Below are 144,179 nucleotides of genomic sequence, written 5' to 3' on the forward strand. Positions count from 1 at the left end.
ATGCAAGTTTGTGAGATATCAAGAGCAAATTTTCATTACGTCGAATGTAACAAAGGTAAACAAAGTCGAGCTATCAGTGTCAATCGATGCTCCTGCTATTACACTAATATACTGTCTGAATATAGGATCACATCCCATTTTTAAAATTATTTACCAGTCAAATTGCTTTTTGACGTAATCACCTTCCGATCAAAATAGTTTTCGATGTTACTTAACCCAACAAACAATTGAGAGCTCTTATAAAACACCTGAGTTGATCAAACGTTGAATAATAGCTTCCAGAGTTGAACAAGAATGTAGTTGTATTGCTATTTGATTAAAAGTTTTAAAAGCTATTGGAGCACTCTTAAATGATTGTTTACGTTTGGTTTAACTATATGCTTTATAAGACCTACGATAACTTTTATAGCACCTTAGTTAAACTGCTTCACCAAAGCTATACAGAACGTGGAATAAACGCATCACAACAAACCATTGGGAGCTCTTATACAACACCTGAGTTGATCAAACGTTGAATAATAGCTTCCAGAAATGAACAAGAATGTAGTTGTATTGCCTTTTTGGTTAAACGCTTCAAAAGCTGCTGGAGCACTCTTAAATGATTGTTTACGTTCGGTTAAACTGTTTGACAGAAGCCATATAGGATGTGGAATAAACGCATCAAAACAAACCATTGGGAGCTCTTATACAACACCTGAGTTGATCAAACGTTGAATAATAGCTTCCAGAGTTGTACAAGAATGTAGTTGTATTGCCATTTGGTTAAAAGCTTCAAAAACTGCTTGGAGCACTCTTAAATGATTGTTTACGTTCGGTTAAACTGTTTGACAGAAGCCATATAGGATGTGGAATAAACGCATCAAAACAAACCATTGGGAGCTCTTATACAACACCTGTGTTGATCAAACGTTGAATAATAGCTTCCAGAGTTGTACAAGAATGTAGTTGTATTGCCATTTGGTTAAACGCTTCAAAAGCTGCTTGGAGCACTCTTAAATGATTGTTTACGTTCGGTTAAACTGTTTGACAGGAGCCATATAGGATGTGGAATAAACGCATCAAAACAAACCATTGGGAGCTCTTATACAACACCTGAGTTGATCAAACGTTGAATAATAGCTTCCAGAGTTGTACAAGAATGTAGTTGTATTGCCATTTGGTTAAAAGCTTCAAAAACTGCTTGGAGCACTCTTAAATGATTGTTTACGTTCGGTTAAACTGTTTGACAGAAGCCATATAGGATGTGGAATAAACGCATCAAAACAAAGCATTGGGAGCTCTTATACAACACCTGTGTTGATCAAACGTTGAATAATAGCTTCCAGAGTTGTACAAGAATGTAGTTGTATTGCCATTTGGTTAAAAGCTTCAAAAACTGCTTGGAGCACTCTTAAATGATTGTTTACGTTCGGTTAAACTGTTTGACAGAAGCCATATAGGATGTGGAATAAACGCATCAAAACAAACCATTGGGAGCTCTTATACAACACCTGTGTTGATCAAACGTTGAATAATAGCTTCCAGAGTTGTACAAGAATGTAGTTGTATTGCCATTTGGTTAAACGCTTCAAAAGCTGCTTGGAGCACTCTTAAATGATTGTTTACGTTCGGTTAAACTGTTTGACAGGAGCCATATAGGATGTGGAATAAACGCATCAAAACAAACCATTGGGAGCTCTTATACAACACCTGAGTTGATCAAACGTTGAATAATAGCTTCCAGAGTTGTACAAGAATGTAGTTGTATTGCCATTTGGTTAAAAGCTTCAAAAACTGCTTGGAGCACTCTTAAATGATTGTTTACGTTCGGTTAAACTGTTTGACAGGAGCCATATAGGATGTGGAATAAACGCATCAAAACAAACCATTGGGAGCTCTTATACAACACCTGAGTTGATCAAACGTTGAATAATAGCTTCCAGAGTTGTACAAGAATGTAGTTGTATTGCCATTTGGTTAAACGCTTCAAAAGCTGCTTGGAGCACTCTTAAATGATTGTTTACGTTCGGTTAAACTGTTTGACAGGAGCCATATAGGATGTGGAATAAACGCATCAAAACAAACCATTGGGAGCTCTTATACAACACCTGAGTTGATCAAACGTTGAATAATAGCTTCCAGAGTTGTACAAGAATGTAGTTGTATTGCCATTTGGTTAAAAGCTTCAAAAACTGCTTGGAGCACTCTTAAATGATTGTTTAGGTTCGGTTAAACTGTTTGACAGGAGCCATATAGAATGTGGAATAAACGCATCAAAACAAACCATTGGGAGCTCTTATACAACACCTGAGTTGATCAAACGTTGAATAATAGCTTCCAGAGTTGTACAAGAATGTAGTTGTATTGCCATTTGGTTAAAAGCTTCAAAAACTGCTTGGAGCACTCTTAAATGATTGTTTACGTTCGGTTAAACTGTTTGACAGAAGCCATATAGGATGTGGAATAAACGCATCAAAACAAACCATTGGGAGCTCTTATACAACACCTGTGTTGATCAAACGTTGAATAATAGCTTCCAGAGTTGTACAAGAATGTAGTTGTATTGCCATTTGGTTAAACGCTTCAAAAGCTGCTTGGAGCACTCTTAAATGATTGTTTACGTTCGGTTAAACTGTTTGACAGGAGCCATATAGGATGTGGAATAAACGCATCAAAACAAACCATTGGGAGCTCTTATACAACACCTGAGTTGATCAAACGTTGAATAATAGCTTCCAGAGTTGTACAAGAATGTAGTTGTATTGCCATTTGGTTAAAAGCTTCAAAAACTGCTTGGAGCACTCTTAAATGATTGTTTACGTTCGGTTAAACTGTTTGACAGGAGCTATATAAAACGTGGAATAAACGCATCAAAACAAACCATTGGGAACTCTTATAGAACACCTGAGTTGATCAAACGTTGAATAATAGCTTCCAGAGTTGAACAAGAATGTAGTTGTATTGCCATTTGGTTAAAAGCTTCAAAAGCTGCTTGGAGCACTCTTAAATGATTGTTTACGTTCGACCAACCACCAACCACAATTTTGTTGCTAAAAATAGCACAAGTGATAGGCACGTTTATATGACCATAAGGCAATGATTATTCGACTGCAAGAGAAGTCACTCAAGATGAGCTTCATATACTTCTCTCATATGATCAAAATATGTATTCAAGAATAGAGCAGATGGAAACAGAAGCGGCTGGCAATCCGGGATCATGAGTTCGAATCTTGCTTCGAGAAACCCTCGGTGGAGTAGAGGTAAATTATATATAGGTGTTTATTAATAAATGCAAACATTAATTTAAGACATATATCATATAATCAACGATAACATTTCTAGATAAATTCTCTCAATTAATTATTAGGGAGATTAATTGAAAGAATATCAATCAAAGATTAAACCGATGCTAGTTACTACTACTTCCTCCATGATCACAGAATGTGAATTATGGCATAATTACATATTTTGTCAATGTGCACAAATAAATTAAATTAATAAAAACTGTACAAGCAATTATTGTGGCGTACCACAACAATTGTTAAATTAATTTTAATCTGTGAATATTGTGAGTACTTACACAACGGTTATTCAGGAGTCATTAAAAAGTGCTATAAACGCTTTTCACCGCTTGCTGTACAATGATTATTTAGAAGTCATAAAAGAGTGCAACAAACGCCTCTTAGGTTCACTCTCTACTAAATTTCAAAGCAGCTGTCAAGAAGTGTCTACAAACGTTGTATAAGAGCTTTCACCAAAATAATAAAGCTTGAGTTTAAATGTGTATCTATAAACGTTGTATAAAAGTTGCTTCTATCCGGTTGTTAAGGAGTCATTGAAAAGTGCTGTAAACGCTTTTCACCGCTTGCTGTTCAATGATTATTTAGGAGTCATAAAAGAGTGCAACAAACGCCTCTCAGGTTCACTCTCTACTAAATTTCAAAGCAGCTGTCAAGAAGTGTCTACAAACGTTGTATAAGAGCTTTCACCAAAATAATAAAGCTTGAGTTTAAATGTGTATCTATAAACGTTGTATAAAAGTTGCTTCTATCCGGTTGTTAAGGAGTCATTGAAAAGTGCTGTAAACGCTTTTCACCGCTTGCTGTACAATGATTATTTAGGAGTCATAAAAGAGTGCAACAAACGCCTCTCAGGTTCACTCTCTACTAAATTTCAAAGCAGCTGTCAAGAAGTGTCTACAAACGTTGTATAAGAGCTTTCACCAAAATAATAAAGCTTGAGTTTAAATGTGTATCTATAAACGTTGTATAAAAGTTGCTTCTATCCGGTTGTTAAGGAGTCATTGAAAAGTGCTGTAAACGCTTTTCACCGCTTGCTGTACAATGATTATTTAGGAGTCATAAAAGAGTGCAACAAACGCCTCTCAGGTTCACTCTCTACTAAATTTCAAAGCAGCTGTCAAGAAGTGTCTACAAACGTTGTATAAGAGCTTTCACCAAAATAATAAAGCTTGAGTTTAAATGTGTATCTATAAACGTTGTATAAAAGTTGCTTCTATCCGGTTGTTAAGGAGTCATTGAAAAGTGCTGTAAACGCTTTTCACCGCTTGCTGTACAATGATTATTTAGGAGTCATAAAAGAGTGCAACAAACGCCTCTCAGGTTCACTCTCTACTAAATTTCAAAGCAGCTGTCAAGAAGTGTCTACAAACGTTGTATAAGAGCTTTCACCAAAATAATAAAGCTTGAGTTTAAATGTGTATCTATAAACGTTGTATAAAAGTTGCTTCTATCCGGTTGTTAAGGAGTCATTGAAAAGTGCTGTAAACGCTTTTCACCGCTTGCTGTTCAATGATTATTTAGGAGTCATAAAAGAGTGCAACAAACGCCTCTCAGGTTTACTCTCTACTAAATTTCAAAGCAGCTGTCAAGAAGTGTCTACAAACGTTGTATAAGAGCTTTCACCAAAATAATAAAGCTTGAGTTTAAATATGTATCTATAAACGTTGTATAAAAGTTGCGTCTACTCCTATACCGCGTAGACATATAATGCTGTAGTTGAACAGGTTCTCCAAACCAGTGTAAACAAGAGTTTTACAGAAGTTGTAATAAACAAATTGTACAGTTATTATTCAGCATGCAGTTGAATAAAATCACAATGGAAGCGTTTCTTCAACAAGAAATTGATTTTAGGCAAACGTTTTACTGAATACGTTAGACAACACCTTTGTGTTGCAGTTGTATAGGTTCTCCAAACGAGTGTAAACAAGGGTTTTATAAAAGTTGTGGTGAACACATTGTGCAATTATTATTCAACATGCAGCTGAACAAAATCAAAACGAAAGCGTTTCTTCAACTGGAAATTGTTACTTGGGAAGTCACCCGATTTCTATGGAGATGCCGTTTGCCTTAAGTAACAGCACAGAGAAACCAGTGAAAAGTGTACGTTCGTCGTTTCGATTTCTCAGTATTAAAGTGAATAAATAGAACAGTTTGTTGCTTAGATGATTTTGGTGGTCCTAAAATGATGAATGGGCTGCACGTAAGGAGACGTAATTGATAATTCTCCCGAATATCCTGGTAAATACACTTTGACTTAAGTAACAATAGGGGCCACCAAACGACGTATAATATCTTTTGACTCAAAAACCAGTATTTTTTAGCATGAAAGCTAGCGATTTGCATTTGTATGATTAAAACCCGGCTTAATATGTTAAACATTGCTATCACTATGAGATTATATGTGTTTAATTGGAAATAGGAATAACTTTTCGGTCATCAAAACAAAACTTTATTTTTCTCGGATCGGTGCGAATGTTACTTACGACATAATGAAAATTTGCTCTTGATATGCTCTTCGTTTCCTCAACTGGCGTGACCCAACGAACTTGCCTCCGTACGAGGAGCGTTGCCGTCTCCTGGAAATCGAACCATTAGAGGTGAGACGGACGATCGCTCAAGCTATGTTCGCTGGAAAGCTGCTTACGGGTGACATTGACTGTCCAACACTGCTGTCTCAGCTAAATATGTATGCCCCTAAGAGGCCTCTTCGTCAACGCGACTTTCTGCTTTTGGAACCACGGCGCCGAAATTATACACAACATGAGCCAATTCGAGCAATTAGACGGTTTTTGCAAAACCATCATCCAGAGCGAAAAAAATAAATAGCCATCACACGGGTGGTCGAGTATATGTAGCGGAAAACAGCTCAAAATGCACCCTGGGGCAAAACGCCCGATGTGATTTTCCATAGCATTCCCGTTTTTAATTCATAAATTTGACTAGCCACAGTGCTAGTTTAGTACTTTAGTAATTTCGGCACAAACAATCCCAGAATTAAGAGTGGAATAAATATGAAAAACCAAATCGGGCGTTTTGCCCGGAGTGTTTATTGTAATTAAATTTTAGCTGCAACCTTGCGTGTGACAGTAAATTATCAACACCCTTATTTACGCATAATTATGACATCTACGCTTGTGAGTGGATAGTATTCATTCATATCTCGAGATTCCATGCAATAAACATCAAATAAATAGTAGTAATTAGCCAGAAATTAGCAACATTCAACAGGACATAAAAGTATGTCGCACGCGCTTGTCTGCTTCTTTGTGCGAAAATGTTCTGTCGCTGGCCCAAAATAGTCCAGAAATGCCGCTTGAGTCGCTCCACAGTGGTACAGAAGTTAACGATGACAGCAATCGCTTTGTCCGCCATGCGAAGTAAAGCGGCAGGGAATTCCTAAAGTTATAAGCAATATATAATACAACAATACAAGAATATGGGTGATAAATTATTCCAATTTAATGTGAGAACATAGCATAAGGCCTATTCATATGTTCTCTTATCCTAGTCAAACGTTATTTATGTTTAATTATAGCACGAAATATTTTATGTTTCTATCATGTATTACTATAAAATAAACCATAATGCTGTTTGTTCTAAAATTAAACGCAAGCGTTATCAAAACGTAACGCACTACCGATGACATGTCTCCATGTCCGATGAGACCAACTCAGAGAGAGAGAGCCAATTTTACTCAGTTGTATGCACTGAAAACGAAACTAGCTCAGAGCGTGAGTCACTTCTACCCAGTTGTGAGACGCTTGTACTCATTTATATGTAAAAAAAAATCTAAAAGCGTAGGTCCCTCAGAGCATGAGTTATCTACTCAGGTCACTCAGTGCTGAGTAACCTACACAGAAATAAAAAACTACCCAAAATTTAGGTTAAAAGAACCCAAAAATAAGTACATCCGTTAAAGTATCCCGTTGGGTAAAAATCAAATGACGCGTTGATTCATTTTTACCCAACGGATAAGTAATGTGTAGATTACCTAAAGTTAGGTCGAAAAAAACTTGTAAATTTTTTGTCAGGGTGCGGGAGTAATAAATTTTATATATTGTATCATTATTTCAATTAAATGTTTGATTATCACGATATATTTTCATAATTTGACTTATTATTAACAGCAACGTAATTTTTTCAGACAAATTCACCATTTAATTTAGTTTATAAATCATAACCGCAAAATCGACTTCAATTTACTCAACGCTGAGTAACTTTGAAGTTGTCGTTGAGTAAAAATAACCCAAAGATGGGTAAAAAAATTCCCTGTCGATTTGGCTTCAGTGACGCCATTTCTAATTTGCATTTCGTACGAAAACCAATGTCCGCGTTGTTCTACACTTTCGAATGTAAATTTTCTTTAGTTAAATGTGTCTTTAATTCACGGATTCAGTGCGCGAGTTGCGAGAAATCAGTTAGGATCTGAATAATTGGAGCCTGGCTAGCAACCCGCTACAATTACGACTTTTCCGTATTTGGATTCTGTGCTCGGAAGGAATTCCTGGTAATTAAAGCGTGAACTTTTATTTCTCATAAACTTTGATAACTAAATTAATGTATTTGCTTTTAGGTTTTCATCCCGCCATTCCAGCATCGATTACAAGCGAGTTTGCTGGCAAATTCGTTGGGTCGTGTATGTACTGACATCGGTGGATAACAGGATCCGAAGCAGTCATCGTTAATCGACGTGTTGCTACGTTTGTGTTTTGAATAAAACAATAAAAGATCGTTTCCTGGCACGGTTTTATTACCATTTACATATCACACTATCCTATTATTAATTATCTTTTCCCTCATCAAAAGTTCCACCAAAGCAGTTCTGCCTGTTGAGTAATTTTAACCCAATGGTAGGTTATTTTCTGGCGTTAAAATTTACCCATTGGGTCATATTGGGCTATTTACCCAAAATTGGGTATTTTAGTGTTTACCCAAAAATACCTTCTTGCACGGAAGTTCGAAGTTGAGTGAAAAGAACTCAAATTTGGGTAGTTTTCTATTTCCGTGTACACAGAAATTCAAAACAACCCAAAATTAAGTTCATTTCACTCATCTCCCATGTTCCGTACGATAAGCCAAATTTGGGTAAACCGGCTCAAAGTAGTTTGCATTTAAGCACGGCAAAAAAAATTACCCATCGCTAAGTTATTTTCAATTTTTTCTACCCAAAATTAAGTTCAATTAACTCAAATTTGGGTATATCGCATATTACTCAATTTTGGCTTCTTGTACGGAACTAGACGGTTGAGTCGAATCTTTCGTTCTATTTTTGACAACAATAGCTAGAGGAAATGAAACGGACAGAGGTCAAATAACTCAAATTTGAGTTTAAAAAACCCAAGCGGTGGGTAGTTTTGTTTTTCTGTGTACGTTTTTTTTTTGTAAATATACCATACAACTGAGTAACAGTTACTCTCTCTGAGTTTCATCGACCGTGCACACACTTAATTACGGCTCCCTGCTCGGTATTTATTTTTACAGTTTTCGAACTGTAAATCACAAAAAAATACCGAACATTCAGCTTTTCTCGATGAAAGTACTGATTTCCATACAGTAAAAACTAAATGACTGAAAACTCAACTGTTTAAAAACTCAGTAAAATTTTACCGACTTCGGTAATTTAAACTATGTGTGTGTACCATCATCAAAAAACTGCATTCAACATTGTGTGCAACATTTTAAAATATTAATGTTCCATGCAAGACTACATACTGCGAGGATAGTTTTGATCTGTTTCGATATATTTTTCGTGAAATTATAGCAAACCAGTCGCGTATAGGAACATCATCATTGGACACAAAACACCCAAAATTGTAATTACCTACCGACTCTAATTTACGATTCATTAAATTACCATACTCACTAGTGAGCCTTAGAATTTAATGAATTGACGATTTGATCCCTTAATGCTCCGAATCTTCTAAAGGACTTAGGATAAGCTTAATGAATTCACAACTTTAACGGATGTTGCAGATCATACGAAGAGCCATTTCGTGGCTTCCAGGCAATTTTGTCATAACTTATCATAGCAAGTAATATGAAAATAAATGGCTGAGCTCTAGAATAGGATTTATGAAATTACGTCTTCTAAGGATGTTCCATATTTTCCAATGCCAACAACCCAATGACCTCCAGGGTTAACATTCCGACCATAGGTGCATATTCATTTATACATATACGCTGACCCCACAATTATGGAACCCTTCCATTTGATTAACTTGCTAAAAATGGGAAGTGCGCCCCCTTCTATTTCTGCTGTTAGTTAATATGTGGCGATAAATTGCTGCCGTACGTTAAACTTTAAACGTACTATATGAATGGAAGCAAACAACTGTTAGAAGAAAGCCATTTAAAATTCATAAAATTAAAAAACAATTCTGGCACAAAACCATGCATAAATAGTAATTTCTTAAAACAGTTAGTATCCCTGAATATTACCCAAATTAAATATATGATTGATAGAAGTTGTTAGGTACATCCTTCATCTTTCAACGTTTCAATTTGTTACTCCAAGCAGTGCTGAGATTTGTCATTGTCATTGACAGACTTTTGCGCGATATTGACAGTATTATTTTTCGCATAGTCACTGACAGACTTGATACTCAAAAACCTTCGTTATAATCTCATTCTTTTTTGACGTAGAACTACGTCTTTGTCGACTATACTAGGATGCAAATCGAAAAATATGTGTGGTGAAATAGTGTTAGGTTTTGAACGCTTGTTACTTTGTCATTTATTGATGAAATTAAAATCCAAATACGCCAATCGATAGCATATTACATTACGAATCTGAAATAAATATTTTTTTTCTTATTTTCCGTAATAAAACATTTGAAAAATGTACAAATGATAATGTTATCACTGTTTTCATGAAATAAGCGTTTTTCCCAAACCCAGTCATCATAATCGAGTACCACTTGGTTGCACATCGTTGCACATAGATATAAAATAGCGCTTCTGCTCAGTCCGCATCGTGCTCTCTTGCCGTGCGGATCTATTTGCTTTTTGCTGAAGGAAGTGTTACTACTACCTAAAGCTACAACAAATTTAAACAGCACTTTTCAGTGCTCAACCTGTAAAAATTTTCTACCTTGTTCAACTCTTATTCCTCTTCGATCCTTGTTTGGACCCTACCCGAGGTAATCCTTCTTGGATATCGATTTGGAAAATTCCTCTTCGATCCTTCAGATTCTTATAGTAATCTGCTTGGAAGTCGATTTGGATAAAAATTTACTGCCGCCATGGCGCCTAAACGCAAAAGAAAGGGGCAAACTCTTGACCCCCCTTCTGATGAAATTAATTTGAGTAATCAATTTGATTTGCTCACGGATGATGAGAATGATCCATCATCCAAGAAAAATTCTAGTAAACTTTCCCGGCTTAATGCCAAGAAGGAAAAGATTCCCCCTATTGTGATAACCACTACCGATTTCCATGCTCTTCGCATGGAACTTTTGAATTTCGTGAAAGTTAAGTTTTCACTACAAATTGGACGTCGGGGTGAATGCCGTGTATTGGCTGAAACCTTGGACGGATTTAAATGTCTTCTCAAGTATCTTACTGAGAAGAAGCACAAATTTTTTACTTACGACACCAAAACTGAACGTGTGTTCAAGGTTGTCATGAAAGGACTGCCCAGTGGTGAATCCCTGGATCAGATCAAAGATGAACTGGCAAAATTACTTGGAGTTGTGCCACTCCAAGTAATCAAAATGAAAATGAAATCCCGTCCTGGCGATTCGCGCAACGGGATTTCTAATGATTTTTATTTAGTTCACTTCAAGTCTAGTGAACTAAACAACCTTAAGGCCTTAGAAAAAGCTAGCCTTATGCTCCATGTCCGAGTGAAGTGGGAACACTTCAGGAAGACTGGAGGAAATTTCCAAAACCTCACCCAGTGCCGTAAGTGCCAGGGATGGGGTCACGGAACTAAAAATTGCTACATGCCAGCTAAATGCATGAATTGTGGTGATTCCTCTCACGCAAAGGACGACTGTCCTGTGAAGGAAGATCCTAAGAAATTTAAATGTTCAAATTGTGGTGAAAACCACAAATCCAATTTTTGGGAATGTAAGACTCGCAAAGCGATCCTACAATCTCGTTCTAACCGTCAGGTAGGAAACGCTCCACGTTTCCGACCAGGTACAAATTCCTCTGCTGTTAACAACGGTCAGCGAGGAACAAATTCTACATTCGTACCCGTAGGTACAAATATCTCCCCTGCTTCAAATGTTTCATCTGTACCTACTCCCCTCGCTGCTAACAATGTTCAGCGAGTTAATGGAGCTACCTATGCTGCTATTGCAGCGGGTAGAAATCAAAATACTAACCAACGTTCTAATGGAAATTTTGACAATTTTGACTTAGGAAGCATTACTGCCCCCAAAATGGAATTTTTACAGAATTCATTAATTGACATGATTTCTGATATGCTTAAATCTAACTCCATGTTTGATGCTATTCAAACTGGAGTAAATTTTGCAAATAATATTGTCATGACTTTAAAATTCAGTAATGGATTTTAAAGCATTAAATATTGTAAATTGGAATGCTCGATCTCTTAAAGATAATGAAGACGAGCTATTTAACTTTTTAAGAGTTCATAACGTGCATATTGCCGTTATAACTGAAACGTTCCTTAAACCTGCCCATAAGGTTAAGAAGGACGCAAATTACTTGATTTATAGAAATGATCGTCTTGATGGACCCTGTGGTGGCGTTGCCATCATTATTCATAGACAATTAAGCATAAAATTCTTTCTTCATTTGAAACCAAAGTTTTTGAAACTTTGGGGGTTTCTGTTGAAACAAAATTTGGACAACTTACGTTTATAGCTGCCTATTTGCCATTCCAATGCGTAGGCCAGCAAAAGAATTTTCTCAAGGGTGACCTCCAGAAACTTACCCGTCATAGGTCTAAATTCTTCATTATTGGTGATTTTAATGCAAAACACCGCTCATGGAATAATGCTCAAAGCAATTCCAATGGTAATATTCTGTTTGATGATTGTTCTGCAGGTTATTACACTATTCAATATCCACACAGCCCAACATGCTTTTCTTCTGCAAGAAATCCCTCCACTATTGATTTGGTCTTAACTGATTCATGTCAACTTTGTAGCCAATTGGTTACCCATGCTGACTTCGGTTCTGATCACCTTCCAGTAACTTTTGAAATATCCCAAGAAATAATTTGTAATCCCAACAGCTCTACTTTCAATTACCATAGAGCTGATTGGGAGCAGTATCGAACATTTATGGAATATAACTTCGATCCAAACATTCCTTTGCAAACCAAAGATGAAATTAATTATGCTCTTGAATCTCTGACTACTTCTATAGTTGAAGCAAGAGCTGCCTCAGTACCAAAATGCGAGGTTAAATTCGATTCAATTATAATAGACGATGATCTTCAGCTCTTGATCCGTCTTAAAAATGTCCGTAGGAGACAATATCAAAGAACACGCGATCCTGCCATGAAAGTTATCTGGCGGGATTTGCAAAAACAAATTAAAAAGCGATTCTCTGCCCTGAGGAACAAAACTTTTGAAAATAATATTTCTAAATTAGACCCGAGTTCCAAACCCTTTTGGAAACTCACAAAAATTTTGAAAAAACCTCAAAAGCCTATTCCAGCGCTTAAAGAAGGTGGTAAAATTTTGATCACAAATTTGGAAAAAGCTCAGAAACTTGCTAAGCAATTCGAGAGTTCCCATAATTTCAGTTTGGGTCTTACTAGTCCTATTGAGAATCAGGTTGCTCGGGATTTTCTGAATATTTTCTCTCGGGAAAATATTTTTGATGATTCCTGGGGGACTGATTTGGACGAAGTAAGGTCTATAACTAAAAAATTTCAAAATATGAAAGCTCCAGGTGATGATGGAATTTTCTATATCCTCATCAAAAAACTCCCAGAGAGTACCTTGTCTTTCTTGGTAAAATTATTTAACAGATGTTTCCATTTGGCATACTTTCCTGATAAATGGAAAAATGCAAAAGTTGTTCCAATTTTGAAGCCGTATAAAAATCCAGCTGAAGCTTCTAGCTACCGTCCAATAAGTTTGCTTTCTTCAATAAGTAAACTTTTTGAAAAGATAATTTTGAATAGAATGATGCTTCACATCAATACGAACTCAATTTTTGCAGATGAGCAGTTTGGATTTCGCCATGGGCATTCAACTACTCATCAACTCTTAAGAGTTAACAATTTAATTCGTTCAAACAAATCTGAAGGCCACTCAACTGGAGTTGCTCTTCTAGACATAGAAAAAGCATTCGACAGTGTTTGGCATGAAGGTTTGATTGCTAAATTGAAAAAGTTTAATTTTCCACTTTATATTATGAAATTAGTTCAAAATTATTTAACTGACAGAACTCTGCAGGTAAATTATCAAAATTCCAAATCTAATCGACTACCTGTTAGAGCAGGAGTTCCTCAGGGTAGCATTCTTGGGCCTATATTGTATAACATTTTCACTTCGGACCTCCCTGATTTGCCTCAGGGTTGCCACAAATCTTTGTTCGCTGATGACACAGGCATTTCCGCTAAAGGAAGAAGTCTTCGTGTTATTTGCAGCAGACTGCAGAAAAGTTTAGATATTTTCTCTTCTTATTTACAAAAATGGAAGATTTCTCCCAACGCTTCCAAAACTCAACTTATAATATTTCCACATAAGCCTAGAGCTTCGTTTTTGAAACCTAGTAGTAGTCACATAGTCACTATGAACGGAGTTCCAATTTCCTGGTCAAACCAAGTGAAATATCTTGGATTAATACTTGACCAAAAATTAACTTTTAAAGATCACATTGAGGGCATTCAAGCCAAATGTAACAAATATATTAAATGTTTGTATCCTCTTATAAACAGGAAATCCAAACTTTGCCTGACGAATAAACTTCTAATATTTAAACAAGTTTTTAGACCGGCCATGCTTTACGCTGTGCCAATATGGTCTAGTTGCTGCACTACCAGGAAAAAAGCACTTCAAAGGATTCAGAACAAAATTCTGAAAATGATTTTGAAGTTGCCTCCCTGGTACAGTACAACCGAAGTACATAGAATTTCGAATGTTGAGACTTTAGCACAAATGTCCAACAAAATAATTAATAATTTCAGGCAAAAATCGTTGCAATCCTCAATTGCAACGATTAATTCCCTTTATACTTAGATAAGATTTAGTTTTAGTTTTTAGTTTTAAGATATCAATTGTTATACTGACATGCAGGTTAAAAAACCTGTTTAAAATACTGAATTGCCAAGACATGAACAATGTAAAAACACTTAGATATATATCATAACAATTAAGGCTGGTACGTTACTGCAGTAACTGGAGCACCTAGGTTAAAATGAAATGTAATTTATTTTGAATTTGGAACAAATAAAGAGTTAAAAAAAAAAAAAAAAAAAGCGCTTCTGCTCATTACCACTTTGGACGGCGTGGTGCTTGGTCCTGCAGTAAGCAGGGAAAAGTCAGTGGTTAAAGGTGACTTTTTTTTTGGGTCCCTTTCAACTAAGGGGCTGTTCATTACCTACGGGGGGGAAGGGAGACGGGCAAGAATTCCAAAAAATTGTCTACGTAGTTAATGAACAGCCTCTTATACAAAACGCGGAAAAGTTATTTATGCAAAACCCCCCCCCCCCCTCCCTATAACTATACCAAAAAAAAAAACCAAACCACTCACAATATTTTGATGGTATTCTGTGAGTGATTTACCACCACTGTAAAACATATCTGGTACATATGAAATTAGATAAACATCCGAGGTCCATCCTTTTTTACATATTCTGCACAAAAGATACTTTCTGCCCCGCCCAATTCATTAAAAAGGTGGGAAATCCTGCCAGGGGCGGGCTTAGAAAGTATTTTTTGTGCAGAATATGTAAAGAAGGAGCGAAGTCGGATGTTAACACAAATGAATAGACCGTGCATTATAGAGAAAAAAGCTCTATATACTGTTTCCAATTAACGCAATTACTCAGGAATGCTTGTGTGATTACGAACCAGCGTTTCAATAAATTCCTATTTCGAGAACATTGTTCACTCTATAGTATTATTAGAAACTAGAAAGTTAGACTTTTTCACCAAACATACATTTTTCATGTCCATATGTAATATACATAGAAATAACACGGCTTGCATTTAGACGCCGTGTGAAAATGACATGAATAGGTCCAACCAAAATCCATTACCCTATACCGGAGCAAGTAGAAACGAGTAGGGAAGTTGAAACGGTAGATGTAGCTCTTAGCGGAAGTGAATAATCACTGAAATTATTTCTAATATAGTTTGCGGTAGTACACAATGCCTCTAAAAAATAATTAAAGTGAATATGCACTTCCACTAAGAGATACACGTACTGTTTCAACTTGCACCGGTGTACCTTATTTATGATGTTTTCTATCAAAACATTAAACAGGTGGAGAACCTGTGTACGAGCTTTTGCTCTGACATTGAAATTCAATAGCTAAATCCCCTAATTTTGAATTAATGATGTACTAAACACCTATTTACTTATTGGAAACCAAACGTTTCATCATACATGACGTACATCAATTTTGCGTAGTTCTACGTCATGCTGCGGTCGTGTCTAGGACACAACCCTTTAATTTTTTTTTTCAATGACAAAGGTTCACCTGGTAACAAAAAGTGTAATTTCGTGCATTCTGTATTACATTATTGATATCCAAGCAGTTCAGGAGATAGATGCTTATTCGCTTTAACGGCTCCATGCATTTGTTTTGCCCAAGTCATTTAATTCCGTTAAAAATTTAGTTAATAAAAAAAATCTACACAAGTTCGTCACTGATACAATTTTCCCTGACATGGTTTGCCTTGACGATGACTGTTAGCTTATATTAGTGACCAAAGCAGAATAGGATTGGGCGATCTTGGATCGATCTTTGAAAGATCGATCTTTTTCATCCCGATTTCCGATTTTTCGGATCGATTCTTTGTCCACGAAAAGATCGAAAAAATCGATCTCTTCTTTCGGTCTTTTCGATCTTCAAAAAAAAAGTGTTACATTTTTTAAGTGTATAATATACACTGTATATGCATCAAAAATACGATTTACTCTCACCCCAGACTGCGTGGTAAATTTAACGAACATAACGGCCACATCAGCATACAGCAACATTTGATGGTTTGAACTACCCAAGTAACCATACACTGATAAAATTTCAAAGATTGTTTTTATGTGTCCCACACATGATCTTTTGCAATGTGATCAACAACTGATATCGGACACATACTTAATATGTGTACACATAAAAGCCATGTGTAACCACACATACTATTCATTTGACTCATAAATGTCATGTGTGCTTCTGGGTGGATTCTGTTTAGGTGTGGTCTCATGAAAATTATGTGGAATTTCACATGGAAATTCGTCAACAAAAATATGTGGAATTTTATTAGTGTAGGCACGTTATTTTGCATTTTTGGCTATTTTGGCTGAACAACGGCTATATCAATGTTTGCAAGTTCTGATGAGGCCCGTATATAGCCAAAAAGGCGAAATAACGTGCCTATGGTTACTTGGGTACCCCTCCCCTGTGTTCATTGCTCCTAACTTCCACGACAACATATAATTGAATATTATAAAAGAAAGAAATTTTTGGGGTACCAACGTTAACAAGCGTATTAAAATTAAAATAAAAAGATCGATCTACTAAAGATCGATTCTTTGGTACCAATTTAATCAGTAGATCGATTCTAGAGCCAAATATAGAGTGAAGATCGATCTTTCTCTGAAGATCGCCCAATCCTAAAGCAGAATTGTGAATATCACAGTGTATTGTCCAGATTTTGCAGCACTGTCTCCAAGTGGGCTATAATACGCTCACCGAATTGTAGTGTGAAAAGCATAACCATCAGGCGTGAAAGTTTAATATTCAATAGTTAAAGAGCAAATATAAAGCCTAAATATATGCTTCTGTGGGATGAATTCAGTATTTGCCCCTCAGTGTTTTGAAAACAGGTTTTTGCAAGCCTTTCATTTCACCAATTTAACACACTCTTTGTGGATTTAACGAGGATCTTTCTTAGCATGGGCATTTTTCCGCCGTATCTCCCAATTGTTTTTAGTTGATCCATAATTCTGGGATCAGTGTATCTCCACAACATGTGATCTCAATAGAAATCGTGGAGCTCTAGGATGAGTTTCATGAATTGCATATTTTAACGGATGTTACAAACCTTCCGAACGACCCTTAGGCGCAGAGTTCACGGTTATATTACAACCCTACATTTAGGGGAAATTGGGATAAAATGCCCATAGCGGGCAAAATTTGCCCTTCTATCTAAGTTATACACTCCGCTTCATAACAATAGAACCACTGAAAAAATTTGCACATTTCTTTGATAGTGTATCTGTTTACTTCATTCATCAGCACATAATGTCCGTGTGATAGAGCTAACGTACACCACAATGCATTTGTATTTATTAACATGGTTTGTGAATGGATAAAAGAGAATTGTGTGAAATTTGCTGTTTCACAACTATAGAGACAATTATAAAGTCATTCGCTTCAGTTGCAGCCCAGTTTCTTTCACCAATGATCATGTTGTGACGCGTTTGTGTAAGCTCTAAAATGTCGCGTGGAACGCGTTTGTTGGAACAAGAATAAGGAAAGATTTTGGCTTATCGTGAATGTGATGTTAGTATCGTCAAATTGCGCGTCGTTTAAGTAGATCACATCACGTTATCAGCACTTTTTTGTAAATACCGTGGGGGACCGAAATCCGTACACCTCATACAAGAAGTAGACGTTTTTTATGAAATGTACGAATTGACATGAAGTTTTTTTTGGAAATAATAAATGGAGAAGACATCAATATATTCCGGAATCAAACACACATATTCTACATATGGTGCAGAAAAAGTCTATTAGAATTGAATGTAAAAAAATGCAACTTAATATCATTTAGCAGGAAAAAAAAACAACTACAAATATTTCAATTTCACTAGGAAATCATAATCTAGAAAAATGTGAAAGAGTTAGGGATTTAGGAATTATCTTAGACTCTAAACTGACTTTCATAGACCATTACAACACAATTATTCACAGAGCAAATAACATGCTAGGCTTTATCAAGCGCTTTTGCTATAACTTTCAGGACCCATACACAAACTATATATTGCCTATGTGAGGTCAATACTGGAATATTGCAGCATTGTCTCCTTTTTCAATCACGCACGAAGAAAGATTAGAATCCATACAAAAACAATTTCTATTATACGCTCTTCATAAATAAGTTGGACATCATTTCCTCTTCCATCATATGAAGCACGCTGCATGGTTATAAACATACAAACATTAAAAGAGCGTCGTGAATATGCAATGGTTTCATTTGTAAACGATATCGTTTCGCAGCGCATTGACTCCACAGAACTTTTATCAAAATTAAATTTCCATACACCTACTCGGCAACTCCGAAATCGAAATTTATTTGCCATAAAACATTATCGCACAAATTATGCAAAATATGGGCCATTAAACCGCATGATGGCCTTTTACAATCAGTACTGCGAAACCATTGACTTTACAATGTCTCGGCATAAACTAAAACAAAATGTTTACTCTAGAAGGCATTATAACTCATAAAAAAATAGGTAGACAAAATTATACTTTTAAACTTTTGTCCAAAGTTAACGAAATAAATAAATAAATTTAAGAAAACAAAACTGTATTCGAATATGTACTAGTCTACGTTGGTTGGCGAAATAAATAAATAAATAGATATGGTGGACCTAGCAAACGGGGACCTAAGAAAAAGCTATCCTATAGCAACGCAGAATAATTCAAGCTGCAAGCAACTTACTAAACAGCTTGAATCAGATAAAGTCAGAACTATCACTTGATGTTTCGCGATCGACAGTCTACCGAACATTGAAAGGCAGTTCTCACATTCAGCGACAAAAACTGAAGCAAGCTCCACGGCTTTTGCCTCGTCATAAGGAAACTCGACTTCAATTCGCACGAGACAAAATGCGTAGAGGTTGGAGTAGGGTATGTAACCGTGTTAATTCACAAATAAACAATTTTTTAATTTAGTTTATTCCTTCAGGTGATCATTTCTGATGAGCAGAATTTTAATTTGGATGGGCCAATTTATTTTTCCACACGCAACTTTGGTGCTGATAGTTTGATGATTTGGGGAGCATTTTGTCTAGGGTTACCATATGGTATCCTGAAGGAGGACATGTCCTCCTTTTTAATATTTTTTCTACATCCTCCTTTTGGCCGAAAATGTCCTCCTTTCTAAACCTTGCCTTTTTCCAGTACCGTATTCATAAAATTGTTTTTAAAGAGCGTTGTTTGCAGAGCTTATTTGTTTAATTATGTCGTAACCTCATCTTATCTAGCAAATGCCATTCGATGGTGGGACTAGGAGTATACTACTGCTGTCAACCCTCCTACATTTAGGCTGCGGTTCATTTGGTGAATTTTAACTTATATTTGACTGATGGAAAATTTTCAAATAAACCTGCTATTCTACCAGACTTATTTCAGACAAACCAGGAATCAATTCCTCTAGGACTTTCTTTACCCCCTGATGTTAATAGGTTAAGGTATTGCCGAGGCCGAGGTTTCCCCTATCAAAAATGAATGATGAAGGCTAGTGTGATGCAGAAGTTAACGAGAAGATGAATTGAATTGGTAACGACTAAGTTATGAACAATCTCAATTGAACTTTAGCAAATCATGAAATTTGTCATAGCGCACATATTATTAAAACGTTCGATAAAAACTCATTGTCCTCTTTTAATGTTAAGAAAAGGAATCATTGTCCTCCTTAGTCTCCAATCCTCAAATGAAATGTCCTCCTTTTCAAGTTTGTGATATGGTAACCCTAATTTTGTCAGAGTGGAATGGTGAATTTTGCTTTTCCTTCAACACGCATGAACAGTCAGGAGTACACCGAACTTCTTCAAAACTATTTGCTACCATTCTTACAACAAAACCATCAAGTTAACTGGACATTCCAACAAGTTTAACAAGTTAACAAGTTTAGTGTAAGACGTTAGGCACAGCATGTTCGTAGTTGTGGAACGCCCAGTTATAAATCCGTGTTGATCTATACTTAGATATTGCTTGCAATACGCACAGCCAGAGAAGCAAGTTTTGGATATTTTTTTCCAAAAACTTAAGTTTTTTTCAAAAATCATAACATTTTTGTCCATCATTTCTCCATCTTGTCTTATAGTGAAATAGCTGGCATTCATTGTCTCCTAAAAATATATATAAAAAAAAATACAAAAATCCGTTTCGGAAAAAAAAAACTATTTATAAGTTTTATTTAAAATTTTGTTTAGAGTGCATTTTTTTTTTCTTCAAATAGTTCCAGATGTTCTCTATAACATTGCAGAAGATACCAAACCGATTGGACAAACATTGTTCGAGTAACAGTTTTCTGAAAATAAGCATAACATTTTTCTATAGGCCCTTTTCAAAATTAAGGCTCCATTTAAAATGGTGATCTGAAGATGCAAAATTAAATGGCATTGTTGGACATGAGGAGCGTTTCTGAAAATATTCAGCCAAGTGAAAAAAATATGAAAATTAATGGATTTGCGAATCTGGAGTCACTCACCAATAAGAGGAGATTTACCTGCATTTGATGGGGTGTAAATGTTATTTTCGACGTATGGAAAATTGTGACTCCTCCTCCAACTCTGCAGTTTGAGTATTTCTAGTAGGTTTCATAGTGTGCACAGAAACTTCACATAGGAATATGGCTCTCATGTTGGCCTATGATTCTAAAGATTGGGCCCATCGATAAAAATATCATGTTCTTCATGTTTTCTTAGATCAGTGTGTCATTTGGGTAATACAAATTGATAATCTTTCATGTCAAAAAATGTTTTCCTTTGAAATTTATGTATGGGTCCAATATTAGGGACACTTAGGCCGACATTAGGGACATTTTCCCTGTTGTGTTTTTTTTTTTTTTTTTTTTTTTGTTGAAGCCTGACACAATTGTTCTAGGTGATGAAGGGTCAACTAAATACTAATGTAATAATCAGGGCCGGTTTTCTATACCTGGTGTAGGGAACGATACTTCAAGTTTCATTAAATTTTATGTTTAGGTAAACGCTATTTATGGGTCATTTTTCAAAAGCTATTTATTGACTGGATTTCTTTTCATTCATCGTTCAATAAAAATATCTTTCTTAATTTATTGTACTAGTTTTACTATCTTCTAACACAGGTTTAACATCATAAGGCAATAAATACAGAAAGGAAAACAATTTATACTGGACTGACTACCAATTTCAGTAGCACCACAAAACCATTAAATGGCTAACAAAGGAATACACGAAGATAAAATATCTAGCTAACACTTAACAGCATTTTTAAATAGCTACTTTTCTACATATAACGATCCATCCACTAATCCACAAATCATGTAAAAATAAAACAAATCCATTATCTATCACTAGTATTTGCTTCCTGCGGCTCGGAAGAGTCTTCGAACGAATTGCTAAAACATCTTCACCCTGCGTGTGGAGGACGAGGAAAATGTTTTCCGCCTCAGTTCAAATGTTGTGTTAGGTTAGTCTCACTCGTTTACTCTACGCGCTCGTTTTCCCTATTTTCCGCTTCCCAAACATCGCTGAGGAGCCGTATCGATCGTATCGATATATTGATGGATGCGTTGGTAACGAATTTGCTGGCGCACCGTGTCAGAAATTTAAAAATCAGAGCAATGGGTAAATATTACCACAGCCGATCAAGAAAGCAAAAGTGGTATTTGAGTTCAATGGAGCGCAGCTAACGGCTTAATGCTATACTGTTGTTGATGGTGAATGAGGGATGTTTGATTTCCAAACAAAATCATGTGATGGCAGCGGAAAATGGGGAACTGGCGAAGGGATTTTCGATGAGCAAGTTTTTTTTTATACAATTGAGTATTTTTTTGTGATTCTTCTTGGCGGAAATGAAATCCCTTTTTTTTCCTGATCTGGTTGGGACGTTCGATGACACTGGGCAGTAACTGGAATGACTTAACCTACGACGATTTTACCATAGTTATCGTTATCTGCAATAAAAGGGGAGGGAATTTGCATTAAAATTTGTATTTTAAAATTAGTAGTTACACATTTTACGAAATGAGGTTATTTGATTGCTTTTTTACGTTTACATTGTGATACATAAACCACAGACAAACGGACATAAATTGCATGTTTTTCATTGAATAATTATTTATCATTCAAACAAAAGTTTTCATAGCCAGCCATGTATAGTCAAGTACTTTGGCGTAAGACGTTGAAACCAGGGTTGTTAATCGCTAACCGTCGATAACATCAGCGTTAAAGTCTGCAATGGAGAATTTGCATTGCAGACGATATCGACGGTTATTGATTAACAACTCTGGTGTAAACACATCCGCCATCTGTTGAGCGTACAGCCCATGGCAGTATACTCAACAGGTGACGGTAGTGTTTTAGCGACTATGGTTCACGAAGAAAAGTATTCAATGCGGTATGTCTGTTTGTCAGTGAATAAACTATCATTCAAGTTATGTTTGAGCTTATCCTTTTCACATAACAGCTCCGGTTAGTTCTACGACGAGTTTTGAATTGTGAGCAGCTGAAAAATACATTGATTAATAGACCATCAACTTGGTTTCATACCAGTGATATTTGTATTAAACACAACGTTCACTACACTAAAGTACAACATAACATATCGGTGCATTCTCTAGTGAGTGTGTTAGTCAATATGTCGATCACTACTCAAAAATACACAAGGATTAAATGTGTCATAAATTTACCTGAATTTTGAAGCCCTATTAGCTAAAGTACACTAGATCGCAATACACAGTATTTGCTAGGTCATTACGTCTTGGTAGTCGTACTGTCGTCACCGTTACTGCTCTTAGAAGATTTGTCACTCTTTCCGGGGTTATTGCTGGCGTCTGATCGTCTACTCAAGTCATGAATGGAGGATGCTAGTTGGGAAACATCGACCGGGTCATTGATTTCGTACGTCAGTGATTTCTGAACTTCAATTCCTGGTCCAAACTTTGAGCTCAGATCGTGTAGCTGTTGTTGGTGAATCTCTTCATCGTCCAAGTGTTGTAGATACTTTTGATCGGAAGTCAGTGCTGTCGGTCTAGGAGGGGATAGGTATGGGGACACGGAGTAGGTACTGGGATGCGCCGAAGTCTGGGATTTCTTAGATCTGGGATCTTGATAGTTGGAGTGTGATTGATGGACCTCTTTTTCTTTCTTACCAGCCATTTTGACGCTCATGGAACGATAGATATCGTAGGATGGTGGGTACTGGGATTCAACTCCCTCCACGTACTGTGAGTTGTATGGACCGCCAAAGGAAGTCGTTATCGACTGGGAGTGGGTTACAGAATCGACAGCACCATGGGGAAGGCCGTATAGTGGTGGCAGGTAGTTGTTGCCATTCAGTGGCTTGAATGGTGGAGGATAGGATTCAATTGGGATATCGTGTTGGGAGATGACCTTCTTCTTTTCGTATTTGACTGGTCCAGTCGATTGGTGATGGTAACTGTTGTAGCTATATCCCGTCGGAGTCCCTTGTGGAACTTTTTGTTTCAGTATTTGCCTCAATACGTCGGATGCTTCTACGACATTGGATTTGCTTGGTGTTTGCAGAAAATGTGGAGCCGTTGAATATGCTGAGAAAATAACTGGATTAGTACTTGGCCGATTAAGGGGCAAATGAAGTCAAATTAATTATTACAATTTCCATCATAACATAATGAAATATAAATACAACACACTAAATACAGTACACAGTGGTGCATGCTAGGAATTCAGCATGACAAAAGTCTTAGTGCTTTTGTCTTAAGTTTTTGGTGTCTTAGGTGAACTTGTTTTTGCTAAAGAAGCTCCTTCTTATGACCGTTTTGACGTTGGATAACGTCTTTCGGCAACATACGGGAGTACAAAATTGAAAACAGTCAGTTTGGATGCGTTACAAAAAATTAAAAGATTTTGAACGATAATAACTCAACCGTCTCTCGATAGATTTACGAGATAATGGCATCAATCGATTGGAAATATTTCTAGCAATTTTCTGAATGTTTCAAAATTATTGATTTCATACTGTAAACTATTGAAAAATGGTTAAAAGTAAACCATTGTCTAAAGATGGTGAAAATCGATTGATTTTTTTATATTCTTATACTTTTTCCAACCGAGACATCAGATGCGAGTATCTGACACCTTTGATATTTTCTGTTCTACTATATAAGCGTCCAACAAGGTCGCCCGTTCCATCATTGTCTATCCGATCGTCGACCCAGCAGCAGAGCAGCAGAGCAGCAGTACCAGAGCAGCGGAAGCAGAGCAACGGCAGCAGAGCAGCGGCAGCAGAGCCTGGGGGCGAAAGGGCAACAACGCCGAGTGCGTTGGTGCCAGTGCTCCGGTATACTGGGCCGCCGTCATGGAATGCCCAGCTGCTGCAGTTCTCAGTCGGTCGTATTCACCGTCTGCTCCGCAAGGGCAACTACGCCGAGCGCGTTGGCCACAACATTATCAAGAAAGAGTTTAACGATTAATTTTCTAATGCCTTTCCGACACTTGAATATCGAAAGTTGAATCTTCGCAGAGCCATAGATTCCATTTTTATTGCATTTCTACAAAACTTATTTCAGAATCGAACTCGTCTTCACAGACTGTGTGAAGAAGAACGATGCATCATCGAGCACAACCCGTTCCGTTCCAAAATCGTCCTCATCACAACCTCCAAAACAACCATCTACCCTCTCGACATCTCGAGTGGATTTCCCGGTTCATCATACCACCTAGCGCTGTTCTACTGATTGGTAATAATATTTACCCGGAGTTCACCGCACTCGTGGTTGAAGCAAAGCGCCCGGCATGCAAACCGCTCATCAAAATCGCCATCGCCATCCGGTACCCAGGCTCGGCATAACCATCATTCCAAAACCACAACCAAAACGGACCTCTTCAGGGCCACCAATAATTCGACAAAGAGTTAGTTTTGAAGACAATTTCTTTCCAGAATATCACAGTTACACTTAAATTTGGGGACAATACTGGGGTGTGGGAACGCTGGAAGGGGAGATGCTGTCTGTCTTCGAGCTACCAACATCATTCCAAAGCTCCTCCAGGGCGGCAGAGTAGAGCAAACCCAACAACATCAGCCCAACAAAACGGCCCTTTTCAGGGCCACCAAACTTTCGCAAAAGAGTTATTAAGGAATATTCCTTAAATATAATATTCACAATTAAGTACAACACATAACAGACGTTATCCAACGCCAACCCTGCGGTCGTATCTAGTATACAACCCTTCCAACTTTTTAAAATAAGGACGGTCCTCAAATAAATTGATGTTCAAAAACTCACTCTCTTAGTTTTGACAATAGACACTCATGATTTATTTCCCTTGATTTGGTTTCCGTCGATCTTGTTTTCCGTGCTGAGCACCAATGCTACCGACGCCATGGAGGCAGCTCCCACACCTGCACCCTACCTATCGATCCATCAACTCATGAACCAGGGACCAACGCTTTTACGAAGGAAGGCGTGATCAGAGATGTTATGCCTCAGAACATCCCGGCGGCGCCGACTGGGATTGAACCTAGGCCTACTGGGGTGAGAGGAAATCACGCTTACCATTACACCACCGGCACCGCTACACTCATGATCTTGGGCAAAGTTGGAGCTGAAATAATGTAAAGCTACTTTGTTGAAGAAACATTTTATCTATGTGTGAACGTTAGCATTGCTCTATTTTTAGAATTCTCGATGAACATTTCAAATGGTCCTATCTGCTTTAATCGATTCTCTTCATCGACTTTCTCTTTTGATAACCACGCCTACGCAAATTCATTTCGTGCTATTTTTGCCAAACAGTTTGATAGCAGAAAATTCTATTTTGTGTTTAGAACATTAAACACAGGAAGGAATGCTGTTGAACTTGAGTTATTAACGAAAGAGAAAGTCAATGAAGAGAATCAATCAATGCAGATAGGACCTTTTGAAATGTTAACCTAGAATTGGTTTTGAATGTTAGACAAATTGTACAACGATCAAGTCATAGCAGGTACAACTTTTCAGAAGATAATGTGTCTCTATTTTCAAGGATATAAAAGTTTGCTAATTAATATCAATGAATTTAAAAACCAGTCTAATTATAAAAACGGCAAAAAAGGAGATTTTCAAAATAAAAAATACCGAAGACTGATGTCTAAAACAAAAGAAAGCAGCAATAGCACTTTTGTCTAGCTAAACTCCCATCCTGAAGCACTTTGCACTGTGCAACGGTGACAATAAAATGCACCGACTGAGCTGCGAGTACTCTTACCAATTTCTGGTAAACTTCAGAGAAGCTATGCCAACTGCAGAGATTTCAATTTCAGGCCTATTCTGCGTGATGTGAGATGTGAGGTATCTCGCTGTCCTGATAAAGTTACATGTCCCCTCAACCTTAAACATAATTTTTGAAGATCAATCAATTAAACTTGAAGTTCGCAAAATTCCAAGAAGGTCTCAGAAATTTACGGCGATTGAAGGATTCCTCTGAAGATTACAATACAACTCCGAAGTGCGCTAAACTTCTATGGAGTTAACAATAGCTTCTTGAAGATCACAGAACTTTTGTATGGATAGCTGTTATAACGACTTTTTAATAATTATTGTAGGACTGCAAAAACTATTTTGTTCGCCACGATGGTGATGATGGATTTTTGATATTTGATTTAATAGTAGCAGTAATTTTTTTTTAGTAATTTACAAAGGTTTGAGCCTCGCGCGCGTTTTACGGATGTAGAGGACTGAATTTAACATTTGAAAAAAAGCAATTTTGAAACTTATTTGGAAGACACCTTAAGTTAGTAGTAAGTTTTCTGGCAAATGTTGGGGGTTCGTGAGCATTTCTGACTTTGATGAAAATTATGATAGCATCAGATTGCGGGGTTGTTTATGTAATAGGATGCTTTGTTGATTGTTCATCTGAGCTTTTCCACATTTATATCGCTGTGAAGCAACTGTAAACTCTAGAGGGAATTTATATCTGTAAATGTAATCAGTTCGTTTTTTGCTAACCTGGTTAAAATGTTTACATTTATTTATCTTAAAGATAAACCGTCCAGCTCAAATCTTTGTAGGGGTAAGAGGTGGGACCATCATCAACAGAACTACTCTCAATGAACTTTCGAGAGCTTTAAAGAGTTCCTATGAAGTTTATGAATGATCTGGTAACTTCAAAGGAAGTTCTCTGATCTTAAAAAGAAGTTATCTGAACTTCAAGCTAGTCCAGGCGAAGTTCTCTGAACTTCACACAAAGTTCTCTGAACTTCAGGCGAAATTCTCTGATGTTTACAGAACATCCAACGAAAAGCTCACAGAACGCATAATTTCCGTTAACTTGAACGAACCCTGACGAAAAATTTACAGAACTTCCTTAAAGTTCAGAGTATTTAAAAAAAAATCCCTAAGGTTCACAGAACTTCCCCGAAGTTCACAGAACTTCATCAAAGTTCCCTGAAAAACAGTTGAGAAAACTGCCGCCAAGAAGTTAATAGAATTTCCGTCCAGAGGTTCATAGAACTTCTGATAAGAAGCTCAGAGAACAACCAACGAGAAGTTCAGAGATTTTCGAGAAGTTCACCGAACTTTATTTAAGTTCTCTGAAGTTCTGACGAGAAGTTCAGAGCTTCTGACGAGAGGTTCTGATGTTCAGAAGATGTTCATAGTACGTCCTGGAGCAGTTCATCCAGAAGAGCAGTATACTCAGAAGCATAATCCATCCCGAATAGGAAACACGTTTCTTGGCAAACATGGAACATGGAATAAGGGAAATAGGATGTTGCGGAAAAGCCCGTTGTGGGATTTCAAATTATTGCCGAATTTTCCAATCAGTTGCTGCTTCCTCTCGAATAAGATGCGTATAACTTTTTTGAATTTATTTGCTGCAGCTAGGAAGATAATGATGAAAAATTATTTACCTGCAGAAGGACGTTCCGATTGGGGCCAACTCGTAACAAACTTTTTGTTAGTTGCGATCGCAACAGCTAGGAATCCGTTAACATAAACAGAAAAATGACATTTGATGCTCGTGCATATGTGTGTGTAAGAGCAGCGGAAGCAAATTTTGTTTTGGCTGCGTTCTTTTTCAAAATTTGAAATTTTCTCTAATACGCCGAAATCGGCATATTAAAATAGATAGGTGTAGTGATATAGATGCACTTCCACAGTTATTAATTGAGAGTTTTCGATGTCGTATCATGTTTGCATTCGTATAATTGTGTGGCAAGCGCCATCATACTCTATGCCTAGGGAAGTCAAGAAATTTTCCAACCCGAAAAATTCCTTGATCGCACTGGGAATCAAACCCAGCCACCTCCAGCATGGTCTTGATTTGTAGCTGCACCTTTACCGACTGAGTTAAGGGAGGCCTCTTCTATGTATTTATTCCCTATGAGCATTCTACGTATTCCCTATAAAAAATCAAAATTATCCATCGACGGTTCTGAGAGGTATCCCGATTTTGAGATTTTAAGTGATTTTATCCTGAAGCGTTGGTTATCTGAATATGTTTGTGCAACTTTATTAAGTTGCAAAATTTTTGGAATAATTCCTAAAAAATGAAGGTGTTCAATAAAGTTGTTCAGAAATAAATGGAAACCAACTTTATGTAACACTGTATGCTTCTTATACTTTATCCAACTTAGTTAAATTTAAAACAAGTTTAACTTTGTCGCAATCGTTGAAACATTGCTGTACTAGCTACAAAGATTGACTTTTGGTTGTTCCGGAGCGTTTTTTCTTCTTATTTTCGAACAATGTTTTGCTCCAAATTAACTAAGGTATCCCGAGCAGGACCGAATATCTCGATACCTTAAATTGGTATGGTTTAGTCTGACATAGGAGGTAAAATACCAAAGAATAACTGCTCGTGTATTGTTCATTGCGTAGTAGGAAATCATGTTGGCTATTGTTGGATTTTACCGTTTTTTCATGAAAATAAAGCATGACATATTCACCTATGGAAATAAATCACCTGAATCCATGAAATCATAAAATTTATTAAAAACTACGTTCAGAATTAATCATGCAATAAGACTTAAGGAGTTATTTTTAAGTTCAAACACAATTTTAGTTTTCTGAAGATGCTTACCGTTAAATATCAGACTTAGTGGTCTTAGTGGTCATTTTATACGAGATGAAAGTATAGAGTTGATATTTCCTTTAGAATACGGCAGTGTGAAAATTGTATATAGAGTGTAGAAAACGAGCAAAGGTCAATTTTGAGGAAGGCACGAATCGGGTTAATCATCTCCTTTACCAAACCCTGTTGGGGTGAGGGGTATCTCTCCCCGCCACCACTGGCAAAAGAGATGTTCGCCGATTTGCTCACATACCTTTGATGTGCGGAAACAAATTAAACTGGCCATGACATGTATAAATCATAAGGATAATAACCATCGTACCACTTTTCGATCAAATGTAAGGAACAATGATTATTAATGATTCAAGTCACTGATGTCTTATCATTATGCTCAATCAACTTTTCAGTAGGTAAAATGTGTGTTTATGGCGCCTAGAATAGAGGACAAAAATCATGGCTACTATATCACACTGCAGAATACAGTGTTGCCCACAATACTTAAACAATTAATAACTATTTAATTTGACGTTTGGCTGAAAAACGATTTTCTGCAAAGCTGTAGCTGATAAAAATTCCCATAAGAATAGCAATAAAACATGTTAACAGTACACTATGGAAAAAAAACTAGAAGACAATGAAAAAAAAAGTTTGGTTTTCCCATAATAATTTCAATATATACTTCAAATGGTATGTGCCAAGTCAGTCTCTTATCAAATGAATTTAAACTTTCGGAGGCTTATAAGGACCCGATTTTAAACCGTTTGAACACTGTGGAGTGAAAATTTCAAATTTTTCATCAGTCTTATGGCATAATTGTAGAAAACATGTTATATATTTCGACCGGAATTTTTTAGATGAGTGATATTTTCGAGCTGATGAGAGATTGGAGTGCGGCTGTTTTTGTAGACGGTGAATTCAATCACCGATTTCTCACGAACACAAACAGGTAGTGGAATGTTCAACCACTTTTACGGATGTTCTTGATCTGCGCTGGACTTCATCTTCTTGGACTTCGTGTACCTCATCAAATTACAGAAAACCTGAAAACTACAATGTGTTTTAACAAACCATGTATTGCATGTTTCTTCAATTCACGGTATTACTTATCATGAAATATAAATTAAATTTTAAATAAAGAGAACACAACAGTGCTCTGATAGCTACATTTGCATTATTATTCAATTAATGTTCAATCCACTTGTGCTCATCCAACCAAATAAGCTTATTTAGATGTACATGATCATTTAATACTGCTGCTGCTATACCATTTGATCTAACCAATAATGTGATTAAAACCCGTTTTTGCAAACTGACCGGAAACCGCTTTTTCGCAACCGATTAGATTAATTTGAATATTGGTAGGAAAATACCGCTTGCGTCGGTTCAACAGCTGCGGAAAACAGCCATTCATCCATCAAAAGCGTCTCGTCGCTATCGTCGTTGGTAGGAGGCTCAATGTGGATGGATCATATCTGGTGTGGTTTTTCTGCGTATCAGCTCAATCCACCACCGCTTGGAAGGATTGAATAAGAAAAAATAGGTACCATCAAAGTTCACTACCGTACATCACAACCACTCCCACGTACAGCCCCCAACAGGGGATTTATTACAGTGGACGGAATTGCAGTTTTATGGTTCATTGCTTCGAACGGTAAGTGGTCAGTTCAAGCGTTTCATTCAGTAGAAACAACATAGCGATACATTGCCAATGGATTAGTGCAACCTTTGAATCCGGTAACTGCAAAGTAGCTATGTACGTGACTTGTACGATTGACTAAATTTGATTTTAATTTTATTAAACCACATAAATTTTGATTTCAATAATAAATCATACTGCGTTTATATTGTGGTTAACAAACTTCTATAAGGGAAATGTTCATATTCTTATATAAAATTAACCATGCATCGATATCAGAATCAGTTCACATCAATCCACCGATCATGCAAATGACCAACCACATGACAATGACTTCTACTTAGCGTTGCTCTAAAGACCAATTATGATACTGCAACGATCAAACATTATGCATTCAAACTGCACCTAACGCTGAATTTAAATAACAGTTTATATGCAAGTCTGCATACAAGGTTCACGGTCTATCCATTCGAACCACGTGGCATACAAAATGTTGCACAATATCCGTGCATTGAAATCCAACAGCTCTTGCATTTTCACGGTGAACAGCTCATGTCAAACACCGACGGCTTATTTACACGTTTCACTTAATATATTATATTATTTTAATTACAATCGCTCATGTACGATGCTGCTTGACAAATTTTCATCCATTTCATTTGCCAATATGTTGATCGGAGCTATTTTGGTTCACGTCTGCGTGAGCCGGTAAAATGATGCTAATTGGTTGCATCAGGCGCTGTAATAGTAATGAATTTTTTCCACCTTTTGTAGATATTTTTCACGCATGAAAATTGAAATTCAATTATTCAAACCCAGCTGAGCGAAGCCCTGGAGACGTTTTTTTCTGCTCATCATTTTGCTGCAACTGGCATAATCTCATTAAAATATGCAAAAGCATGTCAGCACCGGGGCAGAGAATGTAAAATCTGGCAGAATGTGCCATCGAATGCATTCGTGGATAATTCCAGTGCTTGCGAACCGTGAATTACTCACTCTGGGGGCAAATTTAAATCAACGTATTTCAGAATGTCTTCATTTTTATTCTTACACTGTACCAAACCACCGTCCTCTGTTCGAATGAAACCTCAGACCATTCAAATCGAAACATCCAAATTGCCTTTCCGAATGATAGCTGCAACCGGATGACGGCTGTTTTGAAATGAGATGATTTTCCTCTCGAATACAGGATGAACATTGTTATGAAAAGGGATAGGGACATCAGTTGGAATGCGTAATGTTCTCTGCAGGTTGATAGTCATCTTAAATTGAAATTCATTTGGTATTGGTTCAGCCCCTTAAGGCAAATCATTCAAATCGATGATGTAAGTAATTCTATCGAACGGCATTTGCTGCTCTGAGTAGACCAACGAGGTGGAAGCATAGCCATCGCTATCAGAGGTGGTACGATCATTGGTAAAGCGTGGAAATCAGTTTCCTCTTCCAACAAGTAATTTTTGTATCCATGAATAATGGCTGTTCATAGCTAATCAATATGGAAATATAAACAATCGAATTAATGATCTAATCTAAAACATTTTCAAATTATCCTGTCCTTAAATTGTTTTCCTCTAAGTGCTTTATGTTTTACAGCCAATATTCAAATAAATATCATCTTTTATTTGGAGGACAGTCATATGGATTGACGAATTCAACCATAAAAAAATCATCCGAGTTTCGACAGTATATTGTTAAAGGGCTCGTGTAATATAATAATCTGTCGATGTATTGCGGATGTTTGGTTCAGTGTATGACATCCCAGCTGGAAGTTTGCACCTGTCCTCAACGTGGTCTTTGTGTACTTCCAAACGTATTTTGAGAGCTTTCAAAGAACCCTGTTCTGTTTTCACATTCATACATTGTGTGACATGTCCAGGAAGGGTTGTCGGACAAAACTGTGAAAAAACAAGATCTAAAAAGCAGAAGATCCAAAGACAGAAGGTTGAAAGAAAAAAGTTCGAAATGATGTCTAAACAGACAAAAGGTCGATAACCCAAGCAACTCAGCTAGTCATAAACTGGTTTACATAACTTATGTATGAAAATCTCAGCTGTGAAAATTTACATCTAGTCACTTATATTCAACTCATTTATAACAAAAAAAAAGCGCTAGAGGTGGGATCTATATATAACATATGTCAAGTTATATATGATTGACTTGCGCAACTAATGTATGACTATAACGCAACTACTGTGTTGAAGATGTTCTAAATGGATTCAATCCTTCCAACGAATGGCATTTGTTCATTTTTCCATCATCATTATTAATTTTATTGTGCGAATAAAGTGTATAAACTGAGATTCCATACTCAAAAACTTTTGTGCGGTTGAAAGTTTATGGTGAATCTTTACATTCTACTTCTAAAAAACTCATTGACTCTTTGAAAAAGCTATTTACAATAAATTGAATTGCACAACAAAATCTGTATAAAATTCCCCAATTTCGAAAACCTCACATTTTTAGCAAAACAAATAGAATTTCAACCTTTTTTTTTTGATTATCATACTTGTCTCTTCTACATAAAGTGAATGGGATGTTGAAAGCACAACTAAAAGTTTTTTTTTCATTCTATATTTTGCTTTTGCAGTTATAAAAAATTGTTATCAAAACATGTTTATAACACGAAAAACAAGAACAGTACGTGTATCATATATTGAAGTTATAATTCGGTATTGCAACTCTCAATTACTTGTTTATAACACATTTATAACTGATTGTATTTGATGAAAACTTCTTAGCCTTATATACAACATGTTTTCATTTGTTATTTTCGGAAGCATGAGTAGAACTGAAATATAGCTTATTAATAACATGTTATAAATAACTTACAGTCAAGATCTATTCATGTTTGCTCAGGGTTCTAAAACTGACACATGAAAACATGTTGTACCTAATACAATCAGTTTTAAATGTGTTATAAACAGGTAATTGAGTCATGCAATACCGAATTATAACTTCAAGATAACAAGTGCCTGTCAGAAAGATTGAATACTTCACAAACAACAATACACCGGGTTGAAAACAAGATGTTTTCTAAGCAATCAATATATAACTTATTTACAACTGGGATTTGTTACATTTTTCATGAACGATGTTGCAAGTGTTACTTGGGAAGGCAAATGGTCGAAATGGTCGACATCCCAATACATAATCAAGTTATGATTTCAAATCCCATTCCCGGACAAGTCACGAAAGTGGCTATATAAAAGCCATTTGTAATATTGATCGTCGGGCTATGAAGGGTATATTGAATAGATAGTTATGTTTACCATTCTTGCAAAAAAAGGTAAAAAGTAAATATTTAAGTAGTAGACTCAAAATTGCAGGTTTCGAAAATGTCAATTGGTTTGTGTTAATGTTATTCTATCAAAGACACCGTGTAGGCCGAGTGTCATAAATATAACAATTAACTCAGTTAGACGAGATCGAGAAATGCCTGGGCCGGGAATCACTGCACCGAATTGGACGCAATAACCATAAAATGGAAGGTATTGTAGTCTGGTATTGAGACTGGAAACAAGAAGCGACCTGAAATGTGATAAACCTATCATGCACTGGAGAGTTCGAAGATACTAGGGGGCGACCCCGGTGTAGTGGTTAATATCCATACCTCTCACGCCTAAGTCACGAGTTCAAATCTCACCCCCGGACAAGTCACGAATAACCCAAGAGCGTTAAAGTGACAATAAAAAAAAAAAAAAAAAGTTCGAAGATAAGAACAGTGGCACTCTTACTGGATCTCATTGATTACATCTGGTTACGTTCTGGGTACCCCCGAGGAAGTAATCAGTTTCTAGCTTAGTTAAAAACTCATCATGCGACACTTCAAATCAGTCAGAATTCAAGAACAAGTCGATGGTGGTTGTACTAAGTGACCAGGATCAAGCTGGCCACATCTGGGCATGACCCTGGTGCTTCCGGGAGAAGTGCCTACTTTATATCGTGAACATGAATTATCACTGGTAGCTATTTTAAGCGTCCAAATACGCATTGGCCTTTCAGGAGAGCCAATCAAAACACATGTGCTATATAATTCAAAAAATTGTCTTACTTCGTATTTCTGAACGCTAACTTGCACATTTTTTTCAGAATTTAAATAACATAGTAAAAATGCGTAAGTTGAAAAATTCAGGGTTTTATTATTAAACTCAATATGGTTATAAAATCACCTTAAAAATAAATTTCAAAGCACGAGCAGCTTTGGAAAATAGTATAATATAATATTTTACTTTTGAGAATTGGTTTCAAGTGATGAACAATCGTTTTCTATATATTTACATCATCTTTTGGCATGCGGTCTCATTTAACTTTTTTTCTTTTAAGGTCCTCAAACTGGCCAAATTAGTGCGTTTTTAACGCAGCGGCAGCGAATTATTAGTGGTGGAAAATTCGCCGCGTTTTAAATGCATGGCGGCTTACGGAAGCACTCAAACCAACGCGGTAAATTCACGCTGTTCGAGCGTTTTGGCAGCGTTTTGGCAGCGTTTCTTTTGCGTTCGCTTCCGATTCGCTGTCTGCAGTGATTTTACCGCCGAAGAAGCTCGATTTTTGTAACAAAAGTGATTTTCAGGAGATAAAAATGACAAAAACGGAAACCTTAATATAATTGGTTCGAAACTATTATTTTCAAAGATGTCTGAACTTGTAAATTTAATTTACTGCTTCAACTTCAATTTCTTTGATGATCTACGAACTTTCCTGAAGTTTTGCGAGCTTCCCTTATGTGTTGCAAATTTCTCTGATGTTCTATCAACATTTCTGAAGTTCTGTAAACTTCTTTGAAATTATGCAAAGTTTTTGATGATCTACGAATTTTCCTGAAGTTCTGCAAATTTATCTGAAGATAGGGTAGAGCACTACTTCGTCGTAATTGTCCATTTCCGTTCTATCGAGCAGAAAACATGCACAAATCAGTAATACGTTTGTACCGATGCGTTAGTTCACAAGCTACAACACAAAGCCTACGCATTTTCCTCTGCTTGTAAAGAAACTAGCAAAAGCGCCTCTTCTTCATCCGACGACGAATCCATTGCTCACGATCGCTACGACGACGCTTCGAAAAAAGTGCCGCTCCGGTGTGGATACCCACGCGAATTTCGCCACCGCGGTTAACGCAATTTATTCGCTACCTCTACTGCGGCGTAAAAAACGCGCCAGTTTGGGAGGACCTTTAACATTTTTTCCTATAATATTTTGTCCTTTCGATCTGTTGTTTATACCAGGCTTGCTGAAACTCCTCAAACTCACTGGAGCTTTTAAAACACTTTTGTCCTGTGAGTTTAGCCAGTCAGCGGCAGGAATATGGAAGAAGTAAACAAAAACTCCTCGAGAGAGAGAGGGAGACTGAACTTCAGCGAGAGGTTGAGTTGACGTGAGGTGCGCTTTTCGAGACTCCGGATGACGTTTTTGTTCGACGCAAGAAGCTCAGAGTTCACCCAGAGTGAGAGTAAGAGCGTGTGATAGAAAACATGGACATGAATGACAGCAAACATCACTCTCATTTTATCGCCCTTCGCTCACAAGCTCTGAAGCTCAGTGGAATGATTTGGCAGTAGGCATTCTATTCCTCAGAAAAATGCTACGCTCGGCTCATTTCAAACTCGCGAATAAGGCTCCAACAAGCCTGGTTTATACTTTATGCATAACATTGATTTTAGTCGTAAAAATGTTAAGGTAAAGTACAGGTCGAACTCGATTATCGGTAATTCAAATCATTTTTTTTTTATCCTCCATCGAATCTTACGGAGAATCGTTTATTATTTTTCTAGAAATTTTCCTAAAACCTACGGAAATGCCCGAATGTATCGGAACCTATCCTAAACGATCTTGGAACTCCTTCACAATTCTGAACGTTCTTGAAATTCATGGAACCACCCTGAAGTTTTTGGAAGTTCCATGAAGTTCTCTAAACTTCTTGAAGGTTCTTGGATTTTTTTCCTCATATTAAGGTACTATCATAAATGGGACTCAAAACTTTTTTGAAAACTACTGGACTATTTTCTTGGAACATCTGAAAATTTATGGATTTTTAAAGTCAATAGAATGGCCTAATGTTAGCAAAATTTTCCTTAAGTTTTCGAAACTTCCCTATAGGTACCTCAATTTTCCGGAAAAAATCTATGCACTTTCCTGAAGTTTTCTGAAGTTTTTTTTAAGTTAATGTAAAGTTCCAGAAATTTTCTCAAAGTTAATGGAACTATCGGGACCTTATCTGATCTTCATATAAAATGACAAAATTTCCGGAAGTTTATGGAACTGACGTGATGTTTTGACTAGCTCTTTAAGATCTTAAAAAAAGCAAAAAATAATAAATTTTAACGTAAGCGTAATTCAAAAACTACAGACTTAGAAACAACTAATTTAACAAGTGACAGAATTCATCTTTGCCATAAAAGATGAGACGTAATCAAACGTGTCATGTAATATTAAGTGCGCCAAGACTCAAAAGTTCGTTGCTCGACGAAAAGTACGTTTGATTGAGCTATATTTCGCACGCTCGTATATGTCACTCTCAGAGCATCTAAATTTACATGATTTTTTCTAAGTGTGTAACAGCAAAAAGTCTCGCGTAATTTAATTTCTTGCGTAATTTTATGCAATATAGTGCGCACATGAAGTATTTCTCACTAATCATTGCAAATAACACGACTTTGCGTAAAATGCTACTTATTCTATCCGAATTTTACGCTGCGCAAGTAATTCTATGCGGCATCACTTACAAAGTTACACGTCTTTCGTGTAAACCTTCTGGACGTGTTCAGTGTACCTGTTAGGAAGCAGAAAAATTAGTCTGCCATTTTTATTGTGAGTATTGGTTGATTTCTAGTTTCATGATCAATCAATCTTCGTTATTTCAATTCTAAAATCTAGTAAATGGATGGTAGTAGTAATGGTTGGTTGGAAATACGTGATAATTCGTTGTTTGTTCTTTTTTTCGTTTTCCACGGTGACAAAAACGGATTACTGTATTTTATGCTGGTCATGCTGTCCAGACCGCTCAGACTGATAGAAGACGCTTCTAGCTTGAATATAGGGCTCTACGCTTGTCTTGACTTACATAATAGTTATAAAAAGATTCTCTACAGAAATTGTTATGGTTACTTAATAGTGGACATTAATTGTGGAATGCTTCTTATATGATCAAACTTTATTAGGGGGGATGGGGCCAAGAAGACCATACGGGGCGAGATGGGCCACCGTTCGTTTGGGCATAATACCTATTAACTCAATCTATTTTTTTTACAAACTTGTTGAAAATGCTTTTAATATGCATCTCCATGAAAACCGTATCAAAATGCAATTACATGTCTAAGATAATAATGGAAATGTAACATTAGCTGAAAATCTCTAGGATATTATAAGATATGCAGTCAAGAAAACAAGCATTGCATTCACTATATTACATTTTACTGATCCGCTGGTTCTACAGCGAGCAATACACGTAACTGTTGCTAAAAGAACTTATGTTTCAATTTCACATGATTCCTGAATGTTATTTTCTAGTGAAAACCTGTCAAATCGTTAACTTTTACTAGGGTGCTCATGTTGCCCCGTATGGTTGTTGATCGGAGCAAAAACTGAAATTTTTCAAACATAATAATTAATTGACTCAATCATATTTTATCCATATTTTGAACATTGTATATTATCAAACATATTCCAAAGCATGAGCATGATCACAGCTATCATACATTTATGAATGTTTTTCATGTGTTATGATGTGTTTTTCTTAGGGGGACCATATTGCCCCTATCTACCCTACTAGTTCTACACACTTATGGCGGTAAGCTCCAACTCGGATTAACTTTTAATACCGTCCCTGTTTGTATGATCTGAAAAATGTTTGCTCAGAGTTATGTTGATTAACTCTGATGTCGACATCAAACCAGCCGGACATTCTTGATCGAGATTTAATCCGAGGATAATACCGGTTGGAGCTTACCACCATTAGAAATACCTAATCTTACACGTGACGGAATCCATTTTTGACATAAAGTATAAGACGTAAACAAACATGTCATTTAAATTAAGTGCTCCGAGACTGAAAAGTTTGAAAGTACTTTGGATTGAGCTGAATTTCGCGTCTATTATGACTCAATTTTATGTCAAAATTGACGCTCGTATAGGTCAGTCTCAGAGCACCTAAATTTTCATCCATTTTCTAAGTGTGTATATATAAGATCTTCTAATTTTGAGTGATATTGGCTTAGATTAATTCCAAAGTCAGCCGAGATGATCTGGTAATAAAATGTAATCCCAACTAAAGCAGACCATCATGAGTACCCAAGTAAAAAAAATCTACAAAAATTCACAATCTAAACTAATAGGAGTAAAATTACACGGTCGTTGAAAATTACACGATGATGGTTTGTAATTTTAAATGACTCGAAAAAGATAGCATGTAAATTTCTGAACACGTGTAAAATTATGCTAAAGGCACGTTAATGTCGTTCAACCTTTTCAGACTGCCTAGCAGAAACCAATATTGTGAACCCTACAAATACGGCAGACTTCAATGGGCTGGCCACTGAAATACATAATTATTTCGTCTCTTTTCAAATCAACGTTTCTGGTACGCACGCACTACGAAAAAGTAATGTAAATTTCGGTTCTTTGAGACCGAAACATGTAAGCGGCCCTTTTGACATAAAAATCAGTTGAAAGTAACGAGACAATCAATTCAATCAAACGTTCCCTTCGTCGAGTTCCAAATATGTTGGTTTGAGAACACCTAATTTGAATGAAATGTTTGTTTACGTTTCATGATTTACGTCCAATATAGATTACGTCTCGTGTAAAAGTAGTTATTTCTTAGTGTGCACTTCAATCGTCGATTTTTCTTAAACCAGCAGGTTCGGGAATCTTTCTCCTACCAGTTGATGTTGTTAGTTTGTGTGAGTGAGCTGGCAGTTTCCACAAATCGTTGATTGAATTAAATGTTTACAAAATCAGATGCGTCGATTAGAATTGTAACACATTTTTTAGTTTATTTTCCGTTCGTCAGTTTCAACGGATTGCAGACCATCATTTATCAAGAGGAATTCTTATCAAACAAGAGCAGTTATTGGAAGATTGTTCAAAATACGAAGGAAACGGCTGCAGTAGGAATAAAATGTTTAAAATATTTTGATTAACCGCAACTGTACTGTAAATTACCATGTAAAAGGTAAACGATTTGAAATACATAGGTCATGCTTACCATCCGACTCAACCTCAGTTCCATAGGAAGTCAGTGGAGATTTATAGTGCGATGATTGCTTTGGTGGAATGTATGCAGCACTCGATGGTGCACTGACATGGCTATTCGAGTCATGACCATAGCTGTGGGGAGCTTCATAGCTTGTGAAACCTAGAATGAAATCATTTGATGCTATAAGAACAATTCCATACTATTTCTTCGGAAGTCGAAGCATATTGCGATAGAGCAGCAAACTGATTAAATAATCCAATCAATTAAGACAAGCGCGGAAATGCACTTTGCAACACCAAATCAGCAAATAACCCGTTCTCTCCCTCCTAGTAGACTTATGCACGCTGATTTGAATCGCTTTGAAATCACAGTATGTACTTGTATGCAGAGATAGGTACTATAGCAACACTTACTTTCGCTTGATGGTCCAGTGTGATGTCCAGACGATGACGACGAGCCCGACGAGGACGAGGAAGCCCCGGAGATCAAACCGGCTGAGCCAGACGATAGCGAGCTACTCAATTTGGCGAACGGATGAGCGGAATGGGAAGCCGGTATCAGATGGGCAGATGTTGTTATCTTTTTGCCCACGTTCGAAACGGCATCCCCACCGGCAGCGATAACTTTTCCAACGCCGCTGACCGCGTAGCCCGATCCCTTGATGAGTTGACCCTTCAGCACCGTTACGCCGCCGGTGATGGCCTTCACTGCCTGGAACAGGGTGTTGAGGATTGACTTTTTCAATCCCCATCCGTCGAAGTGGTTGTCGTCCTGCAATGGAAATATCGAAATCATGACTGTGTTACTATTTTTGTAGAGCAACAACTATTACCATGGTTTGTAAATAATTGCATCAGACTGGGCTATTTCAAAAGGTAGATTGTTTGTTTTCCAATCTCAAATTTGAAGTGATGGTGTCACTTTTATGAACATATATAATTGCAGTGCAAAGATAAAAAAATCCATATACCTTGAATCTGTAGATTTAAGTGAATGTCATCAAACGGTTGAAACATTATTTCAATGTCAGTGTCACGGAATATAAAACGTCTAGGAAGGATGTTGCTGTATTTAGATGGGGGGAAATGTTTATCTCTACGGGAATAAACCAACTTTTATGACAGCAAAGCAACTTTTATATGCTTGTTTGTCTGAGTTTTAAGTTTCTCTTTTTAGATTTTTCGCTTGGATGGCGATGAATCAGCTTTTCACATTAACGGTATGGTTTATATTTTATCCATTATTCAGGTTAAAAAGGAGATGTTCGTCGAGTTAAACATTCGTATTATTGCTACAGAGCTGCTAGAAATCATGTGCTCAATGAAATCACATTAATAAACATTGAGTGTTTCAGATCACACTCACGTTACTCACGAAAATGTCGGTCATATCTTCCGAACTGGAAATATGCATTTTAGAAGGAATTTAATTAAGTAAGAAGAGTCCGATAATTTCGTTCTCCAGTAAAATACGCCACTTATCGTCTTAAGTTTGATTTCACTCGTTGTGATAACAGCATGATTCACGAAAAAACAAAAACAAATGCTTCCGTGAGCTGCACTTTACGGAAATACGCGTTAAATTATTAGAGAAGCAGTTCCGTATACTCCGTTCGACAGCGAGAAGCCAGAAAACGCTTCTTTCGTAGCCCAAAACTCCATGAGAAGAAAAGAACAGCAACAGGAAAAGGCTGTTATCAAGATCTATGCAGCGCCGCTCACCAGACCCGTTTATTTATTTTTTTAAATCAATCGCTGTGCTTTCTCAAATTCTGAAAGCTTGTGTTAATCACTCGAATTTACAAACCAAGTAACAATGATTTGAACATTGAAACAACCAGCCGATACACATTCATATCTGTTCAGTATTGTATCTGGTTGGATGTGCACTGCACATTGTGCAGCCTGTGATGTCTGAGTTTCAGCACGGCTTCGTGAAAAAACGTACGACTCTTTTGAAACTCATGTCCTGCGTTAACATGTTCATAAACATAATCGAAAAATGGCTACAAGTGGAAGCTATGTAAGTTGACTGTTCAAAAGCTTCCGAAAATCTATCGGTACACAAATCATTCGTGAATGCTCATGGTGTAAAATCGAATGCGTTTGTGATTCTATCCGGGTGCACAGAGAAGTCATCTTGGTCCATTATTCGGTAATTCGTTAATGATCTATACCTCGGATCTTTCGGAGTACCAGCATTTCACCACAGAAGGCTTAAAAGCTGATTGCACTTCGTAAATAACTTTTGAAGCACAGCAGAAATCATATGGAAAAGCGCGGAGCTATAGATAGAGATTCTAGAAATGCTAATGTTTACAAATTTTCCGCATCTTCCGGAGGACCAGCAAGTGGCCATGGGAGGCCTAAATTACTGATTGTACATCGTTAATTATCTTTGAACCAAAGTAGAATACGTTTTGAAAATATTGTGGAACTTTGAAATGAGTTTTATGAATTTATCAGTTTTACAGATGTACCGAAAATTTCCAAAGGATCAGCATGTGGCCATGGTAGGTTCAAATGCTGGTTGTAATTCGTAAATATCTTTTTGAAGCGCAGCAGAAAACATTTTGAAAAAATCGTGGAGCTATAGAACGAGCACAGACAAACAGACGTAACTCTTTGAAAAACTTGTTCTTGAAAACATAGTATCTCAAAACATAGCACCTCAGTAACGACATCTATCTGGCTTCTCGCGGAAAACAAGCTTGCTCGCTAACTCGAAAACAATATTGCATAAAATTTCTATAGAATATATAGAAACGTCAAAGTGATCCGATGCCAGCGCTGCGGCGAGTAGTTCGCGGAACTGATCATATTCAAATCAACCGTTAAATGCATGAACGAAGATACACAATGAAGAGTTACGTCTGTTTGTCTGTGGAACGAGCATCATAGCAACTATGCAAGTATGCAACATAGCCGAACAACAGTAAATAATTTTTTAATTACAACAACAAATATTTATGAGAAACATTGTTTGAGAGCTCTTCTTACTTTTCCTGCGAGGCGACTTATGCTTTCTGTCATGCTCTCAACTCCCGTGTTTCTTCCAATTGTTCTTCTAAAGGATTTTCCATTAAGCTTTTCTTAGGGGAAATGGCTCTAATGTTGGCCTATGGATCTAAGATTGGGCCCATCGCTAAAAGTCTGGTATTTATCAATTTTATCTAGATGAACGCGTCATTAGGACGGTACTAATAGATATTTTTGGTCGCTAATGAAATTTTAGTCTATTGCTGAATTTATGTATGGGCCGAAATTAGGGACATTTAGGCCCCATTACATACATTTCCCCTATCTTTAAAGTTTAATAAAACAAACTGTGTGTAAGATATTGACGGTTGGTAATCATCGACCTGTAGCGCTCTCCGTTGACGGTAATGGCCTCGCCAGCGTCGTTTTCGAAGAACTACGGACCGATAATGTCTCCGGTCCAAAATTCACACCAAACGGTGACTTTCTGGGGATACATTGCCACTTGGTGGACCTCGTGTGGATTGACCTTGTCCCAAATTCGACAATTCTACTTGTTCACATACCCGTTCATCCAGAAATCAGCGAACACACGGCGCTGTCTATGATCGTTAAGCGTGAGCTCCTGGGTCTATTGGATCTTGTATGGGTTCGGACCCACGTCTCGACGCAGAATTCGCCAAGTTGAAGCCTGCGAGAGGCCCAGTTCTTGTGCCGTGGGTTCTCCTACAGCAGCGATATTCTTGGCAGACCTTGCGTTCCGTTCACGTACGTGAGCGTTCACCAAACCAGTTTCCTCGAATTTGTTCACCACATTGTGAATATTCCTATCGGAAGGATGATTATTGCGACCGTAAAATGCGCACAGCGCTCGGAACGTTGCTCGCAAAGAACTTACTTTGATAAAACAATTTTGTCATTTGTGTGCGAGTTTGAACACGGTCCGGTTGGTAAACTAGCTGGGTAAAGTGCTGATAATGTGTTCGCCGCGAGTTTTGGTGGTTATTCGGTGGCCGACGTTGCCGTGAATCAGCGAGTTTACGGCTTGCAAAAGTGCTCATCTGCTTGTCTCTCACTAGTGTCGAAGATTGTGTGAAAGCTGAAGGATGCCTCGCTGGATACGCCCAAGACTGGACGGGAGGTAGTTGGTGGCCGTGAACGGTTTCTGGGGAAAGCACTAGACGCGAACTTCCTACCAGATGACCATGGGAATGCAGGAAGTATTACAACAAAGGTAATTGGTATTAGATATTGTTTGCAAACAGTGACAGATAGCTGACATGAAGCTCAAGTGGAGGTGCCGGGCAAAGGTGTTATATCTTAGACAAATGGTAAGTTACAAATTCGCTGTTGTCGTTGTCGTAGGCGCCTTCGTATTCGCCGTCGTAGTCGCCGTAGGCAGTACCGTAAGTATATTTAAAATTAACCGTCAACCGCTTTTCTGCTGCTCATTACATACCAAGTGAAATCTGAGAACGTATCTTCTATTTCATTTGAATAGCTTGTTTAACCAGGGCTTAAACAATCGTCACGTCGGTCATAGCTTGTTATGATTGCCTCAACCATGCGTAAAGAGCAAATTGAAACATTGAACGTCGCGTGAAAGTGGAACTTAATGAAGGCCTAAGTACTCTTTCGTAGCTTTTAGTTTTAGAATTTGAAATATTTTCGGATGCAGTGGCTTGCTTACTTAGCAGAAAATCGCGGTCCCAGGTCCTTTCATATTAAAAATGTATGGTAAGATCGCTTGTTTATCGTGTATTTTGTAAAACTTTTCGTTGTCGTCGGTGCCGGGTTTGAATGGATATAAAAACTTGAGTAAAGGTATAATGTGATATGAGGGGCTCGGTGACCTTAGAGCAACCTTTTTTGATTACTGAGCAGCCCATCCACATTCAAGATTCGTCAATTCAGCTTATCGTTTACGAAAACGAACCCTGCTGCAAACCCAACCGTATTACCCAATATACCAGTAATTCCTCATGGAAGTGCAGAGATGTTCTCGGCTTCCATCAAAGCGAGTGTAACGTCAACACATTCCTACCCCTTCCTTTCTTGACCTGTGTTCGGGCGCGATCGACACGATTGTTCGGTGCTGTTTTGGCCGGATTTTACATCCTGCCATTACGGAAAAAAGGACATGGAGTGGTATGCCGCCAACAACGTGCATAAGGTTCCCGAGGACAAGAACCCTCCCAACACGCCAGAGTTCCGCCCAATCGAAAAAATATTGGATCATCGTCTGAAGAAGACCCTACAAACTGTTGGAAGCGAGAAGTAGTTTATGGCAACCTGAAGTTCTGCGGCGAACAAGGTGGCTGTACATAATCTGATGGAAGGAGTTAAACGAAAAGCCCGGCAATTCGGATTTGGTCAATTGGATGCTTATCTGAATATTTTTCTGTATTGTTTTTTTTCCTTGATTTGTTTTCCGTCGATCTTGTTTTCCGTGCTGAGCACCAATGCTACCGACGACAGGAAGGCAGCTCCCACACCTGGACCCTACCTATCGACCCATCAACTCATGAACCGGGAACCAACGGCTTTACTTCCCTTCCGAAGGAAGGCGTGACCAGAGATGTTATGCCTCAGAACATCCCGGCGGCACCGACTGGGATTGAACCCATGCCTGCTGGGGTGAGAGGTAATCACGCTTGCCACTACACGATTTTTTTTCTGTATTGTATACTAATTGAACTTAAAAAAGAAAAATATTTTGATTTATATTGAATTTTGGTTCCCTTAATCCTAATCATTTGCTTAAATCCATGTGCGAAATGTATTTTCAGAAGAAATTACAAAAACAAAAAACGTTCTTAAGATGCATAGTGGCACCCAAATGTAGACAATTTCTTTAAGATAAAAACTGTAAAAACTGTAAAACTGTAAATTTCACAGCAAACCATTGATTCCTTATCGTTGAAAAGTTGTTACCCAAAATTTTCAAATTATTTCAAATAACTGAAACTTAGTTTAATGAAAAATGCCATTTTTAAGTTTGTGACAACATTCGTTCCAACCCTATGACTATTTGTTTGAATGCTTATATTGAATTGTATTGAACGCCACTTAAATAACATTGACATTTACGCAGTAAAATTAACAATTTTGTTATGTGAAACTTGTTAAAGCAATTATTGGAGCCTCATGATGAAATAATGCTATCAATATTTCACATGATATTCATCACCGAAATTTTCTACGTGACAACTAAAAACGCAACCCAAAATGATAAATTCCACCCCGGTGAACAATTTGCCCTCAGATTACGATACAGAAAAAAAAAAACTAACCCGTTTCATCGTTATGCCATCAGTGTAGCTCCAATTACCATTTAGTTCTGATTTTGGTATCCTTAGCCATGCCATCTCAAGATTGATGATTCTTTTCCCCTCGAATTAAGAAATCTGATTATAAGAAATGGATAGCGAGGTAGTGCATGAAGAGTGACTTATCACGTCGTGATAATGATTAAGCCATTACAGCTCCACCGAACTTTAAAGCTTAATTTAGCTTATCACTAGGATTGCAATACGGTCGTACGTGATATTGATGCCAGCTGTGCAATGTAGAATAGGTGTAGGTTCTAGGGATGGTGTTATGAAATGTGCAACTTACGTGAGGCTTTTCGTACGAGTGAGGTTTTTCGTACGAGTGAGGCTTATCATACGAGTGAGGCTTTTCGTACGAGTGTCCTCCACTAGAGCCCCCGCTCGACGAGTGCATTGCTATGCTAGAAGATGCCGTCCCGGCGCTGCTAGCTGCTAGCGAGGCCGACGCTCGTCCTATTCCCGATAGAAGTGTCTGAAAGGTGCGAATGGTGATTTTTCAGAGGTGCACTGTCGATGGATTGTAGGTGGAGTGATTGTAAATTCGTGATGTGAGAAATGCAATTATACGTACGTTTTTAAGACCGGAAACGAGACTGAAACCGGAACGTTTGGCTCGCGTGACATCAGATCGATCAATGTCCTCGGTGGATGCATTATCTGCAGAATCGATTGGTATTGAAAGAACCAGCAGCGGCAGTGCGACAAGTATCAGAAGTGTTATCTGTGGAAGAAAAAGATTGATATTGTTAGAAAGTTGGTCACATGATTAAACGTTAAGACAGGTTACATCTTGCAATGCTATAATTTTGAGCTAATACCTTTTTTTCAGATTTCAAATGCATCACTTTGAGACTCTTTCTGCACAGGAATGATATTAAAATACCAGGAGGCCTTCAAATAAAATAGAAAATCATACTCAACAGTGGCCAGCAAACGATCAGATGATTAAAAAAGTTTTACACAAAAATTACCAACAGCGATACCAATTCCCTTCGATTCAACTGCGCATACGGTATAGATGAAATGAAAATGACAAGTGATGGAAGGGAAACTTGTATTTTCAAATCACCAATATTTCCACTGCTAAGTTGTTGTGCCTGTTCAACCAAAAATTGAAAAGAAAAACTCCATCAGAAAAAGTTTTACAGCATTCCCTCGATATAAGCGGTGGGTGTTACCGTAAACTCACCGCTATTTTTTGGTGTTCCTTCAACCAGAAATTAGTCTCAATTAGTTGTAGGACAGCCGCGAAATAGCGGTGGGTGACTGCATATATGGAGGGAATGCTGTAGTTCATTTTCAATGGAGTGAATTTAGCTTTTAGCGTGCTGCACATAACACAATTCTGAATAATACTGGTGATGTCAACATCCATGCGAAGAAATTTGTGTTTCTTTTGGAAATATTTGAAACATTTCATGAAAGGTCTCATAACTTGACTCGATCTATAATGTAAGCATATATGAAGCGTTTTTTGTGTGTGCTGATTTATTTCCTTTTGATTCCGTCATAATTGCTTATTTTTTGTCAGATACGCGTATTTCGTCTACTACTTGCAGACTTCATCAGTGCCAAGCACTCAACACCAAGTAATAGACGAAATATGCGTATCTGTCAAAAGATACCCAAGTAACATTGCAGGTTTTAGTGAGGTTTAAAGCACTCTACAAGTCTAAATTATGGTCTACAGTACCCTCATAAAACCCAAATTGTTACTTGGATAAACAACTGTAACGGAATTAGAAGGAAAAGCTCTCTTCGTCTCCGTAATTTTCACAACAATCATCAATACAACTTGGGGTCCCGCTCTTGTGCGATCATATGTATATGTTTCATCAAGAATTTTTCACATCTCCAGAAGCTTCAAGGTTAGTATCGGTTCAGTTGATGGCTGTAAAATCTCGTGTAGCTCCTTGTGAAAAAATGACGTCCATCACTCACTCGCCTTGAATATGATATTGGATAACCTTCAGAAGAATGTTCTTGACAACATCGAAGTCAATTGCCCTCCTTTTTCTGATCAGATTTCACGAGCGTACTACACTGGCTTGCAGATGAACCATCGTCATGGAAGACCTTCGTAGCCAACCGGGTCGTCGAAAGGTAACAACTTCTCAAGGTGCTTCCTAGAATTATGTCTCAACACATGATAGCCCAGCTGACCACATTTCACGCGGCTTGGACCCCACCCTATCAGCACACTTGTCACTGAGTAGTTGGGGTTACTTTTATGTGACTTATTTCAGTCATAATCAAGTTGCAGCAACTTATTATGATGGATGTGTGTTGCTTGGGCGAGTATCTTGTCACGTATCAATTGTGGTGGCAGGCTCCAGATTGGCTGCGGAAATTTAGCCAAAACTGACCAAAATCATCAACGTCTTGGAGAAGCCATCCTGTTCGAATTAGCAGTAGTCTCCCACGTCATCTTGCATCAAGATTGTTGGTTTGAGGCACCGTTTGAAGGCTACGAGTCATTTTACAAGGTTTTGAGAGTTTTTGGAATCTGTAATCGTTTCATCGCTAATTGTAAACGCACGCCATAAAATCAGACACACATGTCAGGTCCACTATCAGTAGCAAAGCTAAGATTCACTGTAAGGCAAGTTATTCGTCATATAAAACTTGTATCCTTCTCGGAAGAGTTTTGGTACCTATCCCAAGATGTGCAAATCACCAAGCGATCTCCTCTGCGTGTACTAAATCCATTCATACGAGCGGACAAACAAATCATTCGTGTTGATGGTCGACTTGGAAATGCGACGATCCCTTACAACAGAAAGCACCCAGTAGCAAAAGCTACTGCCAAAGAATCATTGCCTGGTGGAGTTAATCTTTCGCGATACGCATCAGCTATGCACGCTGGTCCTTCTCAACTACTCGCTACTGTCCGCATGAAGTTCTTGGATTAAAATGTATATTTTTCGCTGGCGCAGTAAGTTTCACGATAACGCAACTATTAAAACTAAAAATGTCAGTGAAAATAACTCCCAACAGGCAAGGTTGCAAAGACTCATTTCAGCTAAAATAATGTTTTTCGGAATAATAAAACCAAAAGATGGTATGATGGCATGTTTTACTTGTAACTTACAAGAAGAGGTTACAAAGTATGCGGTGGAAACATAAAACCTGTAAATTTTGCTTTCTATGAGTCACAATCAGCGATTTGCTGATCGCTGAGTGAGTGAGTGAGTGAGTGAGTGAGTTTGTGAAAAATCGCTGATTGTGACTCTCATGAAGTGAAATAAACAGGTTTAATATGTCAAACACATTCTTTGCAACCTCTTCTTGTATCCTACCAATTCAAAATTTGATCATGGCATCTAATTATTTCATAATTTAGAAAAACATTGTTTTAGCTGAAATGAGTCTTTGCAACCTTGCCAACAGGTTCCTTGGCTGCGCCACTGAAGTTTGCAGTTTTCAGGTTCAATATAAAATAAAAAAATAATAACAATAAAAATTAACAATTGATTTTATGTCAAATATTTTACTAGAATTCTTTCAGAAGATAATCGATCTTCAAAATGTGCTTAACACTTCTTTTATCATTCAGTTTTTGGGCCAGATCTTTAAACACGAAGTTGAAAAGTAACAATTTTTCTCCACGAATGAATTTTGGCTCAAATGTTGTTGAAAATTCTTCTGAAATGTGTAGCCTCTTCACAAATTTCTTCCATGAAGTATATACCACATTTTCTGGAGTGCCCCAACCCCAACATTCTCATCTGAACCCACTCCTTTTTTGTTTTGTACGTAAGCGACATTTCTACATAGGGGAAATGGATGTAATGAGGGCCTAAATGACCCTAATTTGGGCCCATACATAAATTCAGCAATCGACTAAATATATCCATTAGAACTATCCCATGTCATAATCTAGATAAAATTGATAAATATCAGATTTTTAGCAATGGGCCCAATCTTAGATCCATGGAGCGGTGCCAGTGGTGTAGTATTAAGCGTGATCACCTCTCACCCCAGCAGACCTGGGTTCAATCTTAGTCGGCTCCGCCGGGATGTTCTGAGGCATAACATCTCTGATCACGCCTTCATTCGGAAGGGAAGTAAAGCCGTTGGTCCCCGGTTCATGAGTTGATGGGTCGATAGGTAGGGTCCAGGTGTGGGAGCTGCCTCCCTTGCATCGGTAACATTGGTGCTCAGCACGGAAAACAAGATCGACGGAAAAAAATCAAGGAGGAAAAAAAATCTTAGATCCATAGGCCAATATTAGAGCCATTTCCCTTATTCCATTTTATATTAAAAAATTTCAACTGGATCGACGCCTGCCCAGCTACTTACAGCCATTCAGAATTCAACCTTCATTGCATAGTCCAATTTTTCGAAGTACTAACAATTTACCCGTTGTCTACAAAAGCATGAAGAAGGCTTCAAAATGCTTCTCCTTAAAGTGAAACATTACTTCTCGTTCACTGCTTTCTTCTTACTGTTTCCCATTTCTACCGTTCATTCTTCATGCCATGGAATCCCAAAGAATTTCTGAACCATGCTATGTTTAGGTATGTGCAGAGGAAGTGCTTATAACTTTACTGGCAAAAGTGGTTATTTTACCATGTAGAATGGTGTCCCGTGATTGATGCAGGTGAATGGCTCAGGTAGTGTAACTAAGCATTATTATTGAATTAGGTTGCAACGTAAAGCAGTTTGCGGTATGTGGTGCTTTGGTGTAAGTGATATGTTGAATGCATTACTGTGGAATTCCATTCTTGATTAATTGAACTCTTACTGTGATAAATTCTGACTATCATTTTGCTCGCATTAAACTCTGATTATGTTTGTCTGGTTGTTGTAGCAACATTGTGGATCAATCCTATCCTTGACATACACATTTCTATCAATGTTAGTATCAAAAGCAATACCGTGTTGATATGGAACATGATGCCAACTGAAATTTAATTTATTTGGCAATACTATTTCTGAGAATCCCATATTCATATCTAAAGTAATAGCAAATAGCAGTAGGGCTTTTGATCTAATTTCCGTCCTACTAAGCACAACCCGTGCTTTACCTCCCTTTGCTGAACGAGTTAAAACAAAAAATGTAATATGTCTATCAAATATGACTTGCAAATTTATTCACCTTTCCATACGTACCGTTGGATTTGATAAAGAGTCACAAATTGTTGAGATATTGTCTAAAATCTAACACTGATTCTTGATTCTAAATTCGTTCTACGAGTTTCAATTCCGTCGTAACGCATTGAAACGCCATTAGATTTTCTTCGTCCTACGGATAAACGTAGAAAAAGGGGATTAGCTAGGAGCGCTTCTTTTGTTTTGAGAACAATGAGCGTAAATATTCATGCAATGCGCTCTAACAGGATTTATGTTGTAGCTAATGAGCTAGCGCATCGGAACAAACCTATTATTGATTTGTGCACGTTGAAATCATTGATATTATTGATCTTTTCTGATCGATAGAACGGAAATGGGCGATTACGACGAAGTAGCGCTCTACCCTAGCTAAAATCAATTAAAATTTTCTCCAGCATCCCCTGAAAATAAGCTTTTTTTTGTTTTACTTCTTGGAACGTCACGAAACAGTTCAACTTATAAGATTCTCAACAACGACCATCTATATCCCGATGACAACGAGCTGTGGGTCTGCGTGCCTCTGTTAAACAGCGCAGCCACTTATAAAGAACTCATCCGAAATTTGCATCCTTGAAGAATTACATACTCTACGGAGCGTAAAATCGGAACAGGAGTCTCTTGAAACACTAAAGAAAGTCGTGCTAGAATAAATGGAATTTATTGCTTTTGCACTGGATTTGTAGTTTACGGGAAGAAGAGAAAACCGTTCCGGTTCGATTGAAGAATTTAAATGAGAGGAACAACTTAAAGACGTTAATGCTAATCACGCAGTTTGTTAAAGGAACAGAGCAAGTTTTATTTCCATCATTGGCCTGCCGAAATGCTTTAGATTACCTCGGATGGCACGTGTTATTTCGGGTCACGTTCAATCTATGTATTTGCAAAATTAGCACTGAAGAAACTTCAGTTCGGCACCGCAAGCATGAAAAGAACCGGTATCATGTAAGCCAGGTTTATTTATCATGCAACTAGAGAACGTTATAAGTTTCTTGACTGTAAGATTTAGCTAGAAAATCTTAGGTTTCAAAGCGTGAGCAACGCAAAGCAGTGGTCAAGAAAGCTGCTCTTATAATACAACTGATAATGTAATGTGTCACAATGACATCTGAATAGTAGGCAATCAGTTAAAACTAGTGGGTCATTCCATCTCAAGTGACTAATGAATTTGCAGGACCTATCTCCCGTCATAAGAGTTTTCTCATGGAAGTCACCAGAGATGTGTCAAAAACATGATAAGTCATTTCTTTGGAAGTTTTTGTTTTCATCATTATCGAGAATGTTTAAGGAAATTCAACGGTTACTATAGAGTAACGAATGGTGTGCACAATTGACCTAAAAACAATTATTATAAATTAACAATATGGTCCACTCTTCTATTATTCATTTTATTCTATTATTATTGACAGCTTAATATCAACAAGGCTATCGAAAACAGCTCACTATTGAGTAAAATTTTACTCAGTGTTGTGAAAAATTAGACTATATATTATTCATTATGGCGCACAACATCATGCACTACTTTTTCCAATGACTGCATATGAACGAATACTCCACAGTTCAGTTCGCAACACGCAACTTTATCGTTTTTGTGCTGATGTATATTGTGAATATAGACTCATTCTGGCAAACCAATAGCAGCATATGAGAGAAAGTTTGCTCTATCAGATGGTATACACACCAACAAATTATGAATTTTAATGGTGATGTAAATATCCATGCATACTATAATTGAAGCATGTAAACTTCCTTTTTACGTAAACTAGCAACTTGCAAGAAATATTGCTTTCAAAGATGGATGGTTGCATACAATATTTAGAATATTTCATGAAATGACTCATAAATTTACACGATCTGTAATGTGAATTTGTATGGTATGTGACGCTCCATTTACGTGCATCATAGTTCCGAAATTTACGCTACTTTTTTGAACTGTCTAGTAAGTTGGTGTGAGCGTGTTATACACAGTTCGAAAAAGTATTGTAAATTTCTGGCTCTATGATGCACATAAATGGAGCGGCACATATCATACAAGTTCACAATACAGATCGTGTAAATTTATGAGTCATTTAATGAAATATTCTTAGTATTGTATGCAACCATCCATCTTTGTAAGCAATATTTTTTGCAAGTTGCTGGTTTACGTGAAAAGGAAGTTTACATGCTTCAATTTTAGCATGCATGGATATTTACATCACCATTAAAATTCATAATTTTTTAGTGTGTAGTTCGTGGAACAGTCGACGTTTAAATGCATTGTTTACGTCTGGCTTACATGCCTTTTTCACATGTTGCTCAAAAACGTTCTCGTGAACTCACATCTGTGTACACGGCCACTGAGCATAACTCAGACAGAGAATCACTTCTACTCAGTTGTTTGAGAAATTTCTTAAAAACTGCTCGTACTCAGCCTAGGGGCAGTGCCGGCGCCGGTGGTGTAGTGGTAAGCGTGACTGCTTTCTCACCCCAATGGGTCTGGTTTCAATCCCAGCCGAGGTCAGTGGTATTTTTCTAAGGCATAAAAATCTCTGGTCACGTCTACCTTCGGAAGGGAAGTAAAGCCGTTGGTCCCGGCCCATGTGTGTTTGAATGGGTTGCGATATCCTACGCAGGTGTGAAAGCCACCTTCTTGCACATTCGATTGCGGTCAATGGATGACAATCGATGTCCTTCGGTGATTGGCACTAGATTGCGGAACAGAGACCGACGTTAAATAAAGAAATGATGAAGAAGAAGAAGTCTAGGGCCAGATCACTTGAGGTGCATTTGCACTCCCTTTTGTAGAACGTTATAATACAATCATAACGAAAGCTTATGGTATTTTGGGCTTCATTAAGAGGCTTAGCTATAATTTTCAAGACCCATACACTATTAAATTATTATATATTACATACGTAAGACCTATGCTGGTATAATGTAACCTAGTATGGAATCCGTACATTTCCGTACACGAAGAACGCATAGAATCCGTCCATAAACAATTCTTTTTATATGGCCTTCCCAAATTGAATTGGGCCTCATTTCCTCTTCCATCATATGAAGCACTCTGCATGCTCATCAACTTACAAACACTCAAAGAACGCCGCAAATTTGCAATGCTTTTCTTCATCAATGACATTATTTCACATCGCATAGAATCATCAGAAATACTTTCACAATTAAACTTCTACACACACACTTAAGCTTATACACAACCTGTCGACATCTAAAAACACGAAGATAATTCTCGGATAAATCACACAGAATAAATTACGCAAGAAATGGCCCCGCCAATCGAATGACGCGACAGTATAATCTACACTGTGAAGTCATTAACATCATTTTGTCAAAAGTTAATATCTTCTTTTGACAAAGTTACCGACTAAAACATAATAGAAATAATGCATAGTATGTAAGTAAAACATTGTTATCATTGTATGTTGTGTGCTTTTGCTTGACAAAATAAAAAAATTAAAAGAAAAACTCTATGTTTTGAGATACTATGTTTTAAAGAAAAACTTTTTCAAAGAGTTACGTCTGTTTGTCTGTGGTTGAACAACAAGCAATGGCATCGATTCCTCTGATTTGAACATGAAAAACATAGATTTTTTCTCCGCTATACGGTAGGTAGCGATCATCTGAGTGGGATCCACGGCCAGCGTTTTCACAAAGGTACACACTTAGAAAATAATACCGAACTCGGTTTAATTTTCTATCGAACCTCTTCGGTTACCAACGAGAAACCGAATAAATGGTTTAAAAACTTTTTTTTCAGGCGAATTTATCGAATCAGACCCGAATTTCGGTAAAATAGTTTAAATTTGACGGATAGAAGCTTAGACTGAACCGAAAGGTACGGTAATGTATCGACATTTACGAATTCGCTACGTGAAAACCGAGAAACTCAGTAAACCAACCCGAATATTCGCTAAAACGTGTTAAACGTCAAACGCTTAAACGTCAAACGTTCCACTTGCGCTTAACTTCGCGACGGAAATTTTAACCGAAAACTCGGTTCTCTAAGCTGAGTCTAAAATTAGACAGCCATTTTTTCGCACGTGTGCTCGTCGGACTTGTGCAAAACTTTAGTAAAAATGGAAAAGGTTCTGGAGCAGCTGTAACAGGAGGATGCACGTTTGATTGAAATCTTTTGTAAGTATTTGAAACTTACGGTATAATTTTATTTGCAGGTATCTTGTGCTGTAGTTTGTTTCTCTTGCCGTGAAAATATACAAGGTTATGTCTCTGGCTTGCAAAGGCATTTTAAATTTGAATAAGAATTACTTCCAACTCAGTGATATTTTTATGACTGTCTTTTTCCACGCTGTTACTCGCTTTACGGAAGTTTTTATTCGCCAAAACAAATTAAATAAATATATATCATACATTTCTCTGACAAAACAGGTTTTATTTTTAAAAAAAAGTCGAAGCAACGTATCCTTAATCAAAATTAAAGGCAGGATTTGAAGTGAAAACCGAGCGCTGCCCAAGAGAACCCAATTCCGTAATTACCACAGGTGGGTCGGTTTGTTTGACAGCGTTCGGTAATTCTTGAGTAAGCCGATGTTTGGTTATTTCTGCTTAAATTTAATTTTCGTCAATCGAGATTTTCGGTAACTTTGACAGGTTGTAGGTATCAAAAAGAACTAACGACAGCTCGGTTATTCCTCTTTGAACCGAACAGGCTACCGAGAGTTCAGCAGATAAAAACTCGGTTGAAATCAAACCGAGTTCGGTAATATTTTCTAAGTGTGTAGCAATTTCGTCCATTGATGGATTTTTGCAGCTAGCTGCAAAACAGATTCTACCAGTCAGCATTATTTTTAACGACATCTCCGGTTGTTTACTTAAAAATTAGGTAACGCAGAAGCGAACGAACTTCTCACAATAACTGCTATAGAATAACAGGCTATAGCATGACCCGCACAAAAAAAAAAACACACGCACACACAGGCAGCTGGAGTCGACAGCTAAGAAAGTACTGATGATTTTATGTTCTCGTCTGACAGAGATGAACAAAATAAGAACAAGCCGCGTGCCGGATGCGAAGACTTTTTGAGACTTGTACCGTACGTTGGGTAGGCCTGCTCTAAAAAATCATAAATGGAGTAGGATTTGACAAAGTACACGAAAAGTTCGTGACCCTATTGCATTAATTCTAAAAAAACACTATTTTATGGTGAATTTCGTTGTACGTAAACTTCTCACAGTATCTAGGCACAAACAAGTTAGTGTTTATGACCATTATCATGAGATATATAATGATGCGTTGTTGCAAAACTTCTCAAAATCTGACAGTTGGTTTTCGAAACTTTGCCCCAACAGTCGGCAAAAATTCGTTTAAACACTCGTCCAACAAAATGTTGGAAAATTATGAACTGAAAATCAATCAAAGCCATGTAAAAGTAAGTTGTAAAACGTTAATTCATGTATGGAACTAGTTTGATTCCAAATGCTTTATATTTTAACGAGGGTACATTCCAACTCCACCATGCTTCCAACCAGAGCCGTTCAATATTGTTCACTGTACGTTTGTTCATTCCATGCACAGTAGACTGATGCAAAATTAGAAATTTTCGCTCCACAGTGCTCAAACGGTTACAAATCGGGTCCTTATTAGTCACTCAATATTTTAAAAAAATTGGGTAAGAAACTGACTTGGCACAAACCATTTGAAGTTTATATGGAAAGTACTATGGAAAACCCAACTTTTTGTACATAGTCTTCTAGACTATTTCGATATTGCACTATTCAAAAGTCATATTGCTATTCATACGGTAAATTTTCTCAGCTACAACTTTGTTAAAAATAGTTTTTCACCCAAACGTCAATTTAAAAAGTATTTGATTGTTTAAGTGATTGATAATCTTATGGCATGATAAATCAGCTGTTTTGTGGACAACAGTGTATTATTTACGGACTGAATTTTGGGATGCTAATCGGGACCAAATAAAGAACCGTTTATGCACTGTGGAGTGAAAATGCTGCATTTTAAATCAGTCTAATTCACAGTCGAATCAGTCGATTCTCAAAAAAAGAAGCTACTACCCAGTAGGGAAGCATCCGTAGATTGTGGGCTTCTTTTTAAGCTTTGACCGGTTACATACGTTCCGTAACAAGAGCAATAGAATGCTTGATTACAATTGGAATGAACGAATGATGATGTATATGTAGTGGACAGGGTAAACCTAATCCTATGCTCTCGACAATGGAATCAAGAGTTCAAGTAATTTAAATTACGTTTTTCAGACTATTCAATGGGCTGGGGCATGTGGCATGCGGCAAGTCTTCCAATAACCATTCTATACTCTGGTTTCATTACATTCACTGATGATATTTTGAAGACTGTATAAGCTAAAGATATTATTTAATTGCAATCGTTTTCTATTGTTAATGGTTGAGTGTTGTTACAACAAAGTTTTGGTTACATGTATTTTTTTTTAGCAAACCTTACAGAAAATGTATCGCTTCAAATAACATTTGCAAAATACCAATTTTTTCAAAATACTGCCACAGAAATCAACGCAACCAAATAATTTCACTTTCTAACGAGACCCAGATGCAGCCGTAATAATAATTTATAAATAACTACAGCTTCAGCGAATTCGCCATCATCATCAGTCAAAAAGAGAGTTATGCAACACAGCGTTGCAACGGACAATTACTCTATGATCCGTTACAATGAGGTTTAAGGGTAAAAATTAATCTTCAACTGCTGCAATGGATCCAGCGGTAAGCGTCAGCTCCCTATGCGCGCACCTTCCTATGCTATGATCAGGAGAAAGCAAAAATGAAAAATGGCACTCCTTTCTATCGGCTGTGCACCTGATGCGAGAGATCACTTAATTTAATCTTGGTTCAAAACACACAGACCGAAAGACCCACTGACGCTGTGCCGTTGTTCCACTTTCGTGTTATGTAACGACTGGCTGAATTCCTTTTCGATGAAGTAAATGGCGCTATTGAACCGAATTTTTGAACGTTGTTTGTTGCGCTCAAGTCATGGCTCGGACACGTATGTGGCTTTGTTTATAGAGTATTCCTTCTGCTGTGTTGGAGTTTTCATGATGCCTTTCTCGTACGGTCACTGAAAGGTTAAACTATCGTTTTATATTTAATAAGATGCTCGAATCCCGCAGGGCTTAGGTGTCATAACTTTGAATCAATCTAATTAGTTCAATGGGTTATTGTGTTATTTGCACCAGTATTAGTTCATTTTTTTTTTAAATTTCGAATAGAAATTCAATGATAGACAAACAGTATACAGTCAGGAGTCCTTATTGCCGGATTCCTCATTGCCGGGCTATCCGCGAATAAGGATACTCACAGCTTATGGGATTTTCACTAATAGGGGCTTTGGTGGATTATCTCATTTGTTTCAATATATAAAGCTATACTGTCTTGGACAAATATGTTGTACTGGGGTAGACCAACAAGCCTGTGTCATTGGACTCAGGTTTAATTGGGAACTACGCCGCTAGAGGCACTTCACTTTTATGTTTCTTATGACGGGCGTTATAATATATGGATCTTAGGTCCAATATAGAATATTTCGGGATCCTGGTCACATAAAAAGTTACTGTCTTGAGCAAAGTTTTTTTTTTTTTTTTTTCTTTATTTTTGTGATTTTTAGCCGTAGGCTAGTTCAAAGCAAAGTTGTTCAAGTGACCAAGTCCTTTCGGATGGTGGCCATATTAGTTCAGAACTCTCTCACTACGCAGCGCTAGTGTGCACATGAGCTTCCTATATAAGCTGTATCTCAAAATCCTGGATATATAGAAGGTTACTGTCTTCAGCAAAGTTGTTCAGCCAACCAAGTTCTTTCGGATTATGGGCATAATAGTTCAAAACTCTCTCACTACGCAGCGCTAGTGTGAACTTTCTATATAAATTATATCTCGAGAACCTGGTCGTATAGAACGTTGCTGTCTTCAGCAAAGTTGTTCAAGTGACCAAGTCCTTTCGGATGGTGGTCATATTATTTAAGAACTCTCTCACTACGCGGCGCTAGTGTGCACATGAACTTCCTTAATATGTTATTTCTGAAAAGCTTGTCCATATAAGATGTTGCTGTGCAATGCGGGGATACGAAACGGAATTGGGATAACGTGTAGAGAGGCTGTAAATCGATTTCGGACGCCATTTTAAAATCCAAGATGGTGGTTATCGACTCAAGAAAAACTGTCAAATGCCCTACAATATGGATATTTTCGGAAAGGGAACGACGTGTAGAAGCTGGAAATCAATGCCAGACGCCATTTTAAAATCCAAGATGGCGGTTATCGACTCAAGAAAAAACTGTCAATTACCCTACAATATGGGTATTTCCTGAAAGGGTACGACGTGTAGAGTTCGGAAATCGATGCCAGATGTTATTTGAGAATCCAAGATGGCGGCCATCGGTTCAAGAAAAACTGTCAAATTCGCTACAATATGGGTATTTCCGGTGAGGGGATGACGTGTAGAGGCTGGATGTAAATACATTTGGTTTGCAAAATCTTTAAGTTATGATTTCCTAGGTAATATAGTTAACATGTTTTAACATCGAGATTTGTTTCAAAGTATATCCTTAATATTTTTTTACAACAATGAATGTTTCTCATATATATATTTTTTAAACAAGTACTGAAGATCCAAGAGTCTATTTTTTAGTAATATGTTTAACGAAAATTATTGCATTTACACAACTTTTTTTTTATTTTGTGACGCTACATCAGTTTTTTTGGTTTGGGGTTACTTTGATAATACTCGGTGAATGTAGAAAAATATGCTTGAACATTAATCAATTTACTTCAAGAAATATGAAATATCGGATGAGGATATAATTAGGAACATCATAAGCAATAAAATGACAATATTGAATTCGTAATGGGTATATCGGAAATACATTTAAAAAGTGATTGTTTTGGTGCGTTTTCAAACAAGCGAAAAGCAAGAATATGTATTTTTTCATGTATTTTGCAAATATGTAACACATGCTATACAAAAATTGTATAAGCTATGAAAAGTAAAACCGTAATCTACAAAACGGAACCAATTTTTCTAATTCTGAAATAGTGCAGAGAGTCAATTTAATCATACTGCTATCTACTACTGTTAAAGTTACCCGTATTATCAAAGATACCCCGTTTTACGGAACATCATAAAGCTTCTTTTTCTCATTCGAGACTTTTACACTTCATTTGCGAACGTTTTGCCCGCTCTAAACTTAATGTTATAGATAAACTTCAACAGTTATTAATTGTGAGCTTTACATGAAGCATGCAGTTGTGGGTGCGACCCCGGTGTAGTGGTTAGCATCCATGCCTCTCTCGCCAAAGTCACGAGTTCAAATTTCACCCCGGACAAGTCACGAATGACCCAAGAGCGTTAAAGTGACTATAAAAAAAAAAAAGCACGCAGTTGTATATTGTGTGACAAGCACAATGAAACCAACCACAAAGATTTTCTCACCCGCACTCCGGCTTGCCAATAATGTGGCTTTACAGGCTTGATATTCTCTCTTCTGTACGAGTTTTTTTTAAATCATCCGGAAAGCAAAGATTTTTTTTTCTTCCTTTATGTAGGAGATTTTTAGCCGTAGGCCAGTTCATCTCCAGCAAAGATTATAGTAAACAGTATCTAGGCCCTCTTTAAAAAGTTGTGAACAGACCCTCATGATTGACTTGTCACGTAAATTGACTTGACAGATTACTAATGCAAGCTATTTGGAAATGTCGTCTTCATGCAAGTTACCCCGTTTGACGTTATCGTGGGCTCTAGATCATAAAACGTGACAAGATTAATTTTACACTATTTCATGAAAGGATTCCGGTTTTTATGTGTCGTTTTTCAAGTTTATCATGTGTATGAAAAACTTATATTACTCGTTTAGGTATACGCAACTAAATACAGGGATTATGCATAAATGACGTAGAATTTCATTGGGGAGGGGGTCCTGAAGGGATGTATGCAAAATTGGTAGCCAGTCACGCCATAAGACAGGCAAATCCACTTCATCAGTTTAAAAGTGATAATAATATGCTACGTCATTTACCCACTAACTGATACAATAATAAAGTCATCATAGCAACTTATAATAAAATTGGATCGTCAAGTATTGGAGTTCAGACAGTGAATCAATTTGATACATCTAATATCAGTCAAACGCAAAATGGAGAAAGTTTTCAGCAAGTTGCGGAAAACTTTTTCCATTTTCCAACCACTGATGAAAACTCATCGTCTGTTATAGTTACTTTAACAGAGCATGCCAAACGATCGATAGAGACGGTTGAAATGCATTTAATTAGTTTCCAATTTTCATATAAGTACCAAACAAGAACAGCTACCCAACGAATCGATTCAAACTACAAAGGTAATGGATATAAGTTGAATAGAGAACGAACACTGCAATTCTGGTCGGAAACGTTGAGCTACCGCATTTTATTCCCGAGCTTACATTACTTTCATGTTAACCATGAAATAAAGTCTTAAACCTCAGCTTTCTATGAAAATTAAAATTTGCTGAATATCATTCAGCTATTGTGGAGTGGCGTTTAAAACAAAAGAATGCAACCATACAGTTTTGGTTACACAAATCACATGAAAATTTAGTAAATACCATGAACCTGTCATAACATTCTGCCATTTTGATTATCATTCAGTTTCAATAAATGATTGAAAATAACGATCAACGCTTCCTGTTATCGCTGAGCAATTAAATTTTAGGCTTTCCGATTCCGCTTTTTAGAGTTTTCACTGGGGTGATGTGTTCTGTAAAGAACTAACATAATGCTCAATTAAGTACTATTGTATTTATTGTTTAACTGTATTTAGATCATATCAGCGTTAGATTGTGCTGTACAAAGACCGGGCGCGAATAAATGTTTCGATATTTTTTCTCAATATATTCCGCTTTTAATTATTTGCTGTGTGGCAGCACACGTGGCAAAGCTGACAGCAGAGATGTTAAATTCACAGACATGTTATAGACCTGTCAATGTGCTGCCATGTTGTATCCAAAACGAACATTTTCCATACGATTTGACGGTTTGTTTGGATACGTCAACTCACATTGGCCGGTCTATAACTTGACTGTCTATAGTCACTGTCACTGAAAAACTCAAATGTGCGATCAGGATAAAATTCAAAAGCGTCATGTAGGAGAACAGTTTTAACAAAATGAAAGTGGTTTCACTCCAATCGGTTCAGCCATCTTTGAGAAAAGTGAGTGAGTTCTACTGAATTATTTCACTTTTTTGGCCATTCCTCCGGATTCCATTGTGCGATCTGGATAGAAATCAATAGCGTTCTATGGGAGAACGGTTTAAGGTGATTTCTGGTTGAGTCCATAAATGACCGCTACATAGGCTAAAAAAAAATATTCAATAACGATATATGGGGATCTGAAACACATCTTCTGGAATTTGTTCCACTCAAATTGGTCCATGCTTCTCTGCGAAAAGTGAGTGAGTTACACTCATTCGAACTTACAACATGTTCCGATCCCGTTGAGATGATTCTATTGGTATATGCCATTCGTCTCTCCGGGTCTTGGAACGAAATTGTGTTTTTCAAGTGATATCATAGCCTTTCGGTACACCTTGGTATACGAGAAAGGCATAAATGTTGGTATAAGCAAATTGTTTTATATTTAGTCAAGTTTTCCTCCCCCAGGTGTTTTTTTTTTGCAAAATGTAGTTAATATGTTGCTTGACATATCTTATTTTAATACTGTATTTGTAAATCGTTACAACAGTGTTAGTGTTTAGCGCTAATTCATCGTACTTGGCTTCGTTTGTACAGTACTTTACTTTTCTCGATGACTTTTATTTCGATATTCCTTCTATCTGAATCGATTCATCAACACTTTTTGAGCACGAAGAATCGTCATTCGTGACATGTCCGGGGTGAGATTTGAACTCATGACTTTGGCGTGAGAGGTATGAATGTTAACCACTATGCCGGGGTCGCCCCCTAGAATCGTATTAATAAGCTTATAGATTGCTCTTTTGATTGTCGATTTCTCCATATATAGGTGGTGAAAAGTTGAAACTCTCACTAAGACGTGCTCATTCCCCCACTGCTGCCGTGCTAAGGACCAGTACTAAGTAACTAACGGATTTCCACACTACATGGCATGTAAAATCGACTCAAATTTAAGTTTAAATTACTCAAACAATATAAAACGTAGTTTAATTGTAGACTGAGCAAAATTTTCCGAGCCTCATAAATCTTTTCGAATATGAGAAAAATCGACGAAAAAATTACTCATTCTTGAAGTATACTCTCAAAGAATAAACCACATATCCAATGGAAAATACTAACTGGAATTTCACAGAACTTTCAAGTGATATCATAATTGGGAATTTCACCACAAAATCACATGAACCTTATAAGTCAAATTAAATTTAAGTGATTTATCATGTAGAACTCATGTGATCACATGAATGTTATGTGAAATTCAGATAGACATCATTGGTTTTGTTAATGGAAAAATATTATGTGAATTCCCAATGGAAACTAAATGAAAACGTGTTTCTGTGTACTAATTTCATATGTACATCAAGATGTAGCTCATATTAGAAAACAAATTCCTGTAAAAGCTTGGAAAATTTTACTCAGTCTATGAGTTAACTACGTTTTCAAGAATAAGAGTGAACTAATCGCAATTTTGAGTCGACCTCATTTGTCGTGGACCTCCTTTGTCTCAAATTAATCCTAAACAATTAATCAAACTTCCTTTTCCAAATCCGCCAACTCCCCTCCGCCGATCTCATCCATCGCTTTTCGTTGAACGCACGAACAGACCAAAAGTGGAGATAACAAACCTCGAAATCAACTGGCCTCGTGTGTGGAGCAATAGTGCTGCAAGGAATCTATTGTCATCACAGCGTAGTGCGTTGTATATCTGGGTGAACCAAAAGGTCCCGCTCCGGCAGCTGTTGAATATGGATCATTGAAGATGCTGAGGTTTTGACAGCACCGTACTGTGGCTACCACAGTATTTTACATTGGTTCGTCCGTATACAGTAGCTCCAAATGAAAGCTGTGGTGGGTTCAAAACTCAGCCATCTAAAATGATCCATTATGAGCAGCGAATCCAAACACATAAAGCAACCAACGATACAGACAAAACGGTTGCTACGACTACCATGACAAACTCGCTCTGTAACAAAGCTCGATCCGAGTGGTAGAAGGATAATGATATATTGCTTGCCTGCTTTGTTGCAATATACACGGATGAGGACATAGCTTGATATGAATCGGGAAAAGACATAATAAAAAAATTCCCATTAACACACGTGTATCATCTTCGGCTTTACTTCGTGAAGCAGCTTGCCAACAATTTGCTCGTTTCCTTCTACCGCCCCGAATGAGTTGGGTCGCACGAGCTGCTTGTCATGAAAAAGAACGGTGAAGATTATATCATTATTGTTTTCCACTTCTGACATAGCGTTATTATTCGGTTCGTTGATCGCTTGTTATTTTGTCATTTGGAGATATTTTTGATTCCTTGATTATGAGACGTACAGACGGAGAAAATTGCACTCATTGTGCAGCTGCTTTAGAGACCACCATTCAGCACAAATCCTTTGCTTGCCCTAGAGTACGCGGTGCACTTGAATTACTCCAGTAAAAACTGTTGTCGTTAACTGGTAGACGGTGCTCCTTCCAGTGCAAAAAACTTCTACGACCTTTATTAGAAAGGATATCTGTGTCTACGAGAACAGCAATTCTCTAGATCTTATTTATATACATCACGCTTTTAGGCTGAAAACCTCTTAAAAAGAGGAAAAAAAAACATCACCTTCATTGACAAATGTAATGATAGGATAGATGTAGATATATACTCAGGTCTTTTTTAAGACTGGGGCTATGTACCGTGTAAAAAAAACTACGAGAATTTGATTTTTCACATGCTTAAATGTTTTAAAAATATTGGACTTTGATGCCATTTCTAATTAAAGCATGCTATGGTCAATACAGACATATTTTAAAAATTGCTGTGTTTACACAGTAAACAGTTTTTTTTAAGTATGCCATTCGATTGCCTATAACTTGAAACGGATAATGTGATTAGAATCAAGTCGATAGGTTGTATCGTTGTCGAGAAATCGTTAAAAACGTACCGTGTAAATCGCGAAAAACCGTGTAAAAAACCGTGTAAAAAAACTTCAGTGTATATGCATTGAATTTCAATATTGAAGTCAGTGTTTAATTTATTATAAAAAAAAAAAAACAATTTAACTAAACAAAAATTGACGAATAAACGTACTTATATAATAACAAAATAAATATTTGTCTTATATCGCAACCTTTTTTTTGTGGTTAAAAGTTACAATTCGATTTTTTTTTATTATTATAATCAGTTTAACAATTTTTGGTCATTCGTGACTTGTCCCGGGATGAGATTTGAACTTGAGACTTTTGCGTGAATTGATAGGGGTGTTAACCACTACACTGGGGCTATCACCTTTTTCGAAGAATGGGCCTCCCTTAGCTCAGTCGATAAACGTGCAGCTATAAAGCCCGCTCCAGCCCGGTCTTAAGGGTGCCCACAGTTAAATTGCAGCACTTAGAAGTCCTTGCATAAATTCTCAACCGATTGACATGAAATTTTCATGGAATTTAATACTTTATATGAGCTTGTTTTACGTATCTTTATTTAACTCTATTTCTTCGCCAAATCCAAATTCCCGAGCTTTCTTCTTAATTCCACCTATAAGGTTTGTTGAATCAACATTATTTTCTGCTTTCAGCCATGATTTCAACATGCTCTGCTCCTTAGTGACAACTTTAGGAAGCTTACAGAGTCCGTGCTTCATTATAGCCCAATATCTTTCGATCAGCCGCAACTCCGGTGTGTTTGGGGGATTGAGATCCTTCGGCACAAAATTTACCCCAATCACCTGCCAAATTTTGTATTTCTTGGAGTACGGCAGCGTCAAAATTTCATATAGAGAGTAGAAACCCGAGCAGAGAATGAAAACAAAATGAAAACTAAATTTGATATTTTGATATAAGCGTGCGTGATAACATATTTTGCCGTGTGGTCAAGTTAACAGTAATCATTACAAAAATGAGATCTAAATGGTATATGAAGGATATTAAAAAGATGACAAATCACAGTAAGTAATTAATATGTTATTATAACTATGGTAGGAAAAAAAAATAAATAAAAATAAACTAAATTAGTTATTATTTTGATATTATGATATCAAATTTAGTAATCTTAATGTTTTGAAATCTATTGGTTGATATCAATATTCAAAATCATAAAAAGTTGTCAATAAAGTGCGAATGGTGCCATATTAAAGTACAGAACGGGAAAGAATCATCCTGTGTACAAAGTACAAGAAAGTATATAATGAATCGCTTTTGTCATTATAGAAAAATAACAAAAGTTAAAATATAACGAACGATTGAAGTTTATTTGATCCAAAAGCATTGAAATAGACGATGTGAAGTTTTAAATTTAGAGTTTCGTTTTCATGACAAATTCTAGTGGATTTTTATTCAATATAGGACACACGAATCATGTAAAAATAAGTCTACGATGACTCTTATATTATTAAGAATGATCAGTTCTTTCGCATCGAACAAATTTTAACAGACAGGAATGACGATGTTTATTTTGTTGGGAGAGAACTGATAGTTAATGAGATTTTTTACAACATGTTTAAATATGAGCTGAGAAATTGACTAAGTCTACGAAAGTTAAATTACAATATTCGACAATGTATTAGTATAAGTATTCCAGACGAACAGGACGAAATCGATTTTATATCGATTTGTAAATGCAATTCCCAGGTAGAATAATAACAATAAATGATGTAAAACAACACTATTAAAGTCATAATTGTATTTGTGATGTTCATGAAGAAAACAGCAAGCATCCTGATTGAAATGTAGATTTCAGTGATAAATGTGGATGCTCGTTTTATAAAATTTAAAATTCTTTGACTATATGTTTAGTATTACTTCTGCGTGAAGTCAACGATTTACATAGTTGAAGATGCTAATTTCAAATAACAGACTGAAGTGGTAATTTTTATACGATAGATGAGGAGGAGATGAAAGTATAGAATTGATAGTTCCGTCTTAGATTACGGCAGTGTGAAAATTGCACATAGAGAGTAGATAGCTAGCTAGGACAACTTTTTAAGGAAGGTACAAATCGGTTTTATCATCTCTCTTTACCAAACTCCCACTTTGGAGAGGGATGGTGAGGGGTGACCGCTCAAGTACCAACGATGTTTTTGAAACAATTCTACCGGAAAATAAAATAAAGGGAAAAAAGGTGACTTTCCGTACAGAAATGTGCTCTAAAAAGTAAGCAGTGATTCAGGCATGTACTTACAAAAGATCAGACCGGAGATGTTCAATCACTATAATCATACCTGTAAATGAAAAGAAAACATTCAATTAACTTTTGTAACTACAACATGGGGCCTAAACTAGCAAAAGCTCGACATACTATACGGAATGCGGCTGTTTCTCCAATTAATCATCACCTTCTACTTATATCACCACCCACGTTTAGCCCACTGATTAATGTTGGACAAATTACTTAATTACCGATGTTACAAATAATGCTCTTTTGATACACTTCCTCGTCTGGATCATTATTTTCATCATATAATCAACTTAATAGATCGCTACACAGAAAGCTATATACAGCTCATGAACACTCTAAAGGCATCATGGAACCAAAAGAATAGTATGAGCAAAGCTATCACCTATCGTCGGAAAGAAAATTACTTCCCTCATTCTACCCGAAAAGAAATCAGGAATCGTTATTCGTCATCGACAACAACGGTATCCAGCTTCCAATCCACCAGCCCAGGAGGCACATCTATCTTGAGTCAGCTCGCACTGTTGAACATCTATGTCAGAGTGCACATTCAGAGCAAATTCAGCGGAAAATAAGATTAATTAGGAATGATTTTTGTGCGAATGTCGTGGGCCGCAAACATGATCTCACCTAGGGAAAAGATGTCAGCTGTTTGTTTTATGTTCACACAAGGCGATTGGGATTATCGTTTGAAGCTTGTGTAGAAGTTGCTGTAGGGGATTCAGGAGGGTAATAAGATTCAACATATGTATATACCATATCATAGCAGAGACTCTATATAAAATAACCTCAAGATATTTCTGCCTAAGCAATTTAGCATCACAGTATGACATGGCACTGATATGAAACTGTACAGTTTCTATGAAGTTGTAGTTTGAAATTTACGATGAATCATTTAAATTTGACGCATCCAGTTTCAATAAAATATTGCACAATGCATAAAAAAGGGGTGTTGTATTAAGGAACACAACAGTAATCTTGATGTAGGACTACAATAATTTCAATGATTTCGTAGATCTCAAGTGGATTTTGTGAGACTGCATTATTTATACACAGTCTGTACGTATGTGAGGGTCCACCCATTTATTACTGCATTCTTATTTGGAATTGGATCACCTAAATTCCAAGCGATCAAACGGAAATGTACCTTTTCCCGTGGAATGCTCCCAAACCTTTTGAAAATCGCTTAATTATTGCTGAGCTACTATGAAATGTAGCCCCATACCTTCGACAGTAGTCCTACGAAAAAAAAACATAAATGGAAATCTGCACAACAGCGTTGGAAATTCTAAAGCTTAATGGACTTTCGGCGTACACATGGGAGAATCTGCGCTTCCGCCTTCAACAGCATCTAATTCGGCAAATACACCTGAGCTTGAGTGAAATTGGAAACCGTGAAACGATAGTACACTGGAGTCGCTTTTTACGCGGTTTTTTTTTACACGGTTTTTTTTTACGCGGTTTTTTTTTACGCGGATTTCGGAATTTACGCGGTTTTTTTTTACGCGGATTCCGGAATTTACGCGGTTTTTTTTTACGCGGATTTTGGTTTTTTTTTACGCGGATTTCAGAATTTACGCGGTATATCGCTTTTTACGCGTTTTTTTCTTACACGGTCTTTTTTTACTCGGTTTTTTTTTACGCGGATTTCGGAATTTACGCGGTTTTTTTTTACGCGGATTCCGGAATTTACGCGGTTTTTTTTTACGCGGTTTTTTTTTACGCGGGACGTATCACCCGCGTAAAAAGCGACTCCAGTGTACCCTTCTTCATCACAACACCATTCTGAAAGATAAAGACTTCCATGCTTTGCTTAGCAATGTTCAACAATGCACACAAAATTGCATTCCTTTTTCTCGGGACCAAACTGAAGGTATGGAATTCCGAACAACGAAAACGACCGTCTTTGATTCTAGGAAACGTCGTAGCATGTAACCATTTTATTGTTGCTTGCACTTCTTACTTGCAGGTAGGTATTTTAAATGGAACTGGAGCACCCGTCGTAAAGTGCCATCGGAATCGAGGATGTGAAGGAAGATGCCACCGGAACGAATTGGTATAAACAGGCAAGCATCAGCTAAAGAAACGTCGTACATTCCTTTGGTGGAAACGGATAATGGGTAATGCAAACTGCGAAAGGATAACATTGGCTCAATTGTATGTTTCTGTTGGCTGTCACTTGCTACTGATTTTTTTTCGGAACCATTTTCAATTTCGAAGCAAATTGATTCAAGAATAGTACAACTGACTCAACGAGATAGACAGCAGAACCGAAAGGAGCAGAGAAAAGAGTCTTATCATTTGATTGCTATGTTGAGTTTTTTTGCTATGCCTTTCACAGGAAAAATTAATCTTGAAAACTAGTAGGTATTTTAAATGGCAATTAGCAACTATTATAACAATAATTATTTCTGTGAAACTCTCACGTGAAAGATAGAAGATGGGAAAAAGGTGCAAAGCGGCGGGAGCATGGCTTCAAAAGATAAAATCGGGGTAAACAATCCTGATTTTATTACTAGCATTAATTTTCCACCAGAAAAGCTCAAAGCTACCACTCACTCATCTGGTCATATCTCAAAAACTATTTGTCCAAATCATTTGCCCTGGGAAACACATCAAGTGAAAAGTTTTCCAGAGTGTGGTGAAAATTTGAGCCCAAAATATTAAGAAATAAAAAATCCTGCCCATTTTTAAAAAGGCCATTTTTTGACAATTTGGATACCTGCCGGTAATCAGCCTGTTTACTGTAGTTAATATAACAAAAACAAAATGTGGGTACACCTATTAGAATCTACAATAAAAAAAAACCTTCGAATTGACGTTCTAAAATCACGAATATCTTATTTGGTTGTAGAGTAATCTCTTCTGAAAGATGACAAATCTCGAAAATCCAAGGTTGTAGCCGAGAGAGATCTAGGCATTTCAGAGCAAAATAAAAAAAGGCGTTTGTTCAGAATGCCAAAATAAGCGCTTTGGCCAAGTTTGGCTCAAATCAGAGACATCGACAAGCGGCGCTGGTGGTGTAAAGGGTGTCCACGATGAAATTGCCACACTATGAAATTGCTCTAACTTTTTAACCGTTGGGTAGAAGTTAATGAAAATTTGGGTGGATTTAGTTCATAGTGCATTATTTACATCCTGCAAGTTTTAAAGTCCTATGATCAAAACTCGCGGAAATGGAGTCGAAAGAACAGCTCGTGCGTAATAAAATCTTGCGCATTCATCACGAGAACAAGGATCTCTCGCATCGTTCCATCGCTAAAACGTTGGGAATCGCGAATTCCACGGTGTCGCGAGTGATTAAGCGGTTCGAAGAACGGTTGACCACCGATCGGAAGCCCAGAAGTGAAGGAGAAAGTATTCCGTACAACACCAAAAATCACAACCGCGTAGTTGGGGCCTTCAACCGAAATCCGAACGCCTCCGTTAGGGATGTGGCTAAGAAGCTGCACCTAAGCCGAAGTTTTGTCCAGCCAAAACTAAGGCTGGGCTTCAAACGTTCAAGGTACAAAAGGCCCCTAATCGCGACGAGAAGCAGAACAAGTCCGCCAAAACCCGTGCCAGGAAGTTGTACCTCAACATGCTGACGAAAGTTGAATGCTGCATCATGGACGACGAAACATATGTGAAGGCCGACTTCAAACAGATCCCCGGCATCCTGTTTTTCACGGTCAAGGATAAGTTCAGCGTTCCGGAGCATGTCCGCACTCAGAAGATGTCCAAATTTGCGAAGAAATTCCTGGTTTGGCAAGCCATCTGCACGTACGGGAAGCGGAGTGCACCTTTCGTGACCCAGGACACGATGAACGGACAGGTGTACATAAAAGAGTGCCTCCAGAAGCGGCTGCTTCCTCTCCTGAAGGCCCACAACGTCCCAACAATCTTCTGGCCGGATTTGGCCTCATGCCACTACTCCAAGGACGTGCTGAAGTGGTATGCGGACAATAAGGTCAATTTCGTGCCGAAAATGTTCAACCCTCCCAACACTCCGGAGCTCCGCCCCATCGAGAAGTACTGGGCGATTATGAAGCAGCACCTTCTTAAACGACCTAAGGTAGTGAAGACAGTCGAGGAACTGAAGAAAGTATGGGTTTACATGCAAAAAACGGTTGATTCACAGGTTGTGCAGAATCTTATGGCCGGGGTTAAGGCCAAGGTGCGGGCATTTGCGTATGGACTGTAAATAAAATACGAGTAAAATGGTAAAATGAAGTTTAATAGTTATTTCTCAATCCCTGAAAATTTGATGGCAATCGGATGAAAACTCGAATTTTGCGAATCAATTTTGTGTGTGGCAATTTCATCGTGGACACCCTTTAGTGGTAAGCGTGATTACCTCTCACCCCAGCAGGCCTGGGTTCAATCCCAGTCGGCGTCGCCGGGATGTTCTGAGGCATAACATCTCTGATCACGCCTTCTTCGGAAGGGAAGTAAAGCCGTTGGTCTCCGGTTCATGAGTTGATGGGTCGATAGGTAGGGTCCAGGTGTGGGAGCTGCCTCCCTGGCGCCGGAGCATTGGTGCTCAGCACGGAAAACAAGATCGACGGAAAACAAACCAAAGAAAAAAAAAAAGAGACATCGACCACAGGTGGTGTACCGACTTGAGCTGGAATGACCCATACAATATATGGAATATTTCATGATTTGTCTCATATATTTACACGATCTCTTATGTTAACTTGTATGATATATGACTTTACACTTTTTTAACTGAGGAGTTCTCATAGTATATAACAAATAGTTTGGCCAAGCCTGAGATGAACTTCAACATAATTTGAAGTGACTTTAGTTTGTTTTGAAGTACGATTTTCAACATTAGTGTCTTAACATGTGCTCTAACGCAAAACCGAAGGCTGACTGACGGTACACAGATAAAAATTCTGAATTTAAATTGTGATGTAAACATTCATTCACGTAGACTTGTATTTCATTTCACGCAACCGAGCAACTTGTAAACAATTTTGTTTGCAAAGATGGGCTTTTGTATACAATATTTGCTACATTGCATAAAATGTGCCAGAACTTTATATGATATATAATGCAAACGTATATAATATGTGATGCTCCATTTATGTGCATCATATTGAACAGAAATTTACACTTCTTGTTCGAACTGTGCACTTTGATGTAATATCAAAATTAATTGCTTGCTGTGTGTTATCATAGGATTAAATTTTCAAAATTACGATAACAAGGCCTGTTTTGATGATTGAAAAACCAACAACGTTGTTCCGTTTATACAGAAATCGCAAAAAAAAAGCACTTTTCATTAAATCGCCCTCTCTACTGGCTCTAATACACACTGCTAATCTAGGACATTTCACATGCAGCTCTACCGAAAACGAAATAAAACCACACTTAATGAATGATGCATGATTTCACACAGTTTCAGTCACCGTAGAGAGAACTATCGATTGTCCGGCGAATCACAGACAAGTTTGGATGAGCAACTAGGCGGTTACGGTAAGGAAAAAACAAAACAAAAAACTGGGTACTGTTCGTTGACATGATAGGGTGGGTGAGCCAGTAGTGGATGAACTATTGAAATTTATTTATTAAAACATATATAAACGATCTGCACACAATGTTCATACGTCAATCTATAGCTTTCAACCTCAATTTACTTAGAATAATATTACAATGTGATTAAATTTTGTACATTTTTCAAAAACTCGTCCTCCAATACAACTGAATTTCACTGGTTGGGCTATGTTTAAGTGGGCTAAGTTTTAGTTGGGCTCCTGCTAGTTGGGCTGTAGCCCACCTAAATCGAAGTCAAATGTCATTTTGGACAGTGTTGATTCCTTTTCGAGGGGCTCATGGATGAAAAATTTGGATAGTTACTAAACGATTTTGATGATAATAAACAATCGGCGTATCCCTCAACACATTTTCAGTTTGACAACTCAACCCAACTAACGAAAGCCTTTCACAAAGTGGGCTGCTTAACGAGCTAACTTTGGTTCATAAAATAGTTTCGAACAGATTCCACTAAATCTATTTTATTTAAGGAGAGTTAAACATGAAAAATAAAATGAACGGGTTTTCCAGCATTATTTCGGCATAACTATAGGGATATCACTAATACTAGTACACCTACCCTAGCTAGTTTTTAGACGATGATACATAATTGGCAACTGTTGGTTGATATTGGGAATACCATCAAGCTCGATTGAAACGTGTTTTCCGATGATGACAGAATGAATTTGGGAGGAAAAGTAACAATATCCGTTCCAAATCACATCAATAAAAGAGTGTCAACTTGCAATCACCGTCACGTCACGTATAGCACTTAAGCCGAATCGTTCGATATTCGTTCAAGTAAGGATTTATGTTTGTTGTTTGCGTAATGTTACTGCATGCATCCTGAATTCAGTAGCTTTGGTAGAATCACTCGAATCTATAGCAGCCAATGGTTCTTTGTCCTCGTGTTCGTGCTATTGGTCAGATAGTGGTTCCCAAGGGTCAGCTGCCGCCAGAAAGTGGTTTCAAAATCCAATTGAGCAAACATCTCGTAGCGAAGCTATCGATTACACCACCAGAGAAACGCAACAGACGAACAACTCAGACAGTAGTGTGTCGAGCTGACCAATATGTCAATCGCATTCAGCTGCTACCCACACACAGCGTGCTTTTGAATGAATTGTTGCTCCCACGAGGGTTGAAAGGATTTCCCCACCCATACGAAATTGTGCCTTTCGCTGAATCGATGGTTCTAGAGATGATCAAATCATTAATGCTGCATGCCATGCCCCAAACGTAATGCAGCGAAACAATGTGTTTATCTTAGTTAGGGGAAATGAATGAAATATCGACCTAAATGCCCCTCATTTGGGCCCATACAGCAATCACCTAAATTTTCAATACCAACCAAAAGTATCCATTAGTACCGTCCTAATGACGCGTTCATCTTGATAAAATTTATAAATAGCAGATTTAACCAAGTATTTAAGTGTTATTTGTGTAGGCCAAGTTCGATTTTTCAATGAGTGTTGAACATAGTGGATTTTTTAATCAAAAAACGTTTTATCAAAATGTCTACTATACTCCATTGTGCTACGCTTGTAATATCCATCAAGTTCTATACTAATCAAACTCAAAGCTCGTGATCTTTAATGTCTGATTTCAAGAACTCAAAGTCCTGCAACAATACAAGTTTATATATCCCTTGTGGGAATCGAACAAAGTTTTATGTGGTAAACAAAATGTATTTTGCTCGTGAACTGAGCAGAATATGGTGGGATCAATCACAGGCCACATCTGGAGCATGGACATTGTCAGTTGTTTTTGTTTTCGTTTTTATACAAAAAAAAAAGCTAAAAATCACCGATAGCACAGTGACCAGTGGATTTTCGATTCGAAACTCCCGTTTCTTTTCCCGGTACTCCCGGTTCAAATCTTGAAAATATCCCGGTTGATAATAGTCAACAAAAAAACGAAATTGTACGCATTTTTAAAATCGTGGCCAATTATAAATTTTCGGTGATTGTTTGTGGAAAAAAACAAAATAACAGGAAGGATTTTTAAAAGCTGAAAGTATAAATTCAACTCTATGAGTCACTTAATGTATTCAAAACAAATCATTGATCTTTCGAGATACTAATATGAAAAATCAATTTCTATCACTTTTTATGCTCGATACGATTATGATTGCAATACCCTAGAGTTTTAATGAATAACAGAAATTAAGGTCACTAAGCCACCACATGCTATCTGGATGAATAGCTTAGAAGACAGAATTGTGAAAAATAAGAGATTTTATTTAAAAAATGTGTCAGTTAAAATTGAAGATTCCCAAGATTCTAAGGCTGTGAAATTCGTGTAAAGTCTGAAACAAGAAATTTTCTTCAAAATTTGTGATTAATAACAATCTTCGTGATGCAAGATTTGGAGAAAAAATTAAAATGTGAGATTTTGAAAAATTTTCAATATCACAGATTTGAAAAAAAAACAAGTTATACTTATGAATCCTGGGGCCATAATTGCCAAGGCTCTGAGGCTTGGAAACATTTTAAGGGTTATAACAAATTACAGAACAATCGATAGAATCTTGGAATTTATAGTAAAATTTAAAAGTGTTCGAAGTGTTTATTTCAACTAAATGTTGAGGAGGATTCTCACACAATTTTCGAAGGAGAGAATTATTCTGACATGAAGTCCATATACATTGTTAGATTAATTTGGAGGGATTTCTGTCGGGAAGAGTGCAAGTTCTAAATTTTGTTCTAAATTCTGAGGTAATTTTTGTAGATTTGAAATGAAGATGTGGGAAAAAACTTTAAGGAAAATTCCTACGTGATTCTGATGAGATTTGTATGAGGATCGCGAGGGCAATGACAGATTAATTTTAAGAAGAATTATGATGAGAATTGAAAAATAACAGAGTATTAAGAGTGTTCTTGCGATAATTTCGACCCTAGTGCGAAAGTTTCATAACAGAGCTCAAACACACTTGATTGTAATAAAATTTCCAATGATTAGAAAGAAATTCTTTAAAATACTTCCAGGGGATTCTAAATAAAATTTCTAAAGATTTATTCTGAGAAATTTTTAAAAAAAATTTCAAAGGAATCAAAGTCTCTGAATATGTTCAAAGGATTTCTGAGAAGGATTCCAATCAAATTCTTAGAAGGGGCTTCAAGGAAATATCAAAAAGAATTCAACGGTATTTATTACGTGTAGTGTTTTCTGCTTAATTTCAAAAGAATTATTTCATGATGTTATGCTTATTTGGTTATTAATCCGGTTAACATTTTCGGCGATTGGACACTTCAAATTGGTTTTACATAGGATGGGACTAGTTTATGTCAATCTCCATCAAGCGAACCGTGTTTGATTGGAACTACAATGCAACAATAGCACGGATGCTTCCTGTGGATTCATTTGGACTTACTTGGTGAGATCGTATCTAATTTTATCTATTTAAACTAAATTTACATGATTCACTTAAATTTGGCAAATTCTTAGTGGAGTTTTTTCCACACATTCAATTTTTTGTGTATTTGAAATTACCATTGAACGCCAAATGTCTGTACATTTTTGAACATGTGGTGGAACATTACTGTAATTCATATATATTAAAACATTATATCAGGCATAACATTTGATAACGGCACAAAAGCATTTGTAAACAAACTTTCTAAGGCCCTTTACACGTGAACCAAAGTACGCCCACGCAAACCAATACCACTTTCGGAAAAGTTATAGTTGCCCCTATCCGATGATGTTGTTGGTTTGCGTGGGTGTACTTTGGTTCGCGTGTAAGGACATTAGAAAGTTTGTTTACAAATGGTTTTGTGCCGTTATCAAATGTTATGCCTGATATTATATACTGGGTTGGGGGACAGACTAAAGGAATCAAAGGATTTGTTTAATGGACGAAAGTACGTGGATTTGCCAGTCCCTTGTCACGTGATTACAGATGGCAATCTGGTCGTTTTGTCTTCCAAAGCTCTTCAATGAAGGTGATTCACCCTACTGCTACAAACTATCAGGCAGAACTTTTACCGGTTAAGTATCTGCAGACATTGGTAATCCTTGCACTGATCGTGGGTTCCATTCACATCATCATCATCAATTTCAGAAGAATTTCATGATAATTCAGAGCAGAATTTCAAGTTAAATCAGGAATTCATTCCATGAAAATTTTGAATAACGAAAAATTAAAACCCCGAAAAAGAATAGTTCAGTTTCGGTTTTTACAAATGTTTTTTTTTCCAATGTCCAGCATCTCCAATTTTTTTCTAGGGGAGTCGAGTTTCGAACGCCTTTGGATACGGTTGTGTTTTAAGTTTGTTCTCTGTTTTGTGCATGCATTCGCTTTCATAGTTGTCGGCTGCATTTGCCGGATTGGCGCTGGCACTCTGCCTCCCGGACGGTTATACGTGTGTGATTGGTGGTTTTCTCGCTTTCCGAGAAGTTTTAGAATCGAGAAAGAAAACATGATTCATCATGTTTGCAAGCAACAGAAGATTTGACGCTATCTGCGTTGTTTGATTTTTTTTCCCGGTTCAGAAATTTGTGGCATCGTGAGTGTTAATTTTAATTTTATTTTTTTTTACGCGGTGATGATGTTGGTTCACTCGCAAATATTTTTGAAAAAAATAAGTGTTTTTGAACGAAAGTGTACCATAAGTGCTTCTGAACGTGTTTCGCAGTTGGGTGTGGTGAAATTCGTACATTCCCGTTTGATTTTGGAAATGCGTTTCACAAAATTGCCCACCGATTCCTTTTTTTTTTGCCGTTCGACGATGACAGGTGTGCTTTCGCGAGAATGACGTTTATTGGATCCGTTTCTTTGCACGGGTGTGTTTTTTTTGTAACTAGCGTAAGTGTGCCTGCGATTTGCATCGAGTGTTGGAGATTGGGTAGAGCACTAGATGCGAACCTCCTCCCAGATTACCATGGCAATACAGGAAGTATTACAACAAAGGTAATTGCTATTAGATATTTTGCAAACAGTGACAGATTTAAATAGTCAGCATTGATTTATGCTTCTCTGAGCGCTCATTATTTTCTTCCATATATGTCCCAAAACCTCTATAATGGTAGATTAAGCTGTTAGAAACAATAGTTTAAGTAAAACAGCAAAAAAGGTTATCTTCCATTTAATTCCACTTAATTAATTTTGGTATCCATGACAGATACATATTTTGACTACAATGTGCAGTCTTTATCAGTGTCAGTCAGTGTCACACCTGCTTCTAAACGACAACAAGCTATAAGCCAGTTAGCGTAAACAGGTGAGGCTCAGTAAATTTGTCGTCTCTTTCGTTCTATAGCTGATTAAGTGGATGACAGAGTCAAAGAGTTTTCAAACCACTAATATCAAATAAGAATATCTCAGCAATTTTGTTAAAACAAAATCTCCTTATTTATTTAATTTTCAGTTGAAAATGTATATTTTTATGCCCTGAAAACAAGTTTTAAAAATGTAAATGTGTGCTTACCGACATATTCTATATAAGTATACTTATATGTATCCCCTTTAAAAGCGGGAGAACGAAAATGATTACAAATTCACTGAACCTTACATATTTACATCTCATTGATGGATGTTCAGTTAGCCGATTTGACAGGTCATCCCACCCTTGGCTTTTAGCCTATCCATACTGCATGAAGCACAGGGCTGATATTCGGAAAGTTCGTGGTTCGTGTCCAGTCGGCAATCATTTTCTATTTTTTTTTTTCAACATGATTCATTTCACTCATTAATACACTCCACATTTTTCTTTCTCCATTTTCATGCATTGGACCACAGCTCGATATATCTCGTCCTCCATTCATGTGGTCTCCACTTAGATCCTGCGATGAGGAATCCCTCATTTTTGTAAACAAATCTTACATCCGTTTGGATGTAGATAAATAACTGACATATATTAAACCAATACCATAGAATAGAAGTTCAAAGTCCGATAGACAAAATTTGGCATTGGTATGCATCGATAAAGTTGATTTCTTTGGATTAGAATTACTTTTATGGTCGAAAAACTCAAATTATCAACAACAATTTTTATTAATACAACCCCTCATCCATCAAATGAGCTAAGCAAAGAAGTGAGGCTTTAATTAGTATTGTCTTATTAATGGCCTTTCACTCAATTTCAAATTCTGTTCAATTTTCACACTACTCCACTCTAACGGAAATCAATCTATCATCTTCATAACTTGTTTTAGTTAATAAATTATCGCACTGAAGCTTCATGTTGATGTAACATTTCCTCCCAAGTCAATTAAAATACAATTCATACAATTCATACACCATTATTGTTCATATTTGATAAATTTCGGGTGAATGGAACATTTTTAATTTAACAGCGTATTTATGCATAATCGGCCTAGTCGGCTACCATGTTCTTTTGTGAGGGCTGGATGGTCTAGTGGCAATCGTTTTTGCATACTGAAGAGTAGATCGTAGGCTCTATCTCAGGCCTCCTCACATTTGTGAATTGAAAAGGTCGTACAGAAGGGTATCGTTGTTTGCGGATTAAGTTTGAGCCAGTCTTTATTTTTCTAAATTTCTATCTGCCTGATCTAGTGATTGCTGCATTTTGTGATTCAATATCAGGGCGTTACAATACCAACTTCAAGTGACAAAATCGATACGACGAAGAGACTGAGAGCTTTCTTTTTCTGTTGAAGTCGAGCTACTTCGTAGCATTTACCTCTGTCAGTGTCTATGAACGAATTTTCAATCGTTTGCCTTTCTTTCAACCGTTGCTTAATTCGGCTTTCTTTCCCGTTTTGGTGAAGCGGACGGTTGAAAAAGCGCTCGACTTTAATCGGTTCGTCTTTCATGAAACACTTCAACCGAGGTTCCATGACGTTTATGACGTAAAATTAATATAAATATGGAAAGCATTTCTCACATATATTTTATATATTTAATATATCTTCCATTCACATATTATTCTAAATCAAAGTGATGAAAACGGGACATAACACGTATTAAACAAATTGTCAGAGTAGGTGACTGTTTAGGTGAAAGGGATTGAAAGTTAAAATGAAGTTTTTTTTTCAACTCGAAAATAGACGATACTTTCATTGCAACGGACTCCGGAAGACGCTCCGGCCGATGAAAATCCGCCGCTGCACAAAGTTGACTATCTACAAGATGCTGATTAGACCGGTGTTTCTCAACGGCCACGAGCCCTGGACTACGCTCGTGGAGGAAAAAAACTCCCTTGGTGTTTTCAAACGGAAGGGTGTTGTGGCCCATCTACGGTGGATTGCAGATGAAAGACGGAACGTGGAGGAGATGAATAAATCAATAATTGCACCAGCTGGTTGGAGAACGTCCACAATACAAAAATCGGGCAACTACGGTGGGCTGGACACGTATTGAGAATGCCAGACGACGACCCGGTGAAAATAATTTTCGAAAGTTACCCAAATGGAACAAGAAGAAGAGGCACGCAGCGGACAAGGTGGATCAACCAAGTAGAAGGTGACCTGCGGACCCTTCGTAGACTAAGAAGCTGGCAACGTGTGGCCATGGATCGAGTAGAGTAGAGATGACTTCTTCGGACAGCAGTGAATATCAAGCCCTTAGCCTGATTGGTGAGGTAGGGTAGAGATTGATTGATTGATTGATTGATTTCTTTATTATAGAGACTTTCAGCCGTTGGCTGGTAGGGTGGAGAAATATATCGGCCTAATCGCCCATTTTGGGATTATCGAGCAGAAAACATCAAATAAACCCATGATTTCGGCGTTAATAAGTCAATTCTGCGTTTGTTACGATGCATCAAAAGCTATCGAAATGAGTCAATAAAGACGCATGATATGAATGTTTCAACCCATTATTTTTTTTTTATTTTTTTTTTTTATCTTTATTAAGGAGACTTTCAGCCGTTGGCTGGCTCGTCTCCGAAGAAACCCATTATTTTCAAAAAACAAAAGAAACGCTTCTATCGAATCAAATTTTACCTTCATCCGATAGGCCAACGAGAATTCAATGTTGTTGTCAATGAATTACGCTGAGTTAAGAATCCGTAGGTCGAGTTTGGGTTCAAGAAGCACTGTTATATTTTTTTCAATATCTCAACAATGTGTTACTCTTTATCAAAGGCGTAAAGGGTGTATCGTATGAAATTCGCACACATACAAATTACTTTAACTTTTGATCCGTTGGTAAAATTTAATGAAATTTTGCGTAGACATAGATTAATAAATATTGTTTACACGTTGATTTCATCAGGTGCGCAAAAGTTTTCAAAATGGCGACGAAAGAATAGTGCGTGCGCGAAAAAGTTTTGCACGAGTACTTTGAGAATAAGGATCTGGAAATGTCTGACTGTTGATCAGAAGAAAAGATCCGAAAAAATAGCCGTCAGGACGACGAGAACGATCACAAGCGCGTGGTTGACATATGTGAAGGCGGACTTCAAAAAGATTCCAGGAAACCTTTATGTGACTGCCAAGGATGAGTGTGATGTTCCCGAGAACCTCCGGACACAGAAGATGTCGAAGTTCGCCAAGAAGTTCTTAATTTGGAAAGCGATTTGTACTTGCGGAAAGCGGAGTACACATTTCGTTACCGCAAGCACCTTGAATGGACAGGTGTATTTGGGAGAGCGTCTACAAAACCGGCTTCTCCCTCTCCGGAAGGCTCATGACGGTCCGACGAACTTCTGGCCGGATTTGGCATCATGCCACTACACGAAGGACGGGCTAGAGTGGTATAAGGCGAATGATGTTGATTTCATGCCGAAATAACTCTTTAACTGCGCCCAATATAAAAAAAAATACTGGATCATTATGAAGGAGCATCTTTTAAAACGACCAAAAGTGGTGAAGAATGTAGAAGAAATTAAGAAAGCATGGGCTAATATGCAAAAAAAAACTGTAGATTCTGAGGTCATGCAGAACATTATGGCTGGGGTTTAGGACAAGGTTCGCGCATTCGGATATTAAGGCGAAATAAATTAAATGAATGATGCCAAAACTAACTTTAATTGTTTCTTTTTACTCCCTGAAAATAAGGTGATAATCGGATAAAAACTCTGAAATTTGTGTGTGCGGATTTTAATCGGACACCCTTTAGACGATGGAGGTTTGAGAGTTCATCATTTGTTGTGGACAAAAGCTGACCAACAACATGAAAATCAATTGTGACCAGTATTTGCTTTAAACTTTTATAATATGAATGCTTTTGTGCCAAAAACTTAGATTTTCTGAAGAAACTGCTTTTACAAACAACGAAGCATTCATTTGCCCGCAAAGATGATGTATTAAACTGATTTATAACTCTATTCACTATTATATGGAAGCTGTTTAATTTTGCACAAATTACTGCAAGATATTGTTGACGTAGGACTACGTCTGTGATTTCTATATGGAGATTTTGAACGTTAATAACTCAGCTGCCCCTGGACCAATTTCAATAATTTTATCACCAATCGATCAGAAATATGGCTACGCATCGATAACAATGCTTTTGGCTGTTGATTTTCAACAAGAAACTATTGAAAAAGTTTGTGAATGTCAAGCATTGTTCAAAAGCGTCGAAATAACTAACAAATCCACCAATTACTTACATTCATATGCTGTCTCCCCAACACAGTCATCAGAGAGTCGTTAGTAGACGAAACATTTCAAAGATCTTTGTATCTTATGCACGTTTGACAGAAAAGTGGTTCGTTTTCCGAGTATCACATTTTCATCACAATAAGTTACAGCAACTTGTTTATGACTGAAATAAGTCGTATATAAGTTTCTACAATTGATTTGTGACAAGCGTGCTACTAGGGTGTCGCCCCCGTATTGTCTCCTCTTCCTCTTAGTACTCAATAGGCTATGCGCACCGCTTTTTTTCGACAGCTTGTAAAAGGGTATGTTGAAAGTGAGCATGCATATGCGTAAACGCATGATCGATTCTCTTCTTCGATTTTCTCTTTAAATTGCTACAGCTAGGGAAGCAATTTTCTTCAAAGTCCAATACAGTGCTGTGACCAGTGATGGAAAAGTTCATCAAAGTTCCCTATGACTCGCGAACTTTTCCCTTGGTGAACTTCGTGAAATATCGCGAACTTTTCCAACACTGGCTGTGACAGATTGTATTGTCCATCAAAAGCAACAATAAACGCACCGAAAAATGGTAATCCAAGCGAGTTATTACAAAAAGAGAAAATCGACGAAGAGAATCGATCATCGCGTTTACGCCCTCATGCATGTTCACTGTCGATTTAGATTTAAGCTGCACAACAGGTAAGTCGAGCAAGTAATTGACTGCGTCGTGGATGATTTTTCTGCAATTAATATCGGACGATCATCACAGTAGGCAGTTGGTACAAGTATGTTTTTGTCCACGTGCATCGAAGAACACGTTTCTCGAGTTTCAATGGATTCCAATGAAAAATGCAGCAGTCGTTAAGTAATGAACAACCAGCATTTGTGCGATTTTGCAAGAGTTTTCTCAAGAAACTCAATCAATCATGTTGGAAACTAGATTGGTTTCAAACAAAGTATCACGATTGGATTAATGACTTCGCGTCGGCTTTAATACACGCCAGTCTGAATCTGTCCAATTTGAAACAAAATAGAGTGTCACCTAAAAAGAGTTCCGTGGAAAATTTTTCGTAAGCAATACAAATCAGACGAGCTTCCGTATGAAATTCAAATAGCCGCACATTTAAGGCTGTGTGCTCTTTGCCGAGTTAAACTTAACCCTCAGTTAAAAGTGTCGTTATGGAATTTACCCATAAAACATTGCAAGCTTTATGGAGGTTTTAAAGCATGCTTCAAGTCTTAATCATGGTCTACAGAACCCTCATAATACTAAAATTGAAACTTGGGTATTTAAACAAACTCTTCTATGAATGTTTTGAATTGCGATGTGGAATACTTACAAGAGCAAATGAGCAGGTGATTATTTTCCATTTAATCCCACTTAGTAATTTGCATCCATAACAGATGCGTATTTTGACTTCAAAGTGTAATCTTCGTCAAACTCTTAAACCAAACAGTAATAGGGTAGAGAACTACTTCGGCCTAATCGCCCATTTTGGGCCTATCGAGCAGAAAAGTTCAAATAAATCCATGGTTTCAGAGTTAACAAGTCAATTATGCGTTTGGAACGATACTTTAGTTAATAAGCTACCGAACGAAGTCAATGAGAACGCGTGATATGAAGGTTTGCACCCATTATTCCCAAAAACAAAAGAAGCGCTCCGACCGAATCATGTTTTATCTTAATCCGATAGGCCAAAGTGAATGCATTGGCGTTTCAATGGCGTTTCAATGCGTTAGGCCGAGTTTAGAATCCGTAGGCCGAGTTTGGCGTCAAGAAGCAGTGTTAGACTTTTGACAATATCTCAACAATTTGTTTCTCTTAATTTGGAAGCCGTCAGTAATAATAACATTGAGCATTTCCAGCCCAAAACGCAAACCGGTTGGTCATGAGTGTTTCCGATTTGAACGAAACATTTCTCACGTGTTCGCTGCTACTAATGGTTGCATTTTTCATTAAAATTAGATTTTTTTCTCCAGAGTAACTTTTGAAAAGGGCGTATAAAAAAATGGATTATTTTTTTTTCAAAAAATCATAGCTTGAAAATTATTGATCTGATCAAAATGGCGTATGAGAAAAAGTTTTAGGTAGTTAAATTATCTTTGCGGAAAAAAATACACTGAAAGAAAAACTTAGTAAATTAGTATTTAAAAAACGTAAAACGATGATTATCTCAAAACACCCCCCCTTCGATCCTCATAAATTTTTTTTTCAAGAAAACTGAAAAAATGCCCTAATATTTGGTAAAGAGTGTATGCTGGTAACTTTCTTAAAAAAAAATTTATAATTTTTGAAATTTTTGTTGGTTTTTACAAGTTGGTGAAATTGCATATTTTTTAGTAAAATAGTAATTTATTTGGATTCTACGCATAATTTTCAAAAACTTTGTATATAGAAACTTTTTTCCTAAGTCCAGCCGTTCTCAAGTTAATGCAATTTAAAAAAAATAATTATGATAATTTTCTACATTTTGGGCCATTTTCAAATGTTAGTCGTGATGTCCAGCAACGAGATGTTTTTCCATGAATATATATTAAAAAACAGACAATTCATTCTCAAATATGATAGCTGTCAGACTTACCCGTTTCTATTTAGACGCTGCGGAAAAGAAACAAGTTTATAAGTAAATACTCTCAAATATACCCAAATAATCAACAAACTCACTCATGTGCCTTTTTTCTGTCCTCTATTAGTTGTTTACCTGGATAGAATTGTGTATGTCATAACAGAGGCTCAAAACATAAACAGGTAAACAAATATGTTATTAAACCTGTAATTCAGGTAAATTATCTAGGTACTTCTCTGACGTATACCATATTGTGCCTTAAGAGCTCATCCCGCGATATCACAACTACATAAAAAAGCACCCCGTGGAGGCTTCTTACACTCACACCTTAAAAAGTTTGCTATAATCAATTGTACCTAATGAAGATAGGTATAATGTCAACATTGTAATTATTCTGCTACATATATATATATATATTGGGACGTTCTTCACGTGTTCTGTATCCGCTGATTTGCCGCTGATCCCGCCTCTCAAGGGTGAACAAACTGGCTGTCTACAAACAAATCATAGCACCAGCGATCCTCTATGCAGCTCCCCTGTGGGAATCATGTGCACAGACTCACAGGAACAAAATCCAAATCACTCAGAATATAGTGCTGAGGATGGTTCTTGATCGTCCTTTCGACACTAGAATAACAAATTTACATGAAGAGGCTGGCATTGCCAAAATAGATTCCCGAATTAACGAAATTAAGACTAAATTTGCACAAAAATGTATTTTATCAGAACATGTATATAGTAGTTGTAGGTTAGTTGTAGTTGTAAATAGTAGTTATAAGTAGTCTCCTTTTTTCAAATTTTAAACAAACCAATCCCACCAAGGTGGTCATTCTTAAAACAGGCCTGATAGGACTAGGAACTGTAATTAATAATAATTTTAATTGAAAAGGAACTAAAGCTGAAAAGACGCATCTGTGTCACTTGATAAGGTATACATGTAAACCACACAATACAAGAAATAAAGATCATTTAAGTCAAGTTCTTCACCTGTTCCATTCAGTTCATCTCTCTTAGCGTTTCAAGTTAAAAAGCAAGTAGTTTTTTTTTACGATGGATAACAATTTCAAGTGTTGTAAACCTCTACCTAAATCAATTTCAAAGCATGACACAGTAGCAGTTCAGTTGTTTATCTCAAAATTATTAGAATTTTTAAAGTCGCAAATAACAGTCCAAAAGTGTATTTTTATGTTAGATAGAGCAGCATCACAATACAAAAACATAAAAAAAATTGCTAGCCTTTGTGGATTTAAAGATAAGCATAATGTAGAAATGGAATGGCATTTTTTTGCAACTTCACACGGCAAAGGTCCTTGTGATGCGATTGGCGGTACCCTAAGAGAATGGCAACCAGAGCAAGTTTAGCTAAGCAACACGAGCACCCTATAACGAACCCTAAACAACTGTACGACTGGGCAAATAGTCGTAAAGAAGATCTTCAAACAAAAATGTCATTTTGTTATGTTTCTACGGAAGAATACAAAAAGGCTGACACGGAATTTGATCCAATTTTTAAGAAAGTGAAACCAATTCCTGGAACTCGAAAATATCATTGCTATATTCCAGTTTCAAACAACCAAATTGCAGTAAAAATATTCTCTAATTCAAACGATACACCCAAATTATTCAATGTATTCAAATAATATGAGTTGTAAAATAAAATAATAAATATATACTGTTTTTTATCTCAACAAATCTTTCATTTGACCACATCAACGTGCTTCTCTTCCGCTGCCTCTAGATAGAAACGGGTAAGTCTGACAGCTACCATATCTGAGAATGAATTGTTTGTTTTTTAATATACAATCATGAAATAAAATCTCGTTGCTGGACATCTCGACGAACATTTGAAAATGGCCTAAAATGTTGAAAATTGTTATAATTATATTTTTTTAATTTGCATTAACTTGAGAACGGCTGGACTTAGGAAAAAAGTTTTTATACGCAAAGTTATCGAAAATTATGCGTAGAATCCAAATAAATTGTTATTTTTCAAAAAAATATGCATTTTCATCAACTTGTAAAAATCAACAAAAATTTAAAAAATTATAGATTTCTTTTTAAGGAAGTTACCAGCATACACTTTTCACGAAATTCAAGGGTATTCCATCAATTTTCTTGAAAAAAAAAATTATGAAGATCGAAGGGGGGGTGTTTTGAGATAATCATCGTTTTACGTTTTTTAAATACTAATTTACAAAGTTTTTTCTTTCAGTGCATTTTTTCCGCAAAGATAATTTAACTACCTAAAACTTCTTCTCATATGCCGTTTTGATCAGATCAATAATTTTCAAGTTATGATTTTTTGAAAAAAAAAATAATCCATTTTTCTATACGCCCTTTTCAAAAGTTACTCTGGAGGAAAAAATCATATTTAAATGAAAAATGCAACCATTAGTAGCAGCGAACACGTGAGCAATGTTTCATTCAAATCAGAAGGGGTCGAGACAAAATTGACATTTTTTTTAACGATTTGAGCTAGAAATGCTCCATTCCGTTTGGTGCTAAACTGCGCTAGATTAAGAAAGACTAAGTGCGGGTTGTGCTTAATAGGCCAGAAATGGGGTAGTTAACCCTACATCACATATTTCAGCGAGCACTAGCAGTTATGGTGAAAGCAAAATTATCGGGATCATTGTATGAAGCTGTCAATTAGCTTGCTAAGGATAGGTTAGTTTTAAAAGCTTAGCGGTAAATTTGTTTAACTATTCTTATTAGTATGACAAAAATTTGTCCACAAACATCCTTCATATTACAAAATTCTGAAAGTTAAAAAAAACGATGCTATCGTCCTAATAGTGCAAAGCTGGTATACGAAATTGGTATTATGATAGATTTAAAAGCGATACATGTACGTAGATTATTATTAAAACTAACTAAACTATTTACTTTAAAACAATGGGATGCTTCAGATGTGGCTGGAACAGCATACGACGATGATCAATGTAATAGTAGATCATTGTATGAGCATCGATAGCCAAGTTTTTAATAAAATTATTATGTTAATTTTCATAGGATTTTAGCCGCATCTATGGAAGTACCCGTTCCGGAATCATGTCCAAATGAGTAGGAAAAGTTTAAATGGGTAGGAAAAGTTAAAATGGGTTTTAACCTTGATACAGATCGGAAAATGGCATTTTTGGTTCATTAGAAACCTTTTTTGATTTTTGTCCGGGTTTTGCATAGAGTCGCCCCACTATGCACTGTACCAAAAACAACACCTTTCCATATGAACAATCTCTCGTGATATAGCTTATACAGTATGTTCACGTGCACTCTAGCGCCACATTGTGTGATGATTCTGAACTAATCTGTTTACCAAGTAGTGAGTGAATTCTAAACTTATATGCACACCAACGTAAAGGTCTTTATCCCCTGAATAACTTTGTCGAAGACAGCAACTTTTTAAGTGGCCATGATCACAAGATATTTTATTTCAGATCCAATCAACCCAAATCCCACACAGCAAAAAAATAATTTTGATATCACATCAAAGTGGATGCACTACAATCATGTCGAAAATTTCATGTAATTTTTATGACCACATAAATAAACAAATGCAGTAAAAGCAGCGTAATGTCAGTTCATGCATTGTATTAATGATAATTTTGTCCTTTTTAGCAAGTAATATTACACCATATTTTCGACATGATTGTAGTGCATCCACTTTGAAGTGATATCAAAATAATTTTTTTGCTGTGCATATGTTACTCTACACGCTTAGAAATAACTAATTTTAAACATGTCCTGTAAAATTAGGACTGAAAAAATCGTTACTCGACGAAAAAAAAAACATTTGATTGAGCTGAATGTAGTGTCCGTTGTGACTCAATTTTATGTCAAAGTTGATCGTACATTTCAGTCTCAGATCACCTAAATGTACATGAATTTTTCTAAGTATGTAGCTTCTAACCATCCACTTTTCCACCTTTACAAGATCAGGTAGCACGAGACGGATCGGAATCAGAAGTGCTGATTTGCAATTCCCATCATCGACGTGCAGGATGTCATCATGTACCCAAGCCATGCAGTCATAACATGAACATCCATCGTTCCCTTCCGACACCAAAATGAGCAGAAACACAAAAGAACCAACGTTCCCACACTTCCAGCTATACACGCTTAGAAAAATTGATGTAAATTTAGATGCTCTGAGACTGACATATACGAGCGTCAATTTTGACATAAAATTGAGTCATAATAGACGCGAAATTCAGCTCAATCGAATGTACTTTCGAACTTTTCAGTCTCGCAGCACCTAATTTTACATGACATGTTTGTTTACGTCTCATCCTTTATGTCAAAGATGGATTCCGTCCCGTGTAAGATTAGGTATTTCTAAGTGTGTAATTTTAAGGAAATGACTTTTGCAAACATAAACTTTAGTATACTTATATTAGCGACTCAAGTTAGAGTCAGTTCTAAGTTAGCAATAAAGTGAAAAGGAGCTCATGCCACACATTTTTTTTTAGTTCAAAAAGAAGAATCCGTTAATAACTTATCACCTCTCACTGTGTCGCTGCAAATATCCTCAGAAATAGCTTCTCTGTATGCTTCTGGAGCACTGATTTCTTAAATATATTTTTCCTAAGATCCTAGTAAAGTCAACACGGCCTATTTTTATGAACGTTAACACCCATAAAATAAACTAAAAATTGTGAGTGGTATTCTCAAAAACCAATTAGTCGACAACTAACCGCGACTATCTTCGGCTACAACCAATTTATTTATAGTTATCTAAACTAACTGGCCGATAAATATCGATCTTCCTTTATTTCTCTTAAAAAATCTCTGCACTAAAATGCATAAGGCAATTTTTGAGCTCTCATCTCACTATACGTTTATATGAGGAAATTTTCGTTGCAAAAATACACCATGATATATTCTGTCTTCATCCAGATTCAATCAGCGCCCTTAAATGTGGAATTGAAATATTACAAATTTAAATACAAAGGTTTGACAATCATTAGTTGAATTCCACGATCAACTCTTTAAAATTTAAATTTGGCATAAATTATTGGAAAAAAATCAATAGTGTGATTTTTTCGAATATACTTAGTGTACTAGCATGACTGTTGTTTTGGTTTTTATGTATGTATAAAGGATCATTTGTTATGACCTACTTGTACACTTCATGAAACTGCAACTAAAAATGAACATAAAACTTAAAAACGCATTCCAAGCATTAAATCACAAGCAAAATAAACCTCTAATTTCTTTCCTCTAACTGCTCCATGCCAAAACAATAAAAATTTCCTTCACAACATTCAGTCTTTAATACATAACACCTTACTGGGCTTTAAGGCCACCATCACCTACAACTACACGCCTTTTTATACTTCTCGTCTGGTTGCTAGTACAGCCGGCACCGCATTAACCGCATATACCGACAAACAACGTCCGAAGCTACATGGAGCTTGAGCGAGCAAAATGCTACCGCACTGAAGAAGCCCCCTTTCCCATTTCACTGTCATTCATGGTGCCAAGTATTGCTGTCGTTTATACCTTATCCGTAGTCGCGTGTGGTGCAGTCTCCTCGAATGGCAAGTTGAAGAGTGGTTTCTCTGTCAGGGACAACGTTTCGGAAGTGGAAAATTTAGCGAAGTTATGCATTGCGTGAGCCAGGCGGAATGCTTCCTGTACAAACCAAGGGGACCTACTGAACGTCTGTTTGTCTTACACTTCATGGTCCCAACACAAACACACTACCACCCTTGTATGCAACTTACTGCCGCGGTTTTTTTTATTTATTTCATTGCGTGAAGCTTAACGCGGGAGAAAGTGGTAGGCGAATGTTTCGCAATAACCAGTGATTTGAATGGCTATAAATAGTGGCAGATTGCCAAGCAGGAAGACTTTGCATTGATCAAGGGTGTGCTGTAATAACTGATATGGTGATGGATACTGAAACTAGAAACTGATAATGTACTCGCAGCAATAAGAATTGTAAATTATTGCATACAGTCTAATCCATTGAAGCAACGAATTGAATTCACGGCTGGTTGACTTTCAGGTCGAAAACAGAAACAAACATCATGAATTATGATGAGCTAACAATGCATTGCAATGGTAGCAGCGTGGTATCTGATTTTTTAATTATTCAATCATAGGCAGTTATCCTATTTAGTTTGAAACCGTTTTTATCAGCTGTATCTTTAAATGAAAGCTCCTACATTCCTGCAATTACTCTTTAACACTTCGAACAAGCTGCCTCCGGTAAAATGTGTAACGACAAATTGGCAATGTTTGAAAAATTATTGCTCAGTAATTTATCAATCGATTTCATGATAAATTTTTACAGTTTGTAGTTTCAAGTGGCGCCAATAGAATTGAAATTCGTCAATAAAAGACTGAGCTATGATTTTTCAAACATTGCAAGTTTGCCGTTGCACATTTTTCCGGAGGCATCGTGTTCGGAGTGTTAAGTATACGTTTGAGAAACTGAACACACTTGACCCCTGGGGACACTTGATCCTCTCGAAATCCATAAAAGTTTTTTTTTATAGGGAAAGTTGAGCAAGAATTCTGCACTGCTAGTGCTAACAAGTCTTTATCCAGCACTACTACAGCTTACAAACCTTTAGTCAGTATGTTTATTTGAAATGATAAAGCCCTACCTATATCTCTAAATCAGCATGTTAGCATCACAAAGAGCTATCTAATTTAATCAAATCTAATACAAACGCAGCCAGTACGAAAAAGCATCCTGGAAAATGGTTAGGTTAGATGATGTCTAATCATTTTTCTTGTCTAATTGATGTTTACAGCATATCTGAGATATGATATAAACATCAATACGGCCAGGCCTACTGCGTTGTATTTGCCGCAAAGATGATTCTTGGAAATTAATGGGAACATTTCTTGAATCTACAGGGGTGGAAAGATGCGTGGACATACCGTACCAAACGCTCCAAGTTACTATGTGTAGTTGTGTGTAATGTGTAAATATTTGTACAATATTGAAGAATCATAAAATAATGCAATGGAAGGATCTTACCGATTTTTTTCTTATGTTGGTAATGATTCTTTGCACGCACGCACGTACTCATGACTGTAAACTGCCCAAGTAACCATAGGCACAGCTGAACAACGACTATATCAGTGTTTGTATGTTGTGATGAGGCCCGCATATAGCCAAAAAGGCGAAATAACGTGCCTATGGTTGCTTGGGTGAACATCAAATGATAGATTTCTCGAAATGAACTAATCTTAACTTTGTTTGCTTCTTCCGTCATGTTGAATGGATGAAGCTTTCAAATCCCCATATTCCAGGCTTTTGACGACCCCAAGTGGCTGCACATTTCGGGCAACTTAGCAGAATAGAACGAAACATTCATGTTAGCAACCCTCTGCTTCGTGCCCCACAAGCCAGTTGCTCATGCTACCCGGCAAGAGCTTTGAATCTCACTCATCTTGCACACAATTCACACGCGTTTCTGTTATGCACGTTTCAACATTGATTTAAAAGCTTCGCAACACTTTACAAGCATTACAGCATTAAATTAAAAATTGATAAATCGGCGGAAGAAAAACACGCAGCAAAAATTGACACGTCAGTCTTCAAGCGCAGCCTACTTCGATCTCATCTGTAAGCATCACAAAGAGCTATGATGTTTAATTATTCTTCTTATTCGCTGAACAGAAGTAGTGGAACCATGTGTATCTTCTATTAGAATATTTAAATAAAGTAATCTAACTAGTGTATTATTTATTTACAAAGCGATTTCATCGTCAATCTCAAATCAATGGCCCAATCATGCAATTACGAGACATTCCTTTCCGATGCCTTGCGTGACCAGTTTGTCGCTGGAAATAACGACCAAGGGCTGCAGAAGAAGCTGCTTATCGAAGCAGACCTTTCGTTTGAGAAGGCATTCGCAAGGCTATACGTGTGGGTAGCAAGGCCATTTCTCGACAAGAAACCCTGTGGAAGCAATCATGTACCGGAAATGTCAGATGCAGTGGAAGTACTCCGTCTAAATCTCCAGGCCGTAGTCGAAAAGCCGGACGAATCCAACGAGACAGTCAAAGTCAGTAAAATGCTAGCAGCAAATGATTCAAGGAGTAGCAGTCTATCTATCTTGAAGCCGAGTGTCAGTGAACTGCCCTCTTCAAGCAACGGTAGTTCGAAGCGAGTCAATTCGCCAGAATTTATGTCCCTGGACTGTGAAGGTCACCGTCTAGAATTCAGATTTTTCTCTCGAATTGTCAACTAATTCCTACTTTCCAACGATTCATCTCCGTTTCAGGTCAACACATTCAACCGGAAGGCATCGTCACTGTCCGCGTTACCGCTCCATCAGGGGTCCGCGGCAGGTAGAACCGGATCAGGATTCCAACCGACAAGGAAATGAGTCTGCTACTGGGTCGAGACTGTCTGGATTAGATGTACCCGGATTGGAGAAAGGTCTTTTCAGTTGAGTCCGTGAGTAGTTTAGAACCTTCTTTTGAGTCCGAGCTCCAAACGCGATTTCAGAAAGGATTACCGGTTATTCCGTTAGTTCTAAAACCTAACACCAAGCCACAAGGCATACGGAGCTCCATTTCTACTTCGCGAGAATGTTGAGCAGAGCTTAGACAATTTATTTGCAGAAGGCTTTTTGATTCCATTTCGATCATCTTCATGGTTAAATCCAATCGTGGTTGTCCGAAAGAAAGATGAATCATTGCGAATTTGTTTGGATAGTAAAGCGACGCGATGTTACATAACCGCTGAACATTACCCCCACCCTGAATTGATGAGATTTTGGCTAAGGTACCTAAAAAAGTTTCTGTAAAAATGATTTGTCAGGAGCCTACTTACAAGTTAAATTGTCTGATGCGTCTCCGGGTTTTTTTTTTGCTATACCAGGGTGGCTTTTGGAACTACTTCCGTCTCCGCGATCTTTCAATCGATAATTGATCAAATTCTGATCAATTTCCCAATAATAGCAAACCTAGATGACATTATTGTTGGTGGAAAAGACGAGGATGATTGCAAAAAAATCTGTACCACGTTCTTGAGAAGCTAAACAATCATAATCTTAAGATTAATTTAACAAAATCTATATTTTTTCAAGTCGAAGATCGATTATTTGGGTTATACCGAAGACATCATATCAAGAAGACTGGCAACTTTGCCAGTATTCAAGCGACAGATACAGTAGCGCTGCACTTGAGCGAAGGTGGAAGCAACGCAAAGAAAAATGAGCAAATACGTGACTGCTTTATCACCCCAATGGGTCTGGGTTCAATCCCAATCGCGGTCGGTGGGATATTTCTGAGGCATAAGCATCTCTGGTCACTTCTTCCTTCGGAAGGGAAGTGAACCCGTTGGTCTCGGCCCATGTGTATTGAATTGTGAATGGGTGTGATATCCTACGCAGGTGTGGAAGCTGCCTTCCTGCACATTCGATTGCCGTCAATGGATGGCAATAGATGTCCGTTGGTGATTGGCACTAGATTGTGGAACAGAGGCCGACGTTAACTAAAGAAAAAAAAAAAACAAATCTTTCTTCTGAGGATGTAATCTTTGCTATTTGAGCGGCAGATTGTACCTGTCTCATAGCGTTCATATGAGAAAAGGGAAGAGTTGCTAGTCTTCTTGATTTGTTTTCTTCGGTTATACCATCACGTCTGAAGGTATACGCCCTAGCGAGTCTAAGGTAAAAGCGATTATTGATACCCCGCACCTGAAAATGTCTCTCAGCTCCAAGCATATACCGGGCTTCTCAATTATTATCATAGGTTCCTTCCGAATCCATCGATAGAACTTCATCCGCTATATAATTTGATCCGCAAAAACAGTCGTTTTGTTTGGACTCTGGAATGCCGGAAAGCATTCAAGAGTACCAAGTCTTAACTGATTAAAAATGATCTTCTCGAACCATATGACCCGTCTAAGCCAATCGTTCTTGCTCTCAATGCCAGTCCATATGATGGCGGAGCAGTTTTGTCACATCTAGTCGATAAAGTCGAAAAACCCATCTGTTTTGCATCATCGACTCTAAAATCTTCTCAGGTAAACTATGCTCAGGTGCATAAAGAAGCATAAAGGCTGACCTTTTTAGAATTACAAAGTTCCATAAATACTTTTACGGTGCTAAATTTACGTTGATAACGGACAATAGTGGGATTAAAAAAATCTTTAAACCATCTAAGGGTACTCGGTACGGTGCGCCCTAATTGTTGCTGGTTACAATTATGTGATCGAGCATCGTCCAAGTAGACTGATGAATCATACTGATGCACTCTCACGGCTTCTCTTGTTTGAGGAAACCTGAGGTATAGAACACGTCAGTCTCGGGATTAAAGGTTAATCCGGAACTCTCACACTACGCGGCGCTAGTGCACACATGAACTTCCTTAATATGTTATGACTCGAAAGCTTCTCTATATAAGATGTTGCTGTGCAATGTGAGAACAGGAACAGGAAAAGAGATGACGTGTAGAGGCTGAAATTTAATTTCTGGCGGTCATCGGTTAAAAAAAAACTGTCAAATACCCAACAATATGGGTATTTTCAGAAAGGGGACGACGTGTAGAGACTGGAAATCGATCCCAGTTTGGAATCCAATGTGGCGACCATCGGGTAAAGAAAAACTGTCATATACTCTACAATATGAGTATTTCCGGAGAGTAAACGACGTGTAGAGGCCTAAAATCGATGCCAGACGTAATTTTGGAATCCAAGATGGTGGCCATCGGGTCAAGAAAAACTGTCAAATACCCTACAATATGGATATTTTCGGAAAAGGAACGATATATAGAGGCCGGAAATCGATGGCATGCGTCATTTTGAAATCCAAGATGGCTGACGTGTAGAGGACGGAAATTGATGCCAGACGTCATTTTGGAATCCAAGATGGCAACCATCGGTTGAAGAAAAACTGTCAAATATTCTGCAATATGGGTATTTTCGGATAAGGGACGACGTGTAGAAGTCGGAAATCGATGTTGTAGAGTATTTGACAGTTTTTCTTAAACCAGTGGTCACCATGTTGGATTCCAAAATGACGTCTGGCAATGATATCCGGCCTCTATACATAGTTCCTTTTTCGAAAACACCCATATTGTAGGGTATTTGACAGTTTTTATTGAACCGACGGCTGCCATCTTGGATTTGAAAATGGCGTCTGGCATCGATCTCCGGCCTCTACACGTCGTCCGCTTTCCAAAAATATCGATATTGTGTATTTGACAATTTTTCTTGAACCGATGGCCGCCATCTTGGATTCCAAAATAGTCACCTGAACAACTTTGCTGAAGACAGTAACCTTCTATATGGCCAGGTTCTCGAGATACAGCTTATACAGGAAGTTCACTTGTACACTAGTGCCACTTAGTAAGTGTGTTCTGAACTAATATGACCATCATCCGAAAGGACATGGGCATCTGGACAACTTTGCTCAAGACATCAACTTTCTGTTTGGCCAGGATCACGAAATATTGAAATAACTTGGGTCCAACGTTCCATATATTATAACGCCCGTCATAAGTAATATAAAAGTGTTTTGTTCATGTGTTGGAAAACTCAATATTACGATTTCCTAATTTTATATTTTCTATTTATATCCTGCAACAAAAAGTCATTGCAGAACTTTACTCCAAGTAGTAAAAGCAGCCCAGATGAACGTCACAAGAAAAAGTAATTAAATTTGATCAATTATTGGCCTGCTTCCATAAATATCCCAAGCAGACATCATTGTACGAAATTGGCCAGTAAACGTGGACTGGCTGACTTCAACGATCATTTTCGCACATCAGTCAAAAACTTCCAAGCGGAATCAACCTAAAAGCTTTTCTTTAAATTCAACAATACAAAAAAGGAACCAATTTTGGCGGGTGGGTCCTGTACGGGAGGAAAGGAAGCATTCGTTCTACAATTAGTTTCACCACCCACCGACTGTAATTCCGGTGTATTGTTGTTGGAAAATGGCTTGGTTTATCCAACGAAAGACCTGTTGGGCTATTTATACAGGGGTTCTTCGGTTTTTGATTGATAGAGAAACTTTTGCTCAGGAATTGTTTGCATGGAAGATTAAAATTATTTAAACTGTGGTTTCTATATGAAATAACATTTCAAAGTATTCAATGATGACCCTGGCTCACGCAAGTCAAGTTTGTTTGAAATATCTGTGTGGAATCATAAAAACTACATTGATTAAAACGAGAAATCAGTCAGATCCAGTCAATCAACTAAAGTCTGCACTTTGGATTTCTAACTTTAACAATATTCACATCTCGTCCAAGACATACCTAAATTAAAAACAGTTCAGGATTGCATCTTCCCAGAGCTTAGTTCTGTTATATTTTATCGTGCACCATCATTGACAATTTTCCCTGTATACCTTTTCTATCAGCTAGTCTAGCATTCGAAGGTATTTCGTATATTATATTGCTTTAATCTCAACCGAATGACTCCAGATAGTGGATATAAATAACTAAAAAAGTTTCAAGCAAGAGGTAGAACACCCTGATATAGTCTTATTCCCTTCATGTGGTAATTTCATATCCTTAATCACTCATCACGTCTCATGTCATGTTTTGGCCAAAATTAAGAAATCTTGTCAGGTACAAAATCTGATGGAATTGTTCGACATCCTAGGATGTTCCGTGCCCATTAAATATGTCGCGCTTATGGGTGCGAGAAGAGGTATTGATAAGTAATGTCATTACACGTCAAATGTGACAAAAGAGAGGATGGGAGTTAATTTCCCGTCAGTGACGGAAACGTGACACACTTATAGGATGTAGAAGACCACAAGATGTGCATGTACATGAGCTACCTAGAATACCATGAGACCATGACGACTTTTAGTAATGTGGTGAGAATGGTTGCGTGAAGTGAAACCTTTTCAATTTATAAGGACAACTGCCATGTAGATGTTTTTTTACCTTGGTATAATCAAGCATCAACAAAGTCTTTCAAGCAAATGTTTCTATGTTGGAGCTATTCTTGAAATGTAGTCGAAGAAAACCGATAACACAGGGGAAATGCATATAATGTTGGCCTTTGAATCTTAGGCCTACCTTAGCTCAGTCGGTAGAGGCGCAACTACAAAGTAAGACCGTGCTGGAGGTGGGTGGGTTCGATTCCTAGACCGGTTTAGGAATTTTTCGGGGTTGCGAAATTTCTCGACTTCCCTGGGCATAGAGTGTGATTCTACTTTTTTTTTTTTTTTTTTCCTTTGGTTTGTTTTCCGTCGATCTTGTTTTCCGTGCTGAGCACCAATGCTACCGACGCCAGGAAGGCAGCTCCCACACCTGGACCCTACCTATCGACCCATCAACTCATGAACCGGGGACCAACGGCTTTACTTCCCATCCGAAGGAAGGCGTGATCAGAGATGTTATGCCTCAGGACATCTCGGCGGCGCCGACTGGGATTGAACCCAGGCCTGCTGGGGTGAGAGGTAATCACGCTTACCACTACACCACCGGCGCCGCTGTGATTCTACTTGCCACACAAAATTATAACAATGCAAAAATGGTACAGGCATCGAAAGCTCTCAATTAACAACTGTGGAAGTGCATCTAGAACACTAAGTTGAGAGCACGCAATAAGCTAATATGCAATAGGCTGTTTCGCAACGCGAGATTATCACCACTCACTAGTGCGTTTATGAATATGTCAGCAATAGGCACACAGGTAAAAATAGATCCTGCTACCCTCATGCATTCATATTTGATTTGAATCGGAAATACAAGTACAATTATAAAAAGGAAACGACGGCAGCATGACAAAGAGGCCTCATACGGTTTCAGCGTGTAGGTGGAATCAACAAAGTTAGCATTGGAGGTTGGAGAAAATTGAATATATAGAAAATGGGTCAGGACGGATAGATGCATGCAAGCCACAAACATAACGGATCTGAGCTGATGAAAGGCACCTAAAGAAGCGGATGAATGGAAGTTCGGAAGCTCTGTTGGTGATAAGAAAAATGATGACTTTCTGACAGTAGTTCGTAACACTGTTGCGTGTGATTGATTGAATGGGTTTGATGAACTTGCAATGTTTCTATTATTGGAAACATGTTACTTCTTAATAAAGTTTCATTAGAAGCCTACACCTATTTTAAATCACATTTCAGTTTGCTGCACATCCACACAATTCAACTTTGCCATTACGGTCACTTCTGGGAATATTTTTTTAAATCCTCGGACTGGATTGGCTCGAACTGACTCAGAATTTTATGCGATTTTGCCCACAGTTGGAGTTTATGATGATAGGAACGAAACAAAAATTAAAGAAATTCAGGGTGATTAATTTTCTCGGAAATTTTGTAGCATGGTCACTTTTATGTAAATATAATTTAACTTATTTGAGGATTGCCACTTATTTATTTGAATTAATATTCTGTTTTTCCATCTATCTTTGAATTCCATTAATAACTATCGCTCACGTTATTTATTTATTATTTATATTTATTAAATAATAACTACATGTTCACTTAAATTAAATTGAAATCACCATTACAAATTAAACGAATTGTAAATCCACATAAAAACGAAACGCTTGCATACAAGCTGCCTTCCAAAATTCATTTGATCCGCCACTGGAAACGTTCACTGTTTGGGAGACTCGTCGTAAAGTCCGAGGTTCGAATCCGAACATTCTCTCTCGTAAAAAAATCAATCGAACCAGAAATAGATTGAAGCGAGACAGTTTAATCAAACGGTACGAGCGAGAAAGAGATAGAGTGTTCAATCGGCTCGAGATCGTAGTTGATAAGATTTGTCGTTTGAAAAGGTTGTTAATTACTTCGGTAATTGACGTACTTCCGGCCACGAAGGCTATGATCACGATTTTATCTGAGGGTTTTCGGAACGTCCACTCGTCCATTTTGACCTGGACCGTGGAAGAGGCGAGAGTGCGTGAAATAGTTTTCTTGTGTCGCGGTGTGTTTTAATTGGTACCTATAAAAAATGTGAGAAGTCTAGTGATCGAATTTAATGTTACTTTTTGTTTCCTTCGTGTAGCCTAAAGTTCAGCAGTTAGGTCAAAGTTGACGTGCGGTCAATTTTTGTGTGTGCGTACGTAGAGAAAAGGTAATTCGTGGATAATTGTTTTGTGTGGAAATTTTATTGTTAACGCGTTGAACAGCCGTTCGACGGCTTTTTATGTAGGATTCGCTTCTAGCGATATACGGCCGAAGCTCGGCACACCGCATCTCGAGATAAAGCGTGACTCTCGACCCCACGATTATGCGTCAAAAGTCCGGGGAAAGGCGGAAGGAAACAACCCGTTTCGACAGAGCGGCCATTTTGCCATTTCCGCCACGTGTAAAACATCGACGCCCCAACGTCATCTACAGAGCCAATCCATTTCGGCGCGAGATCAGTACCAGCTTCGAGACCATCCATCGACTGGGAATTTCCGCAGCATCAGCCACAATACCGCCGCAAACCAGCCGGTATCTGCTTTGCCGACCAATTCATCAGGCAGCTATTTCGGTACCGTGAGTAAGCCCAACAATTAATCTAACCATGCGCATGCGTTAACGACACCACACACAGACACACACACACACACACACACGCACACACACACACACACACACACACACACACACACACACACACACACACACACACACACACACACACACATACACACACACACACACACACACACACACACACACACACACACACACACACACACACACACACACACACACACACACACACACACACACACACACACACACACACACACACACACACACACACACACACACACACACGCGCACACACACACACACACACACACACACACACACACACACACACACACACACACACAAATACAAATGGCTACAAATGGTGAATTGACAACCTGGGAAGAGCGTTTTTCCTATCTCTGGTCCTCACAAGTTCCTACCTCACACCTCCCCGTGGTGTAGCCTGGGCAATGTTGTCCTTCTGACAATAGCAAAGTGAGGGGGTGCGACGCGAACACTGGCGCGGTAACCATAACACGGCGATCGAGGAAATGCTTCGTCAACCCGCAGGAGTGCCAACCGGCACATTAGGATCGACGCCAGTAAGAACCTTATTATGGCATACTGGATACGGCATGGAACTATGGACACGACACGGTACAATGGATTGGATACCACGCTACAGGGCTGACAGTCGTGCTATTCTGCTCCCTAAGTAAAGAAGGGTGACACCTTCTTGAAATGGCGAGTGGGCTAATAGTGCGGCTGCCCCCGTCCCGGTAAAACCTTGGCAGGCCTCCGGATACGTTCAAAACTCGTCACCAATTGGTGATTGGTGAGTAGTAGACTCAGATGTAACATTCCTGACTTACGCCGATCTGGCTCTGAACACGGCCCCCATGAAGGACCGTGTCAACCCTAGCATGGCCTCCCTGCTTGCATAGATAACCATGGGATCACGATAGGCGACTACATACAACGAGTGGAGATAGCGGCCCGGAGGGGGGACCCAACAGAATGGAGAAAAACGTAGAAAAAAACAAAAAAGAAGAAAATGAGAAAACCCAAAAAAATATGAAGGACGACGGCAAGACGCCAGAAATTGAAAACGGAGGAGCGAACGTGTTCGCAAGGAGCGGGATATTGCAGGGATCACCAGTGTTGAACCTGGAGGCAACAGCGAGTTCCAACAGCAGCAGTAAGCCCCAAGGTGAGCAGCAAGGACACCAAGGAGAGCTAGGTCTTATGCTAAGCCAGGTGTTCACACCGAAATCCAGCAGTAGCACACCCCAAGAAGGATTGCAGCTTGGGAAGACCAAATTGATGGAGGTCAGGAGGAGGATCAATGAACTCCATGACTTCATCAAGGATAAGAGCAACGTCCACAAGGCAATAAAGGAAATGGTGACGGGCATCAAATCCGCCATTATTGCTGCCGAACGTGAACAGGATGCGCTGAGGACGAGGTCCGTAACTGCCGAAAGGGCACTGATCGAGGCCAAGGAGAAAGCAGCAGCTGAAATACAGGAGACGCCAAAGGGACCTCGAAATCCACGCTCGGAGAAGAGGAAAAGGGAAACTCCAGGAGAGGAAGAGGAGTTGAAAAAAGTCAAGAACGACAAAGAAGACAACAAGGAGGAAGGCTGGCGTACCGTCGAGAAGCCAAAGGAGAAGTGGAAAAAACGGAAGGAAAAAGACATGAAGAAGAAAGCTGAACAGAAGAAGGTGATACCCAGGACTCGTCGGGAGCGAAGTAAGGGCGATGCTCTGATCGTCGAAGCTAAGGACAAAACGTCGTATGCAGCACTCCTCCGGAAGGTACGAGAGGATCCGGAGTTGAAGCAACTAGGAGAGAACGTGGTGAAAACCAGGCGAACCCAGAAAGGCGAGATCCTCTTTGAGCTGAAGAAGGATCCTGCTATCAAGAGCTCAGCCTTCAAGGAGCTCGTCGAAAAGTCTCTTGGCGAAGGGGCGAGCGTAAGAGCTCTATCCCAGGAGACAGTGGTCGAGTGCAGGGACCTGGACGAGATCACCACAGAAGAGGAGCTAAGAAGTGCGTTGAGAGTGCACTGCGATCTGGGAGATGTCCCGATGTCAATCCGCATGAGGAAGGCGTACGGCGGCATGCAAACGGCGGTTATACGGCTTTCGACAGCTGCAGCGAATAAGCTGTTGGAGACGGGCAAGGTCAAGGTTGGCTGGTCATTGTGCTCGCTGAAAGCCACTCCTCGGGTTACCAAGCAATTGGAGCGATGCTTCAAGTGCATGGGATTCGGTCACCAGGCGAGGAACTGCAATGGTCCTGACAGATCTGATCTGTGCAGGAAATGCGGAGAGAAAGGCCATATTGCAAGAGGCTGCACGAAGCATCCGAGGTGTATGCTCTGCAAAAAAGAGGACGGTAACGATCATACGACGGGAGGCTTCAAATGCCTAGCATACAAAAAGGCGATGGCAAGCCAACAGTAATGGAGGTAACCCAAATAAACCTCAATCATTGCGACATTGCTCAGCAACTGTTGTGGCAGTCGACAACAGAAACAAAGTGCGACGTTGCAATCATTGCGGAACCGTATCGAGTCCCTCCCGATAACGGTAACTGGGTTGCGGATAGAGCTGGGATGGCAGCTATACAAGTTATGGGCAGATACCCCATTCAAGAAGTGGTTGCGAGCTCATACGAAGGCTTCGTCATCGCCAAAATCAACGGAATCTTCATGTGTAGTTGTTACGCACCCCCCAGATGGACGATTGAGAAGTTCTACGAGATGCTTGATGGACTTACCGAAGAGCTGGTCGGACGACGACCGGTAGTCATCGGAGGAGACTTCAATGCTTGGGCAGTGGAGTGGGGAAGCAGGTGTTCCAATGCAAGAGGGCACAGTCTGCTGGAAGCTCTGGCAAAACTGGAAGTTATGCTGGCCAATAAAGGCACCAGCAGCACTTTTCGCAGAGATGGCCGAGAATCCATTATCGACGTTACTTTCTGCAGTCCGTCGCTGATGGCAAACATGGATTGGAGAGTGTGCGAAGGATATACCCATAGCGACCATCAGGCGATACGATATGGCATCGGTCAACGGAATACTGTGGCAGTACGGAGGACGAGAACTTGTGACCGAAAGTGGAAGACGAAAGCTTTCGACAAGGATTTGTTCGTTGAGGCACTTCGTGTGGACGGGAGTCTCGTAGATCTAAATGCGGACGAGCTGACAGAAACGTTAGTGAGAGCATGTGACACGACCATGCCGAGGAAACTGGAGCCAAATAACAGACGGCGTCCAGTCTACTGGTGGAACGAGGCACTTAGTACTCTCCGCGCTAGTTGTCTCAGAGCCAGAAGACGTGTTCAGAGAGCAAGAACGGAAGCAGACAGAGAGGAACGAAGAGAAGTGTTTCGAGCGGCCAGGGCCGCTTTTAAACGAGTGATTAAGCAGAGCAAGTCCAACTGTTTTAAGGAGCTGTGTCAAGACGCTGATGCCAACCCCTGGGGCGACGCATACCGAGTCGTGATGGCGAAGATCAGAGGTCCAACGATGCCCGCTGAAATGTGCCCAGAGAAGCTGAAAGTCATCGTGGAAGGACTTTTCCCGAAGCACGACCCAACAACCTGGCCACCTACACCGTACGGAGAAAGAGAGGGAGATAACGTCGAAATCACCAGCGAGGAGCTCGTAGTAGTGGCGAAAGGATTGAAGGTGAAGAAAGCTCCCGGTCCGGATGGAATCCCCAACGTAGCGTTGAAAGCGGCGATCCAGTCATCCCCGGACATGTTCAGGATGGTGCTGCAGAAATGCCTGAACGAGGGTCACTTCCCTGACAGGTGGAAGATACAGAAGCTAGTGTTGCTGCCGAAACCAGGAAAACCGCCGGGGGATCCAGCATCATACAGGCCTATATGCCTGCTGGATACACTCGGAAAACTCTTGGAGAGGATCATCCTAAACAGGCTGACGAAATACACGGAGAGTGAGCACGGATTGTCGGAGAGGCAGTTCGGATTCCGGAAAGGGAGATCGACGGTGGATGCAATTCGGACAGTGGTCGAGAGAGCTGAAAAGGCGTCCAAACAGAAGCGGAGAGGAGATCGATATTGCGCCGTCATAACGATCGACGTCAAGAATGCGTTCAACAGCGCCAGCTGGGAGGCCACCGCCGAAGCACTGCATAGAATGAGGGTCCCTGACTACCTGTGCAGGATCCTGAGGAGTTATTTCCAGAACCGGCTTCTGGTCTACGAGACAGACATGGGACAGAGATCGATTAGGATCACAGCGGGAGTTCCACAAGGCTCCATCCTTGGTCCAACGCTCTGGAACGGGATGTACAACGGCGTGCTAACGCTGAAACTGCCCAAAGGAGTTGAGATCGTTGGCTTTGCGGACGACGTCGTCTTGACGGTAACAGGCGAGACGCTGGAAGAGGTGGAAGTGTTGTCAACCGAGGCAATCGACATGATTGGTAACTGGATGAAAGGAGCGAAGCTGCAAATAGCCCACCACAAAACGGAAGTGTTATTGGTCAGTAACTGTAAAGCGGTACAGCGGGCGGAAATCACCGTCGGGGAGCACACCATAGCCTCGAAGCGTGTGTTAAAATACCTGGGAGTGATGATCGATGACCGGCTAAACTTCAACAGCCACGTCGAATATGCCTGTGAGAAGGCTTCGAAGGCCATCAACGCGATAGCTAGAATCATGCCGAACAACGCTGGTCCCAGCAGTAGCAAGAGGCGTCTTCTGGCCAGCGTGTCATCATCGATACTGAGATATGGAGGTCCAGCCTGGGTTCCAGCGCTGGAAACGAAGCAGAACCAAAGGAAACTGAGCAGTACGTTCCGGCTCATGGCCATGCGAGTCGTGAGTGCGTACAGAACCATCTCGTCGGAAGCAGTATGCGTTATCGCCGGTATGATCCCTATCGGCATCACCCTGGCGGAGGACAGTGAGTGCTACAGGCAGAGAGAAGCCGGAAGAGTACGGAAAGTTGTGAGAGTGGAGTCATTGGCTAAGTGGCAACAGGAGTGGAACACGACGGAGAACGGTAGATGGACACATCGACTAATACCGATTCTTTCGACCTGGGTGAACAGAAAAAACGGAGAAGTCAATTTCCACCTAACGCAGTTCCTGTCTGGCCACGGCTGCTTCAGGAAATACCTGCATCGGTTCGGACACGCAGCGTCACCCCTCTGTCCGGAGTGTGGCAACGTCGATGAAACGCCGGAGCATGTGGTCTTTGACTGTCCAAGGTTCGAGGCAGTGCGAACGGAGATGCCCGTCCTTAACGTGGAGAATGTCGTTGATGAAATGTGTCGAGAGGAGGACTCTTGGAATGCCGTCAGCAGGGCAGTCACACAGATTATGTCAGAGCTGCAGCGTAAATGGAGAGAAGAGCAGCGATCTAGCAACGCCAGCTAGCGCTGAGAGTACGACAAGTGCATGAGCACAGCCACCCCCCGAAGTAGTCGCTTCACAGTGGTCCCGGGGGGATCCAGGCAGAGGAGAGAGTAAGGAATGGGTTTTAGTGGAGCTGCACTAGGCAACTAGTGGATACCACACCGTGCCACCTTCACTACAGGCCAGGCTTCTTGAAGCTTTCCTAAACCTTACTATAAAAAAAAAAAAAAAAAAAAAAAAAAAAAAAAAAAAAAAAAAAAAAAAAAAAAAAAAAAACACACACACGCACACACACACACACACACACACCACGAGGAAGAGCTCGATGAGAAAAACTAGCTAGCGATCACTAGATCAAAATCCGCACACAGTAGGGAAACTAGAGAGGAAGAAACACGAATAATGAAAACCTAGGTTATGCAATTAAATAAACTTACTTAAATGTTTTATAGTAGTTTACCCCAAAAAATGTTTTTTTCCGTTAAATGTTAAAGTTTCCCATGTAACTTATTTTTTGGTTTCGAGAATTCTCACATTTGGCGTCGTTCTACTTTTTTGTGTTGATGTTCTTGTACGCCAGGTTAGACTGCCTGGGAAATCAGTCTCTCCACTCACGTGTCTCGATCGGCGGGGATCTCTGAATAAGTGAGTTCCTCCGGTGATGATACTGGTGAGTGTTGTTTTTGTGAGTAGGTAGAACCTCGGGTAGAACGACCGGTAGCATCAACAATTCTCTCGTCGCGATTATGGCGACCTCTTTGTGTGGAGAATCTCGATCTTCTGTTTCGTTTTGAAATTAAATTTTTGGTTCTGATTGAACAAACCCGCGCTGAGGTTGGGTTTCTAGCCGGGCAAACAAGACTCGACGGACGGTCCTCCTTGGAGGTGGCGCTTAAGCCGTCCGTTTATCGAGCCAGGGAACGATCCAGAAGACGGAAAACCGTTAGCCGCATTTTGCGCGCTACAATTTTTAGTCGAAATTTCCGGATTTTCCCGGACATCACGTACTTTGAAAGTTCATATCTGATGAATCTAGAATCGTTGAAAGAACGTTGTGTAGTAAAATGATCAGTAATCCATAAACATTATAATCGGGAAAATCATTTTGCACGAAAACTTCCCGGGGGATGAAAAAAGCAAGAAAAAAAACATTTTAGGGTAATCCATACATTTCAAATGATTTTATTCATGCTTCAGATAAAAACAGATTGTTCGTATAAAAAACAATTGTAGTAAAATAATAAAAAAAAAATATCTCAGCAACCATTAACATATATGAACTGATTTTTTTTTCTATGTTAATGTTCAGGATGGAGGAAAATTGCAAAGAAACAAGGGAAACCATTTTCCGAGTGTTGAATTATTTTTCAATAACATTTCTCTTACTAAAGGGTGTTCAATAAAAAAAATGAGAATGATTTCAGTGCCGTCCAGCGCTCTTGGGAGAGCATCGCGACTAAGTTGCGTCGTACGGCTGACCAGGGCCCCTTCTCCAATATTCATTGACATTTTTTTTTAAATAATAAACATTATGTTTTTAATAAAAAATACTGAATTCGTTGAAATTTTTTTTATATAGTTGTATATGACTGAAAAAAATATCTATTTTTATTGAACACCCGTTAGAAGAAAATCTGATCTTTCACTGGTGAACATTTAAGAGTGGTATCTCTCATCGTTTTTAAGTGATTACCGAAAAACTAATGGCCGGTTACACTCCGTTCTGAGAAAATCATAAAACAAACCAGAAAACCACAATTTTCAACAAGTCCTATGACTGGCTGTTAGTTAAGAAGTTGAATAAAAATCATTAAAAAAATCATTAGCATGACAATTATTTGTCCTGATTTTCCTTGCGGTTTTACTCCACCTCAAACATTTTCATGGACATTTTTTTCTGATTATGTTTTTTATGGAGTGTTGAGAAAATTTTCTAATTAATTTCCTGCGCAACGTTCTTTCTACGATGCTTGGTTCATGAGTTATAAATTTTCAAATTACGTGATGTCCGAAAAAAATCAAAATCTTCAATTTAAATTCTCAGGAAAAATTAACAACCCCAAATTATTTTAAATTATTTTTCGTTCATTCGGTCCATTTTGACCAATAATTAAAAACAAAATCCACATCTGTTCGTGTTTCCGTGATTGAGTTGTTGTTTGCGAAAAATATGCGTTCAATATGCCAAGTGGCGTCCCAATTACCGGTTTTGTTCCACCGAGCTCAATGGATTCTAAATAAGGTTCTGAACACTCTTTCAAAATTTGAGTATATTTGGATGCAAACTCACTGGCATTATGGGAATCACTATGGGAAAAATTAACTTTTTGTTTTCAACATGCTACACGGCAAATGAAATAGATCTAAATTTGAGTTCAATTTACTCCTAAATCTCAAAAAGGCAGAAACTAAGCGAAGAGTAAATTTACCTCAAGTAGCCCTGTGGAAAACCTCAAAAATTTGCCGAAAAATGAGGAAAAATTAAGATAATTCTACTCAGTCTAGAAGTAGTACTAATAGACTAGGTGAATCCAATCTTACCTTTTCTAATATTCGAGAATTTTCATCTGGAAAAATCAAGAAAAACTGAGGAAAATTTACTCAGCGCTGAGTTCCTGCACTTTTTGTGATTTATGAGTAAATTGAACTTGAATTTGGGTTGATCTTCTAGGCCTTATAGCCCTTTTCCTTAAAAATTTACTGAAAAGACCGCTAATTACTCTTATGTGAAATTTTATAAGCTACAACTCTACTGAAAACCACCTTTTGAGCTCGAATTTCGGGAGAATCATCAGGACCTGATTAGAAATTTGTTGAGCTTGGTGGAGCAAATTGATATTTTGAACCACTCTAATATATATGTTTAAAAAATCATGATATACACTACCGATCATAAGTTTAAGGACACCCCCAAAAAACCATGCAAATATGTTTTGTTCAATGATCTTTCATTTTACGTTCAATTTTCGATCTCCAAAGGTTATTTGAATGGTATGAATGGTATAGCATAAGTGTTCTACTATTACTTTTTTTTTCAAAATTTGGCCAACCCAATTCTGAGAAAATCAGTCACGATTCTTCAGAGTAAATTTTGAAAAATGTTGTAACTTTGGGTGAACTTTTAGCACACAAAATTCGAAAATTATATTGAACAATTTTCCTACGAGGAAAGTTCCATTTAATACCTTTCAAATGATCTAAAGAGTACGAAAATTGGACGTAACATGACAGAGATATGAACATAACAAATTTGTCATGTTTTTTTGGGCGTGTCCTTAAACTTATGATCGGGAGTGTATCTGTATTTATATAGTATTCCCTAAATATAGCATTTTACGAGACGTTTCTGATCAGCTTATTTTTAAATTCACTTATGAACTTTTAAAAAAAGCAGTTAGCTAATCAATCTGAGAAGCAACAACAGTTGAGTTAGGCAAACTGACTCCTGTGACTATTACATCAAAATACCATCAATCTCAGCCTTCCATTTCGGCGAACCATCCGGACGCGTCCTATCAGCTACCACACTCCCCAAGCAGTTCACTTTCATTAAATGTTTACTAAGCAGTGACGCGACGCCAAATCTCATTATCGAAGTCGTCGATGAATCGACTATAAGACTACGACGGCAGAGACGTAACAAAAATAAACCCCAAAGTTTGTTTGTGTAGTGCGGATCCCCCCACATAGATTCGTATATTTATCACAAACACATGCGTCGACATCCAGTCAACGAAATGAATCCGGCTGACTGGTTTTTCATACTAGGCTATATCCATTTATCGCTGTTTTGCACTGTGCAATGATCATCCACCTTTCCACCAGTTGCTGTCTCTTCCCATTAGTCCCTTTTCTCAACAAGCGCATTAAAGCAGGTTATTGAACAGTTGTAGATAAATGCGCATAGATGCCAGTTGTTCGATTTACGTAAACCAATTCTCAATGGTTTGAAGAGGCTGGAATGATACCCCAAACGCGCTGAAAGTGAAGAAGTTTATGAATGTAATCCGTTAATGAAGGGTGCACTGTGCCATGTGCTTAGATTCCAATCTGGCAGCACTGTCCGCTTTCGTTGACCATGCTTCTTATAGCGTTGGAGAAGAAGAGATCTGTCTCGTCCGGCAATATTACCTCACATCTCAGCAACACGTGCGTTGCCGTGCACGACCGGAATGGCCGGTTACCGGGTCGCTTACGTTATCGCGACCAGCCTTGCTATGAAGAGTACATTGATTGGTGGAAACCCAAGCTTAAGGTTGATACAATTACACATATTGAGATGTAACGAGCATAGGTGTCATAGCATATATCTGCTCCGTGTATAGTTAAGCTTAATTATGTGAACGGAAAAAGCAAATATGTAATAGGTATATTTCCCGGAACGAAGATACATCGAAGATGACTGCGAATGTCGACGAGTCATGTAAGGCAGTGGAATGTTTTACTTGTGTGAAGTAATTTGCCGAATGCAAAGATTTTTTTTTCTTGATTTCTTCGATTGGTTACCGAAATGGAATGTTTAGAAAACATGCTTATTTACAAATGAAAATGATTTCTTCAGTAGCCAGTTGAAATAATGTTGATTGTTGTTATTACTTCTTCTTCCTTTTATCCATACTGAGGCATAGGCGTAGCCACAATTGGAAGTCTATTGAACATCAGGCTAATTTGGAGTGGCGAGTGAAGTTGAGGTGCCTCTCTAGTGAAATGAAAATTGTCACCTTGTGTGACGTGAGTCACCGTGCACATCAAATTGAGAGTCACGTCAAGACCATGCTGAAGGTGATTGGGTTCGATTCCCGGTCCGGTCTAGGAATTTTTTGGGTTGGAAAATGTATCGACTTTCCTGCGCGTAGAGTATGATTGTACTACAATTATACTAATGCAAAAATTGTAGCAGGTATCGAAAGCACTCAATTAATAGCTGTAGAAGTGCATCTAGAACACTAAGTTTAGAGCATGCAATAAGCTATAATATGCGATAAGCTAGTCACTCAAAGTAACAAATGACCAGTGCTGCGTGCTGTCAACAATGTTAATTGACGTAATATATTGGCTTAGTACTGAATTTCACTTCCGACACTGATATTATAGGTAAGCATAATATCAGACGGTACGGCTTTGATATTACTATCGATATGAATATCACTAGGAAAAAGTTGAAAATCTTACTTTTATCTCAATAAATCAACTTTTTGTGTATAACCGTTGCATTGTTTTAATATTACTAATGAGTTTTAAAAAGATAGGTACTCGATTAGCTGGCGTATATGAAAAAATGCGAAGAACTTTGAATATCACTGGTCCCTTCACGATGTGAATGTCATTTGCGCACTGACATTGAGGTGAAATTCATCATTTTGTAGGTATTGATATTGATAGTTTGCAGCACTGCTAGTGAGAGAGTCACTTGACCTCACTCATTACGCTGAATGGATCTGCTTATCCTAGAAGATCTTTATGATTTCCCTGAAAACATCATCTCTCTGGAAGCCTTTTGAATGTGCTAACTGATTTTACGGCTAGTATCAGATATCCTTATATACTGAACACACATGTGAGGGGTTCTTCCGAGATTAAGTGATTTTTGTCACTAGTGAAATGAGAAATGTCACATCGTGGTGACTCTCTGTTCAAGTCAAATATATATATTGCTCTCTGAACCAATCCTGAGGACAATCCTATGTCCCCGAGTTTTCACACGGGACTATTCATCATATGTGTTGCCACATTTTTTTCTAATTTAAATCAAACTTTGATTTAAGCATTTGGAAAATTATAAGGATGTCGAATTTGCTTGTTGTTTCTTGAACCTACAACCCCAAGTCTACTCAATATTTGTTGTCAGTAAATACCTGCAAAACCCTTTGGAATAGTTCCATCTGTCCTGTATTCCTCAATGTGCATGTGCACTCTCTGTTTTATGAATTGCCTTGCAGTTTTTTACAACAGAAAACCTTTATTTGGAACTTTAGTCGAATTGCATACATTGTTATTTTTTTCAGATTGGCTTGTTCACCAATTCAGCAAAACAAAATATTGAATTCACCATCGAACCTGTCACCATGTACCATGGTTAATTCAACAATACGAAAGGGAAACTAATATCCCTTCGAACAAGAAATCAGCAATCCGACCATCTGAACATTAGAAGTCCTTTCAAAATTATCGATGATAGGTAATTCAATAATAATCTATTTAGTTAAAAATGCGATTTGCGTTCGGTGGTCAAAATGATCAAACGATTAGTTAGCGGAATTAATAAATTTAATAAAACATGAAAAATATTTTCAACTTTTTTGAAAAATCTGTTAAATTTCTATGTTTTCTTTAAGTCTTTAATCTGTTTATACAGATATCTGTATCAAAATATTGAGAAAAATCTGTAATAATTACAGATAAATCTGTATATATGGCATCAGTGGCAAACCCGAGCAAAGTTAGAGATTAAATTGAAATCAGAATTTGCTGTTATGATGTAATGTTTGACTGAATACGGGCCTGTCGTAAATGGTTAGCATCCATGCTTCTCACGCTGAAAGATTTGATCTCAAATGTCACCTCGGGCTAGTCACGAATGGCCTAAAATGTGTTAAACAAAACAAATAAACAATAATCGTTAGTTTAACGACAGATGAACTTAAATCATTTTAAACAAGAAATTAACAGCAGAACTTCAAGTTAAGTTGCTTTAATTTAAAACGCCTTGACTGCATAATGAAGGCACAATATGATATCAGACTTCTGTTGCGACAATTGAAATCAAAATGAGTTTTCATTATGATAGGAACTGCAAACTTTAATATCGATTTGCTTTCATTTTGTTAACCGACTTTGCTCGGGAAGGTAACCCGAAATTAAACCTCCTTTATTTTTCATCCGTTACCACATTGGCTGCTAGCTGTGTTGGAATTTCCCCTCACGATGTTTCACACCAACGAGACTTTACTCAAATTAAGTGTTTCATTACTCGATTTTAGTCTCTAGTATTTTGATTATCTTTTTTTATAATTTTTTTTTAAGTTATCATTTTTTTCATGATTATGCTACTCTTTATACTACAGTGTGCAACAACTGGGTGGTGTGCAACAATTGTCAAATTACCCTATATGGTGTGGATATCAGATTTTCTGAGGGTTTATTATCAATTGACAAACACAAAATACAAATTATGATTTGGAGACAGTCAATTTGCGGTTATTGGCTACCTGAGCCCCTATAGTGCAGCGAGAAGAATCTTGGACCCAAAACATAATTTCCCTTCCGACTTCCTGATCTCCATAAACCTTATTTACTTCTTCAATTTCCGCATATTTCTAAAATATAACAATACATATCTGCAAAATGTTGGTCGGTAAATGCTGGGTAATGCGCAATACAGATCCCATTGAGATCACTAGCCTCTTCCCAACAACTCCTATCCCTACCTCCCCGTGGTACCGGCCGGGAACTGTGAGCAACCTTAGGGATGATCGGGTAACCAACCCTGGTGGGAACTTTGGTCATAGGCTTCCAGGGAAGGGGGGGGGGGGGTTTGCTTCGGCAAGCCTGAGCGTCTATTCAGGTTGATGATCAAGGGCCAATTCTTCAACTTTAGCATATTCAACGTGCACAGCCCTCACTTCGGAAGCACTGATGATGACAAGGACGCATTTAACGTGCAGCTCGACCGCGAGTACGATCGCTGCCCAAGCCATGACGTCAAGATCATCATAGGAGACCTACACACTTAGATTTTTTCGCCGATATGGGCACCACCGAGCAGCTCGGCATTTTATTTTGCTGGATCTCAGTGAAAAACTTGCCGAGATTTAGCTAACAAACGGGAATTTTGCCGAGATCTCAGCTAACAAACATATTTTTTGCTGTATTTCCAGCAAAATAAAATGCCGAGCTGCTCGGTGGTGCGCATCTTGGCAAAAAAAATCTAAGTGTGTAAACGCTCAGGTAGACCAGGAGGAGGAATTCAGACCGACGATTGGAAAGTTCAGCGCCCACCAGCTGACGAACGGGATCGGCCTACCACTCATCGATTTCGCCGCCTCCAAGAACATGGCCATACGTAGCACCTTTTCCAACACAGCCTCCCTTATCGTTACACTTGGAGATCACCACAGCAGACGGAATCGCAAATCGACCACGTTCTGATTGATGGACGGCACTTCTCCGACATTATCGACGTCAGGACCTATCGTGGCGCTAACATCGACTCTGACCACTACATGCTGATGGACAAAATGCGCCCAAAACTTTCCGTCATCAACAATGTACGATACCGACGCCCGCTACGGTACAACCTAGAGCGACTGAAGCAACCGGATGTCGCCTTAGCATACACGCAGAATCTCGAGGCAGCGTTGCCAGAGGAGGGTGAGCTCGATGTGCCCCCTCTAGAGGACTGCTGGAGTACACACCAAGCAGCCATCACCGACGCAGCCGAGAGCACCATCGGGTACCTGGAAAGAAGTCGACGGAATGAATGATTCGACGAGAAGTGCAGAGCGATTTTGGAGGAGAAGAATGCAGCGCGGGCGGTAATGCTGCAGCATGGAACCCGACAGAACGTGGAACGGCATAAACAGAACCGAAAACAGCAGACCCGCATCTTTCGGGAGAAAAAACGCCGGTTGGAAGAAGCGGAGTGCGAGGAAATGGAACTGCTGTGCCGTTCCCAAGAAACATGGAAGTTCTACCAGAAGCTCAACGCATCCCGCAACGGCTTCGTACCGCGAGCCGAAATGTGCTAGGATAAGGACGGGAGCCTCTTGACGGACGGACGTGAGGTGATTGAAAGGTGGAAGCAGTACTTCGTGGCGCACCTGAATGGCGAGGAGAGTGTGGGCACGAGAGACCAGCGCAATGCAGGAAATGACTACGTCAGTGCAGCAGAAGACGGAACTAACCCAGCTCCCACGCTGAGGGAAGTTAAGAATACCATTCAGCAGCTCAAAAACAACAAAGCAGCTGGTAAGGATGGTATAGCAGTCGAACTCATCAACATGGGCCCAGAAAAGTTGGCCACCTGCCTGCACCGGATAATAGTCAGGATCTGGGAAACCGAACAGCTACCGGAGGAGTAGAAGGAAGGGGTAATCTGTCCCATTCACAAGAAAGGAGACCATTTGGAATGTGAGAACTTCAGAGCGATCACCATTTTGAATGCCGCCTACAAAGTGCTATCCCAGATCATCTTCCGTCGTCTATCACCTAAAATGACCGAGTTCGTGGGAAGTTATCAAGCCGGTTTCATCGACAGCCGATCGACAACGGACCAGATCTTCACCGTACGGCAAATCCTCCAGAAATGCCGTGAATACCAGGTCCCAACGCATCATTTGTTCATCGACTTTAAGGCGGAATACGACAGTATCGACCGCAAAGAGCTATGGAAAATCATGGACGAGAACGGCTTTCCTGGGAAGCTGATCAGACTGATCAAAGCAAAGATGGACGGTGTGCAAAATTGCGTAAGGGTTTCGGGTGAACTATCCAGTTCATTTGAATCTCGCCGGGGACTGCGACAAGGTCACGGACTCTCATGCCTACTCTTCAACATCGCTCTAGACGGTGTAATCGACGGGCTCAACAGCCAGAGTACGATTTTCACGAAATCCGGTCAATTTGTGTGCTTTGCGGACGACATGGACATTATCGCAAGAACATTTGGAACGGTGGCAGAACTATACACTTGGCTGAAACACGAACCAGCAAAGGTCGAACTGGTGGTGAATGCGTCAAAAACAACGTACATGCTAGTAGGCGGAACCGAACATGACAGGATTCGTCTAGCAAGTAATGTCACGATAGACGGGGATACTTTCGAGGTAGTCGAGGAACTTGTTTACCTTGGATCCTTACTGACGGCTGACAACAATGTGAGTCGTGAAATACGAAGGCGCATCATCCGTGGAATTCGTGCCTACTACGGGCTCCAGAAGAAAGAACGGTCAAAAAAGATTCACCCCCGCACCAAATGTACCATGTACAGAACGCTAATAAGACCGGTGGTCCTCTATGGACACGAGACATGGACTATGCTCGAGGAGGATCTGCAAGCACTCGGAGTTTTCGAGCGACGTGTGCTAAGGACGATCTTTGGCGGTGTGCAGGAGAACGGTGAGTGGCGGCGAAGAATGAACCAGCATCCAGAAGGTGGCCAAAGCCGGAAGGATGCGATGGGCAGGGCTTGTTGCAAGAATGCCGGACAACAACCCTGCAAAGTTGGTGTTCGCTACTGATCCGGTTGGCACAAGAAGGCGTGGAGCGCAGAGAGCACGATGGGCGGACCAGGTAGAGCGTGATCTAGCGAGCATTGGGCATGACCGAGGATAGAGAGCGGCAGCCGCAAACCGAGTATTGTGGCGTACTATTGTTGATTATGTCTTATCTTAAATGTGATGTTGTACACATAAATCTAATATGTATGTATCTGCAAAATGTATGTGGGAAAAATGACTTCATAGAATTAAAATGTCTTGAAATCTGGTATCCCTGCCTTGAAATCAACCAATAAAACAACCATTTTATAAGACGTGAGCATGTAGCAAAGAATTAAATAAAAGATGCATGCCTATTATCAACCGTAAACAGGTAATATATTAAGAAAATTTAAAATCACAGCAAATTGAAATGCAAAAATAAATTGCTCCGCTATTTATTTCCTATATTATCAGGGGCGGGCAGCCCCCCCTCTCCCACCTTATTTATGCCAATGAATATAAAATGCGAAGAAAGGATAAGAGCATGGTGAAACAGCTTTGTCACTATATGGGAGCAGATCGCATGGCGGTGGATAGACGACATCACCTATCGCGCAAATCGGGGATTGCTGTATTATTTTCGTACAGCAACTTACATCCAAAGCAAACCTATTAATTTGAGTTCAGATACAAAGGAGATCAAACATCCAAGAAGAAGATGAAGGAGAAAACCGAAAACAACGCTGCCCATAAATGAAGATCATAACTACACGGCCACAGAGAATAACTCAGACAGAGAGTCTCGTACTCAGAGGTATGTACAAATTTCTAAAAACTGCAGGAACTCATCCTTGAGTACCTGCAGTTTTTAGAAATGTTTCATACAACTGAGTAGAAGTGACTCTCTCTGAGTTATTCTCATTGGCTAGTTTTGGCGATTTGACATGACTGGAATAATATCCGCTTCTTTTAATATGGGCAGAACGAAGAAGGAGACGACAAATATGGTTTCCTAATAAACCACTATTTGAAATTCTTACAACACTTTCTTCACAACTTATGACATTTTTTTATTAAATGAACATCTTTTTACTGACAGTTTTTCCCTGCACTCTTTTCGTGGCGCGTGTTGATTTTGATTCCTACTTCACACTCAGCCACCACTATTGAGCAATCGTAAAACACCGACAGTGGGCAAGTGGCAATCAAACATTTTTCCATCGTCATTTTCCAATTACCGTAACGAATCGAGTGAATTACAAGATTGAGCCACACCAATGTCGATAACCGAACAATTACGAAACAATTAAATCATTCAAAACCGATTATTCAATTGGGGCACTGAAAACCCAGCGTTACTTAACGTGTACGTACACACAATGTCTTCCTGTTTTTGGCTACACGTGTTTTTTTGGTTTCAGTTGGGACGTAACTAGCACGTTCTGTAGGGATATTAAACAACTGATGAGGTCGGGTTGCCAAACACGGGAAGGCACTGCAGTACAATTGACAAAGAGCCAGTGATTCAACGGAATATACATCTGAAAGCTGAGTGAGCTACTTACCTTCATTATGTCGCTGTTTCCGTATTTCGATGGGGTGCAATGCTATAGTTGTTACGGTGCTCGGTTATTGTGTCCTAATTTGATCCTTGATTCCGGAAAGTAGAAACGGTCTTCTGCCAAGCGTCAGGCAGGAAGCCGAACACAATGGAAAATGATTAATTACAAAGACGACAGAATTAGTTTGCAGCACTTCCTTCGCGTAAAGTTAACACTGTTGTTGTTGGTGTTGTTGTTGTTGTTTAGCGCTCAACTTCACCAGCGATGATGACGAGGACACTTTCTCGAAAAATATACACTTTCGAACTTTATCCCTTTCGCTTGGCTGGGACTCTCTGCAACACTTTTTCTTGCCAAAAATGATCGAAATTTCACTTCATTCAGCGCTTGAATTAAAGACAAACTAAGAAGAGAAATAATGAAACCGGCGGAAAGCATGCAATACAATCTGAGCTTCAATTTGAAAAATGTAACTAAGCTTGTGTGTTGTGTATTAGGTACTGTTTTCAAGTTTTGGATTTTTTGTTGTTGCGCTTTTTCTGTTGTTGATTCTCGTTGAATGGAATGCAAATATCATTTGTATTTAATATATGCCGTCGAGTGAGCTTTAGGCGAGGAAACATAATGTCATTCATCACTTGCGCATTTTATCATTTCACACTTTTTTCCGGTGTCGGATGGGTAGGCGAATGATGTTGTACCAAGTTGTGCTTTGTGCGCCTTTCCTCCCTTTTTTTTCCGTGCCGGCAAAGTGAAATGTGCTTCTGTTGTGTTGCGCTGTGTTGCGTTGTGTTGGGATTGGGTTTCTCTATCGCGATTGGATTACCCCGCTCTGGGTGGCTGTTTAAGGTTAATATTTGAACACCGTGAAACGGTCCGTGTGTGAGCTATGATGGTTACATAACTGAGCATATCCAACTTTAAGATATATGACTGAAACGAGTGAGTCGGTGTTTTTGCTGAATGAATCAAGGTCAGTATTGTTGAATGATTTATTTGAACTCGGATATAAAAGTAACCATACTGCCCAAGTAACCAATATGCCAACTTATTCGCAATATAAGGTTGACATACGACTAATAATAGTCATAAACATTAAGTTCTTTGTTTCGTTTGACCTTTCCAGCCCATGGCTTAAAGTCTCGACAATAAACAAAACTTACTCATGTGATTTGGCCTGGCTTCTTTGAATTGTGGTTTACGGATCATTTTTATAAGAAGTTCTACCAAACTCTTTTTGGGGCCTTAGAAAGCCTAGTTAGCTAAGGTATAGAATTACCAAGCCGGAGGCTGTTTGTTCGATTCCCGGCCCGGCATAGAAAATGATTTGGTTTGACGATTTCCTCGTCTTCCCTGGTTATAGAGAATTATTGTGCTTGCCGTCACAATATCAGCTACAATCGTCAAAACTGATGCGACGAAGAGACTGTTAGCTTTCTTTTTCTGTTGAAGTCGAGCGGCTTCGCAGTATTCTAGCACCTCAGTCGACGTCTACAAACAAATTTTCTATGGTTTGTCTCTTTTTTTCCCGTCGTGTCATTCGTCTTTGTTTCAAGCTTCGGTGAAGCGGACGAGTGAAAGAGCGCTCAACTTTGATAGTTTCGTCTTTCATGAAACACATCAACCGAGGTTTCATGATGTATATATATAAATCATATCTGACGTGAAATCACTTGACGATTACACGTAATATGTTTAATTTATCTTCCATCCACAACTTCATCGGAAAAAAAGTTTCGAAAATGGAACATAACGCATATTAAACAAACTGACAGAGCAGGTTACAGTTTCGGTGAAAGGGATTGAGAGCCATAATGCGGCTTCGTTTCAACTCGAAAATCAAAGTAACAACGAGAAAATCCACAGCTAGTCCTCAAGTTTTACATGCATTTACTCAAATTCGGAAGAACACAGGTCACTCATAGCCTTAGTAACTTTTCCTCAAATAGCTACGTTATTATGAAGAAAAATTGCTCAGTCTTCGAGTTCCATCAAAGACTGAATGAAATTTTAATCGATTTTCTTCATATTCTAGCAAATTTTTGAGGAGAAACTTCTTTTTTTAGATATGGGTTCCCAAATAAACGTTTTCCATACAACGTCGATACTGTAAATGCATTAAAAATACCCTGATTAATTCAGCTATTGATAACATGTATCTTTCTCGTATAGTATTAACACAGATCACAGATCAATGTATGATACTCAATATCCGAGGAAATTAATAATCAATATGTTTGGAAATTAATTTACAATCCAACACGGCAATTCAAAAACTTAAAATTTAGGATGAGTTTTCAAATAGCAGCTCCACACCAAACGACGTATTGGGCAAAAAAAAAACTTGACCTCCATCGATTTGCATGAAACTTTGCATATTTGTAATTTATGGGCTATGATTCAGATTTTCCTAAAATTCAACCATCTTGAACCTTGAAAATTGTTTACAATAGCGTCTTTGGATTTTTAAAACCTTGTAGCTCGGAAACGGATCGAAATGACGTATGAAGTTTTAAGTAATTTCGTGTAAAACTTTAAAAAAAAACCCTAAACATCTCAAAATGGCCTTGCCGGGTTTTTTTTTAAGTTTTAAATGATTAATTCAAACTTTTGATACTTTTAAAAATATAGACACTTTTTTTTCATGATTTTTTTGTCGATCTTGTTTTCCGTACAGAGTACCAATGCTACCAACGCCGGGAAGGCAGGACCCTACCTATCGACCCGTCAACTCATGTACCAGGGATTAACGAGTTTACTTCCTACATTAGAAAACTGGGATTGAACAAAGGCCCTTGGGAGTGGGAGGTAGTCACGTTTACCACAACACCACAACACCACCAGCACCAAAAATATAGACTCTTAAAAATTGACAAAAATTATGAAAAATGAACTTTTTTTATAATTTTTTAAACTTTTTGTTAAAACGTTTGTTAAAATAATAAAAATAAGAATAGAATAAATCTACAAGAAAAACAATGCTTGACATTTTAAGATTTTCTATGAAAATAAAACCCAAAAAATAACAAAAAAATTACCAAAAGTTTTAAATTTTCATATTCTATTTTTGGTTTTTCTTTTCAATATCGGCAAGGGTATTTTACGATATGTGGGTTATAATGATTTTTTAAATTTTTTTCTACTATAAAATTTAAAAAAATTGTTTAATTTTCCTTAAAAAGAAACTATTTTGCTTTACAACTTTGTCTCAGACGTAGTTTTGATCAGAAATGCCGATTATTGGATTTTTCACTTTATTTTTAAACTTTTACCGAAGAGTTCTGCAGATCAAAATTTACCGAACGGCGGAAGCCTGGTGTGTGAGTAACAATAACCAGGAGTGGAGTAGCCTTAATGCAAATGTGTCTACAATTTACTCATAATCCCCAAATTAAAATTTGAATATAATACTCCACAAATGGAGAATCTGATTATGTGTTTGCTTGATTTACCAACTGATAGTTGATACGAAATTGTCGGCTATGTAGTGTGTCAACTTTCACATTTCGTTTCATTAAAAAATGGAATAAGGCACATCTACCCCTCAAAGGTAAACGCTCCGAGATTTGCAAATTTGCTATGGTCTACTCTTCTATAATCCCTAAGCCACAATTTTCCCCGACCATAGCGCACACGAAAGGTGACTAATACACTTTAAATTGAGCGCTTTACAATTGACAGCTCAATATTAACAAGGCTACCGAAAAAAAACTTACAATTGAGTAAAATTTTACTCAGTATTGTGAAAAATCCCTAGTAAACGGGTACCATACACAAACAGTACCATATATGGTATGATCATATCACATATAATTTGAATGAAATCCAGAATTGGGATCTTTAATTTTGAAAAATATACCGGTTTTTATATATCATCTGAAAGAGCTTCGTTTTCTGAGCAGAGCGATATTGTTTTCGAACCCACACACTTTCATCTTGATTTTCAAATCAAGATTTAAAGCAAAATAATAACTTCACTGTTTGACACTAAACTGACAAACTGACAGCTCACTCCCATACAAAGTGACCCAAGGGGCGCTAATAAGGTGATTTTTGCAAATGTAATCGTACTTATTTAAAATAGTTCCAGTGTACCAAAAATGATGAAATTTTGGGTTTGGGTTCCATTTTTAGTGCAAATTACGAATATGCATTTACCTAAATACCCTTAAAGAACCCAATTAGTGGTTAGGCACTTGTTAAGGTTATTGTTTAGGCGGAATTAGATTTTAAATTATTCACCACGGCGGACAACATCATGCACTACTTTTTCCAATGCTTGATCATAAACGTACACGGTAAGAAAAAAGTACCCAAAAGTAAGTTCTTCTCACTTATCTCGGCACTATAGTACAGGAACTCAAAATTAGGTAAACCGGGTCAAAGTAGTTTTCATTTACTACACTACACATGACTTTCTACCCAAAAGTAAGTTAGTTGTACCCAAAAGTAAGTAAATATGATTACACTCAACGTTGAGTTCCCACACTCTCCTACCCCTGTTGGGTGGTTTGCTCTTCCGTTTTTTTTTAAAAAATTCTCACATGTAGCTTGAGAACATTCTGGTGAACTCAAATCTGTATACACGGCCACTGAGAATAGCTCAGGCGGCCACTGAGAATAACTCAGGTAGAGAGTCAGTTCTACTCAGAGATTAGGAGAAATTTCTAGAAGCAGCAGGTACTCAGCGCTGAGTTCCAGCATTTTTAGAAATTTCTCCTAAACTCTGAGTAGAACTGACTCTTTATCTGAGTTATTCTCAGTGTCCGTGAAAGCCGAATATCCAAATTTAAGTTAACGTTTCTAAGGGTTTTTACAGTTTGCTTCCTGTCAGTTGCCAATCTGGTATATAAAGAGGGTTGGCAGATATAATCTACCTGTGCCTTTATTTGTTTGGTTCGCCTTTAAGCTAATAGGACGTTCAAACTATAGGTGATCTCACGTAATATACACACTTAGCTTTTTCGCCAGCTCGGCAATTTTTTACCGAGATTTTCACAGCCGAGCGCTCGGCAATCAGTTTTACTGAGATCTCAGCAAACATGTCGTTTGTTTGCTGAGATTCAGCAAAACATTTTCCCAGACTCAGCAATCAAACGTAATTTTTGCTGAGATCTCAGTAAAACAGATTGCCGAGAAAACGGCTGTGCTAATCGCGGCAATAATGGTTTCGGTCACCTATATCACCAGGAGAGGGTATGACCATAGAGGTAACTCTAAGACTAGAAGGTCCCGAAGAAACGTGCTCAACTTTTTGGCTCAGCTCTGGTACTCTCTTCGGTCCCAAGCTAATCGATGCACTCCTCGAAACATAGGAAAATCCACGAACCCCTTATTTTATCTGTTAAACTTTCATAGCGAATCAAAACAAACACGTAATCAATTTTCTTGGGACCAATAAGTCAAGTAGTTAGCTAATTTTAAATCGTTAGTTTCCACCGGTTAGTATGACTGTTGCGCCTTTTCAGAAGGATATGGAAATTCAGGAAGTGGTCCATATTATTAATTTATAACATTTTATATTTGTTTACTTTTCCTTTGACCAGTACGATCTTATAATAAATCTGTCTCTGATAAATGTTCCGTTCTAAGAAATAAGTTTGATTATTTCTGAATGATGCTTTGAATGAGCTCAACTCTGATACAACAAGGCATGACAATATTGCCACAATTAATGATAGCCACTAATCTTATAACTGAAATATCATGTGATTCAGTATTGATTCATATCAGTTTCTAACCAAATCCCAGTGAGTTCCTGAAACTTGAGTAGATATGACCGTTGTGGTCCTGGGCAGGGTTGCTTCCAGTCACTATGCTATAAAAAATATATCTCGGAATTATGAAATCATTAGATGTTATGATGATATATGGTACTTGTAAGTTACAAGAAGAGCCATGTGTCTGTCTCATAAAACCTGTCAATTTCGTTTTCAGAGCGCTACAATCAGCGATTTTACGATTAGTTAGTGCTTACTTGGAGTGAACGCTCACGAATCATATAATAGCTTATTGTGATGTTCTCAAAACGAAATTGACAGGTTTTATGAGTCTAACACATACAATACAACCTTTTCTTGAAACTTACAAGTACAATTTACCATTATAAAATGTAATGGTTTTATAATTCCGAAAATCAATTGTTTAAAGCAAGTGAGTGGGATCGTGACTTTTGCTACATGTCTGATTATGTCCTCTTCCCCGAAGGAACCCGGATGATATTCAGATGTGGCTTGTTATAAATTGTCATGTCATCAGATGAGTCACAAGACGGATTTTTAATCATGGCAAATTCTAGCCACATCCTTAAAGGTACCGGAATCATGTCCGTATGTGGCCAACGTGATTCTGACATTTCAATGTGTGCGCCAATGATCTCGACCACATCCCACAGGGCTCCGGAACTCATCCGGATGGGGCCAATATGATTCTGAGCACATGATATGTCCACCATGATTACGTTTACATACCTATTTGCATGTGATTTTATGTGTCGTATGATGGGTTTTGATCCAAGTCAGATACTGGTCATTTTCTCGAGAAAACAAAATTTATTTCTTGTGTGCTTGTAGGTGTCCAAATTTTATCCCATATCAGAAACTGATCATAAGGAACATGATTAGATGTGGCAAATGTTATACTTAATTATTTTAAAGATAAATCGTCCAGCTCAAACCATTGTAGGGGTACGTGGTCAGACTATCATCATCATGTGGTCCTGGATACTTCATCGGACATCAAATGATCTTGATGTTGCCTTCTCATGTGATTTGATGTGTCACAAGATGGCTCTTGATTCATATCAGAGTGTGGCCACTTCCTTAGGGAATCTAAAATTTACGTTTTTCATCGCCGGTGTACGAGATAGTCGAAAATTTTAGATAAACACTTCAAAATGTCCTATCTGCTTTGATCGATTCTTAAAAACGACTTTTTCGAGAGAACGGTTGTTTTCTAATCCAAAAATGAGCAGCTCATTTTATCGTGCGCACAATTTAGGGATATAGAGAATAAAAAAATGAATTCATTCTATACCGTTATCACCCTTATCAGATCACCGCAGTCGGTAGAATTTTTTCGAGTTTTTGAACAGCAGCACAAGTCGGTAAAATTTTCAAATGACCGTTATCAAAAAATCTGAAAAACTTAACAAAGTCGATTCAAGTTTGGAATAATATTACTTTTTATTGGAGTTCAAAATTTACCGAACGAGGCTTGGATTAGTGTGTGGGTTACATTAACCAGCAGTAGAGTAACCTTAATACAAACATGTGTACAATTTATACATAATCTCCAATTTATATTGAATATAATACTCCAAAAATGGATAATCTGATTCTTTGGATGCTTGATTTTCAAACTGATAGTTGATACTAAATTGTTGGCTATGTAGTTTGTCAATTTTAATATTTTGTTTCCTTTAAAATTTCAAGAAGACACAATCGCTTCATCTACCACAATGTATTCGAAATTTTGTTTCCGTCTTTATGAGAATATTCCAACGAGCTACTCCAAAGTACTCCAAAGAACTTGAATTATCTACACAAGAAGAATAAAATATTTATTCCAGAAGAAGGCTTCATACAAGCACCAACGCGTAAGAATAATTATGATCTTTTTGAAAATAAATATTAATTTTGGTGAAAAACCACGGGAGAGGCGGCATAATAAGCTGAAAAATCTGCTGTTTACCAAATCCAACATGAGGCGATCCACAATCCACGTGGACAGCTTTTGAAGATTTTAGAGACCCCCTCATTCAATTACAATAACAAGGAAAGGACGATTGCTATATATCCTATAATACGATGTTTCAGAATCCAAAATTAACTTGCTGACTGGCCATATGCAAGGTAATGGAGGCGAACCAGCCCAAGGCTGAAAGCCTCTTTAATAAAGTTAAATAATAATACATATGCAAGGTTGATTCTAGCTTTGAAAATTGTTTTGAGGAATTAGGAAATTATTAGATTTTTATGTTTTACAAGAAAAGGTTGCAATGTAAGTTTGACACATAAACAAGTCAATTAAAAATTTCAAAGAGCTGACCGGTGCCCGGTGAGAATTCACTTGGACCATTTTCTCAATATGACTTATGAAAGTTATGAAATATTAAAAAACTTTCAATTAACATCTTAGGATAAGGTTTCGATCTGCCATACAAATCCAGATGGGAGGTATAATCTCAACCAACATTGAGGACAGAATTATGACTCATACAGCCAAAAAAGGATTTTTCTAGCTCAAACAGGATTATTCGGTTTTAGAAAGGAGGGTGACGTGTGTCTTAGATACTGCAAATAAAAAGAAATGTTTGTACAACTGTCTACGCAGAGGAAAGAGGGTCAACAATCTCTCAAAATCTGGCCCAGATTGTATGTATGAAAGTTCATTTAGTTTTGTCTTAAAATTATTACTGATTGATTCATTACAGCATTTCAATTCTCCTTGATATAAGAGAAATTTATAAAGCATAAATAAGGGGGTACATTTAATTTATGCATTGAATTGTATTCTTGTGAATCTTAAGATTACACGTAACATAAAAAAGCATTTTTTTTATGCTTTTGTGGGAATGTACTCAATTCATAAAATAAGCTAAGAGTAGCATTAATCAATTATGTGAAAAATCTTCCAAGGACTACATTTCACTACCACTTGTGATTCCTTACAGATATGTGAAGGAGGAGCATAATGAACAGCTGGGGCATAGTGAACTTCCTGTGCTTTAGCCTTGTATTTCTTATGGCTCAAAACAAATGAATAGGTAATTAATCATTGCAATGGTCATATTGAATCTACTACCAATTAATTTGTTTCGAACAGTTAGAGGTTGGAATGCGGGATATTCATTATTCCCCACCTGCTCACTATGCCCCTTTTACCCCTATATATTTTATACAAAACTGTGAAAGAATAATGTATCCCAGTTGGGTGAGAGTTCGAAATTTAGACCACTTGTGAAGTATTGATTTTTTCTAGTTTTTATTTGATAACAGATTTAATTTTAAAAATTTGCTCTTCATTTTTGAAAAAAAAAATTAACAACAAAAAAAATCTAGAATTCATCTGATAATACTAAGAGATGCGTTTTGATCTTCAATAAATAGAATCAGCACAGTTAAGCTTCTCTAGTATTTTATAAAAAAAATATTCCAATAATTCATAAGAAATTCACTTCTTTATTTACAACCACTTCTTTACTAACTTATCCGAGCATTTGTGATTGTAGCCAATTTTGTCTCAATGTTGTAAATGAGTGAACTCATAAATCGGGTCAAAGTGATAAATTTTTCCACTCGCTCACAAGCTTCAAGGAACGAAATGATTAATTTAAGATACGTTCGTCAATTATTTGAAACTCATTGATGATGTGACTCAACAATTAAATAAATTGTATTTATAATCGTTATTTTGAAACTGTTTGCAGAAGTCCAAAAAAAATTCAATCAATACACCTCACCATACGCCACTCAATAGGTCATACACCGTATGTTATGCAATAATTGTTATGTGCTTTATGAAACGATCCTAATTCGAGTCACCGTAACGATCTGCAAACGAAACCACAAATAAAACAAAATAAATGCACTTTTATCCTAGTTTCACCCAAAAAAATAAAACCATCCTTATATACGTTACACACACCCGTATCTGCTGTTTACCAGCAAAATGTTAAGTAATACTAAATGCAGGCTATGGGAAATGAGCACATTTCTCTTTCTGCTTCAAAAATCCGTCCCCGATGATCAACACAGCGCAGCACAATACAGACACACTCAGACCGCAGCCAACAGCCGGATCGAAAGAGAAAGAGGGAAGCGCTTCGGTAAATTTTCTTCACTTCGCCCCCGTGACACTCCGAGCCAACCATCCTCTGGGCACTTGGCGCTACTTCGAATTAGCTTCACGATTGGAACTACGCGTGACTCCCCAAAAGGGGTAGACCAATGAACACAAAACTTCACAAACCGTCACTCTGACTTGGTGATCGCGAAGTACTCTTCTCTTCAGCAGCTGATCGCTACTCCGCACGCGGCAACTGGTCGAACGAAAATGAAAGTGGTCTTGTGTCTTTGGTTCCGAACCCCCTTGAATGGTTGGCTGGTAATTTGCTCACTTTGTTGAAGTCTTTCTTCCTCGCACGAACTTCCCCTACTTAAGGCTGTATGATTGACGTTTAAGTTTGCGATTCACAGTGGAGCTCGTGGACTGTTGGGCTTACCGACAGAGATAAAGCTGATCTGCGAAAAACTGGCCACTGACGACGATGCACGGCGACGAACGCAACTTACGATCAAATCCGCGTTTCGCGATAAACTACGTACTGAGCGATGGGTGGCTGGGAGTACTCTGCTTTATAGACTGAGCTGCTGATGGGCGGTTGCCTGACGCATTACCCGGACGGACTAAGCCCGAAATCATTGACAATTTCAGAAGAGCTAGACCCCTAGCAGAAATATCCTGTTAGTCTACCATCCGGTATTGCTCGAATAGAGCTGTGTTTCTATATTAGTGGAACCCATGATAATCTAATGCGTTCCACTATTATAGGAACCAATGTTAGCAACTACAACAACTACTAGAACAGTTTTTTTTATTAATGGAGGACGAGTTATCCAAAAGCGTGAACAATTTAGTCACAATGTTTTAATTTTCCAGCAAATTGTATGAAGAAGTTTTATTTTTATTATGATAAATCAAATTTCTTGATAACTCCATTACTGGCTCACCCACTGTGAAGCTTTTTTTTTTTTTGATTTCTCAATATTATATCTTATCAATTGCTTATAATCTCGTACATGTTTTGTAAAACTTTTAACTTTGTAAAATCTTAAAATGTATAGGCTAAATTCAATTCAAATTCAGGACAAACCAGGCATTTGCAAAAGAAACATTCGGTTCTCCTGGTGTACACGTAGGTTTATCTTAAATTCAATCCTAAAATTCCAATCCCGACGAGAAAACGTTTATCTGAGGCCAATACTGCTGCTCATCGCTGATTTGTCATGAGCGGCAGAAAAGTCTATCTTACAATACTGATTGCAAACTAAGATTTCCCACAATCGTTGGAGATAATAAAACCGATTGCTAACACAATGTAAAGGGCAGTCAATGTGGCCAACAATTGGCGATAGTGCTCAATCAACATTCGCCGTAGCAGTTTACCAGATGGGTCATCAGTGTAAAATTTTCTTGAACATAATAATAAAAGCACTTAGCCGATTTTTGTTGTTTTCTTTTTTTTCCTGAAGGGGTTAAACGTAACCCATCAGAATGGCATTTTTTTTTTATTAAATCAATCTGGGATCGCCGGATGGTCCCTGCATAGTGGTTAACATCTATACCTCACGCCAAACTCACGAGTTCAAATATTATCCTTGTTACGTCACAAATTACTCAATGTAATAACATAAAAAAAAAACAAAGTGAGATCAATTCTGGATGATCTGGAATGTCAGTAAAAGGCGCAAGTTCATTTAACTGACTCTAGAGAGTGATGATTTATTGCTCAGTTCTGCGTAATTGTGTAATTTTTAATATTATGTTCAATTCAATCATGTCGAAAATCTCATGTAATTTTTATGGCCACAAAAATAAAGAAATGCAGTAAAAGCAGCATAATGTCAGTTTATGCACTGTATTAATAATAATTTAGTTCTTTTAGGCAAGTAATATTACACCATATTTTTGACACGGTTGAAGTGCATCCCGTTTGATGTGATATTAAAATTAATTTTTTGCTGTGTACAACGGGTAAGATCTGGATTCACCATGTGATGTGCATGTTTGTTTGTGTTGAGTTGTTTTGATTTTTGCAAATTAGTAATATTTGATTCTTCATTGATTGTTTAAAGATTTTTTAAACAAGTTGCTTTAACTTGGGATCAAAAATAGAGGTGTGTAAACAGAATTGAGTATATTGATATAGGAAATATCGTTCACACTTAGTTTTTTTTCTACCGAGCTCGGTTGTGCAAATCTCGGCGCAAATAAGTTTCACGAAGAGCAAAAGTGACATTTGATTGCTGAGTCTCGGATAATTCTTAGCTGAATTTCAGCAAACAAAAAAAAAGTGTGCGCAGAGATCTCAGTAAAACTTTTTTTGCCGAGATTTGCACAGCCGAGTGCGGAAGAACAATCTAAGTGTGTAGGATTTAGCCCACGTTCTCCAAAAAGTAAGCAAAGACGGTCGCCACTAGGCCACCGAGACCCTTCCAAAAATGTTTTCCGCTATAATCGAAAAAAGGCACCTTCTATTACAGAAAACCTCTGAATACCGCTACAAGAGGTGGTACATGTCATGAAAATGCTAGTTTTTTTTCCATACAACAAGGGCATCTCTGCTGCAACAATGTACGTTTACCACCTCTGCCCTACACCATGACTGCGCGTTAGTATTACCATAGTTCACCTATCCACCAAGTTAAAAAGCTTTTCATAAAGAAGTTAAAAATACTGTTTAATGGGAAGCATACCGTAAAAAAAAGAATTTCCCCTTAAATTATTGGCCGATTCCAAAAATACCCATATTGAGGAGTAATTGAAAGTATTTCCCAATATGTCTGTAGCTGAAAGCACCATCATGGATTTCAAAATGGAGTCAAACATAGATTTCCACCCCCTACAAGTCTCCCCGACTCCAAAAATACTTATATTGTGGAGTTTTTGACAAAACGTGTAATTCTACATAATTTATCGTGTAAGTTTACATAGTGCACGTAATCATCATATAAGTTTACATGACTTGCATGTAAACTTACATGGAAAAATTGAAAGTTTACATATTTGAAGCAGTTACATATCAATAGCTTGGTGTCAGACATGGATCTCCGGTCCCTACATGCAGAGGCGTCTCGTGACTAAAATGTTTAAAAAAATGCGCTAAATAATATAATTTTGATATATTTTGTTTTAATCGAGGCAGTCGATGTATAGAATCGATCGATGTAGATTGGTCTATCTGAAAAGTGACGCGAGAGCTGCCATAAATCCACAATTTCAAAGGTAATGGACACGAGCGGTTGTTTAAGTGGCACGCAAAAAAAGCCTGCTTCCAGTTCAAGCTGAACAATGCATTAGGTCCGTAGTAACATTGATCGATTCTCTTCGTCGACTTTCTCTTTCGTTAATAACTTGAGTTCTGAACCGTTTCTTGTCGTGAAAATAGCTGGGAATGTCTTGCTAGTTCATTCACGACCCGAGTAGCACACTTTCATCACAAAAAGTTACAGAAACTTGTTTATGACTGAAATAAGTCGTATATAAGTTTCTACAATTGATTTGTGACAAGCGTGCTACTAGGGGAAGGCTAACACGCTGTGGCTGTTTGCTGAAGATGATGTTTTCTTATATTTTACAATATGTAACGGTTTAGTGAAATAATAAAAAATGTATACACATACGATTCTATAGAAGTGATTACCTGTTCCATGAACTACCCTTTCGGGTCTATGTATCATCTCCTTGCTGGCCATGAACTGAGGCACAGTCAATCCTCGGGATACTAAATTGGCTGTGTTATCCACTCCGGGTACGTGTAGCCATGAAGCACTGTTTGTTAGGGTTTGAATGTCTGCTACACGGTTCTCCACAAATGTTTTCTAGGTCTGTGGTGGTGCACGAGACCAATATACAACCACCATGGAGTCAGTCCAATAGAAGATAGGAACAGATTCCATATTCAATGCAGCGATGACTCTAAAAGATAATCGAGCAATAATCGGGTACAACTTCGCTAGGATCGTGTATTTGGTTTGGTTGATGGACTACATTTTCGAATGGAACTCCTTCCAAGACCTCGGGAGAATTTAAGGAACCCCTTCCTCAGGGAAAATCCTCCACGGCTCAGCAACTCATTCATCTCTTTACGCAACTGGATAGTGTTCGATTAGATTTTGAACATTAATAACTCAGCTGCCCCTGGATCAATTTCAATAATTTTATCACCAATCGATCAGAAATATGTCTACGTCAACAAAAAACTGTTAAAAAAGTGGTAATGTCAAGCATTATCCAAATTACAAATAAAAAGTGATAATTTGTTCACTGTTTTCATGAAATAAACGTTGTTCCCAAACGCAGTCGTCATATTCAAGTAGCACTTGGTTGCACAACATTCTGCTTTAACCTTTTTTTTTTTCCTTCGGTTTGTGTTTTCCGTCGATCTTGTTTTCCGTGCTGAGCACCAATGCTACCGACGTGCCAGGAAGGCAGCTTCCACACCTGGACCCTACCTATCGACCCATCAACTCATGAACCGGGGACCAACGGCTTTACTTCCCATCCGAAGGAAGGCGTGATCAGAGATGTTATGCCTCAGAACATCCCGGCGGCGCCGACGGAAAGAGTTTACATAATAAATGATCGATCAATTAAAAGAACTAAATTTTATTCACATTTGTTCCGTGCCCTAGCGGTCCTTCGTCAATCTTACGTTTGTGCCCCTAGGCACAGACCTTTCTAATTTTTGTCTATGTCGACTAACAGGACAATCATTTTTTCAGGATGAGGATGTCCAACAGCTCATCTTGGATGACAGGTCCGATTAGCAAAAAAATCATTGAAGGAAAATCCAGTGCATGTTTTGAGAGAAGCGTCAATCACGCTCCGCACCTTGGTGGTTGTGCTTCGCTCTTTCATCACCGCATGGTGGGGAACATAGAAAACGGTAACAGAATCGGGTTTTTCCACTGCTCACTACCTCTCGCATATGTCCCAATTCGATAAATTCGGTCATAAATGCATGGTACCTTTCCTTTTTTTCTCTGTTCGGGACCTAACACTACTGCGACCAGTAATTTAATCTCTTATAGTATATCCCATGTCCTTAGTTTAGTGCATGTCGTATTACTCCATCACTATTGAGAAATGATGAAGTATTCGATTTTTTACAGTTGCCACTCTTGCATTTATCGCAAGGATCCGACTCTAATTGAAAAGTCCCGCTATTTATACTTTTCGCGCCCCTTTGTCAGTCAAAATTGGATTCCTGTACAGCAACAAAACTAAGGTATGACACCGATAATGACCATGCATCAGAACCCTAGTCTTAACCACTTCAAACTAGGGAACAACGAATAGAAGATTAGGAATCACATAGATGAAGACAACTAACTCATTTTTTTCCTTGTTTCAAGATCATCCTCGGTGGACAAAGCCGAGTCTTGTCACTATCAACAAGGCATAAAAGTAACAAGGACTTGTGTACCTTGGATTACTGAAAAATCCTGTTCCCCTAGTTTGAAGTAGTCAGGACTAGGAATCGGTGGTAGATCTTACATCCCACGTTACGGAGCTACCTTTCCTTCAAAATTGGGTTTTTGTCCACTGTCCGCTCTAAGCTTTCTAGCCGTGATTTTACGTTGTTAAAAATCTCGCCTATCATTGCTTGGAAACCTTCTTTCTTGGGATACGTCACCGTTTAGTGTCCAGTGGAATCTCTCGTGACAGTCTCCTTGTAGAACTCCTCACAATAGTGATTGGTGGGTGAAAGCGTGACATTGTCCAGATCTACAAGTTTCCAAAACTTATCGAGGTTCTGGTTAAAGGTTGCTAGAATAGATGTACAATATACCATTGATTTTGATGCATTGGGTTAAGCAAACCATCCAAACCTACTCTCAAAAAAGGTTGGTCCTTGTGGGTTAATTTACAGCCGGCACCCTTGTAGCATCGCGTAAAAATGTTCCGCACCAATAACCAGGTCCACCTTCCGTGCGACATTTAACTCACAGCTGGGAGGTCGGCAGTTAGCTTTCCAAGCACCAAGAAATTGTGAGGAATGGAAAAATCGCCGACTCTTGATTCTAACGATAAACTGCTCGTATTGGAGATTCACCGATGGAAGGATCTTAGGTTTGGTGTTTTGGTTGCCTGACAGGAGGATAGTGCTTTCCTTGAGGAGATGAATTGGCCTGCCCTGCCTAGATATGCCTAGACTTGTAACTGTTCGTTTTTCCCGGCAGTTCGGGCAATTCCACACAGATTCGCAAATCGTTTCGGATCGACCTTTTACGATTATGATGAAACTTTGCACAGTTGTTTGTTATTGCCCAACATGCCATTTTACATATATGGTTCCCTAGTTTTGCACACGACTAACACTTGAAAAGGACTTATGCAAAAATGATGCGCATCAATAGGAAAATATATATCTCGTGAAGGATTTGTTTGATCGAGATGGTGTCTTAGAAGAAGTTGCGGACAAGTATTGTGCCTTCCAAGAAGAAATATACACTGTACAAAATTATATTTTTTTTTTATACAAAAAAATATCAAAATCCACAAAAAAAAAATTAAAACTACTCACATCGCATATTTTTTTTTTTTATATATTTTCTTTTATATTTATTTTGTAGTTTAGATAAAGTAATACCTACTGACACTTTGCATTTGCTGGGCAAATCATAAACAAAAAAGTTATGAATTATTGAAATAATAAGTATTTTCCAAAATACCACCTACAGTTATCGTTTTTTTTTTAAATAGTGTTAATATTAAAACACATTAAATTTACAACAGAAAAGCTTATAATGCTTAAATTGCCCAAAGTTGTTATTTTCGAGATACTCGTAGGTTAAAACTCACTTATCGCATAATTTGAGCAATTTTCGCTCTTTTGAGATGTTATTCGTGAGTGTTCAATCTTGAAAATATTTTTAAGAAAAAGCCCAATTCATTTCCTTAAACTTTGCTGTTCACAGTTTTTTAATCGTACGCATGAGTTAAGATATAATTAATTAGCTAAACTAGCTAGCCGTATATGGGGCCAAACAGAAAAATACACTTTTCCCATACCGTCTCTTACTCATAATTAATTATATCTTAACTCATGAGTATGATTGAAAAACTGTGAGCAGCACAGTTTAAGGTAGTATTTTGAAAAAAATACTTATTTTTTCAATAATTCATAACTTTTTTGTTTATGATTTGTCCAGCAAATACACAGTGTCAATAGGTATTTCTTTACCTAAGCTACAAAATAAATATAAAAAAATATTTTAAAAAGATATGCAATTTGAGTAAACATCTCAAAAAGGCGACAATTTCTTAAAATATGCGATAAGTGAATTTTAACCTACGAGTATCTCGAAAATAACAACTTTGGGCAATTTAAGCATTATGAGCTTTTTTGTTGTAAATTTAATATGTTTTAATATTAACACTAGGGGGGGCGACCACGGCGTAGTGGTTAACATCCATACCTCTCACGCCAAAGTCACGAGTTCAAATCTCACCCCCGGACAAGTCACGAATGACCCAAGAGTGTTAAAGTGACTAAAATGAAAAAAAAAAAAAATATTAACACTATTTGAAAGATATTCCATAACTGTAGGTGGAATTTTGAAAAATACTTATTTTTTATATAATTCATAACTTTTTAATTTATGATTTGCCAAGCAAATGCACAGTGTCAGTAGGTATAACTTAAAAAAATATATATAATGTTGTACAGTGTATATTTTTTCTTGAAAGGCACAATACTTGTCCGCAACTTCTTTCAAGACACCATCTCAATCAAACAAATCTATCGCAAGATATATGTTTTTCTATTGATGCGTATCATTTTTGCATAAGCCCTTTTCAAGTGTGAGTTGTGTACAAAACTAGGGAACCAAATATGTAAAATGGCATGTTGGACAATAACAAAAAACTGTGCAAAGTTTCAACATAATCGTAGAAGATCGATCAAAAAATAAAAAAAAATCGTCATTTGAGCTGCTAGTGCGGCTTGCATGTGATTCACCCCACTTGTTTTGTAAAAAATTCAAATTCTACTAACCTTTAACCTTTTTTTTAATAGACAATAGGTACATTTTTACTAACATTTTACTGACCTTACAACTAACCCTGATTTTAATCCAACACCACCTAACTCTAGAGTCGTGACTGTACACAAAATAAAAGCACGAATTAAAAACAACAATTTGTAACAGTCGGTTACAGACTCCAGGGTCCGAATATTCGGAGTTAGAAATTCAATGAGATTTTCGTACGTTGGCTCCTCATTCGCAGAGAAAAATTCTTCCCATTCCTTCAGCGTATGATCATCGACTCGAGAACACAACAGTTGAACAATGAAGACTACCCTAATGTGATGTATGTAGGTTCTCCCTTCCTTTTTCTTCTTCTTCTTCTTCTTCTTATTCTTCTTCTTCTTCTTCTTCGCATATTAGCTTATTGCGTGCTCTCAACTTAGTGTTCTAGATGCACTTCCACAGTTATTAATTGAGAGCTTTTGATGCCTGTACTATTTTTGGATTGGTATAATTGTGTGGTAAGTCCAATCATACTTCAACCCGAAAAAATCCTAGACCGGACCAGGAATTGAACCCAGCCACCTCCAGCATGGTCTTGCTTTGTAGCTGCGCCATTACCGACTGAGCTAAGGGAGGTTCTCCCAGCTAGTTCAATATTTTTACATGGCACTGGACATCTTCTACAGCCCGAATACCTGTAGCAGATTTTCCCGACACCTTCGTGTGTACCATCAATGACTGAAGATGCTTCTTTTTCAGAAAATAGGAGTAAGAATAGTGGTTCACAAGGGCTTCCCAAGCAACCGCATAATTGTTAGCCGTAATTGCTAGGGCCTCAATAAACTTCAGGGCGTCGCCTCGCAAGACCGATCGCAAATACTGAAATTTTCGGAAGCAGGGTATCTCTGGTGAAGAGTGTATTAATGAGTAAAATTAGTCGAGGAATGTTAACCACTCATTAAGGTCACCATCGAACCGTGGTAATGGGTTTGGAGAAAGGAGGTGAATCTTCATGACGAGACCAGCTTTTACCCGAAAGAACTGCTCTTTCAAACTTCATTCGAGCTGTTTAAATGACGTTTACTACCACTCGAACTTTTGAAATAAAACATTATTTTGAGATGTTTTCTTCTAGAACCACGAGAAAAGTAGCCAACATTTGTGCGTATCATAACAAAATAGAAATTAGTTGGTTCAGTTTTGTGAAATCGCTGGTAGAACGTCACGCCAAAACTGCTTGACAAAGTTGTCAATTTTACCCTTACCTTCGCATTAGCCGCCACAAATTCGGGAGTGTCGTCAAATGCTTCATACTCACCCTGAATCGATTCGAACGTTAGCCAGACGTATTGCTACTTCATGCGTGTCTCATTTCGCGTTGAAATTCTCCAAGAAGTCGTCAATGCGTTAAATGTAATCCATGAAATGTTTCCTTTTCAGCTCATTTAACCGCATTTTCTTCTCCGTCATGATGAGAGTAGTACAGGAGTGATGACGTCATGACTGAAAGTAACAGACGACACAGAAAGCGCCTTTCGGCTGGTGGTAAACGTTTGAACTGACACTCACCTGTGCCGGTCCAAAGATAGACCTTGGATTTTATTATAAGCAGGAACTCTAGAACCTCTGGATCACGCTGGATAGGTTGACAATTTGATGTGCTATGGGATGTCCAGAAGGGGTGGGTAGCAATCAGTAGATGGGAACGAAATGTATTTTCCGCTTTAACGTGATGCAGTAATCGACGTTCACAGTCGTATGAACAGCAACGAACCACCAGCAGCAGCAAAGGTGGGTCCAAAATTCACAGCAGCAACACGCGGTAAAATCTGAATAGGCCAAAAATAGATTCAGGAAGTACCTCTCAAACAAGTATTATAGGTTGGACAGATACTCACATGTAGCAACAGGCCTTCAACAGGCCTTGTACTTTTTGAGCAGGTACTGCTATCTGCAACTCTAATTCCGATGAATGAAGGAAGGGTTAGCGTCGTAGTCGATCCGAGGAAAAATTCAACACCCGTAATCCTGGTCCCGGCCATGCTTGGCATACACAGTTTTGGTCACGAACTGCCATTTGCTAATAACTTTACACAGAGTTGACAAAACATAGTTCTTTTTGAAGCAGTAGAGTTTAAGCCTGTTATAAATACAAAAAACAAAGTAGACTTAAATTCTAGTGATAAACTGTATTTGTTTTTGCGTTTTAAAAATGAAGTGAGAAATGCTTGCTGCACATCTCGGACTTTATGAGTAAAAACTCATTTGTGTTGATTCAATTGTTAATATTTATCAACTTTTTGCAAATCTATAGTAAGCTATGATCCTTATCTATCAATTACTTTAAAGAAAAACAAATTTCAACAACTGAGTGAAAAGTTATTAAGAAATGAGCAGTTGGTGCGTACAACTGTGTATGCCAAGCATGGTCACGGCAACACAATGTTTTATCATATTAGTCGAATCAATTATTATTTTCGGTTGGACTTACACACAAATAACGCGTAGGTATAATTTTACAAACTAATCGGTTTATTTTCAATCCACAAAATCAAGAGAAAAAAAAACTTGACCGGCTAAACCTCTGCAATATAGGCTCAAAGAACAAAAGTGAAAACGGGAAAAGGAACTGCCGAAAAGTTGATAACACCGCAAAATAGATTAACAATCGGGTTTTTGATCTAATTTCCGTCCTACTAAGCACAACCCGCGCTTTAGTTCTCTTTCCTGCACGAGTTTAAACAAAAAATGGAATATTTCTATCAGAGATGATTTCTAAATTTATTCACCTTTCTATACAAACCTTTGGATTTAATAAAGAGTCACACATTGTTGAGATATTGTTTGAAATCTAATACTGCTTTTTGATTCTAAATTCGTTCTACAAGTTTCAATTCCATCCTAACGCATTGAAACGCCTTTAGATTTTGTGCACGGTGAAATCATTGATATTATTGATCTTTTCTGATCGATAGAACGGAAATAGGCGATTAAGACGAATATACCCTACTGCACAAAAGTGCGTGTCATTGGCAAATTATTATTTGCGATTTTCTTGCTTGGAGTTGGATTTTATAAAAAAAATCTAATCTAATCTTTTCTAAATCTAATCTATGGGATATTTGTCAGTATTTCCAAGTTTACCATATCGAAAAAAAAAACTTGGTATTTGGAATCTGGAAAAAGCGACGTAAACTGAATACTGCGTAAAAAAAACCTTCGATCAGTGCATAAGCATTCAAACAAACGTGCATTTGGTGGCAATTTTGGCTAAATTAAGAATCAATGTCAATTCTGTTTCGAATCCAGGGAACTAAAATGTATTAAGTACATTAGCCAAAAACGCACTGGAAAGTTAATATAAGGGTTGTTCACTGTCCCCCCATATCGACATTTTCAAATTTTAAATTTCAAGAATGTCTGAAAATAAAATAAAAATACTATATGATAAGTTATCATGTAAACGGCTCCGACAGTTTAGTGGGAAACGTGACTGTTTTCTCACCCACATGTGACTGGATTCCATCCGAGCCGAGATCGTTGGTATTTGTCTGAGGCGAAAAACATCTTCCTTCCAAAGAGAAATTAAGTCGTTGGTTCTGGCTCAGTAGTTGATGGCTTCCATAGGTTCTACGTGTGTAAGTTGCCGCTCTGGCACTGGGTGGAAAAAGCTGGCAAGATTATACTTTTGACCGTTCTGGGTTTTCCCTCTGCGAACGAATAATTCATTTTCGTAGGCTAAACGCTCCTATAGTTGCGGTACGTTAGAAGCGTTAGGATCCTATGGTTGTGTATTGAGTCTCCATGCACAACTATAGGAACCTAACGCTTCTAACGTACCGCAGCTATAGGAGTATTTCCCCTACAGCAGTTTCAAATGAGGTGATATATTTTTGTCCGTAGAGTGCATAACCAGAACGGACAAAATTTTATCAACTTGGCATTTTCCCAGATAACAATAAAAAGGATGTATCTCTTTTAGTGCTTGTTGGATTTTAGTAAAACCAATAGCATATAAAAGTTCCATGTTTTGACTACAATTGAGCAACAGTTAAGCTAATTTTCTTTGCTAAGAAATTGCAGTTTAATAAAAGTTATACCACGCCTCACTTTCACCAGATCACTACTTTATTTTTACGGATAAGACGTTCTGTCGAGGCTATTCGCTCCATGAGGCCGGTAAAGTACTCCTCGTATTTTCTCATGAAAATACGAGAGCATCTAAGTGCTTTAACTATAAGATCATTTGTCGTCACCTTTGCATGAGTCCCATATCATTGCTCGATTCCGGACTCACTTGCTTAGGTGAGTGCTATGGAAGGCGATATTTACAATCGAAAAATCGCTGATTTTTTCTTCATTTATCGTCAACACCCAACTAACAATTTTAGCTGCAGATTAGCTTATACAGCCAAAAATTGGCTTATACAGTTAATTTTTGCCTGTATAAGCTAGTCAGCAACTAAAATTGTTTGTTGGGCAGTCACTCGCCAGCTGGCAACATAAATGGAGTGAAGGGAGTTTAGGACGATGGCTGTATTCGATCATCCCTAAGGTGTCGAAGTATCCTTGGTTTAAAGGGTTGGAGGTGGGTCGAGACTTCATTCGTATGATGTCACGCCTCATGTCCAATCACTATTCGCTAAGCGTGCACTTGTTTCGTATTGGGTTGGGGGACAGTAATCTCTTTGAATGTGGACAAGGTTACCAGGACGCAGATCACATTATTTTGGTCATGTGCTGAGCACGGTGGAGTCAGATCCGAGTTGTACGATTCCCTTTGGGCTCGAGGTAAACAACCTAATGTCCCAGTTCGGAATATTTTTGCTAGACGCGATCTGGAGTTTATGCAACTCATATGTGTTTTCTTTAAGAATATTAACAATAGATTTTAAGTTTGATTAACTTTGTTTTTAGTTTGTATGTTGTGTGTTTGTTTGTTTTTTTTTTTTGTATATTTGTTTCTGTAATAGTTGTATAATTACAGAGTTGATATAACATTGATAGGATTAAGTACATGCTTTAGAAAAAGTGAAATTTTTGAACCATTAATAATATTCCAAATCTCCTTCTCTCTCTCTCCCGATCCAAACGATTGTCATCCACTAACCTCGAGAAGACCGCGAGTAATCGGTCAAATTCTTTAATTTTAGATTTAAGACATTTATAATGCATAACAAAAATAATACCTTGGCTCTGTAAAGTTTATTCGATTGAGCCTGTACAAATAAAGTTATTAACAAAAAAAACGTTTTACCAAACAGAGGTTTTTTTTTTAAATTGAACATAAAATTTTTGTAAATCATGCTTAAAATGATACCGAGATGTCTTGGATACTTGACCAACCAGCAGCCAAAATTTCTGAAAATTTTGTGTACATGTGAAAAAGTAAAAGTAATCTGAAATGTTTAGGAGAGCAAACAAAATTACGAAAACATATAGTTTTGGCCGGCATCATATAAAAAAAAATTGATTCGACCCTCTCAGATTTGCATTAAACTTTGCATATTTGTTTGCTATGGTCAATCATTCACATTCGTGCTAAAATTCAGCCATTTCTAATCTTGCTACCGTTTTCAAAATGTCCTATTCGACATTTCTCGACAAATCGTAGCACCAAAAAATTCCTTTCTAATCGAAATTACTTCTTGAAAACTTTGAACAAAAATCTTAGGATATTAAATAATTTATCCAAAACCAGAAGTATTTTAACCATAATAAAAATGAAGCAAAAAACATTTGGTCAAACTTGTCAACTTGTTGAAAAACGATTTAAAAGATGTTGAATATTGTTTTGTAAGCTAAAATTATAAAAAAAAAACTTTTTAATAAAAAGTTCAAAAAATAGATGATATTCTATGATTCAAGTTATCAAAGGTTTTCAATATTTCAAAAGTTTGCATGTTTAATCAGCTTTTCAAAAAATACAAATTATTTAACTAGGACATTTCTTTATATTTAAAATTTTAACACTTTTCTTAATATTTTTTCTCAAATTTTTTTTGGCTTATTTTAAAAAAAAAATGTTTTTTGTTCCTACAATTTTGTCTCAGACGTTATTTCGATTTAAAGTGATGTTTTCGTGATGCGATTTTATGAAAAATGTCAAATACGTCATTTGAAAAAAAATGGATCGATTCCTGAATGACTGAATTTTAGCACAAATGTGAATGATTTCCCGTAAAAAACAATCATGCAAAGTTTCATGCAAATCTGAGAAGGTTTAGTGTGATTCTTTCTTCATTTGCCCAATTATTAATAAACTCATAAGAACAGTAGCCCCCCGTTTGCATCTCAGCATTTAGTTCAGAAGCGAAGCTAAATATGTCTGGTAGTAGGTACAATGTAGTTACTTTTTCGTAGCAAAGACTTGATCAACCCACCCCTTCCTTCACATTCTTAGAGAAATCTCTTAACCCAACTCGCAGAGAGAGTGATAGTCTCGCGTGTCTTAACAAAAATCCATCGGTAGTTCTGTGCATCGGCCACATCATACCTGTTTGAATCCTACCACCAAACAGCGCCGACGTCAACGGTGACCCTCGGACAGCCTACTGTCGGTCGTTTAGTTAATTAGTTCGAAGCATTTTTACCAGTAATTAGCAATTGATTGTAATAGTAGCACGCGTTTTGGAGCATTCATGCAATTTAATTAGCACAGCTTGGGATGATTTTGTGATTATTGGTTTAGTCCTTGTCATGTTGATGTCATAGTGTCGCTATTGTGAGTAGCGTATACAATTTTGTAAATATATAGGGGAATTTACGTATTCTCGGCAACCTAAGCAGCGACCTTCTTTCTATAGCCCTTTTCTCTAAGGAACGCACACATATGCAGTATTGGTTTGTTTACAATCTTTTGCTGCCAGCTGCTCTAACAATTTCAGTCGAAAGAATTGTCAAAAACTGTTTTGAAACGCTTTTACAAAGCTCCAATCTTCTCTAGTGAGAGCGAGTATTGTCGGCAACCAGTTTTTCTTCGGCAACCGTTCCATTTGAACTGCATGTAAATCTGCTGTTCTATTATCGGCAACTCGAAATCAGCTACAATTTGTAGTGCGTGTGTTTCATTTCAAGAAAACCTTGCTAGACTGCTTTTTCTCAGTGGTAAAAGTATAGTCAAATTGAAGCTGAAAGCATAAAGAATCGTTTGCATGCATTCAGCGAAGTGTTTTCGTAAGAAAATCCAGTGAAAATAGTGTTTCAATTTGGGTTGCCGAAAATAGTCTGGCATGCCGAAGCCGTCATTTCCCCTATTCTATATGTAAATAATCAATAACATATCATTAGATTCGCTTTAAAGCCAACAGTAAACTGAAATTCTATAAATGCTTCAACATGCAATATGACATAGAATAAAATGGTAACAGGGCTGTTAATTACGTTAACGCCGTTATCGTCAGCGTTAACTTATTCAGCAGCCCTGGTTGGTAATAACATCTCCTTATTAGGGTTAACACTGCTATAGTTGACTTTAGAAGTGTTAGGTTTTTATAGTTGCAAATTTAACCTAAAAAAATGGTTGCATCATTTTATCGACGTTTCGAGGTTTTTGATAAAATATTCATTTTTTTTTTATAAAAATGAAAGCGAGCCAGAAAACAAAAACAAACAATCGCGGTGGTGAACTTTGCATTAAGGTAAACGATTAAGAGCTTGTAAACCTCTCATCAAGGGCGCAGTCTTACAGAATGGATGAATCTAAACAACACTGAAATGTTTAGGATTTAAAGTGGGGAGAAAACATATAAGCAGTGTAGCTTAATGATACCGCATCAAACAAAAGCATACAAATATCGTGTTTACATTAAGCTTTTAGTGATATGCTCTTTTTGCGAGAAAATTGTCAACAAGGGCCACTTCGTTATCTGCAAAGCTATGCAAAGGACCAACAAACATAAACAAATCAAACTCTGCTTCGCTTTACAACAAAAAGTAATCTGTGCAACACAAAACAGCAGGCGTGCAACCGACGGAAGTAATTAAAACATTAATTGGACTATTTTACAAGTACCTGCCCTTGAGTTAAATTTAAGTCAGACACGAGGCCCACAGTTGATTGCTACCAAAATGTCGCAATTAGACCTTGAAGTGAAAAGTACCTGTTTAAACGTTTGTAGCTGGGATTGCGGTGCTTCGCTACAGCAGTTTATGAGTGTGCATTTTTTTATTTGGGAATAATCCTTAATACAATTTACGCTCTCAAGTAGATAACCTCATGTGACCTCTGTGTAAATAAATATACGCAGCCAGAATATTTGATATGTCGTAGAACGAAGAACAGCTTGTTT

At 38.0% G+C, this 144,179-nt stretch overlaps 1 protein-coding gene across 3 annotated transcripts; it reads right to left on the bottom strand.

Annotated features, from left to right (window-relative positions):
* Positions 1 to 21,454: 21,454 nt before the first annotated feature.
* LOC135708881 (protein lozenge) lies at positions 21,455 to 118,213 on the bottom strand. Of its 3 annotated transcripts, none has more exons than XM_065231052.1 (7): positions 118,130 to 118,213; positions 47,113 to 47,262; positions 46,828 to 47,013; positions 40,645 to 41,002; positions 40,241 to 40,390; positions 23,525 to 23,941; positions 21,455 to 22,327 (listed from the first exon to the last, which is right to left on the bottom strand). In XM_065231052.1, exons 1-7 carry the CDS (start codon positions 118,133 to 118,135, stop codon positions 22,293 to 22,295), a joined length of 1,302 nt encoding a protein of 433 aa, XP_065087124.1. In that variant the 5' UTR covers positions 118,136 to 118,213; the 3' UTR covers positions 21,455 to 22,292. The 3 variants fall into 3 exon arrangements, with proteins under 3 accessions (XP_065087124.1, XP_065087125.1, XP_065087123.1); XM_065231051.1 differs by having other exon boundaries at positions 22,278 to 22,327; positions 23,063 to 23,941; XM_065231053.1 differs by lacking the exon at positions 23,525 to 23,941.
* Between the last annotated feature and the right edge of the window lie 25,966 nt (positions 118,214 to 144,179).

Source organism: Ochlerotatus camptorhynchus, unplaced genomic scaffold, assembly GCF_037179485.1.
Source record: "Ochlerotatus camptorhynchus isolate MF236.1 unplaced genomic scaffold, CSIRO-AGI_Acam_v1.1 ptg000338l, whole genome shotgun sequence".
NCBI lineage: Eukaryota > Metazoa > Arthropoda > Insecta > Diptera > Culicidae > Ochlerotatus > Ochlerotatus camptorhynchus.

Excerpts from the sequence above, each read along its gene's own strand:
- LOC135708881 (XM_065231051.1), bottom strand. Across the intron at positions 47,014-47,112 it reads TCGTTTCCGGTCTTAAAAAC|ACACTTCTATCGGGAATAGG; the intron begins GTACGTATAATT and ends CGCACCTTTCAG. Across the intron at positions 23,942-40,240 it reads AACTGAGGTTGAGTCGGATG|CATATTCAACGGCTCCACAT; the intron begins GTAAGCATGACC and ends TTATTTTCTCAG.